The sequence below is a fragment of the Coloeus monedula genome, assembly GCF_965178545.1.
Source record: "Coloeus monedula genome assembly, chromosome: 1".
Taxonomy (NCBI): domain Eukaryota; kingdom Metazoa; phylum Chordata; class Aves; order Passeriformes; family Corvidae; genus Coloeus; species Coloeus monedula.
Genome location: NC_138781.1, coordinates 46533786 through 46677964, shown reverse-complemented (window position 1 = coordinate 46677964; position 144179 = coordinate 46533786). Strand labels below are relative to the sequence as shown.

The 144179-nt window shown below is 40.0% G+C and overlaps 2 protein-coding genes across 3 annotated transcripts in view; both read right to left on the bottom strand.

Annotated features, from left to right (window-relative positions):
- LIMD1 (LIM domain containing 1) overlaps nt 1-18659 on the bottom strand; it is a 33457-nt gene extending 14798 nt beyond the window's left edge. Inside the window, exons 1-2 of the mRNA XM_082280358.1 lie at nt 17407-18659; nt 7502-7603 (exon numbers count right to left, since the gene is read on the bottom strand). Of these exons, the coding sequence (XP_082136484.1) occupies nt 7502-7603; nt 17407-18565 (1261 nt within the window). The 5' untranslated portion in view covers nt 18566-18659. The remainder of the gene's footprint in view (nt 1-7501; nt 7604-17406) is intronic.
- An 11650-nt stretch (nt 18660-30309) lies between these two features.
- On the bottom strand, nt 30310-113449 carry LARS2 (leucyl-tRNA synthetase 2, mitochondrial). 2 transcript variants are annotated; one of them, XM_082281473.1, is made up of 21 exons: nt 113375-113449; nt 110284-110534; nt 108305-108433; nt 98907-98998; nt 97004-97064; nt 89258-89347; nt 85028-85171; nt 73432-73539; nt 71759-71918; nt 68589-68693; nt 65811-65926; nt 64603-64886; nt 61404-61502; nt 58442-58579; nt 50220-50323; nt 48879-49061; nt 46059-46228; nt 44983-45060; nt 42841-42952; nt 36131-36258; nt 30310-30676 (listed from the first exon to the last, which is right to left on the bottom strand). In XM_082281473.1, the coding sequence occupies exons 2-21, from the start codon at nt 110515-110517 to the stop codon at nt 30497-30499; spliced, it is 2715 nt and encodes a 904-aa protein (XP_082137599.1). In that variant the 5' UTR covers nt 110518-110534; nt 113375-113449; the 3' UTR covers nt 30310-30496. The 2 variants fall into 2 exon arrangements, with proteins under 2 accessions (XP_082137599.1, XP_082137600.1); XM_082281474.1 differs by having other exon boundaries at nt 46059-46213.
- Nucleotides 113450-144179: the final 30730 nt, after the last annotated feature.

Here is a 144179-nt window from a genome sequence, read left to right as displayed (position 1 = left end):
AGGCATACCATCAGGCTGCACGCCCAGGATGCCAGTGCTTTTGTCCACCGTTTTCTCAAATGATGGCTCTCTCCTTTTGAAGTTCATGCAGAGAGAGTTTTATGAAGGACTTGCAATGTCCCTGGCAAGGAGGATCCTGGGAGATGCATCATTTGTTTGCTGGGGAGCTGGACTCGACTTTCTCTTTTGAAGTTGCTTTTCCATTATTTATGAAAAGGACAATGGCGGTCACAAACCCCCATTAAAAGACAAGAGATAGCTCGTGATACATACAATGGAAAAGGGCCATGTCTGGATCCCAGGGCTCTATGGGGATGCATGATCAGGATTGCTGCATTGCTGGACAGGCAATGTGTGGACTTCACTTGTCACTTATCTAAGCACCATGGAACTCCCTGTGGTATCTGCACAGCAAATGGGCAAAAATCACTGCTGACTGGCAGCTACTCCTGGGTCCCTTCCACGCTGACAGCCCTGGGCCTCTGCCATTACAAAGATCAGTGCTTTTTAGAGTACCACAGCTGTAAAACAGATTTGGATATGTGATTACTGATGGCAGGTTAAATTCAAAAGGATTTTATTTTCTGGGTTCACTGGATGTAACCTTCTGACAAGCAGGACAGCAGGTTGGAAACACCATCAGCCTGGCTGCTAAGGATCAAAGGAAGCTCTACTCAGTCCTGGGTGGCTCCGGCTCAAGCTGCAGTCCTTCCCCCAGTTTCCATTCTCCCCATGGAAATCTGCAAGGAGATTTGGATTAAAGAACCTACTCTGATCCATGCACACCCTTCAGGCAGTAAATTGGGTACAGGCAGAGCCCAAGGACCTTGGCTCCTCCCAACCACTCCAAAGTCCCTGCTGCCCACAGCACAGGAGCCCCCCGTCCCCAGGCAGCACGTGTGTTTTGGGAGCCCTCTGTGGACACTGCTGACAGGCAGTATGGTGCCCTACCCTGTGCAGCAGACTAGGTCAGGCATCAGAGAGTTCTGCTTAATTTCTGCCATCTGCCCCATTTCTGTTGGCCACCGTTAAAGATGGGTGCAGCACTGAGGCTGACACAGAAGCGTCAATATTTCCAATCTGCTCTAGAATTGGGCCTGCATGAAAGGGTCACTTCAATGCCTGTACATCCTCCAAATCAGGTAAATGGCACACATCCCAGGGCAGACCAAAATCTTGCTGAAACCATGGGCAGGAGGATAGGATATCTCTGAGAAGAAACTGCTAGGACACAGTAACTCCACTACCATGTAAGTTGTTCAGTTTCTCTCAACTCCACCAGCGGTATGTTAACATTGCATGTGCTCTCACCATACATGAGGCAGCAGGAAAAAAACCAAACAAACCCAAGCAAAAAACCCTCAAAACTCTGAGAAAACGATCTGCTGCCTGAAAGCCAAAAACATGCTCTGGCACATGGAAGAAAGATAAGCAAGAAAGATAAGCTGCCTCTAAGGGCACCACAGGTGCGGGCAGAAATGGATCCCCAGAGGAAAACACTGCAAAACCACAGCACACCACACAAATGAGCAACACCTCTCCTTTGCTGATGGCATACCAGTGCAAGAAGATATTCAAGAGTTCTTCTTTTTAGGGAAAACCCGGAGAAGCATCAAAATTCAGAGGTAAAATACAGTCACCCTGGGACGAAGCAGTGCTTTTGATCCAGATGGTCCCTGCTCAGTAACTGGTTTCCATCCCAGTGCTCCGCCACTCTGCATCACTCTAGAGACTGCTGCCCTGTTCCCCAAAATGCACCAAAACAAGGTGGCTGTCAAGAGCTGGCCTCCCACCCTGTCACCCAGTGACTCATCGAAACACACAGAGCCTCAGAGGAGGAAGGAGGGGGAGGCAATCTCTGTGACCTCAGTGAATGTAACTGTCATTGAAAAGACATGAGAGAGTAATTTTTAAATTTCTCTGGTTATGAAAGGGGCCTCAGTGCTTACTGAGACATTACTCAGAAAATTACTCACAGGTATCATTAAAACATTGCAAGAAACCCGCTAAAATCTTTACAGCACAAATTAATCCTATGCCTGTTCTTAACAGAAAACAGTACTTTGAAGATGACATTATAAAACAAAAAGACCAGAAAGACTGGAAATTTATTCCACTAAAGATTTCAACCTTTCTTTTCTCCTCACGTTGTCCTAATAATTTCAGACTTTCAGCCAGCACTAAAACACATGCAACTGACTGAAACCACTATTACATTGATAAATCCCTGACTGCATTCCCTTGTGTGAGCTGAACACCTGTACCTTTCCATCAAGGATATCTACTGAGGACACCTGATCCTTGCCAAAGCCCCTTCAGGTCAGGCCCCATATCACTACTGCCCTGAAATCTGGCCAGGAGAGGAACAAGTACTGTCACCTTACTGTGAAAGCTGCCCTGGCTTTTCTCATCTATAGCTTCTGACAAACAACAGGATTTTTCACCAGTGAGCTGAGACTGAAGACAGCAAAACATAACAAAAAACCCATAAAAACATAAAAAATTCAGCAAGAACATAACAGCAATTTAGACTGAAGCGAAAAATGTGCTGATGAATTGCCTGTCCCCTAAACTGTGAATCCAGACAACCTGAATATTTTTTGACACTACTTTTGCTAAAAAATTATATTGTTTACTATGCAGACTCTGGCATGATAATTTATTGAAGGAATCCCGAGGATGTATTACTGGCAATGCTTTGCACTCTCCACTCTGAAGATCTGCACATTTCTCAAGAGAGCTGATTGGTGGGGTGCTTTTTATCCAATTATAGGCAGTAAGTCCTGTCTCCACTAGAAGAGATGGCAGTTTCTGCATCTGAAGATAACCATACACATCCATGTAGCTGCGGGGAAATTCACTTGGCAAGGCTGGCTATCCTGCTGTCTGGGATTAAGTCACATGTGCAGAAAAAGGTGACTTTCTGCTTGTAAAATTATTTAATGGTGCCAATAAAACCCATGGCATTCTTGTTCTAGGAGTTACATACTAACACAGGACTTGTTTATTCAACATAATTAGCCCAAAGACACCAAGAGTTGCATTGCTCTAAGTAGCCATGCTTTATAACCACTGCAGCAAGACTAATTAGCCCAAGCAGAGAGCTATGCTTGTGGAAAATACTGCTTTGATATCTTAGCTACCTAGCTTAGTAAATGACCCTTGATACCTCTAAACACAACCGTATTTTGAAATATTAAATAAAAAAATATATATACACAGAAGGTGGCAAGAAGCAGCCAGCTCGTGTGATTTCAAAGTCACTGGAACAGCAGCCTGTTAACCCCTACACTGAGATCAATATTAATCTGAGTTTGCAAAAACAGAGAAGAAAAATAAGGTAATGCAGTGATGTCGACATGTCAAAGATTGAATTCTGTAATCTAGCAAAGCATGCAAGGTTTCCAACTTTTTGCAGTAAGGAGCCAAAATCTGGTCCTCATTTTGGCCCTCATGTTGTAGTTCAACATCAAACCCTCCTTCAAATCACCTTGCAATCAGTTCTTTCTTTCTGACTTCCTTCCTGGCCTACTGATTTCCTTCACAGCCATCTCTAACGCTTCCCTTGCACTTTCTTAGCTTTCAGATTTCCTCTGAGGACCAAGTGGCTCAAGTGCAAGACCCTTCTGCTATAAATTACACTGCTAGCAGAGCTAAAAAGGTTCGTTTTCCAGGCAAGCTGTGGCGTTTGGATATAAGCCGGGCTGAATCCTGAAGAAAACACTGAAACACTAAAACTAAAACAGCAGGTTAGAGTGATACTGTCTAGTTAAATGTATATAATTTATAAGGTCTCCTTACTATCTAAATAGTAACTATCAACATCTGGAGACACATGTATCTTTTGTATTCTGAGGAGGTATAAAGTAGTAATTTAATTTAAATGGTTAATGTGTAACAAACTGTTTGATAGCTACAACTGTTCGTCCAACAAGCTGCAAAACCCGCCCCAAACCCCAAGGCGGAAACTAACACCTTGAGCATGCAGGAAATAGCTCAAGGCGTTTGGAGGCCTTTTTTTTTTTGTAACCTACTTTCACGGCCCTCCTGTAAAGCAAATATCATTTATTATTAATCCTGCAGAAAGAGCCTGAAGTTTTTTTCCTCTCCCTCTCTGAAAAAGGCTGCCTAGTTTGTGCCTCTGCCCTGTAACAAACAAGAAGATAAATGAGACATTTATGCCAAAGTAATAATTCTAAATCTGTTGGTTTGACCTCTAAGCCAAATTTTCTGCATTACATGCCATTGGCTCAGATAAGACAGTACATTTTTTTCCTGCCAACTGAACCCTGTAGCATATGCACAGCCCTGTTCAACAAACTGGTCTATCATTTATCTCTGAACATAAGTGTATTGGGAAGCAGAGGGCAAAGGAAATTTGGCACTATGAGGTATCATCCCCTACATAACCCCTTGCTTCTTAGACCCTCTTGATTTTCTCTGTCGGGGAAACCAGTGCACATTTGGACACAAATCCAGCTAGGAGCAAAATTAGAAATCCTTGCTAAAATGAAAACAGCAGGACAGTGGTTATAAATATCTGGAGGACAATATGCTTTACCTTAATAGGTAATTTTGCATATTTAATTTATTGGAGTGGGGGATATTCAGTATTCCACCAGAGCAGAAATTTTAGGATTGAAATCATGAGCAACCTTGGCTTTTCCAAAGTCAAGTTTGTACTGGATGGTGTCCAAGATGAACTCCACTTGACCTTAAAAGCACTACTTACTTTTCAACTAGAAACCAGAGTTTCCACATAGGCTGCTCAAGATGTGCTTTGCAGCTAGACAGACAACACCATCCAAATAAATATTTATTTTTCTGGCAGATAAAATGGTCTCATCACATTTACTGCAGTGACACAGGTGACAGAAAGGCTGCAGAGGGGCATGTGTCCTCTCTGGCTGAATGACAGAGTGCGTGCCCTTTATCCCCATAGCAGCTGATGGTCTGTGGGGCTGGGAAATTACTTTGGGCTGTGAAAGGGGCGATTCCCCTCGAGGAGGTTTCCTTCCTGAGTGCAGGGCAGGACGGTATGTACCTCCCCAGGCAGCATCAGGCAGGCAGCCACAGTGCAGGGGTTTGATAACTCAGAAAGTCAGCCCAGCACAGGCCGGGCCACAAAGCCCCGGAGCAAGTGACTGGTGCATGAAGGCGCTGCAGACCACAGGGGCAGTGCAGGAAACCACCCCCTGCACTGAAGGGTTTCTTGCAAACCTTGCTGCTCATAGAGGTCTGTGCACATGAGGGAAAACACCGCTACTGTGGGGGCCTCCCTCTGGCACCACTCTTTTTGGAGTGCTGGGAATCTCATGCCACCACACTCCTTCCCCTCCATCCATCCATGCCATATTGCCAGTTTCCACTGCCTCCAGTTTCCATTTTAGTGCAGCCACTGCCACAATGGGAAGGACTTGAGCTTTCATGATTACTCTCCAAAATGTAACAAGCTGATTTATGTTCTCACTTATATGCCCATGACTTGCGTTCCCCTTTTTTATGTTGTTTTGAAATACAGTATTTTCTACTGAGTGACATATCCTTACTGCTCCCACACCCCTTGCTTTCCCCCCTCCCCCATCATTTTCACTAGCCTTATTTTTAAATTTTACTTTCAGTTTGAAACCCTTTGCCCCAGCACATCTACTCAGCACATTTCTCAGTTGCAGCCTGGGTAAGAGAGAAAATGGGCTTCATTTTGCTAAACTTGGCTTCTTTCCACCTAAGCCTCACCTGACATCCACACCTTTTCATCTTGCCCTGGAAACGTTTGGAAAGGGTTGACTTTTAGAATAAGCAGCAAATAGCTATTCTTTCAACCCTCATCAACCCACCTCATTAGAAATGGAATTAAACTAATTTTTAACCAAACACAGACAAACAAACACATAACCACGGATACCTCTGCAACCACAAGTACCGTTCTAGTGCTGGTCTCCAACTAAAGACTGTAAAATTCATTTTAAAAGGAGGATCTAAAGTGTTCCTTTCTAAAGCACCAGTTGCACGGTAGTAATTTTAGAAATTTAAGACAGCTCAAACCTGCTGCTGGATTATTTTTAACAGGAGCTTTGGGTGCAAGGGCAGTTCAGAGACTGCCTGGCCCTAGAGGGCGAGAGGTAACTAAAGCAAAGCACTGGCTGCAGCCAGGAATCTCTCCATGGGAGAAGATTCATTAATTTCAAATTAATTTTTAAGAGAGGACAGAAGAGTAAGCTGCTGACTTCTGAGCCTCTAGGAAACTGCCACTATATGCAAAAACCACTTTCTCTTTTCAGTTTTCCCATTTTCAGTCAGATTATGGTGAAATGCTCTACTAAAAACATAGGTGAGGGAGGGCAGCTGGTGTAGGACAGCTGGGAAATGGGCATACTTCAAGGCTCAGCTGTTATTAAAAAGCATATACATCTTTCTATATTTATTCCGACTTTACAGCTCCAAATAAAACACATGCAGTCCTGATGAGTTTACAACTCTAAATACAGCTCAGGAGGAAAAACCCTAAGCCTCATCTGGGAAAACCAAACTCATACATACAAAAGCAGCAGAAGATTATTATTTTTTCTGCCACCACATATTCAACTATAGTTCTAAAAATACACTAGCGCTGGAGTTAAACCTAACAAAACAGAAAAACCACTGTCTTACAAATACAGCCACGATTTAAAATCAAGTGGCCTGTTTTTCACTCCAGCTCCATCACAGACCTTCTCGAAAAGCTGCTTAGGAGGATCCATACATTGCTGTACGCCCCAGCAAGCTCCAGATGTGGGTCTGACAAGCGACCCACAGGGAGCTCAGCAGGGCCAGCTGAACTATTTACTCTGCTTCTTGGGTAGATTTCACAGGGCTCATCATTGCTGCTCCCAGCCTGATACCTCTCCACAGTAACCAGTTCCCTTCCTGCATAAACCATAAACCAAGCTGGCAGAGACATGCCCCTCCTCTCAGGGCATGGCTGCATTTCTCTGGAGAAAGAGAGAGCAAGATGTGTAACCTGGGTCATTCATGCACCTAGATGCTTTGACTGGAGGTCTTTCAGAGGGTCAAAATGATTTTAGCAAGTAAAAGATAATTCTTGCAGCAAAAACACTGTCACTGGATTTACCATGCAGCAGCTCCATCTGAAAAGTAAAGCCTGCTGAGACAAAAAACATGTCAGCTAAGGCATACTCACTGCCACTTTGAAAAAATACTCTTGTAAGTAAGAAAATGTGGATATAACTGAGAGGCAGAGGAATGAAAACAACCATCCCCCATACCAGAAGGCAGAAGCCCGGCACAATCCAAAATATCTTTTCTACATGCCTTGCAACAATCCATTCAAAAACAAACAGCAAGAACCACCACCAAGTCATATAGCTGCAGCAGACTCCAGCTGGCAGATAGTTTAATAACTGCTTTCTTTTTTCCCCCCCTTTACACCAGAAAAATGTTAAGCCCAAAGAGTTTGCTGCAGGGCCTGGCACCAGTGTCAGACCAGGCCAGGGATACTCACTGCAGGCTCCACAGGTGAAGCAGCTGTCATGGTAGAGGTTGCCCATGGCCTGGCAAGCCTGGTTTGCTCCATACACTCCCTTGCTGCACTTCACGCAGGTACCTGGAAGAGAGAAGAGGGAGACAGAGGTCACAAGTGGGACCTGAGGGGATGGCTGGGGTTACTGGTTGGGTGACAACACATGTAGCTCATCATGGTGGCTGAACAGCTTAGGACCAAGTGGTTCACTGAAGCCACAAGATGTAGGTGACATCACCATCACCTGCCCTGAGAGATGCTGTTAACAGTGGTCATGACGGTCATCAAACCTCCAGGGTGAAAGACTTTTGCAAAAGAATAAACTGCAAAAGAACAGTCCTGTCCGGGTGCAGTGACATCTCCTTCCTTCTCCCATCCTTCCTGACAACCTTTATATGTATCTAAACCTGCTTAAGGACCCTCACAAAAGCAGTGAGGATTAATGAGCGGTGCTCAGACCAGCAGTTTCTGCCACTTACTGTATAAGATAAGCTTGTTGGTTGCAACTGAGGTGAGGAAAACACGGATCTTCACTTAGCTCCTTTGAATCATCCATTTCAGACCCCAGTTGTGCCTGCTGAAGGCCCTAATGATTTCCCAACAAAACAGAGCTAGACTACCTGACACCTACCTCTCTTACCGAGGAAAATGGCACATCAAGCCACTTTACTTACTTCAGGCATTACCCTGTGATTGTGACAGGCTGTTTTTAAAGTAGCATCACCCTTGAACTACCTCTAAATGAGAAACTTGAACCTCTGTTTAAGCAAATAAATAAGGGACAGTGTGAAGGAAAAACAGATGATGTGTTTCTGTCTCTGGTCTGTAGTGACTCCGATGTGACTTCACCTCCTCTCCTTGCACCACTATCCTGTCCCATTCATTCTGGCTCTTAAAATCCCTGGTCAAGGGACTGTCGGTCACACCTTGCTCCTACTGGCCCAGGAGGAGGGACAGCATCATCTTGGTGGAGATCCTTAGTTATGCTAAGGTTGGTAAACAAATCTTCACCTCTTTTGGGGCACTGCAAGCTCCAGAGCAATTGTAAAAGTCTGGAGAAAGTTAGGAAGAAGCCCACTGTGCTTACGACAGTGCTGAAAAGTAACTCAACTCTGACAGCACCAGGCTTGCACTGCCAGGGTGGGTAACAATTTCTTCCTGCAGCCGATAGCCATGGCCGTCAGTTTTCACACTCCATGGATAAAACCACTTGGGAGTCCTCTGCAGTAGCATACACATGGCTGCTGAAAAGCTGACACTTGGTTTTTGCAGAGCAGACCTGGCTCTCTGTGCTGCAGCTGCCTGTGTGCATTCAACCAGCACGCTGAAAGCCGTCCCAGCACTGTGCCAAGCCCCGCTGCACTCAGAGCCAGAGTCCAAACTGACACAAACCTGGAGAGAAGGCTGCAAGGAATAATTAGTTACTTTGTTTTGTCCAAATCCAACTCGAACTGAAATGCTCGCTTGGCTGTGGGCCCACCCCAGCACTCAGGCTGGCACCAAGCGAGCAAAATTTCTGGTTCTTTTTGAACTGAGCAAGTTTATCTCATTTATTGAAAGAAACACTTTAAGAAAGATAAATCGTACAGGCATTAGAAAAAAGGTTAAAAAAAAAGGTCAAGGCAGAGATAATAAAAAGTTGGCTTTTCAAATGGATGTGCTCTCCCAGGAATGCGCACATTCAGTGACAGCCTGAGTTTCTGTGCAATGATCTGACACAAGAGCTAACGACTCAAAATTCCCTCTTGACTACAGCAATGCCGAGCAGAAAGTTTCGAGAGCAGAAAACCTGCCAATTTTCCACGACACCCACCAGGCTTTCCACAGAGCCGACATATTTATTGCACTGCAAGCGCTGCATTTTCCCCTTCTCCGTGCCAATGAGCGGCTGCTCCAGAAAACTTCACCAGCATGCTCCGATTTCCTCCTTTCCACAAAGCAGCCGGGTGAACCCTGACTGTGGATGAGCAGCAAGAAGAAGCAGGAGGCAGAAGGCACAGCAGCTGAGTGCAGGCACAGCACCCAGTAAAGATGCTGGCAGGCGTAAGCCACTATTAAGTACGCTAAAGCAAACCCCATGGAGGGCAGAAATTGCCTCTGCCATCTCCTGTCTATCCCATCACGCTTCAGAGTGTAGGCATTGCCCCTCTGGGTTCCCCAACAGGACTGATCCTGCATGAACTGTCAAGGCTCCTGCATCTGTACCAAAACCTTCCTCCACCTCCCAGTCTTCGACCACCCTGACCACCTTGCCACCTTTCTTTCAGTCCATGATCCATTTCACCACCTGATTAAAACCCTTTTACCCACTTCTTTCAATATGTAGGCCCCTAAAACATGGAAAATAAAGTCATGGAATGAAAGGGCTTTTAAAATAAAGACAATGTTTTCTGTAAAAACTGCAATGTGCTAAATTACTCAACTATGTAATAACCAGACATGCTATAAATATTCATACATATCCTGTGCCAAGGTTGACAATTGAAAAATGGCATTATGGCACATCTGAATCTAGTTTATGTTCTTACATGTATCTGCTAAATCTTACTTGAAAGCCTATTAAATCCCAGTAGCAAGTGAAAGTACTCTCTAAATAAGTTTTGGCTTTTTCCAGATATAATATTCTGAAGTATTTTAACCAACATACGTGAGCCTTCATCTCTAACTCTCAGCACACCTGTCCTGAAAGAGGGGGGAAAAAAAGTGATTTTTATTGGCTTTTCCTTTCCACTTTTTTTCCCATTCACTCCCTGCTGTCACAATGAACCTGATCTTTTTGTTTAGTCCATGCAAGGAAAAAGCAAGGAAAAACCTGTTGCTGATGGCAGCCAGCCGCTGAGGTTGGCAGCATGTGTGCAGAGCCAGCTGATGGAAGCCAGAGCAGCCGGGGCCACCTCCAACCCCATCCCACTGCAAAACGGGCTCTGCGCCCTGCTCCACGCCAGCTCCGACGGCTACTTCCCGAAACAGTGCTGACTGTGCTTTCTGCTGGTGTTAAAATGTCAGCAGCATCACTCCAGCCCCACATGCCACTGACACTAGTCAGCAATTCCGGGTAGTTTTCTTGGCATGGAGTGGCTTTTAGCAAAAACTTCTGTCCTCAGTGTGAAGCAGAGGGATCCTGAGCAGCCACAGTTCAGCAAGATCCCTGACTCCTGCGCTTGGTAACTTTGTCACTCGTTACAAGTGTTTATGCAAGCACCAATCCCAGCAGATATCCTCTCTGAAATTATGGTTTTTAACCTTAGACAACATTATTAAGAAGAAATGACAGGTTTCTCTTTTACCACCAGGATGACAAACCCAAACCACCACACATGCACAGCACCACTAAATTCATGCCCGAGTGCATAGGCAGAATGGTAGCCAGATATGGGAAGGGAAAGAGATGGAAATTGCTGATTTCTGCTCAATTTCTGCCGGCAGGGCAGCTGGCCCCGGACAACAAAGAAATCTCTGTTCTCTTTCGCATCATGCAGCAAGCAACCGCCCGTGCTGCAGCTGAGAGTCTGAACAAAGGGACCTTTGGAACAGAGCTGGGACCGAAAACATGCCCTGTAAGCCACTTCCCAGCACTTGCCACAGTCCAACTCAGCGCTGCAGACCAGGAGGGCTGTCACCAGGAGCAGCCTTGGCTCATGTGATCCAACAGGTTGGATGCAGACTTCTAGGGCTGCTAGAAATGAAAGCGAACCCGGTACTCATTCTGAAATGTTAGTCCCACCCTCAAAATTCAACAAGTGCATTTCCATTTACCACCAGACTCAAAGGCCCTGGAGACATTTTTTCCTCCAAGTGCTGGTATTTCACACTCACCAGAAGGAGTTTAGTTACTTACTGTATCCGACTCACTAAAATTTCAACACAAGCCATGCTGAACAGCAGCATTTTCTGGGACTGGTTGGTATGATTTATTTCCAAATTTCAGACAACGTCGATCTACAGACCAAGACCACAGTTCTTCCAGCAGCACCTCCCTTCTCAGCAACATACAGCACAGCCAAGCTTTCCTACACGTGCTCCTGGTTGGGTTTACTAATATTGTCACTTCATTTTGAATGGCCAAATGTGACAGTGCTTCAGTGGTGAGATTTCTCGCCATGCCAATTTGGTCCCAAGTAAGAGGAATGCAGCAGCAGGATGATTCTGGTGGTGTGGGTCTGCATATGTGGCTAATCCAGAAACAGCAAGTCTGTCCTACCCTTCCAAATACTCTGTGCAAGCCACATTGCCACAATGTGATTGACTGACTCTTCTCCATCAGATGTAACTGCTTTTTGCCCCCTCCTTACAGGAGGCTGGATTTATGCTGAAGAACCCCCAGCTGAACTTAGAAGAACCCCCCCAGGAGTCTTTGCACCTCTGGTATCATCATTCCCATCATCCCCCATGTGTCCACACATGCACACAGCTAATCCAGAAGTAGACCCTGATCCCTCTTGGCAGAAGGTGTACCTTCACAAGTGTCCTCGCCATTAGAACTCTGCTTGATACTCTGACAAGAGGACCCTGTGCAGGTACAGCTTCTGTGTTTCCAACACACCTTTTTATCCCAGGAGAACCAAGCCCTCCACTTGCATACATGTGTTTCAAAGAATGTCTGCTGAGAAAAGCCTTCACCCTGTCATACACAATGAGATGCTTAGTTCTCCTGGTTTTACTTTAGAATTTCTCTGGAACGTGAACCCACCTTCCCATGGCTCACCTTAATCAAGTAAATCCTACCTCAGACTCTAAATTACACACATTGCATGCCTTGCTACGCCACTTATCCGCTGCTGAGCAATAACTCTTGCTGGAGAGGTGATTTCAAGGAGATCTGGAGGCCTGGGTGAGACCGAGTGCCTGGAAAACCTGGCAGATTGGTTCCATTCACCACTGAGTAACTGGGTTGTCTGTACAAAGATGGACAGGTACTCCCTGCCCAAAGAATCACAGAGTCGGTAGACAAAGGTTTTCTGTACCCTTTTTCATGCCATGTTCTTGACCCCCAACCTTGCTGCAGACCTTCATGTACACACTGCCAGTGAAGGACAAAAATGCCATCAAACTCATGTCAGTGACATTTTAAGTACCTTATAGTGATGTCAGAGATTAAGCCACATGAATGAGGCTCCTTATTCCTTTCAGTTCCCACTCCTACTGTATCTGGGCTGAAAGCCTGGTTGCTCCTCTGCCTCAACTCCTTGCTTTTTCTTTCCTTTTGGTAGACTTTTCCTTAGCTTGCAAACTCAGCTGAGCTCCCAAGAGGAAGGCAGGAGAAGCACATACTGCTGTAATCTTGAAGAGCCATATTTCAGGCCAATACTTATTTGCTTGGTTCCTTGCAGTGAGATAAGCTTTGCAATCTGTACACACCCACTACCAAGTGCCGTGATCCTTCCAGCTTTCCTTGTTCCACCAGGACCTGTCTCTCCCTGCCTCCCCTCCTCTCCGCTGCAGGCAGGTGTCTCCTTTCAGCTTTGGTACTCTCCCACGAGAAGGTAGCAAAGGATGCCTCTGCTCATTCTCAGTGGAAATGGCACTGTCATCATCACTCATACACAAAACAGACTTGGAGGAACTTTCATTTTAATCAGAAATTCTCCACTTGTCAGCCCTGAGATTACCTTTGCTGCACATAAAGCGTCCTGGTGCCCCGCCATTAGCAGGGCTCAGTAAAGTCCCTGGATGTGTACAGCCCCAAAGTTACATGAATTGAAGTTTCAGCAGTGGTGAAATGTTGCTTATAGGTAAAACCTTATAAAATGAAGGCCTTGTTGCCTTTGTAAAATCATGACTCAGGCCTGTTACTTTGGCTAAGTAGAAAAGGATTGTGGGAAAGAGACACATCTGAATTAGGGGTAGAAAAACATGCTGTGTGACCGTCGCGAGCTCACATGGTGGTGTATGGTTTGTTATGCCTTAAAACTATGTAAACTGCTAACTGGCTAACTGCTTAAAAAGGCCTGGTTTTTGCAATAAACAAGCTCCCTCTTGCACCTGCCTGGAGACTCCGTGTTGTTTCATATCCCAACAGTGAAACACTAATTCCACCGTGCACTACGCTTCCAAAGAAGCTGGCCTTTGAGCTGTTCACACCCATTCAGAGGTGCTGGGATTCCAGGTCTCCACAGGGCTCCGCAGTTCAGCTACTGCTCTGCTTCTGCCAAGGGGAAAAAAATCTGCAGACTTTGCTATGAGATATTCTCTGCCTGACTGCTGGGAAGCATCCCAGCTTTTCACTGCAAAACAAGATGCCCAGGGCCCTCCTAAAACACCCGCAGCTTATCAGCTCTGCTGTAAATAACAAGAAAGCCAGAATACAACACCTAACAAATATTTATGACACGAAAACTATTCATAAAAATGATTTTATAAAAAGCTCTTGGTAAGGGTGTAGCTAATCCTCATCAGGTGGAGATTTCCATCTAGCTGTATGGAAAAAAGCACTGGTAAAAACATGATGCTACATGTTACACCTCTAAAAGCACCCATCTGTGCCTGCAAATGCACAGATGTCAAACCTCCCTGCAGACCGCAGCACATCTCAGCCTCGCCCCTCCTCTACCAAGTCACTTCCAGGCAGTGCAGGCAGATGCTCAGTTTGGCTGTGAATCTGCCTGGCTCTCACCTGAAAACTCATCAGACAAATTCAGTCCTTGGGATGGTGCTGCTTCACCTAATCCTAAACATTTGGGTGGTGCTAACAAAGGATTTGCAACTCGCTTGATCACTCCTATTTAATCTTCTGTATTGCCAAGGGGAGATGAAGGCTGATGCACCCAAAGGAACACCATGGAAAATCAGTGGGATTTGGGCACCTCATTCCTGAATGTTCCCTGGAAATGATACACCAAAACCTAAATACATCCTAAGCTGGCTTCCAGTGACACCTCCCAGGGACATGGGGTCCCTTCTCTGCTGCATGAGAACCAGACTCTCAAGCGAGCAACTTCAGCTTTTCCTTCCCCAGGCAAAAGACCTGGGTGATACCTGAGACTCCCTATGTCCTCCTTGAGAGCCCACATAAATCAAGTCAGCACTTCAAAAGCCCTCTTGGAGAACAGAAATTCCTCCAGAGACACGTGCAGCCCATGCAGCTAACATGTAGGTTACTATTTAAGAAAAAAAAAAAGGAAAAAAAACCAGAGAGAATTCTTGGCTTTGTTTGCTTCTTTCCTTTCACTTATTACACCTACTCGGAGCAGACAAAACCATTTTGCACAGCAAGCTGGTGCTGATAGATAAGACTGCTATTCCTCAGCACAGCATCCTACCTGTATTTTGCCTAGTCCCTGGCTTATCCTTTCCTAGGCTTTCATTTACAAGCACACGTTTTCACGTAGTGAAGGGGAAAGCAGTTCCTTTACTGTCATCAGAATTAATTGTTCATTATAAACATCTGGTCCTGACTGAGACAGACTGAAGGACAATATGTTAACTTGACAAACAGATCCATCTTCAAAAATATCCCCTTATTACAAAAGCAGCACACAAAATTAGGAGAACCGAAAACATTTTTTAAAAAATACATTGGTCACTTTTACGTTAGTCCTGGTTTCATTTCCTGGCTCTGATGAACTTCAAAGCTGCTGCAATAGACTTCCCTCCACTGGGGGAAAAGTCTGCAGCAAAACAAACTATTGATCCTTTTTATCACTATTGCATAAAAGTGTTTCTTTTACATCCTAAAGTTTGGTAGCTTGAGGGTAGGGCATAGCAAAAAATAATTGAGAAGACCAGCCATGCTCTTTATTCCTTCAAAGGACATAAGGTAACTGTGCAAAAAATGAAAATGCAAGTGAGAAAGAGTGGGGCAGGAGGAGGCCCAGAATTAAAATACTTCAATACTTGCTCCTTCCTGTTCCTTGGTCCTCAGCAGGGCAGATCTGCTGAACCTTCCCCTGCCGAGCTGAGGCTCCACAAAACTTAACTTTTTCCTCTGCCATGACTGCGTAATTTCTTTTTTTCCTCTCCCTCTCCTCCTTCCCAAATTTCTCAGACATTACACCCTGGTGCAAAATCTCCGGCCAGGAGGATGTCAAAACACCCCATTGGGGATCAGGCAGCCTCCGTGTCTCCTCCCTCCCTGGGGCTCACTGCTAACTCAGCCACCTGACCAGCCGGGCTCTCCGTGCTGCCAGAAATACTCCTGCTTCACTATAAATCTCCCACAGGACAAAAGCCTCCTCCTGCCTCGCATCCGTATTTTGAGACAAAAATGTAGAAGTAATCTAACCATCAGCTGTGTTCCTCTGCCTCCTCAGCCCGTCCCCAGGCACACTTTGGATGAGGTATGACCTAGCCGGTTTACATGCACTGTGAGAAGAAGACACGACAGGGTCTGTTGGAGAGACCCCTGACACCTCTCCAGTGGAGCTGAATGTCACCTCCAGAAAAACATTCCCATTTTTGAGCACCGCCTCCCACGAGTCTGCTGCCCCAGCCCCATCTCCATTATCAGCTCCTTGCCATGGCATTCAGCCCCCCGCCCCCCGACGAGGCTCCCTGAGCTCGTTCAAACCGCGCGCTTCCTGCACAGGACAGAAAGTGCCAAAACTTGGTTTTGGGCCAAAACACCGTGAGTAGAGCAGCTCAACACATCACTTTCCTGCGACAGGATAAAAAATGCCCCTGCCCTGCCACAGGGCTTAATCCAGTCTCGGATACCAAGATAAACAACCCCAGCACAGTCCCTTGCGGGCAAGTCCCCCCCGCCTGCTGCCAAGAAACACATTTTGTTATGCAATCTGCAGCTGAGCGCTCGGTGGTCCCTCCAGCTACATCCCCAAAGCTCGGTGTGAAGCTTTTGCGTGGCTCAGACCACCACTGAGCCACCCACCGACCCCACCAGACAGGACCCTGTGCAACAGCACCTGTGCAGGCTGAGATGCAAACCCTTCCTCAGCACCAGGCTGAAGAGTTTAATCTGTCCCTGCTGTACTTCTGTGACTGCGAGTCTAAAATCATGAGGAAAATCCATACACCTGGCCTGCTCTCATCGTTTCTTAAGTTAACCATGGAGTTTCCAGCCTTCCCAGCAACTCGGGGTTTCCCTCTCCCAAAAGCTGAACTATCTTATCTGCTGTTAAATTGTGAAGTGGCACAGCAGGGAAAGGAAACACTCAATTTGCCCCTGACCTCCTGCCATCCTGGGGTAGCAAATCAATTTAATCCAGAAGGACATTTAATATTCTCATTGGGATATCTTCGCATATAAGTGGTTCCTTTTCACTGCCAAGTGCCAGCGGTAACTTCTGGTGGTGGTCTGGACACCTCACAGACCCAAGATTTAGGCAAGAATGTACGTACTGCCTGCTTTTCTGCCATCATCAGGATGCACCAATCCTTTCACTGCTGATGGGAACCAGCACCTGGGGGCAGAGGGAAATACTGGCAACTTTGGGAAACCACTGCCCTCCCCATCCCCAAGCTACTTCTCTCTTTCCTGAGCTCCATGCCCTTCTCCATGACTGCAGCCTATGCAGGCACAACTCCTCCGCAAGCTGGATGGCTGCCTTCCCACCCACACGTGGTCGAGATGCATCTTTGTAAGACACAGAGAACCAGGAGCACTGTCAAGAAAACTTAAGTGCCTCCCTGCTGGCAATGAAGAGCACTTCAAAATATGCTGTTCCAGCTTCTTCCCAGCACTGCCCTCCCCAAAGCTGCTAAACTACCTTTGCTTTAAAATTAGAGATGTAGGATTAAAGAAAAAGGTGTAGCAGGAGGAAGAGCTTCCAATCCCTGTGATAAGTAAAAGTTAAAAAAAACCCCCCCTGCTCTGGGCAACTGATGGAGCACAACCAAGCAGATGTACAGGCAAATGCAATCCTGCAGGTCTGAACCCCGCCGTGACACTGCAGTGAGCCCTCCTCGTGCCGACGGGCGGACTGCCTCCTTACCAAAGTAATCGGCCTTTGGCCGAGCATCCATCTCCTGCTCCAGGCGCTGGGTCAGTGCCTCCAGCTTCAGCTCGGCCGCCGACGGCCCTTGCTCCGGCTGCGGAAGGAGGGTCTGGCAGGGCAGCTTCACCTTTGCTGTGCTGGAGACATCCAGGTGCCCAGAGTCTGACCGTGGCCCGCTCACGCCCTCCGGGAAAAGCATCTGCGGCGCATTGGGAGCCACCACCCCTCGTGAGGCCAGGCGCGAGGAGCCCGGCTCAGCATTCCCACTGCTGCTGGCGGGCCTGTGGTTCTGACCGTGGGCCACGAAGTGACCGCCTGGGCTGGGGTAGGCAGCGGCGTGCTGGTATTCCACACTGGGAGCAGCGGGTGCGGAGCCTGGTGGGAAGGACAGCGAGACACCCTGGTACCACAGCTGGCTGCCTTCTCCTCCGGCTTTGGGACCGCAGGGCTCAGCGGAGCCCGAAAACCCTCGTGTGGGCTGCGCTGAGGGTGCCGAGAAGGATGAGGACCTCTGCTGTGGCGCGGGCTCCTCTGGCCCCACCGAGGGTGCCGGTGGGGTCCCGGCGTTTGAGAAGGAGGAGGACCTCTGTCCGGCTGGCATCGGGTCACGGCCCCCGACACCTCGCCTCCCCTCGCCGCCGTTCTCCTGCCCGCCGCGGCAGGGCTGGGGCTCGCCGGGGCTCCCAGCCTGTTGCTCCCCGCGCCCCGGGCCGGGCTGTGAGCCCCCCACTCTGGGGATCCTGTCGGGCTCCGCTTCCCAGCCCCGGCGCCCGGCCTGGCTCCCTGGGGCCTCGGCACGTGCGCCGCTGTCTCCGAAGCCCCGTTCCCCTCCCTCGCAGAGCCTCGCTCGCGGCCCCTCGGCGGCGGGGGGCGGCTTGGAACCCCGCGCCACCGGCGGGCTGGGACGGGGGGGGTGGAAGGCGGCCGCCGCTCCGTTCATCGCGGCCATCAGCATCTCCTCCTGCTGCTGCTGCTGCTGCTGCTGGAGGTGGATCTTGGCCATCTTGGTGGCGAACACCCGCCTGGTCTCCTCGAACTCGGGGTTGTTGCCGGCAGCTTTGTCCACCCGAAAGAGACCGTCCTTGGAGGCCTCGTACATGTTGAGGTCCTCGATGAACTTGCTGGCTTCCAGGCCCAGATCGTCGTACTTGTCCATCCTGCCCGGCTTAGCGGGGAGACCCCCGCCTTCTTCCTCCTCCTCTCCTCTCCTCTTTCCCGCCGGGATCGAGGCAGCGCCGGCAGCGGCACCCGCTCCGTCCGGCCGCGCTCCCGCCGCGCCCGTCCCCGCCGGGGGCGTGGCTGTGGGAGCGGAGCGGAGGCGCGGCCACCCCGCCCCGCCCCGCCCCCGCCGCTGGCCGCGCCCCCGGCCCCGCCCACCCCCCCGGCGCGCGCGAGCGGTCTGTCCGAAAACGCCGCATGCGGTTCCAGATACGTCACTCGGTGTCCGATCAGGCTTGGGAAGGGCTCGGGTCAGGCAGCACAGCTGGGAAGGGGGCTTGGGAAGGGGTGCGCACGGTGGTTAAAGTCACCCGCGTGATGAAAGGAAGGTGTTTTTCCCTCGTCTCCCCGCTGGATAATATTCCTCTTTTTCACCCTGCAGCCCAGAAACCTTCCTGAAGAAGCCTTATGAAAAGTCACAGACACCCGTCGGGAAAAAATCCAGCCGCACTTCCCCATGAGAAACTGCGAGGGAAATCTCATTCCATAACTATTGGAGCAATTAGTCTGCATAGTAGGAAATCTTATGATTTTTCCTAGTGTAGATAGACATTCTACGCTGGATAGTCATGCTTAAGTGAGCATGACTAAAGGGCCCTGGATCATTGCAGGATGACGACCCCTAGCCTGAAGAATAAAGGATACCCCTGGATGCCCAAGGTAACATCTGCATCCCAGCGTTCCTGACACCTTCAGGAACCCCCCAACCCTTTATCCATCATCAAACATGTAACTGCAGCAAGACCAACCCCAGAGACATTTAGATCAGGAAAGAAGCGGATGGATCATGATGTCATAAAATTATTGTTGCTTTGGATTTCAGTGGCATATGTGTGATACAAAGGGACTGGGCAAGTCATGTTGTTCCCAAATGCTTGAAAGGTATAGGAACTGTGTGTAAAACTGCATTCAGGGTGTTCTAATGTGGTCGGGACACTTCACGCCCACGATTAAAGACTTACCCATGTGAATCTACACTTTACATCCCAGCTTCCCTCCTCTGTCAGCCTGGGCCAATTGCAAAATTTCCATGGCAAAACTCAGCTGGTGATGCCCAGAGGTTGGGGGTGTGCTGGGCTCGTGGGAGAGGCTGGTTTGTACGGAGTTGTGTGCCTCTAAGTAAACTGACTGGTGCAGTTGATCCTACGGGCCCAGGCACGTGTCCTGCATTCCCATAACTTGTTATTGTAATTCTCCCCCAGGCTCCAGGAGGTAGGGCCAAATGTTAAGGAATGTGGAAATTCGCTGCCTTTAATAATGGTGAATTGGGCTGTGACCAAAACATGTCAGAAAAAAAAAAAATCCCCTCCCATCTTTGACCCATTCCCTTACAAAAACACTCCTGAGCAACTGAGGCTAGACCTAAAATATCCTGCCTCTTCCTGTGAGACTTGGCCCAATGTGCTTAAAAATGATGGCACTGTGAGCCCCTGGAAAAGGGGCTTCTTTCAAGGCAACCTTAGAAGTGTTGGGGCATCTCCAAAGAGGCTCCGAGCAGGACTGAGAGGGTGGAGGCTCGTCCCTGCAGTAACAGCCTTAGGCTGGAGCTTGAGCTGATAAACGGATGCACCTTGGACTCACAAAAGTTAGCCCAGACATAGCACAGCTTTAGATAAGGGGGTTTATGGTTTCTAGGGAAGACAGGTGGATGGCAATCCCAGCACAGGGTGAAGGACAGCAGTGGAGCTCCCCCAGTCCTCAGGACCTGGAGAAGGGGGACCCCAGCACATATTGCTACTAACCATGGCCTGCCAATTCTTTTAAGAGATTGATAATGCTGGAGCTTTTCACAGTATCGGGAAAACATCCCAAATATCAAGCAATCCCATCTGTCAAACCTTTCCAAGCCTTCCTCTGCTGTGGGGATGAGGGAAGGAAGGGTATCACAGCTCTCTCAGGCTGATCCCCATAATCACTTTGGGGTGCCTGGGGGCTAAACCCCTCTTTGCACAAGCCCCGACAGTTAGTTTAGCCTCCATCTGGATGTCCATTGTGCAAAGCACAACAAACCCCTGCCTGTGCCAGGGCCCTTTTGGCTGAAGTGGAAAGGATTTGCCTCCCATTTTTGTGTCTGGGAGAGGCCACAGTGGCCCCCATCAGCTGCTTCATGCCACAGACAGGTGTGGGCTCAGGCCACCAGCTGCCAAGAGCAAGCATAACTACCTCTTTTGTGGGACTTGACCAAAACTGCCAAGTTTGAGGTAAAGCTCAGCTGGGGCAAGGAAAATCAAAACAGTTTCAGTGTCTAAAGAGCATCCTCAGAAAGGGCTCATGGAAGTCTGGTTTTGGCAACATCCTGGGCTGATGAAGAACCACAGCAAAATGACTGAGGCATGGGATGCCTCCTCCTCATTGCTGGCTTCAGAATAATTTTGGAGATGGGCTTAGCTGAGATGCTTAGCTTTCAGCATGACCACTTTTACGTAAAATGGGCAAGCTCCAATGTTAAAACTGTAAGTAAAAACAAAGTTGGTACTGAACTACAGATTGAATCCCTATTTATATGGAGAATGACAGAAAGGAAACAGAGCAGCAGGTAGATAAGGATGGGTGCGTGAGCCCCAGCACTGCTTTACTTGCTGGAGGAGTATGTGACATGGACAAAGAGCAGTTGGAAAGGAAATTACACATCGTGCACCTTCTTGCCTCCTTCTCCCCAAAGGATGTAAAGTTAATCAAGGGAAGCCATGCTCCCATCCAGCATGTCAGAGGCTCAGACTTGTGTCTATTTGAGTTTTTTTCTTCCAACACACTGAGATGAGGCTCTTCCATCCCTCTAAGAAACAAACCCTTTGGTGGGGCAGAAGTATTTGGGAATTGATGTCTGTATTTTCAGCTTTCAACACACAAACCAAGGAAGAATCTAACTTCCCTCAGATAATGTCTTTTTTTTTCCTTTCTTTTTTATGGGTGATACATGCATTTTCTGCCGTTACTTTTTATCTAACATCTGTAAATCCTTTTACAGTCTGATCTGCAGGAGCTCACCACTTTGGGGCGGGAAGGAGTGGGGGGAAGCAGTCTTCTTGCCAAATGGCCGCTCTGGATGCTGCTGACCTTCACCAGCTATGTAAAGTACATTTCCTTCCTATGCCAAAGGATCAAATCAGCTGTCTGCAGAACAATGCTTACGCGAACGACGTGGAAAAGGCTGCTGAAACCCTTTGGATAGGGAACCCCTCACACTGGGCTTGGCCTCCTTCCAGGCTCCGCATGCATGAGCAGACACTTTGATGGCAAGCGCCTTCAAGGAGGGATCACAGCCAAGCGATTCAAAGGCATTTTGGAGTTGAATTTGCAATGCTTTCAGTGAATGTTAGGCAGCAAAATACCTTTGAAGTTTCGTGCTCGGATTTATTCTTTCTGCGAGATTTGGGCTAGGGGTATTCCCAAGTGAGCAGATGATTAACTTGAACTTTCTGCTAGACTGGAGATGTAATACTACACTGACTTGCAGACCCTTCTGCTGCGATTAGATATGGTCCTGCGTGTTTATAGTTCCTGTGACTTTTACAGCCCATGCCTATTAAGAAATTAAGGGGTTCACGATTGCTGTTGTAGCACAGGACCAAAATCTATGAGCCAATTTGAATTAACTTGTTCTAAACCCTACCCCTTGAAGAGGAAAAAAAAAACAAAAAACAAACCCAAACCATTGCTCATTTAATCTGTTTTTGTTCCTGTGGGCAAGGCTTACTCACTGCATTTACTCATGTAACATAATGATGACAGCTTGTAACTCAGCCCCGCTCCACGTGGCAATCTCAGCCGCCTGTGGGGTGGAGGGAGGCAGAGATCTGGGGAGAAGCAGTCCCGAGTGGTGTTCCAGATTTCAGCTCCACCTCAGTGGAAGTGCTGGGCCCATCACGGCAGCCTTGCGCTGGGGCAGCACGGCCCTCCAGGGCCGGCAGGCTGGGGCAAAGCTCCGCCTGCCCGGGTAAACAGGGAAGTCTCGAATGAGAGCAGGAAGGGGATCATCTGTCTTTATTTCTTGCTGCCACGTTGGTCTCTGGGCTCACATTGCAGAGAGAGATGGAGAAAATGGGAAGAAATTCTCCACCACCATTCCACCCCCCCGCCCCCGCCCCCCCGATCATTTTTGTATCTGGGAGAAAACGCCCTCATATTTTAAAGCATGACAACAGCCCGGGGCTGTATAATTTATGGAAAAACATGATTAGGAGGAGTCTGGGTGCCGATTTATAGCCAGATCTCTCTCCAAGAGCAACTACTGCATACTCACACTGCCTATTTGCAACCAAACGAATGTGAGGAACCAGCGGCTGGCAGCACACCAGTTAGTTTGGGGACATGTGCAGGGCTGACCCCTGGTACCTGTGTCTCCTCAGGGCCGTAGCTGTCCCAGGCAGGTCGTTTCCCACAGGACTACGCACACCACTCTGCAGTGCCTGAGATACATGCTCTGGTGTGTTTTAGCAAGAAAATAAAGGCTTTAGTGCTAGAGTATAAACAGAGTATAAACAGTATTTCTAGGATAGACCCTGGCTTGGTTCTTGCAGGAGCAAATGCATTTCTCAACTTCTTGCAAAGCAGTGCCACAGCATCTCTGAACTCTTGACTGAATAGCAGAGGGAAATGATGGACTTTCCTTCCAGCTTTCTAATAGAGGTTTTCATTAAATGAGCCATTTATCTGCGCCAGCCAGATGCTTTGCACTAGGAGGATGATGCACAGGACTGTAGGACAAATAAGAGGGTAGAGGAGGAGGAGGGAGGGATGAAGCAAGGTGACTGCAGAGGTGAGCCCGGGGGCTGCTGTGGGTGGGAAGGCTGGGCTCGGGGGGGGGGGCCAGGTTGCTGGATGGGATGCTGTGGAAGTGGGGAGGCCAAACCTCAGCCTCTGCCTTCCAAAAAATTTTCAGGAAGGCGGCAGGGCAGGGCTGGGAGATGTTGTTCCTCCTCATGGCTGCCCCAGGGGCCCCTGCATTCCTCCAGGAGGCCTGCCCTGCCTGCTGCCTGCTCTGCCAGCCCTGCCTGCAGCCTGCCTTGTCTGCTGCCTACACACTGAACCCTCAAGCTGCTGGGGCAGCCTGGGCACTGGGGGCAGCTCAGGTGCCCACCATACAGCCTGGCTTGGTGCATTCCCATGCCCTTGGGATCATGGCAGAAATAGGTCCAGACTTGGATGCTTTGCTCCTGCTGTAGTACAAGTGTCTACCACAGGACATTATCTCTGCAGGGAATTATGCTAAGAGTATTAATTAACAGTAATTTAATTAACACTAATGGCAGAGAAAGGCCAGGGCAGTATGGGGACAGCTTTCCACACTGCCTTTCAGGAGAGGTATAGATGCTTCACAGAAGGGGTTTCAGAATCATGTTCCTTCTTACGTGGGTGCACCTGCAGCATCAGTTCAGTGGGAATGCTGTGGGCCTACAGCTGGGTAAAATGAGGCAGGGAGAGTTACTTGGCAGGCCACACCTTGGGAAGGTTAGAGGAGCCATGGGGAATCACTGAGATCCCAAATAGGAACCCAGGAAGCAGCAGAGAGAGAAGCTGCAGATCCCTGAGCTGCAGCAGATCAGTCTCTGTGGGGATGGCCACAGCTGGGTACCAGGCACTCGGCTGCTGCTCCAGGGCAGACAAGAACTTGTACCCTCCTCTCTTCAGTTTCTCTGTGTGCCATCAGTGGTGTTGGAGTCACTGGTCTCCCTTTGCTGTCACTCCATGGGCTGGAACACTTCCTTTGAGTGGCTGCAGATTTGCACCAGACTAATGCAGACAGCTCTGTTGGTTTGCCTACCCCTGCTCAAAATAATGTGGAATAGTTTGTTTTCTCCATTTTCTACTGAAAAGAGCCTTTTATCAGAACAAGAGCTTGCCTGGAGAATTTTCCAGCTCTGTTTCCCTGCCTCTTTATCAGTGCATTAACACAAACAGCACCGTGACCTTTTAAACCAACATACGTGGCCTCCAGTAATGCTGGGCTGGAAGCACTCCACAGGTCAGACGACATCCTGCCATCAGTCATCGGCCTCACGTGGCTTGGTGGACTTAGAGTGGATTTGCCAGCTGCAGTCAGTGCATCCACACTGTTCTTCCGTGCATGTCCTAGGAGAAGCTCTCTGACTAACAGATGTTTCTAAATGCTCTTTCACATGGGAAAATTGGGAATTATATGTTTTTATTGCACCCTTGCTATTTCATCCAGCCACGTGGTTCTCCAGGGATGGAGACGTACTTAAGAAAAATATTCACTTCTAAAAGCTTCTACAGATACTTTTCACAATCCTTTCTTGGCTTAGCCAGTCCAGCAATGCACATTTGTATTTCTGTTTTGAGGCAATTAGTAAGATTTGCTAATTACACCACTATGTGCTTCAAGACAATTGATTTCCCTTTGTAGCAGTAAACAGTTTCCTGTTATGCCAATTCTCTTAATCTTCATCAGAAGCAAACCCAGGCTGCCATTGCCAGTTACGTGTCATGTTCCTTTATTAAATCACTCTCTTTTCTGCCCCAGTTATGTGTTCTGTGTTTATTACTCCTGATCAGTGGATTGGATCACCTACAGCTCTTATGACTTGTATGTATTTTGCTTCATGTGTTGTTGGCACCAAGCAGAGTTATTGAAAAGCAACTCCCTTTGCTCAGTAGCTTGTGTGCCTCCTCTGGCAGCGGGACGTGGGTGTAGGGACAGTCCTGGATCTTTTACGCTTGGTTTTGGCACGTGTAAAAAACTACTGGCAGATAAGGAAGTTCAGAGCCTTATATGTGAGTGTGGGCCATCCCCTTGCAGCTAGCCCAGAGAGCAAGCACAAAGCACACATTTCTGCTCACGTAAATGCACAGGTTCTGTTTAGAGTTACACTGAAGAAGACCAGGCTCCTCAAATAAAAGAATTTCTGATGCCCAGGCTGAGCGCCACTAGTGCAAGCAGAATGTGAATATTCAACTCACTGTACTTAAGCCTGCCCCATTTACACATTCCTTTGCTTAGTGAGCTACTCAGCAGCTCAGTAGAGAGAACAAATTGGTGTGGCCCAGGCAGATGAGCAGGTAAGGAAATGTCCTGGATGTTAAATATCGGAGGGTGTTTTTACGAGATTCATGGGACCAAAATCACAGCTTTGGGCCATGTTCACCTGACAGCAAATTCAAGTATCCATTTGATTTTGACTGAGTTTCCATTGTCTCAGGACCAATGCAAAAAAAGGCTGGCAAGTGGAACAAAAGCCATGGGGACTTCTCTCTGCAATGTTGCTACATCCAGGCAAAAATACTCCCATTCAGAGGCACTAACAACTTATAAACCCAGGAAAACCCGTTCAAACTTTCTTTATACAAAGAACACTAGAGCTGACTTTGTATGGAAGATGGTGCTGGATGGCAACTCCCCAGGGCTTAAAACCAGACCTGAACTTTTCCAACCCAAGGCTTACCTGAGTGAGAGAAGTGCCACGAGTGACAAAGGCTGTGTGTGACTCGAGGCCTCCTGGGCCAGACAGGGTTAGTGCACTGAAGACTGCTTTGTGATACCGGAAAGTCACATTATTCAGGAAAGGGAAAAAAATTCCCACCTTTCCTCCACATGTCAGGCAAGATCTCTTTTATCATCTGGGCTGCAGATGAGAGCTCTGATCCTCTCCCCTCCTGCACAGAGATAATGCTTCAGTTCAGTTCTCCTCCTGCAAGGGCTGGGACATGCTAAAAACTCCCTCTGATCTACTGTGATCAGCTTCATCCTTCTTTGAGACACAAACCCCATTCCCATGAAAAAACCCCCAAACCTAACCACGTTGTAGTTCCAACAACACTTTTGAAGGTCAAAAGCAGACATTACCTAGATCGATAGTACGCGTATTCACCGCTCAGGTTCTGTGGTGACAGACCTGGTTTAATATTGAACACTTGTTCAGCTCAGTCCTTTGATAAAAAATCAGCTGAAATCATAGGAGGAGAGGACTGAGGAAACACGGAAGCAGAAAAAGCATCCAGCAAAGCCAGCATATGTACTCTTCCAAGTGGGTAAATACACATCAATAAAGCCAATCTCTTCTCTGGAAACTGTAGTAAGTACTGCAAAACTACAAAAAAACCACCATCCAACCCCAATTCTTTGTTCATTTATAACACGCTTTTAGAAAAATCTCACATACTGCAAACCTCCCTAGGAAGGAACAACCAGCAATGCACTAGTTAACATTCTTTCCAGTGCATGTTGATTGTGAAAGGTTTAGAGAATAGGAATAGCTTTCTGTGAAGCTTTACACAGAAGGAGAGACAAAGAGGAGAGACTGTATGACCTGCCTTATGTGTGGAAATTCTCCCTCCAAAAGAAACAAGCAGGCTTTACAAAGTCAGATCAGAAAATGCCATCATTAACCCGATGTCAGTTCTGGGGCATTACTTTAGTCTGGTAAGAGAGCACACAGATTTTATTTTGCACCAAATCTTCACGTCTGGGTTCTGATAAAGGTGATGGAAATACACATGCTTGTACTGCAATACCCCTGCACAGGGTTTTTTTCAAAGCATAGCTGGGACAAGCTGGGTAGAGATCTATCTTAGCTAGTGACCTAACCTGTAACAGTGCCCTTGAACGTGATACAAAAAGCCCTCCTGCCTTCCTGCAAAGCAGCACGGGTGTGTCCATGTCACCTCAGTTATCACCCATGCCAAATAAAATATTTTTCTACATAGTGGTGTCTTCCAGAACATTTCAGTGCCCCCACCACCCCAGCATCTGAGATCCTTTCTCATGAAATCAATGGCATTGAAAAAGTACTTAGTGACCTTTCAGGACTTTGCCAGTTTTTATTTTCCCAGAATCAGTGTTTGAGGGCTGGATTTTTTGAAGTTTAGTCACATGAGCAATTTTGGGGTAGAAAGTGTGGCAATAATTATTTTTTAAATTTGACATTACTTAAAACAGTAATTCAATACAGACTGGATCAGTGCAACAACCAATCTTCTATCCCCTAGAGGGACAGGATGCTGAAAATGCTCCTTCTGTGTCACGGATCTGTTTCTTGGAGCAGCTTGTCCTGAGTCTATCCCACTGGGTTTAGCAAACCTCCCACATCATCTTTGGATCATCACTTAATGCAATAAGGACAGTGGCACCACATCCTTTTTAACGTGTGTGAACACGGTGCAATTTGACTGACTAACCACCAGCACCGTTCCCTCTCACTTCTCAAGTGTCCCCCTCCCAGATTTAGAACTCCAGCACTATTTACCCACTGAGGTCTCCAAGGGGACACAATCTATACGCACCACCTTCAGCATAAAGATGCCTCTCTACCGTGACACAAATAACACCTGCCAAATAAATGAGACTTCTGTGATGAGTTATTTTACAAAGGTTTAGTAACAGGCTACAGCCTCTATATCATTATCAGTCCCATCTAGGCACAGACTGAACCTGTGAGTCACAATTACTGTAAGACAAATGGTAATTGTGATTCAGAGCAGGTCAACCTTGTAAGAAATGTCAGTGGCTGCCAGGACAACAGCAAAGCTCTGCAGCTGGCACCTCTGCCATCCTTCAAACATACACTTACCAGGGGATTAGGCTCTGTCACACTGTCTGCATCATCTCTCTCACTCACTCTTTCACCACCTTTTTTGTATCCTCTAGACCACACTGAATTACAACTTACTGTAAACACACTGGCGGGACTTCTGACCTTACACTTTTTGTGAGTCTGCTGTTCACTACCTTTCCTTTTTTAGCCTGTAGAAATCCACTCCTTATTTTGATTTTTGCCTGAATCACCAAGTGACATCTACAATTCACTTCCTCAGGCAAGAGCAAATACCCTCAAGTGCTAACAGCAATAAACACTGTGGGCTGCAGCCCGGCCCTGCAGTGACTGCAGCTTTTGTTTAAAGGCACCACAGGGTTGCTGAGCTTACAGCATTTTTCTTCATCCTTGTAAATTCAAAAAGTTTTTATTTACATCAAACACGCCACCTTTCCCCCAAAGAAAAACTCTGTTAAAATGGTTCCACAGGGTGTGTTAAACCTTTTATATAAATTTCAAAAAACCCCAAAAAACAGGACAGTGCTGCACCACAGATTTTACTTTAAAGGATCTCTTTCACAGTCCTTCTAGGGGCTTCTGAACAGGAGTTTTATGAATTTATAACAACATATATGTCAGGCAGACACTGGAATTCAAATTATTTTAACTCCAACTAAAGGCCTGTGTTTGAATGTCTGAATGCATTCCTTTGTGGCTCAGATTTCTGGAGTCGTATAACTGCAAAGACCGTATCTTCATTATAAATATTCCATTTCTTAGTCATTCTGGTGTCAAAGGACTGCTGGAGAGAAAATCTGCATAAGTGTGGTCCAGAAGGAAGCAGAAATCAGAAGAGTTTTGTTGCAGAGGTAGGGATGCGTAGAGCCAAACATGCTTGCTAAGCCTGACATCTCTGTCACGCATCTGGATATTTGGTACCAAAAATGCATAAATCCAAAATGAATATTGGCATTGCTCAGCTAGTGCCCACATGGCAACATGATCTGTCTTGGGCTTAGTTACTGAGGATCTATGAGACTTATTTACTGTTTCGTGGGTATTTTTCTTGGTTTCCTTTCAATCCAGTACAGAGTCTGGATGCCTGCTGGGCTGGAGGGTTACTGCAGACCTCTGTATTTGCCTCGCTGGTTGTGACTGCTGATTTCTTAACTGTCCAAATGGCTCACAAATGGCTGGCTTATTGGACTAGTTACTTGAATGACTGTTAAAGACAAAACATTCTTTCACAATGAACCCTGCAATTGTCTCCTTGGAAATTCTTTTTCAAGCATTTGCTGAGTACAGTATTTCCATGTGGATATATCAGGAATGCAGTGTACAAACAACCTGGTTGGAATCAGGCATGAGAATACCTTTATGTTTTAAGAATGTCTGATTGATTTTTAGAAACATGATGGCTGTTTTCACTTAACACCTCAAAACAAAAAAAAAAAAAAGGAAAGAATTTCAATGCAAGTTTTACAATCTAGGCACTACAAGATCCAGCAGAGGCAAAAAGCACCCTGTTTGCCTTCCCCACTGCTGCTTTTCTAGCAGCTGACTGATCCCTCTCTTGAATGCCCTGAAATTCTCTGAGATGGCTCATGCATAGGAAGCAACTTCCATCCTGTTCCATGCAGAAGCAACCATCAGCACTTCGCTAAAGTTGCACCTCTCATGCATGTGCCAACACAAATATATCAGCTAGGAAGGAGAACCCTGGCTAAGGCAGGGCTTGGCTAAATAACCTAACCTTTGTCTTGGCTTGGTTCTGAAATTTATGTGAAATGTATCAAACAACGCCATTCTGGCGACCATTCTGGCTACCTGCTCTACCCAAGGCCATTGGTCAGTGCAAAGAAATTATTTTTTTACATTAATACTCTGTAGTGTTTTGTAGCATTTTCTTAAAACTTTAGATGTTAGTTAATGGTAGGGTACCCAAACATGAGATACAGGGAGCAAAGCACACCTAACATTTGGGGTAGCACATATTCAGGGCAGTCATTTAGTCCTGGAATCACATTTATGCATCTGCATTTAGCCAAGCCAACTTTCCAACAGGATATATTTCTGAGGCTGACACTAAGCCCCATGCACCTTCTGTCACCTACATTCTGTTACAATTGTTTAGCTCCTCTATGCTTCCTTCTCATTCTCCCAAAGAACATGGACAAACAGCATCTTACCATGACTCAATAAGAAACTTTAATTCTGCACATTTCTCTGCATTGAAAGGAAGATTTAGCAGCAACCTGATTTTAATAAGATTTCTTTCACACCTTTACATGACTGTGAAATAACCATAACTGGTGTTTTTGCACTGGTTTCCACCTCAATAGATTCCAGTTCCCTTTTACAGCCCAGCAGAGCCTTTACTATTCTTGCACTAAGAAGTTGATAAGGGCAGTTCTGGGAGACAGAAAGGCCTTTTTAATGGCTCGTCCCTGGAGATGCTTGACTCCAAGTTCACTTTGAAGAACTAGCTCGTGGACTTCTTCAAAATTGCGGGCTGCTTGCTGAGGCACAAAAACTTTGCCACAAGCTTTGTTATTGATCTGAAAAAGAGACATGAAAGCAAGAAAAAACAGCAGTTACTAGACTGTTTCCTACAATTTCATTTCTTCTATCCGATCCATCTTGTTACAAAAGGAAAGGAAAAAAGTGGAATAAAATCTCCTTTCTCCAAACCCACACTTTCTAAGTAGAGGATAAAATTCTTCCTATCTCCTGTCCATCTACCATAAGATAAAACTCTGACTCATGATACTCAAAAAAAAATTGAAGAAGTGGCCACAGGAAGTCTCAGTTTTGAAGACAGCAAGCAGCACGTGACTGTGCAATGCAGAGATCTTTTAAGTTTAAAAACAGTGACAGTCACACAAGCTGCATAAAATGGTTTGTCCAGTGGGAATCTTGGTTTGTACAAACTTCTGGGCAGCAATTTGGATTCTTTACAGCTAAGCAATGTCTTGCAGCGATTCAAATGGAAGATTTATTATTTTTAGAAAAACAGGCTTTAACTTAGTGTATGTTGCACTCATTGTTATATGCTGCACTCAAACCATGGCTCATTAATCCAACACTGACCACAAAGACGTCTACTACACACTAAGTAACGTTTTCCTGTGTGTGGCTGGTTTTCAGAGCAGCTTCCACGCTGGTTTTGCTTCAGTGGGGCAGAATCACGTAAGTAAAAATGAGTAAGTCCTTTGGTGGGAATCACCTTAATTTATAAAATGGTTTTATAAATCCTTTCCGTCATCCAATGAGAGTAGATAATGGACACAGAATACAGAGCCTGACTGAGTACCTTTCTGGAGCTGGTATAAACTTAATTATTACAAAAGCTTTCAGATTTATATGGACTATTTTCAGTGGCTAATGAGAAGACTGTCAATCACACATTTTGGAAAATGAAATAATTTGAATTTTTAAATGCAGTTAATCACATTACTTGCATAATAATCTAGTGTAGGTACTGCAGATCTCTGACCCCTAAGGATCATTTCAAAGAGATTTCAATCTTCTAAATTGTAGAATTCTAAATTCTACATTGCTTCATGGAGTTTGGACATAAAAATGTACATGACTTGGCTTTCACCTGGATTTTATCCAGAATGTCTGTATGCAACATATGACAAATGAGAAAGACCTAGTTCACTTACCTAGTCTGTATTTTATTTGTATTTTATTTTATTGAAAATAAAATAATTTGTGCAATTCACTGAGAGAGGAAGTTGGGACAGATTTTTAAGGAACAAGATGAAGTCTCAAAAGCAGCAAGGATTGGCCACTTCTGTTTTTTGACTAGTCTTGACAATAATTGGCAGTGATAATGTCAGTAGGTTTTTAACTACTCTTACATGCATCCATAATGCGGCATCATAAAAGGCTGGCTGTGTTAAACTTTGCCTTTAGCACCTGGTGTAAAGTCAAGTCCTTGAAAAACACATAGGAGTTAATTTTTAAAGCTTTTATGAAAAATAAATACAATCAGTTCTTTTTGACAGGACACTTCAGAGAAGAAATGCATTCCCCAGGAAAAAGAAAACAGTAAAATCCAAACAGATACAGTTTTAGTGGGAATATAAAGCAACCTTCTCAGCTTGCTGCTAGGACACGCAGACTGCAGTTCAAAGCTATGCCTGCCTAGTTAAAATGTCATTCACTGTCCTCCATCATGCAAATGAATATGTCCCAGTGGATGGATGTTGGCAGGGGGAAATTTTCCACAACTAGCCTATTTGGTGCTGTTCTCGACAGAAAAGCCAAGCAGTCTAAATCAACTTGGTAAATAAATGACTGCTAGCAGTTGTGTTTTCCTAGAAAGGTCGAGAAGCCTGGGCGACCTGGCACTGTGTACCTTCCCACAGCACATCTCCACCTTCCCACAGCATGTCTCCTGATCTTCCCACACTACTCTCTGAGCTGGGACCAAAACTCCCATTAAACAGCAGATTGGTTATGGTTTCACCACGTTTGAGCATTGGCTTTCATTACGTTATATTACATCATGAAGCATTTTAACACTATTCTTAAAACAGGCAGTTGCAGATTTAATCACATGCTGTGTGTAACGAGCATTCTATTCACATATCCTTTTAGTGCAGGGCTTAGGTCCTCAGCAGGACAAATGCCTTCTGTTATTCCTCCATCTCTCTTTATCTCACTAGACCAGCATAACCCTTGGCACTTCCAGGTAAAAGTGCCAGCACAAGAAAATTGGGTGCTGGCAGCCTTGTTTCTCTGAAAAACCATGGCAAACTGCAAGAGGAGAAATACACAAGTCTTGGGTCCTTTCTCCCCCAAGGGAGGAAGCAGTTGCTTTTCTCTTTTCTTCTTTTCCCTCATTTCCTTTTTTTTTTTTGATTAGACATTCTACACTATTCCAGATCTACAGGGAGCTGGTGGTAACTACGGAGGTTACAAAAGTTGAAATGAAGTCACAACAGACTGAAAAATAAGCACCTTGAGGCTGCAGAGAGGAATTTTTAATTCAACTCAAATATTTTTTTACCATTGATGCATAATCCTTCTGAGAAGGCAGAAAGAAAATAAATATCTGAGAACTGTTAGGCCTCCCTCATATGCCAAAGCAAGAAAAATGACACCAACTTTTTTTTTTTTATTTATAAAAACATCAGTTATAAGACCACATCTGCTAACAGTTCTGCACCACCTAGAAAATGTGAGAAATGCTAGTCGGAAATTGTGCTCATAGGATGAAAGGCACTCTACATTCAGGTCAGATTTTTCAGAGCATTAATAATATACAGTATTATTAAAAATACTCAACTTTGAAATAACATTTAGAGTAACAGATACTGTGCATATCCAGTGAATTTAAATGTCTTTCTTGTAGGCAATCTATATTGTTTCAGCCAAGGATACAGTAAGTTTGTTGCTTTTGTTGCTTTGGGTTAAATATGGAAAGACGTAACTCCAGCACAGACAGGAAATAATGAAGTATTTTGTGTGAAGAGAAATAAACCCAGAATGTCTCAGCAGACAAATCCCTGGCAGCCTGAGGCAGTTTGATGGCTTGAGAAGAATAGGGTTGTGGCCCAAAGACTTGGTTTGACTGTACAGCCTTGTGAAGAGACACTGACTCTTTGCAACTAACCAATTCCTCAGTATTGCGAGTGTTTCTTGGTTTAATGAGGGCAATTTATTTTTGCAGCCATACAAAAACCTACAGTGTCCACAAGACTTCCCACATTCCCTGCACATTCACATTCCCTGTTTCCCCATATTTCCCTTTTGCCCTACTCTTACAGTAGAAAGCCAGGCACACACTGTAGGCACTATTGCTAAGAATTATTCCCAGTTCAAAAAAGCAATTTGTCTCTCTGGTCTTCCAGTCACTTGCTTTCTCAGAAGTAAGGTGTTTACATACATCATATTCTTCCATGAATATATGACTGAGAACCCAGGGGTTGTTTTTTTCTCTCATTATAACAAGACTGTTACACAAGGCTATGGCTTTGACAAAGTCAACCAGGAAAAGAAACAAAAATAATTTTCATAGTGGCTATAGATAGCAGAATTTTTTTTCCTTGTTTCTTGTTTTTTGAGAAGGAATATTTCATGTCAGCAGAAAATGAAATGTTTAGGCATTGTCAGTGAAATGTTTAGGCATTTTCATGTTTGGTTGTGTAGTCTTAAAAACATTGTGTCCAGAGTTTTCCCCGTGTTGCTGAAGTTGTTATTTCAAAGATAAATTTAATAACATGTTTGCTTTAACCACAACTGCAAAGACGTTTCTATAATTACACAATTTCTCATTCAAGACTTCCTTTATAAACTGAACACTGGAATTCAAGATGTTTGCTAGCTGTGCTTGGAGGTGAAGGCTTATTTTGAGCTTGAGAGAACCGACCATACCTCAGTGAAGATTTTTACTGTTATAACTAAATGCTTATCACTTAAAGAAAGAAAGAGAGGGCAAGAAAGAGGGAAAAAGCAATTCATCCACAGTGACTATTAGATGAAGTCTTTTATTAACCCCAGCTGGCAATTGAGTCCTTCTCTTTGGTTAGGGAAAAGATGGTAATTGAAAATTTCCTTCAAAAAGACATACTCCTTGGTCTCTGTTAAGGGTATATGTTTAATGTTCAAAAAATTAGTGTTTTAATAGTGTTTCTCATTCTGTTCAAATAAACTGACTGAGAGATCTGGCAAGATATGAAATTAGTTGCAAAGATACTTTGATTAAGGAAATCTATAGCAACATGGCTTCCCCTAAATTCAACCATTCTCTCTCCTCCGCAAAAAACTCAGCTCAACAAAAACAACCCAACTGCTTTGCTCCCTCTCCCAAAGGGGTGAACAGAAAAAAATACAACCAAAATGCATTGGCTCTGTTTCTTTTACACACACAGAACATGAAGTTTTACATGACCAAATGACATTTCTTCTACAGGCTCCATTTCATTCAATGTCCAGAAACACAGAAACTGTTTAAGTGTTTAATTTAATTTAGAACGTTAAAGTTTAGAATGTTTGCATTAAAGATTGTCCTTTGGGGAACAGTGAAAAAGGCAGGAGTCCTGCAGATCTAGCAGTATGCAACTACATTAATTACAGACTATCACAATGCCTGAGCATGAAGAACTTGAGGTGGACCAGGAGTCAGTCGGTGGAAGAGCTGAAACACTGCTCAGGGATCCCATGCATTCGGCTCCAGGCATTCATTCCCTCTGTGCCCTGCAGTGGCACTTGCTGCTACTGTGTCCTATCTAATGACTAAGCTTTATGATGCCTGGGAGCATCCTGAACACATGCTAGTTAACCAGAGCCATAGGAAAGAAGGCAGTAAACTACACCATGCACATGCACATGTTGGAAAATTGCAGGTTAACTAAATGTAGTTACATGTCCATTCTCCCACTGAACAGCCAGCTCTTTCCCTAGGCCACAAAGGCGTTAGAGCTCAAAGAGGACTTGGAAGTTACAACACTTCCAAAGATAGATGGTTTTCTCAGCCCCATTCCTGCAAATACACTCTCCTGACATGTGCCAGAAATTCAGTCCAAGGCAGATGGGAAACATCATTTGGCAAAAATCACTACTTAACCCAGCTTATGATTGGCTCTGTTAGGGAGCCAGAGCACGACTGGTACCACAAGAAATATCACCTAATTATACATTTTATACAGGGCTGAGTTAATAAATGCACTAGCAGGCACAAAATCTAGGCCTGTATTTTGATCATAGTTTTGACTGTATCATCCTTGCCCATAGCTATTCACTGGTCAGATCTCCACAGGTACTAATATGTAGTCACTCTGAAAGGTTTATATTTAGGGCATCTCTCTTCCAGACTTGCTACATTTTTTTGTTTAGGAAACCACTTTAATTACTCAGCACAACTGGAATTGTAGCTTCTATTTTGAACTTTCACTGAGCCATCTCCTAAGGGAACTTCCACAAGAGCAGAAATTCCATCATCCTCTGGGCTCATAACACATTACTTGGCCACTACTGAAAATAAATCAAAATGCTCTTACCAGGACAGACATCTCCACAACATCTGATGGCTGAAGGTACTCTGGGTCTACTTTGGGCCAGGACTGATGCAGAACATCAACATCCCAGTGATGATGAATACAAAGTTTATTCTGCATATGTGCCAAACCTGGAAAACAAAACCAGTAAAAACTCATCTGTACTATAACCAGAACATTTGGTCTTTGGAATTTGTTTGACAAATTAGATCAGGATAAAGTTGACTTTAAAAGCAAGTGCCATAGGAGGAAATAACATTGTTTAGATTACCATACAACACATTATAAACAGAAAGATACACATCTTTGAATCATTTGTTTTATATCATGTGTAAGGATATTAACAATGTGGGTACACTGTAGATTTAAATTAACACTCCATAACTTTGCCAAGAGCACAGAAGACCACTGCTTATTATTTTAAATTGTAATACTGCAACATAAGCTGACCTCTGCTTCTAGAAGCCAATCACAATACTGCATTTATTTTCAGTAATGCCACCAGTTTGATTAAAATTTTACTAACTGAGAACGATAAACAATTGTGGCTCATTATTTTACCACCTGTAATATCTGGGTAGTTTCTAAATTTGCAAGTCAATCAACTTGCAAGATTTCCTCTGTTTTGTGAAGTATATTTTCTCACAAATTAAAGGTGATACAAAGGAATGCCTTGCGCAGCTTGCTCTCCTTCTTACAATTTTTACATTCTGAAATATTTTATCCTTTTATTTTATTTTTAAAATTTTCTAAAATGTGTATAAATGATCTCCTTTTATTAAACCAGCTATGGTCTTCCCAAGATAATTCATTCCTGATTTGTTTAAGTAATAGGAGAATAGGATGCAAGTCATTCTGAAGCTGCATTCTGTAACTGCATAAAAAGCTTCTGAGTGGGATTTATGTTGCTGTTTACTGCAGCTGTATGACAAAATACAAAGATTTCATTTAACAAGATGCTGTCAAATATGATCAATATTGATGATGATTGCTCTTGTGATTCTCACAGAGCTGGGGGATTTTTAAATTAAAAGCATTCTCTGTGTATGAATATGAACACAGACTAAAACTTTTAACAAGCGCATGCTTCATTCAGAACTGCAAAATGTATGTGAAATCTCATCTGGTTTAGGGAAACTTCAGCAAAAGCATAAAGAAAACCCATCAACACAAGATTCACTGGTGAGACTGAGGCACTGAAGCTGTTCAAAACACAGCACGACAGCAGCCATAGGCGCAAACCCCACCCATGCACAGTGCATACATCAATTCAGCTCGCTGCATTGTTTAGACTCATACGGGGAGTAACAGCAAACATGGACATAAAGACCATGCAACTTCCTCCAGAAAAATCCACCACATTTTTCTCAGTCCTTTTTCAGACAAAGTGCTTTGGTAAAATGACACACAGTGATGCTATTTGCTGAATGACTCAGAAAGGGGCAGCGGGGAGGACCGATGGGAGCTATTTCTAATGGCAAGAAAGAACACGCACATTTCCTAATGACAACAACTATTTATTAGGTAAATAATTTATTAAAACACTTCAGTGGCTCTGATTTTGTGTATTTTTTTTTCTTTTGCAGCAGTAGAGCAAAAGATAGGAACTCAAGCAGAAAAAAATCTTCATATTGATGATTCATTATCACACTGACTGCAAAGACAACAGCTGTTAGATTCTTTCCTTTTTGGCTTTTGAACATCCAGATGAGCTCATTTCTTTCCAACTGATCACATGCCTTGTGGCAGAAGCATGCATGCTGGCCACTCCTTATTTTCCTGTTGAAGAGAATTCTTCAAACTATTTAAAACTCACTTTCTGATATAAGAGGTTCTATGTACAAAAGCAAAACCAGGGTCACTTTTACTTCCTGTAGAGGCTGTCAGTCCTAATAAACCTAGTAATAAAAAAATAATTAAAATGTATTCTAAAGCAAAGTGTGAGTAAGCCCAGTGTCAATCTTTTGGTTCATTTTCTTGCTACAAAATGAGCGATGAGCTCATCCATAGAAAAAGAGAAGTAGAAAAGTCAACAGAACTAGTTTGAGAAAAAAGTTTGACAGGAAACCAAAATGAAGGTTTTAGTTAAGTTGCCTGTTTGGCTTCCTGCCATAATTCACATTTTGTAAGCTGCAGAACACAGAAAACATAATGATTTGGTTTGTATTTTCAAAATTCAACACACTAAACCAGAAACTTCATCCACAATGGTGATGGTCCACTTGTGAAGACCTAGACAGAACCCTTCTCCAGCCTTCCCACTTGATTCTGAGACACTAGAAAAAAGCACTGTTTGAGACATTAAAAATGGACCATTTCTGAAACTTTGATTGTGAAAACACAAAAAACCTATTTCATTGTCTTACTGTACCTGAAAGTGCTTAGTGAAGTGCATTTTACGAAGTGGTGTGCATTTTGCATCATATCTTTTGATGTATTTTGCTTTTATGGCTATAGATTCTCTTACAGATGCAGGACAGAAAGCTGAGTACATTTTTACTTACTGTAAGCTGTTTACTTATATCTACCCGTCTGTACAGGACAGATCAAAGACAGTACTTGTGCTCAGTTTTTGATCAGGGCTCAGCAAGCCCTGATCTTGCTATTGGATCTGCTTCAACTGACTTCTACAGACTAGCAGGCTAATACTAGAGCAAGGTTTCCCTTACCAGTAACTCACAGCATCAGAACCCAATTTAAAACACCAAGTTAAACGACTACCGTATTACTGTAAATTAGCAAGTTGAGAGAAAGAGGGGACAGGACCAGTCTAACAACTTTTCAGCTCAGGGCAATGTTTTACTAGCATTACAGGAGTATTTCATAAGCATACCACTTCCCCATAGGTGCTATTTGACAGGGAAGAGCAGATTCTCATTTTAAAGAGATTTAAGAAGGAAGACGTGGGAGCAATGGTGTATCAGCAAGGCGTTAGGACAGCAAGGTAACTTTAGTCTTATAGAAAAAAAGTACTGGAAACAATTATCTGTAAAATTCCAGTAATTGTGCAGCTACTTGGACACAAAATTATGTAGACCAGAGGAAAAGTTGTGATTATGAAGTAAATTGAGAAAGAGCTGGCTTGGGACAAGCCCTGGAACAGTGAGGTTAAAGCAGAAAAGGGAAGGAAGATGGAAGTCTTAGTGGGTGATAAAAGGAAGCTAATGAAAGCATTTGAAACAACGGCAGTATCAGAGTTTAGGACCAGGCATTTTCTAACAAAAAATGTTAAGAAGATCAGAGGGGGAAGTATAAGATGACTGTGAGGGTGAATATCCAAATACTGCTAATTTTTTGATTTAGCTAAATTGAAACAATAGAAATCTGTGTTAAGTAAAATCCACCACACTAGCAGACAAAGCAGAAAAAATTTTTAAAAAGCTCAGATAAGGAGTGTATAAGGGCAAGTGGAGAGACATTTTGGGTGAGTATCTACTCGCTTGCGCAGTCTCTTTCTGGCAGTGCTACCGCGTTACTGTCTTCTTGATACGCTTTTTACTATTTAATGAATCTCCCTATTTGACAGATTCAGGCAAGTTACATATCTGAAATACCTTTCTGCAGCTCAGGAAGAATATGTCTGTCAGTCATAAGTGAAACAGTCTGCAATCTCACAGAATGGTAACAGCTATTTCCAGACAGCTCTGAGAAAAGCTGTATTATACCACTGGTACAGGAGTACAGAACTAAGTCGTGAAAAGCCTGGGTTACAGTAAGCTAACTCTAGGATGTGCTTGCAACCGAGCAAACTCCACAGAAATCCTTTTAACCTTCTTAAAACAATGTCTTCCTCCATTTGAAAGACTTGCTTTCCTTCCTTTTAGGTTACTACTCTTGGAGAAAAAAAAATATATTTTTAAACTCCAAATCATGTTTCTTCTTGGATTTGTGAAGGGGGATTTCTACATTCAGATTTTCAGTTAAAATCTGCAACATTAATTAGTTTTTCCTCAACCCCATTCTTTACAGAAGCCTTCTTGAGCAAGGGCTGAATTTAGATAAATTCTTGCAAAAGAGCAATTGTAGTGACAGTTAAAATATTGCTAAGACAATGATACCATTAAAAATTCCAAAAATTATGTTTAATTTCAGTATTTCCTAAGATGTGTTTATCAAAGGTATACCTATCTTTCATGTGCCATCTCTAATAAAAATTTAACAAGTCACAATAAGCAGTTTCATATCCTTGTCTGAACAGCAAAACACTGTACTACTACAAACAAACTAAAAAAAAAGTCTCAAATAGTGCCTGTATATTCCTTAGATACAAGGTTTCAGGAAGGAAACTGATTTCCTCATCCTGTTAGTGTTCATAAACTGCCAAGATATCAGCCGGATGAACTCTTCCCATACTGAGGGGCTATGGTTGCTTTTTATGTTATTGAGCGATAAACCAGTGCATTCACTGCACAATTAACACCATTAGGCTGACACACCAAAATACCAAAAACTGTTCCTCCTCTAAGGCAGGAGAAAGAACTTCTTCACACACAAAGTATCATGGATTGCTACTGTTCAGCTGCTGAAAGGTGAGGCACTTACAGAACACCATTCAAGCAGCTTCCAACAAAGAGTGGGGTTCACTGCTATAGGTGCAATTTATAGAACTAACAATATACAAACTCCTTTTCCTGACTAATTTACGAAAGAGGAAGCAGCATTATCCCGACATTTAGATGCAAAGCCAAGGTACAAAAGGAGAGACTTATTCTCTCTCTGTATGGAGAACTAAAGCACAGAGAAAACTAAAGAGAGTATTTAGAAACCCTAATTTTCATATTGAAATTATTTAAAATAATAAAGCATCATCACCTATACAAAGTTTAAGAAATTGTTTACATCAGAAGAGCAACATGACTTGGTGGAACCAGAGTGCAATTCAAAACTTGGGGAATCTTTAATATGAAATCCCAGTCCCAGGACAGAACTGCTAGATGTTGGCTATTTCCAAAAAATACAGTCTTCTTACCACAATGCAGCAGTTAAATGTATGTACATTCTCCTGATAAGATTGTTTAATAACTTCAGTATAAGGCAATGATCACCATGCTAAAAGATACTGCCATTTTCAAATTTAGTAATAAAATTCTTCAGGCAATAATCAACACACAATGATTTTTTTATGATTGCTGCACTGAATTACAATGCACATGTCTTTGGACCACACAAGTAAAATTTTATCTTTAAATGCAGACAGAGGCTAAGGACAATGCAGTTCCAATTTTCATATGCTTCCTTTTCATTCCTACATCAGAGGGAGATCCAGAAAATGTTTATCATTTTCATTCTCCAGTGATTTTAGTAGCAAGAAAAGACTTCCTTATCTAACATTCAAAATGCTACAGGATTAAGCTTTATGTCTGACAAGTTGTTAATTAAGATACCCTAGTGCTCTTTGTCATTTTATCAACCATAGTTGATAATTCTGTATTTCCTAACATATATTAGAATTCCAAGTTCAGAAGGCAATGTATGTATAAGTAATTATCTAGGATCTCTTCTGCCTCCATCTGCCACCAACGTGGAAGATAGTCATGCTAATTACTTTTCTTCAGTATTCTTTTCATTAGATGGCATGTCATAGTAAAAGACCAGATGGATCATGTCTGATGCCACCTTTTATTCCAGACATAGTATTCTACTAAGACATTTTAAAATCACTGGAAATGAAAACACATGCAAAAACCCATCCCACTCTCCCCACCGAATCATCTTGTTTCTATAGGCTCCGCCTCTTTGTTACTGCTTTGAACAAGAGCAGTCTTTCCTTGGCAATTAACATTACAGGGCCATGCACAATATTGAAATATAATCAGATTAGTAGCACTGCGCTGCAAACACTTGAATGTGTAATGTTTTTTGGGATTACCGTTGAAAATAAACCCATTAAAACAGCATCCAAAAGCTAACACTAGGTCCAAAACCACACAGCAGTTTGTGGCCCGCCACAACGCAGAATATATTTCTATCTTCCCACAAGCATCTTAGGACTTTTCCCAATAAACCTTAAAATCAGCTGCTGAACTCTGGCATGCATATCCCTTATTTCACAGGCTTTAACTGTATCAGCACCATGCAACTTAGCCCATTTGGTATTCAGACATGTACAACTGTGACAGGTCTTAAAAAAGATATCCTATCTACCATTCCCATTCTCCATGGCAGGTTAATTTACAGCATAATGTCCCTCAGTCTCTGGAGGATTCTAAAAGAGTAGGATTTTTACTGAACACTCCTTTAGTCCTTTTAGTATCCAGCCCTCTGATATGGTTCTCTTTGCCTGAATTCCTGAAAGAAAATACCTGTGACTCTGAAACAGTTATTTGAAAAAGACTCTGAAAATGTTATTTGAAAAAGGGCTGTTTCTGTCCTGGTGTTCAGCTCTTAATAATGCCATCCATATTCATCCATATTCAGGAGCAGTTAGCAGCTGACATATGAATTCCTCATGCAAGTACTGTCTTGAATTTTTCTTCTTTCTCCCTTTCTCTGCCTACTTTCAAGAAATCCACATCTGTATTCAAGGAAAAAGAAACCAAAGGGAGAAAGAGATGTGGGAATGCCACAAGGTTCAAGTTTGTTTAACAATTATGACAGAAGGTGACAAGCTAGATGAAGAATTCAGAGATAAGTGACACATATACTGAGTGAGAGACATTTTTGCAAATTTCTTGTCCTTTTTCCTGGAACATCTATATAAAGTTTATAAATACCTTTCCACATCTCTGATGCAATGTGGGGAGCCATAGGTGCAACCATAATGCAGAGTGAAGCCAAAGCATCTTCAAATTCTGTGCTGTGGAGAACAAGAGGCTGAGGAGCTTGCTGAGCGAAAAGACAAAGAAAAAGAAACAAACTATTAACATTCTGAGGTGGGGGAAAAGTAGTTTAATTAAGAAGAAAATGTAGTAATAAAACCTAAAATCAATGTCTATGCTAAGGAGAACATAATTTCACAATAAATTGGAAACTTATGAAAATGGAGAATTAAAATCACAACTCTTGGTCACAGAGTGCTCTCTAACATTTAGAAGCTAATCCTAAAGTGGCTGATGGTCCTTGGGGTTCTGCTCTAGCGTAGAACTCTGAACACACACTCATGTGGAGAAGAGTGGCCCTCAAAATCATTTTGAGTGCTGCCTTTTCTAGAAGTGCAATCTTAGGCAAAACCAGAGCTGAGAAGAGGTGAAGCACTTGTTTATGACAGTCAAACTGTGCTGAATGCAACACAGGTTTTGTTTGGACAAGGTTCAATTGCACAGGATCACAGAGTGGTAAAAGTAAAGCTGAATTTAGTGAGAAAGTGAAGGTTTTAGAGCTGAAGGAAGCTTTGGGAATGAAAGGACAGCAAAGTCTTTTACAGTTTGATGTTCTCATTATTTTAGTAAAGTGTCTGGCTTCTTTAGTATAGAAAATGTTCAATTTCTGGCAAAAGGTACTTGACTGGCAAAATTTGAACTTAATTTCTCCATTTAACTTAACTTACAGAAAACTTAAACTTAAAAGAAAAGATACAGCACTAAAAGTAATCAGAGGAACTTTTTCTTTCCTTGCCTGTGTAAGAGATTACACCCCAAGGTAAATTCAGTTGCTGCAACTATTTTGTAATCTATCCCTCTAATGAAACAGCACAAAAAAATGTCAATACATGTCAGCTTATGAGAATTACTTGATGTGATGAACAAACATTGTCATCAACTAGAAAATTGTCCAAAACCAGTGATTTGCTTGACCGCAAATGTTGTCAGAGGGCATCTTCTTATCACTTACAGTGATAAGCAAACTATATTTGGGTAAGCTTTAGTAACTACTACCTGCTTTCAATGTTTAATCCTTGCCCACCTTTCCACTTTCTCCTTTCAATTGGGAGCAAAAGAGGAAGTGTCAGCATTCTAGGCGGAAACTTGTTCTTCAAAGATACTGCACTGACTTCTTTGCTCAAGAAATACATCAGTGTTCAAGTATCTGGCTGTCTGTAGGACACTGAGTTTAATTTTTTTTTACTGCTCATTCCACCTTCCATTAGCTCCAAATGCCTATGAGTCATTGAGTTGGAGATAAAGAACTGTGTGTTACCTTCCCAACATCACACAGGATCCCAGGCTTAAGTTGTTCCAATACAGTATCCATGCACAACCTACTTAACTTCTTGTTAAATTCCTTGATTTTGCCAATAAGCTCCTTGGAATCCATAAGGTATAAAATGGTATTTCAACAAAGAAGTTGAAACTTTCAAAATTGTATTTAATTTCTGATCTATATCAGTTTACCATTATATGCCTGAAGGATTGCTCAACCAGATCTAAGAGTAGTAACAAAAATAATGATAATAGTTTATTATATTTCATCTATCACCACTGGCTAATAAACAACATAATCTAAATAAAAAATCTTAAAACTTAAGTTCAGCAGTGTAAGCTGTCTTTGAGGATTGACTATGTGTGATTTTCCTTGCAAAGAATAACCCTTTTTATATCAGAATGTTCAGTAACTCTAAAATGTACTACTATACCTAGCTACCTACTCAACTTGGCTAAAATCAAGAGAACAAAGAACAGAACTAAACAAAATGTATCCTCTTGAAATTACAGGATGCAGACATAAACATCAGAGTCTAGTGGATCGAATACCATCAAGCTCCTCCTGCAAAACTGTTTATATTTCAGGGTTACAGTGATACTAGAACATGCTGCATTTGAACTGAGTAACTCAACTAGGCTCTTGACTTAGTAACACTGTTAATGAAGTTAATGACTTACAGACAGCTGGAGCTATAGCTCAGACAGCTACTGCTTCGTGTAAAGACCGACAGGAAGGCTGAGAGAAAAATACCTTAATTAATATCACATACTTACATGGAGTACATTTGTGAGGCTCATCAATCGGGAAATAGCTGCATTGAACAAATGATCCTTTGTGAAGTACTCAGTTACCTTGTATTAGAAGAAAAGGTCTGTCATTAATTACTTAAAATTCTCAAACTTGGAATACTGGGTTTTTAAATGAAAAACATAACTGATAATCAATTTCAATTTGTGAAATACATGCATCTTACCTCTTCTGTGAAAATCATTTTGGTATGCAAACACATCATATGTGCAATCATATGTGTGTATGGGAAAATAACAATCATATAAAAATTCAACTGATTAACTTTCTTTCTGTTTCAGGATTTAAAAAGCTTCAATCAATGCTATGAAAAATGTGCATTAGTCACCCCTTATTTCCTTTAATAAAATATATTCCCTTTGCCCCTACAAGAGGCCTTCTCTCTTGTAAATCCATTTATACTGGTGAAAGCTTGTTCATAGATTACAAGATTAGAATTATTAAGTCTGTTAAATGATCTGGAATATCCCTCACAGCAGGGATTAAAATGGCAAAAATTTTTATCTATAGAAAATACTTGAAGTGAATTTTGCAGGTATTTATGTCTCCTTTTGAGTCTTGGTTAATTGAATTGATACGAATCACAGCAGGAGACAACACATAACCAGAGATGAACAACCATTTCAGTATTTTTTACAAGGCTATGCTAATATATTTTCACCAGTGGCTTTTTTCATTCTATATGAAACAGCAGGCATGATAATGAGGTATGAAGCAAAGAGATCAAAAGCTTTTGTTAGGGTAACCTACAGAACCCACCTACAGTTTTGTTGCTTGAAATGCAGTTACTCAAACCCCTGATTGACAAAACTTTAATGTCACAACATTTCATTCCTTAAATGAGGCATACATCCTTTAAGTAAGTTCTGTTTCACAAAATTTGTAGATAGGTAAAATTATTTACATAGAGAATAATTCACTTAAAAAAATTTAGCTACTCATCTGGAGAAAAAGCTTTTGGCTCTCTAAGTCAAACATATGGTTTTAGCATAAGAAACAACTTATTTAGTCGTTTGAAAACTATGTAAGTGTTTCTATTAACCTCAGAAATCACCAGATTCTTCTGCTCCCAGATCTTTCTGGCTTCAGCCTTCTCTTTCTTATTCAGAAGCTCAGGATTGGGCATGGTTCCTGAAGTCCTCGCTTCAATAAGTTTGGTTACAAGAGCCCAGAGGCGCGTCTGCCATCTCTGAACACCTGGCATGGCATCAGCTGAGATTAATGAAAGATTTTCAGAAACAAATGTCAGTTACAAGTAAAGAATCCAAAACTTTAAAGAAAAGCAGGAACAGAACACTGGAGTTGAACTTTTTTTTTTAAAAAACCTCTCTATTTTAAATAAAAGATATCAATGCAATTAAAAATGTCTTTACAAGTAATGTTGAGTTGCTCTAACGGAAAAAAACCTGCAAGATAAAAATATTTTTCTGCAATGACTTTAAAACATATATATAGCAAGAATACAGCACAGAATATTTGCTAAAATCTGTAAAATAACCCAATGTTATGCCAATGCTAGAATGCTCATCTGGTGTTTTAATGACTCCAGAAAGGAGTTGTACAAGCTCTCATTTTTTGAACTCATGGCAGAATACAAACATACATACATACATACATACATATATGTATATATATTTACAAATATGCACACACATTTGTTTCAAACTGAGAAGTTTCTTTCAAATTAGATTTTAGATAGTATGTATACTTCTGTTGCTACAGAGATGCTACTGTGCTAATGAGTACAGGCTCTGATCCTTGGTACCCTCTTTTGACGCAGTTTAGTTTGGGATGGGAGACTGTGAAGCTGTGTTCACCTTGACCCTGAAGGCATCAGTCCTACTCCATGGCTGCTCACACCACAGGAGAGAATGATGAGAGACCCTGCCTTGATGTCCACCACTGAAAGGATGAGGAATCTAGCCTGGAGGGCAATCATCAAAAGGCTATCAAAACAAATCTAGTGAAGAGAAGGATCATGACAACTGAGAACCAGTATCTAATATTCTCTGAGTGAGAGAATTTCCTCTAATGGCTTTGTGTGACAAAGTTTTGGTAGTGACGGGCTGCAAGGATGGCTTCTCTGGGAAGCTTCTAGGAGTTTCCCCCATGTATGACAGAGACAGTTGAGCCCAGGAAAAAAGGGAGGGGGTGAGGGGAAGGCATAAATTTGGTTTTACTTCTCATTACTCTAATTTTAATTGGTAACACATTAAATTAATTTCTCATTTGAGTCCGTTTTGTCCATGATGGCAAATGCTGAGTGATCTCCTTGTCCTTATCACAACCCACAGGCCTTTTGCTGTACTTTTCTCCCCCTGTCCAACTGAAAAGCAAGGAGTGATACAGCAGCTTGGTGGGCACCTGACATCTAGTCCAAGGTCAAACCCAACACAACCTACTTGATTTCTTTAATTTAAACATTCATGATTTTGTTATCATTAAGAAATTCAGACCAAAGTGTAAAGACTTAAGAGATGCTTTTCACCTAACTTTCTATTTTCTTCTCCCCTGGAAATATCTTTAGGCTGCCAAAATCTCCTTTTGTTCACATTTTCCAATACTCTTTAACATGAAATGACCCTGAAATCTATCTTTGTATTTCTCAAGTGGTAAACAGGTTGGCTTTAATGACTAAATGCATTTTTGCCAACATTATAACTGCATGTGCTTTACTTTCTTACAAAACATTTAATCACCAAGCTCTTGTATACTTTGCAACTAAGATTTGGTACACATTATCCCCATGGTAATTTAATTATTCCATTTTCAAGATCAAAAAATACAGCAAAAAGATTGTGTATCACCAAATTAGCTGCCTCAGAGGGAATTGTGTATCTGGGTAGTGTTCGGGATGCAGCTGTTAAGGCTTGATTCTAAGTGATTCATTTTTTTAAGAGACCTTTTCAAATGCCTAGCTCTCTACTGTTGTGATTAGATGGTGACAGAAAGCTGACTGAGAACTCAAAAAGCCCACTCCTCCAGTATATACAGTAGTGCAATAATATATAAAGGAACACACATGAATATAAAGGGTGGCAGACACAACTGAAATAAAGTTTAGCTCAGGCTGAACTAAGTAGTTAAGAACTTAACACGTGAAAGAATGAAGAACTACACTTCTTGAAACCAGGTGTGAAGTGTCTTTTTAAAGCCTTATGCAACAAGAAAGTGAAATGTAAATGAATGTATAAGACTACATTAAAATGCATGAACCACAGTAGATAAAAGAAATTAAGACCTGTCAGTATGAGGAATTGCATGATAGGAGTAAATAAGTGCACAGGAGGGTAATTCTTAACTTATTCAAGAAGTAAGTTCATAAAAATGTCATATCTAGAAATACTAATTACTAGGAACTCTGATTATCTTCTAATGAGATTCTTCTGAAAAGTATTTCATAGTCCAGCTTACATAAGCCACTGCATGCATGTTAATAAATGCAAATAACAAAATATTGTAAAGTTGTATCTGTGATCTGATATGACCAGAAAAAACAGATTATAAAGAAAAATAATTTTCAGTTAATCAATCATTGCTAATTAAAAAAAAGATAATGAGGTCCAAGTTTTCAGAAGAAAATACAACTTAAGAAGTACTTTTCATATGTGCTTTTAGCTTATAAGAGGTAAGCTGCTTGCAATAATCTTGCAAGTTTGCCTCTCAGTGACAGCTTTGTGACCCTCTCTTTTAAAAGAAACAAGCAAAACTGTTTATTATAAAACCTGTTTATGATACTTTTTAAATTCATTTTTTCCAAAACTTGGGCATCAAGAACTGTATTAATTTTGTGTTTAAGATATAATACTTGAGAAAAAAGAAACAAGCCCACAACAAAAACAACAGAAGCAATGTGACTTACTTTTAGCATCCCACAAAATGTCTTGTTCTGGAGGAGCAGCAAACAGAATGTAAAGACGTAGGGTGTCAATGCCATACTCTTTCACTATTTCCTCAGGGTCTATTCCATTGTACTTAGATTTGCTCATTTTTTCCCAAGAAACTTGGAGCTTCTCACCAGTTTTCAGGTGAACTGGTTCAGTTCCTAAATATTAAGACATACAAAAAATACTGAAACAAATTTTGCTCATTTGTAACAGCAATTAATTTTGTTCCCTAAGCATGAGAAGAAACAACTACTGATAGTGTTCTGGGTTTTTTTTCCAAAACAGCCTAAAGAGGAATACCACCCATTTCAAACACTCTCTTCCTTCCCATATTTTTCCTATGTCAACATTTTAACACCAGTAATATCCTAACGCTTCCATCACATCATGACAAAAAGTCTCCTACCAGTTGGAAGCTGTATCAGGCATGCATCCTAAGTGCTGCCTTGACAGCTCCTGATATTTAAGCTTTGTTATAACCACGACATTTAAATAAACTTCCTAGATAGCTGTACTGATTGGATACAATTCTGACCTGTACTTAGCTTTTACAAATACCAGATTTATAGGTTCCAATTGCAGTCAGTTATCCTGAAAAGAGCATGCTTTCTCTTGCATGAATTTAGAGACAGAATGGGGCATTTACACTGAAAAAGAGGTCAATCTTTTCTAGAAGAAAATAGGATAACAGAGTGGCAAAACTTAAGAGGGTGGGTTGGTTGGTTGATTTTTAACTGACTTACAGGGTTTGTATCCAGTGAAAACAAAGATGTATGAGAGGAATGCTTAAGGGAAGCAAACATGACCAAACCATTTTTGTTGCTACATCTGCCATAGCAATGACTTGCTGGTCCAGCTTATGCAATGAAGGCTCTGGAAAGAGTTTGAGAAACAGCACTGTTTCCTACAAGTTTTACATTCCTAATATCTACTGAATACACCTGCACCTGTATTAGTTCTGCCATGATGTTTTTGTAGGTTGTCTCTTTGCTGGGACTAACTGGCTCCATTCAGCAGGCTGCTGAGCACTGTCTTAACAAAACTGACTTTTGATCTTTTGGACTACACGGGAGTTAAAATAATACCACAGCACCATTTCTGCATTTGGATGCAATTAAAAGCTGCTGGATTAGTAGGATCTCTGTGCACTCAGCAGTGCGTACAAATCCAAAACTCACAGAAGTTGCTCTCCAGTTTAAACATTAGAAGGATTCATTTACTCTTCCAAATTTTCCCAGCACTGAGACTTGTACACTGAAGCAGTCCCTGGCTTTAGGGATGCACCTATGCTGATTTTCCCATGCAGTTTCTCTTACCTGTGAGATCAACCTCCTCTCTCTTCAAACACTGGCCTGTTGTTGTTAGTCTGAATGTCTGATTCTTGATAAGACCTTGAACCAAGAGCTTATGGAAAGGCTCCCTAAGGATGGAAGGAAAAAGAAACTTCTCTGTTGAAAAGAGCTTTCAAAAGCATACTTTATGATAAGCCTCAGGTGTTGAGCCAATCAGGCACAATTTTTTAATGAAACAAGAATTTCAAGTTGACTATACATAAATAGTTGTTACCTTAGAAAGAGTACTTTGTGCATTTATTCATGGTGGTTGTCTGGCAAGTATAAGTATTTACTTGCATTCTGCTCACATTCTAGTACCCTGACTTAGTACTAATTTATTCTAACATCACTTTTTAAATTAGCATATGGATAATACACAGAAGTTTCTTGGCCAACAGTACAAGTTCCCTAACTTCAAGCTAAATCTCTTGTGTAAAAGCATTCAAGTACCTGACCTCATTGTCTTACAAATATTTAGTTCTAGCTTCTCTCTGAGGAGCACAGGATTTTGAACAAATCAATGTTGTTGCACATTTCTCTCTATAAACAGATAAGACAGTTTCTCTAACATAACCACCCACATGCCTTGTCCCTTTGCAGCACTAGCCAGGAAGGCTAGTATGAAAGAGTACACTAGAAAAAGGGCAATGCTGAAAAGTTCATATCTCAGTGCATCAATTTTGTAGCACCTTAGTTTTCTAGGAAAATTTACATCAGGGAGAGTAAACTCTCATGAAATGAGTATACAATAGGGCTAAAAAGAGCCTTGAAGGGCAGTGGTGCACTCAGCAAGAAATAAACTCTAAGTAAACACTGCTCTGGTTGATACATTATTGTGGCCCCCTCCTTTAATGATCTTGCATTTCTAATGCATTGAGTCACACGTCCGTCACTGTTTTCACTGAAGAAAAGGCAACAAAATTAATCCCTAAAGCTTTCGGTTCCCACTTAGTAGGACAGGAAAGTGAGGCAGTTCTAACAGCCTCAAGAACAGCAGGGGACAGGGAAGGAGGTATGGAGCCAGTCCCAGAAGGCATACACAGTCTGGAAGCCTTCTCATGGGATCCTCCAACACAGGGACATCAGCGACCATCCTTTTGGAGGACGTGATCATCAGCACTGGTTAATACTGACTTGCACCTCCTAATGCTGACGTGTGCTCAACATTAAACAATCCAAATTCTCTGCACTTCTACCCAACGAGGCCTCAAATGTGCACAAAACAACTTATGTAAAAAGGATATATTACTCCTATTGACTTCTTTTATTTTAAAGCCAGAGTATACCCATCTAAAAAAGAAATAGTAAAACCCCATGTATGGAAAAGTCATAACCCAAAACATGACTCATTGTTAAGGAGTTAATATAGCATTTTACCTTATTAAGAAATATAAATTACATGACAATTTATCTCATGATTTAAAACAAAGTAATTTAATAATGCAATTAGAGTATTATTAAATTATATAACAATTAGGCATGTTTCTACCACACTAAAGCAGATATCTTCCAAGTACTAGTCTTTAAACACTTTTGATGTCTCCAAAGTAAGGAGATATTTGAAAACAAAACTTTAAACTGGGAGAAAAAGTGACAGGCTTCATATTTTATCTTCAACATGTTCAAGTCTGAACATGAGTTTTCTTCCTTGCATATTTTGTATACTTAAAAATATTCTACAAGTACTGGCACATATTGATGTATCACACAGTCACAAAGAAGTATGAGTCTCTGCCACGCCACCTGGTTTTATCAACAATGTTAAGTAAGAGCAGCAATTCAAGCATCTCTGTAAGTATTTTCTAAATATTTCAGAGGTTGACTGAAAAATCTTGTTTAGAAGTAAAGGAACTTAAGGGAATGAGAATTGAAGTCAAATTTAGAAAGCAAAACCAAGAAAAATGATTTTAAAATAGAATGCAAAAATAATCTAAAATATTAAAAAAGTATTATAAATTATCCAAGTGAATAAGAAGGTGAAAATTTGGAACAAAACCTTTGTAACCCTATCAACAATAATGGTGGGAAAATGCTTCAGGATATAACAGTTTAGTGTACTTCTTCTACAAACTAGAGACATTACACCACAGAAAAAAAAATCCCCTCCCTGTCATTCAGTACTTCAGTCTGTTTAAGATCTCAAACAGTTATTAAAATAGCTACACTTCCTGCTATCTAAAATAAAGCTAATGAGGTAGCCAGATCATCCAAATCAGATAGGGCTCTCCACTGGAAGTGATTTTTCAAGGAACACTTATTTTTAATGACAAAGAGTTAGTTCAGATCATACGCCAAGTTACTAAAAGCTGGATGCAGGAACAAGCATTTTTTGTTTTTGTTTATGCTGACAGAGGCTACAAAAATGCAATACAAAATACATTACCAAGTATGGGGAAAAACCACCAACCATGTGTTCCTAGTGGGAGACCACAGGAGTATGGAGACATGCCCAAAATGAGAAAGCCAGAGCCCATCTACTAAACACAGGGCTGTAAAACCAGTTGAGCCCTGTGCTGAATGCACAGTGATTTTGGCAGTGTTGTGGTGGCTCCATCTCACGTTCACATGCAGAGTTACACTTGAATTCATGTCAATAAAACTGCACATCTCAAACATGCCCCTTCAAAGGCAGGGATGCATTTCTTGGCTACATAAGGAAATGCCAAGGGGCTGCAGCACAGAAGGGGTGATGCAAACCTGACCTAAATACTGCAGCACCTGGTCATGGCATCATAAATACCTCCTGATCCAAAACACTGAGAATAATGAAATTAAGCCATTTTCAGACACACTGATATTTCTGGCACAGAAGAGGTGTCTGGAGTTTCTTTGAATGCTTGGTCACATTTCACATTGTAGGTATGCTGGAACGGGATAGGCCTTCACCTGCCTGTTTGTTGGTGCTCATGCTGGAGTATCCGCACTGAGACCTTGGCCATATTACAGCTTTTGATTGTGTTGTATGTCCCACCTGCAAAGTGTGCCTGACACCTCTGAGACGGATCAGCTGTGCTAGCTATGAAGTGTGTAATCCATCTTCTTTTTTCAATGCTCATATACAAGTTCATCTCTATGACAGATTGATCTCTCTGTATAGGACCATGCGATGGATGGTAGGGCAAGCGTGACCGACAGACCAGGAATTCAGTGCTGTGCCCTCATGCTCTTTGCTTTGCTCTGTGCAGGGTGAACAGCAGGACTTTCAGTCCTATTACAAATGACCTGGCTGGAAGAACTCTGTGGAGCCTGCCACAGTGATAAAATAGCGAATTCAGAAGAAGGGATAGCCCTAGCAAGGGAGCTCACTGCATGTTATTCGCACCCTGCACCTTTAGAAAGGCTGAGAGAGCCCAAGTGCTGTGCCCTGGAGTGAAGACAAGACTAGGTCAGTCACTATCAGCTGAGTCCAGGGGGTTGTGAAACCTGATGTTAGATATAGCTGTGCAATATTGTGGCGGTGACTGAAGGATGTGGAAGCTGATAATTTTAGGCAAAAAAAAGACAAAACAATATTGAATGTTCAAGATTTCACACAGCTAACAGCTGGGTGCTTTTGCTTAAAATCAGCACTAGCGATAAGGTCCTAAATGAATGCAGAGAAGCTGTAGCATCATTCCTTCACAGAATAAGCTATTTCTGTCACAGAAATCTTCTTTTATTCTGTAACTCAGCTATGTGAAAATAGTGCCTTCTTACTCAGCAGATTTGCTCTCTATCAGAGTCAAACCTGCTGACTTAATGGCAACCATAAACTTTTTTATTGCTTTATAATCCTTCAGGGAGAATGTGCTAGATTCCATTTCCAATTGTTCATCTGACAGAACTGATTACTGAAGTCTAGGGGAGAACCAAATTCTGTGTAACTTTTACTCACACAGCTGAGCAGGTGTAACTGAGTGCATCCACACACTCTCGCCATGGTGGATTAAGCTGGAATAGAGGAGGAGTTTTCTGGCCCCAGCTGCCTACCTGGCCCCTCTCCCAGCAGTGGTCACAGCTGGGAGGGCTTGCTGGCTTGTGAATTATTTATAGCAGCACTGCATTTTACAGACCAGACTGCTAGAACAAATCGACATCAATTTGAGCTTAATCTGATATCACGTGTATGAATACCCAGAGGGTACCATTTATTCTGCCTTGTCATTACTGAGAAATTGAGCAGCATTTCTTTCCCACCGTCTCTAGTCCAATACATTAAAAAATAAAATGAAAGACCATGCCTCATCTTTAGGGGATATTTAAGCAATATTGACACCTTCACAATTTTAACTGCCTACAAACACTGCATTTTCTATCAAAGTATGTGTGTCTGCAAATGCCTATCTCATACCAGTTGCCAATAATATTTCTATAATAATCATTATACCATATTTGAAGAGCTTGCTTTGAAAATCTAAACTACAGAAATTTTAACTTCTGTTTTCAACCACATTATTATATTAATAGCCATTAGTACAGAATTAAAGACTACTCAGAAATATTTCAATGGATTTGAAAGTCAGAGGATAGGAGCCAAACAATGAAAATTTCCATAAAGAAAACATATCAAGAGCTACTACAGGTAAGTAGAGGAATTATAAAAATTTTTAAGGATGCTAGATGACACTTTAAATGGTGGCAGGTCTCATTAACTGAGATAAAACAATTTTATTAATTTAATCAGTGAAAAAGACCTAAGCTACTAGAGAAAGATTGAAAATGCACAAGAGGGCAGTGTTTTTTAACCTTTTAGTGTTTTCCCCCAGATGTGGGCTTCAACATCATGACTTCGAGCTTCCTAACAATAAGCCTGTTATTTCTAATCACACTTTTCAGATCTTTCAGACCAGCCCTTGAGCAGTCCTAACAGAAGACTGAGCAAAAGTGGTTTCTGATTAACATTAAAACATTTAAAATGCATGGTAATATTTATAAAGGAGTTATGATTTCCATATCAAACCAAAATCCTAACTTGACTTCATGGCTTCAAAGCACCTAATGCTTTACCTTGCATAGTGCTAAAGCAAGTGAACAATTTTGTGCATGATGATGAATTTGTTACAGTCATCTTGCAGTCTGAGCACACCCAGCCCTTGGGGCAATGCTGTAACAGATCTTCACATGTGCAACAGTTCTTGAGATTGTATATGGTGCCAAAGGAATTCTCCACAGTCTTGCAAACTGCTTCTACAGAAAGCAATTTCGATTTTCTTCTGCCATTTTCACTAGACATAGTGTTTCTTAAGGGTTTTTTTTCATTGAAATTACAAGTTTTTTTCTGCAATTTACCATATTTAGACCAGGCTACACTACACAGCTTTTGTGCTACTGCTCTGTCACACCAGAGTGTGAACAAAACACATTCCAAAGTAATGCAGCTACAGAATCACAGAATCCTTAGAATAATGCAGTTTGGAAGGGATCTTTGGAATTCATTTGGTGCAACTCTTTTCTCATATGAGACCTAACTTCAAGTAGTTCAAGGCCCTGCCCAGCTGAGTTTTGAAAATATGTGATGATGGAGATGCCACAATGTCTGAAGTCAAATGGTTCCAGTCTCCTCACCTTCCCTGCCAAAACTATTTTCCTTCTGTCCAGCTGAACCGTGCTGCAATCCGTGACTGTTACTCCTTTCCTTTCTCCGTACATCTCTGAGAAGAGTCTGGTTCTATCTTCTCTATAAACCTCCTTTAGGTAGCAGTAGATAGGAATTACATTCCCTCCTTAGCCTTCTCTTCTCCATGGTGACCACACCCAACTCCCTCAGCCTCTTCTTGTATGTCATATGCTCCAATCTCTGACTGCCTTAGTGCTCCTCTGCTAGACCCTCTTCAGTTCGACAGTGTACCTCACACTGGGGTGAGGGGCTCAAAACTAGACACAATATTCCAGTTGTTCCTGAATGATGAGCAGAGATAACCAAAGCTGGACATGGTTTTGCTAGTGGAGTATACTGTCATGCCAGCTGCTGACCCACCTCTAACGTGGTGTTCATCAGGACCCCATAACCCTTGTCTTAAGTTGTAACCCTCCCCACATAGATGGCACAGCTCCAGCTGTTCTGTTGAAGTCATGGTAAAAGATATGCACAGCTCTCTCCTCATCCACAGATGGAATCACCTCACCATAGAAGGAAAGCAGATTAAGTAGGGCATAATTTTCTCTTGGTAAATCCATGGTGGCTACTCCCAGTCACCTTATCTTTCATGCCTGGAACTTTTATGTGTCTGGTTTACTTGAGTGAACCCTAACTCAATTCTGCTCTACAGTGGGTAATATCTCTTGCCTTCAAACTTTCATACTAAGCACAGACCTTGCCAGCAAAGGCCAAGGCAAATACTTCCTTTCTTCTTAGGCTCTTTGTTGGATTTTGCATCAGGCCGATGTCTTCCATGGTGCTCCTTTCAATGTATGCCCAGAAGCTCTTCTTACCACCTTCACATTCTTCACCAGTTTCAATACCTGCTGAGCTATGACCTTTTCATTATCCATACTGCCTATCCAGTTAATGCTTCTATACTCCTCCAGGGGTAGCCCATCCTTACTTCCACTTCCCTTGCACTTCTTTTGGTCTTCTTAAGGTCACACAGGAGGTCCCTCTTCAGTCCAGGTGGCCTCTTTCCATGCCTTTTTTTCTTGCATACTGAAGTGAACCACTTACTTTCCAAGAAAATCTCCCATGCCCTGTGATCTCACTTTATACTGACAATACTGTAGTTAATTACATTTTGGAAGGTTGAAGAATTTGACTAGCAAAAGAACATTTTGCTGCTGTGTGTTACAGCTCCACTAGGTGGCTGATGGATTAGGATTGTAAAATCTTTTGTAGAATTAATAAACCTAAAACTGTTTGCAAGGGAAAGCTTTGAAATTCTCTGCTTGAAGGGATAGGACCTCTGAGAGAAAGGGTCTACTTTGAAAGGCCCACTCCAAGAAAGAAGAAACAGCCTTCCTACTGCAGCTATACAAGCTGCAGACAACAGTGAAACATAGGTACACAAATCATCTACATCCAATATTTCAAACACAGCTTTCGCTGCAAACTACTGCGCAGCCAAGAATGAGTTATGAAAACACATTGCCTATTTTCATCAAAATTAGGAAATAACTCAGGGAAATATTCTGCTAGCTGCAGTAACTAGTCCATCTTTTTCTGGCTCACAGCTACTTACATTCTAGTTTTGTAGCAAAACTACAGCACTCAAGTCAATTCAGTGACATATATATTTAGGCTCCTTTTTTACATCAAGTTTTTGGGAGGGATACTTGTAAAGAACGAACTTATAGGAGTTGTGAGCAGAGAAATTACTAAGCAGTTCTTCTCATGGGGCCACTCATTTTGATTCAGTCTATTCACAGATCATAGAATCACCAGGTTGGAAGAGACCTTAAACATCACCGAGTCTAACCCATGCCCTAACATCACCTCAACTAAACCATGGCACAGAGTGCTACATCCAATCTCTTTTTATCCAGTCATCTCTGCTGATGGGAGAACAGGACAGAGCATGGACCAGTGTTTCATTGTTCTGCCACTAGTACCCTCCAAGCTGAGGATGGCATTTTAGGGTACAAAAGAGCAGAATTTCACTAGAAATGGGGATGTTAGACTTAGAACCTATCTGAGAGGACAAAGAGCAGAACAGCAGATGACTCACCTTCTTCCATCAAACTTTACCTCTAACCAAAACAGAACACAGTGAAATAGGCTATAGCAGCATCATCAACAAGAGTAATTAAAAGTAAATATATAAAATTCATTAAATAAAAAATAAATTCACATCAGATAAATATACTGGTGTTGCCTATCAAGATGTTTTTTGTACTGCTCAGCTCCAATAATACGGTGACTTATAGGAGTGCTTAGTTTTTTACATATGCATGGTTCCACTGAAATTAATGCTATTACTGGCAGGAAGTTACCTAATTCAAAATAATAGCACTACACAGAATGCCTTCAGTTACTAGTTTGTGCATGCTTTTGCAGGCTGGAAATCTACAGCAGCATTTTATCACTTGATCTGAGCCAGTTAACACTCATGCAATAAAAACTTTTGTATGAACACATACAGGAAGTGCAACTCACTGTGAGAAACCAAGCACTGACAAAGCAGGGAAATTCAGGATTATTCCCTGTAATGTTCCATCATCACAACAGTGTCCACTAATACTCTTGCAAGTCAAATGAAATATGAAAGCTTTTAATAGAAATATATATGGCTTACTTGTGTTTTGTCATCTTTAGATCATGGCAAAAATGGCTGAAGAACCTTGCATAGAATAAGTGCATAACTGCATGCTCCTTTCCTCCGATGTACAAATCCACAGGCATCCAGTAGTCTGCTAAGTCACTATTAAAGGGCCTGAAAAAACACAATTACAGAAAAAATTACAATGTTGAAAAGAAAGATCAGCACTACGAAAGTAGCTCATCATCCTTGACTGGACAACACTGTTTACTGAAAGTAATATGTGTGTAATAAAACTTTCATTTTGCTATCAGATCTTTTTAATTTTTTAAGAAGTTAAATGCTTTTTACAGACAAAAATTTAATTTCTACTGAGATGCAGATCCACAAAAAGATTATTTTCCTATATTCCAGGCAAGCAATTACCTGAGAAAGCAATGAAAACGTTTGATTGCTTTTTAAATGATTTTTTTTTAAATACCCAGTGGCGAGCTTTAAATTTTTTAGTATTTATCAAGCTTTATATACAAATAGATTAGAGTGAAAGACAAAAAACATGACCACTCAAAACCAGTTGATTTTTTCAACTGGCAGTTTTCATTGTTGCCATTAGGGGGCAATGATGCAGTTGAAGGCTGCAGAACCCTCTGTAGAATGAGATGGGTCATAGCACTCCAACTGAAGGATGCTTGATGAAGTGACAGTAAATTTGTCATTTACAGCATATTTACTATGTCGTTGGAGGTCACCTGAATGGTTTCCCAGCATTGCTTACTGCTTCATTACATATTTCCATGTCTCCTGTAGTGGGCCTGCAAAACACCATTTGTACAGAAGTTCTTCTCTAATGTATGCTTCGAGCCCCGGCTCTAGGAAATCTACCTGTTTTGTCAGTCTGTCTGATTATTCCATCTGTAATTTTTGTTACAGCGACACTTTCTTCCTCGCAGATGAGCCCAGAAGCTAATCATGGATCTGGGATTCATGTCTTTGGCGGAACAAATCAAACCTAACTTGTTCATAGGGTTCCAGAATCAACAGAGTAATTCTCCTGAACTGTAGACCAGTGAAATATGGTTTATGGAAATGAAGGGTTTACATATGCATAGCTTAGTTAAAAGAATTAACTAAAGAAATCAAATGCAGGCAGCAATTTAGTGCAGAAGTCCATATAAATGTCTTCATTTCAGGATGAAACAGATGAAGCTACCTGAAGCTGTTACTTTGACAGTTGCATGTTACATCTGACTATTTCTTCTTCAACTTCTGGAAAAGTCCCCCTTGCCCACACACAAAAAAAACTTCAAACTGTCATGGAGGGGAAGCAATCTGCCTAACTCAGTAACAGTAATAATATATTCATGCTATCACTAGAAAATATTAAAACTGACATGAAATAAAAGTGTTCACAGAAGATTTTTCTCTAGTTTAACCAAACTAGTCCTGCAAATACAAAAAAAAAAATCGGCCCAGCAATATTAAATCACGGAGTAGATGTAGTATGTTCCCAGACACTGCTCTGCACAATAAATAAACAAATATATGCCCAAACAGCCCATCATGTGGTATCAATGTTTTGAAATGCAACTCTGCCTGTCTTCCTCAGACTGCATAGTAGGGATGTTGGACTAATTCCTCTTTGGAAAAAACAGTGCTATCAAAAAGCGCTACTACAGTCAGACTATGAAGCAGAAAAACAGTTAAATAACTACATCTGTCTTCCCACACTCTCCATGCTGCAGACACTAGTCCATAGCACATGAAAAATCTCCTTTCATTAATTATGCATGTAGTGGAAGTGCTGACACAGCAGGAGATTGCTGTGATGCCTCTTCACTTGAGGTCTGTGCACAAGGAAACGGCAAGGGTCACCAGAATTCCAAAGGAGAGAAGTGAAGGTGCCATGCTTGGCAGCTGGATGTCACACTCGACTATTCCTGTTCTTACCCGTGGAACATCAGTGCTTGTCCACATACCAAACTACTCAGCACACTGCTGGGGAGGGTACACTCCACGCAATTTACCAGTCTCAGGTAAATTGCAGGCTGTCATTCCTGATGGCAGCCCCGACTAAGGACTGTCTTCAACTCAGCTGAACATTTTCTCTGTGCCCTGCCCCGTAATTCCCTTTCATGCAAATTTCTGCTCCTTGTTCCTGTGCTTACACAGTTGTGTTTACACATCCTGCTCTTCTAGATCTCCTGACACAGGAGCAATCAAATACCACATTTTTAGACCAGCTCCATATATTGTCCTGGTTTTGGCTGCAATAGAGTTCTTTTTCTTCTGGATAACTGGTACAGTGCTGTGCTTTGAATTCAGTATGAGAATAATGTTGATAACACACAGATATTTTGGTTGTTGCCAAGCAGTGCTTACCCTAAGTCAAGGACTTCTTGGGCTGTCATGCTCTGCCAGAGAGCACATGCACAAAGAATCTGGGAGGAAGCACAGCCAGGAAGGCTGACCCAAACTGGCCAAAGGGATATTCCATACCATAGACTGTCAGGCCCAGTATATAAACTGGGAAAGTTGGCTGGGAGATGCCAATCACTGCTAAGAGATGGGCTGGCATTGGTCAGCAGATGGTGAGCAATTATATTGTGCATCATTTGTTGTCCTTGAGTTTTCTCTCTCTCTCTCTCTTTCCTTTTCACTATAATTATCACAATATTTTACTTTGTTTCAATTATTAAACTGTTCTTATCCAACCCATGACTTTTACTTCCTTTTTTCTCCTCCTGATTATCCTCCACAGCCCACAGGGTGTGTGTGGGGAGCGAGCGAGCAGCTGTGTAGTACTTAGATGCCAGCTGGGGTTAAACCACAACATTTACCCTGTGCCGTGCTCAGGCCCAGAGGGCACATAATGAGGGCAGTGCAGGGGTTTACACTGCCAGTAGACTGCAAGGGCAGCTAGAAACTGGAAGCACCAGAGTGTGCCCTTCTGTTCTGTGTAGCCTGTTTTCCCCCAAGGCCCTGTGCCTGCAGCCCTCACCTGTCTGTGTTGTGAGGGTCAGTGTACCTCAGGTAGTACCAAGCGGAATCAACAAATGTATCCATGGTATCGACTTCTCGCCGTGCTGCTGCCTTGCACCTGAGCAAGAGAGAAGGAGAAAAGCTTTTTTTAGGTAAGTTACAAGCTTGGAAAAAACTCCAAACAAACATAGACAGAGTGGCCACAAAGACATTCAGATTGAAAACTGAACAGTCTGAAGAGTAACATGTTCAGAAAAAGTCCAACAACAGTAAAAGGGCAGAGTTCTTCCCTCTCCCTCCCAAAACATAGCAAAAGCAAGCCAAAAAGAAGCCTGAAGAGCCATCACATCCAGCAACAGAAGAAGGTGGCACTGCACAGGACAGCCCTCTCAATCCTGGAATTTTTTGGAATCATCATTTTAAAAGATACAAAGCACAGACAAGCATACTTTGCCATAAAGTTAATGGGTCCTGAATATATATCACACTCATTAGGTACCAGCAGATTTAGCAGAAAGGTCAGGTGGCTGCCTCTCATTGATTGTCTGTACAAAATGATCTTTGCAGATTCCATTTATTATCTCTAGAAAAACTTAACTTAGTTTAATTTCAGCTCTCACTGAGATCAAATCTCTTCTAGACCTTGTAGCACAATTTTAACTTGTGATGACAGCAAATTGATTTTTGCTTGTAATTATATTGGCAGCCCTAAGGAACAGTTTCAAAATAGATTTTAGAAGCTCAGGTTACATTCCGTTAGTTTCTCCTTGAATATTCATTGTTTGTAGGAGCCAATAATCACACTTAATAAACTTTTGTTTTAAATGATCCCTCTTATAACTCTTACTATTAAAACAATGGGATTATTCTAATGTCAATGAAACTTTGCAGTCTGTGACACTCTTGTACATAAATGCCATTGATTATATGTAACAAATGTATGCAGTTTATAATTGTATGTAAGTTTAAATGTATGTATATGTATAATAAGTATTCACAATAAATGAGGACTGGCTATTTCATATTTTCTATATTTAGTCTCTGATCAGGCTTGATGAGTGAGATGCAACATGTATCTGCTTGTCTGCCTGATACTTCAGCTTGGCTTGCCAAGGCAAGTTTACAAGAGCATCACCACCTAACATTTTCCTTTATTCTGTCTCTGTCCCTGGTCCTCCTCTACATCCAAGTTTTATTTCCAACCAAAAGAATGTAATAAAGGAGTTTTACTTCTAACTGCTTTTTAGTGTAGAATAACCATTTTATTAAATTGTACATATAAGCAAAGACTTGGCCAATGTGAAAGAATGGCTTTTCTGTCAAAAGCAAGAATACTTTACAATCATTGAACCATAATTACATCTGGTTCATGCCTCTGTGCTCTAAATGGACATGGCTCACTAACACAGAGACAGCATGGGAATCTTTCAGAGTTTATACAATTTATATCAATATTGTGATTACAGGCACAATACTGTAATCTCATTAGACAATCTTCAGATGACTAACACAATTACCTGGACTTGTATAACAAAGAATAACTTGGGCATCTCCTCCCATTTATGATTGTTAACATTATTGTCACTCAAATACTCAGACTTTTTTATCTTTCCATCTGGTTTTCCTAATTAATTCTAGAAATTAAATGGAACTAATAAAAAACCCTATTACTGGAGAGAAGAACTAAAGGAAAGGATGAGGTAGCTTCTCAGAGGAAGGAAAAGCAAGGATGACTATGCACACAAAAGTAATAGCTCAAAAGATTTGTAACTGTAGCAGACGTGGATGAGCAATACTAACAATAGCTGTCAAATAGCTGAGAATTAGGAAAACAAATAAAGTTGAGAATTAAAAAAAAAAGTTAATTTCAGCAAGCTACCACATTTTAGGCTAAGAAAAGAATCCTGAGTGACCTTATTTCTGACTAAGCAAATGCCTTTGACTAATTTCTATGCAGGGCAGCCACAATAACTATCCAGAAACCATAAGGATTTGCTGTACATCAAAAGTATATTATTGCCTGGTAAACAAGTAAATAATTTTTAACTAAGGTTATGGGGGAAGCCAAGAGTGCACACAGTGACTTTCAGTCACAACAGGAAAATTTTTCAATTGAAATTAGGAATTGTAGACCAAGGCATTTCTAAGGGTTTTACTAAACCTGTGCATCTTATTCAGTAAGGCTTCACTGCAAAGGTCACACTTTAAAATACACTACTATGTGCAATTTCAATAGGCACATCTGAGAAGAAATTTTCTATGCAGAAACTGGAATAAAGATCTGCTTTACAAAAAATTACATGTTATCAACAAAGTTCAAAATACATGTTTCCAGAGAAACATGGAACTGCTAGTATTAAAATAAATTTAGACATTATGAATCTGCTGCATTAGCAATGAGAGCCCTATTGCCATTTATATGTCTGATTTCCCTGCCTGGCAGCCTGATAACACACTTCCCATTTGGTCAGTCTGCTAGGAGCAGCAATGCTGATGAAAAACTTCTCTGGGATACCTCATGTTCTACATGGGTTCCTCCCACAGAACCTATACGCAAACTTCAGTGTACAGAGCATCTCAGCAGTCCTCAAGATTACACAATCTCTTACTACATAATTTAGACTTTTTATTTCTTAAACAGATGGACTACAAACAATAAGGATTACAGGAATGACAAGATGCATTTATTATCAAATCTGAATTACATGCTATCTGTAATATACAGTGAATGTAATTCTTCATGATAAAGATTTATATAGCCGAGGGAACACTTTGTTGTTGGACTCTTGCAAGAAAATGAACACAGTGTTAGTTTCCTTACCAGGACTAAATCAGTAATCATTATAAGCTTTGTATGAACACTGGTGATGAAAGATAATTAAAATAACTAATAAATGAAGTGAGAAACACTATTAAGAAATGGGATATAGGGAGAAGATCATTCTGTTTTTCCTTTTTTTCTTTTCTCTAACTTAAAACCAATGAGTTTTGTTTCAGCTTGTTTATGAAAAAAATAGCAGTGGGCATTGAGTGTGGCAAAAAAGGGGTGTTTTATAGAGTGTATAAGGAAAAAATCCCTGTGCTGGGTCAAACTAATCATTCTGGAGTAGTATCCTGTCTCAGAGCAGTCAATTGCCAACACTTTGGGAAAGAGCACAAGAAACAGGCAGGTGCAAAGTAATCTCTCCCAGGCTGCAGTAAATACAGCACTGGCTTACCTCGGACAAGAACAGTTCACCCATTCTGGGGCACTTTCCAGAGGTGAGGCTCCCTTTCCTGTGAACGTGGTAACATTGGGCAACACCACAGGTAAGTCTTCATAAGGCACGGGAACAGTGCCGCATGTCTGGCAGTGAATGATTGGAATGGGCGTTCCCCAGTACCGCTGCCGAGATATCAACCAGTCTCTCAGTTTGTCACTCGTTAGGTCTCCACCTGTTCTTTTATTTTTGGCCTGCTGAGTAATAGCTTTTAAAGCCTCCTGCCGAGTCATGCCAGTGATCTGATTGGAAAAAAAAAAAAAAACAGAAGAAAAAAGAAAAAATTATACTTGCTGCCAGTGAAAGTGCAAGAACAAACCAAACCAGTTTTCTGAAAGTCAAATGAAATAATAATTTCCTTCTTCCCACTGGATAACGTCCTGCTATCCAAGAGACAATTCACATACTGGCTGCTCATTTGAACCTTCTTGCTTAAAGGATAATGTTCTTGATGGTCTGAATAGAACAAGGCTGAGAGTCTTGTAGACCCCTTCAGCCTTTATTGGCAGATATTTGCATTTACTGCTGATATCTTTAACAGTTGCTGTATGCCAAAACTTTCAGAATTCTATCATGAACATAAGGTAGAGACTGAGGAAATGCAAATGTTAAAACAGCTTTCCTTCTCCTATGCTCACTTGAGCATTTTCTGTTCTTGCTTTCACTGTAACCATTTAGACCCTACCTGGGACATAATGTGTCTGCTATTAAAACACATATTTTCAAGAGCTATCTTTAAAGATAAGATTTCTATGTCACTTGAGGCATATATGTTACTACAAGGGCTGAAACCACATTCCAATGAATTTGTGGAAGAAGGACTAGTATGTTCACATTTAGCTTAAAAATCTATTGAGACTACGAAATAAGAATCAACTTTTAACACACGTTAAATTATTCAGTTTCCATTATACAACTGAGACAAATACAGAGGAAAGTACAACCTTCGTCTCATGTACAAAAGGAAAAAACTTATTTTATTGCTACAGCAGAGCCAACACATTTCAGCATTAAATTACTCCCAGAAATTTGGTAGCATAAGCTTGGCTTGATTTAAAAAAAAAAAAATCACTTTAATCATACAAAGTATTAGGCATTCTTGAGAAAACAGGTTTAGTTTCCATAGTTATTATAAATTGGAAAGAACTCCATACTTGTATACCCACCTCTGCAGAATTAATGACCTTCTCCAAACCATTTGGCAATGTCTCAATGACTTCAGTTAAAGAAATGCCCAGATTCTTAGCTACTGCAGCATCTTCTGCACTAGTACTAGGAATTCCTAGAAAGGAGGAAAAAACATTTCATTTCTATGACACTCTCTTTATAATGACTTCTGCTTTCCCAAAGGAGTTAAAGAAAAGGATTTAAGAACATTAAAAATGTTTTTGTATCCTTTAAGCAGTGAAATTCAAAGAGCAATTATTACAAGTACATTTCTCAGTTCCTCTGTAATTCAAATGTTCATCAATGTTCTGTCATTCTTTCAGAAAAGTTTGAAAATTTGATGGTGCTGAAAAAACTAAAAATAAAGCCATAAACTTTGGATAAAATTATAGAATTTTCAATGTAGCCATATTATCTAAATGTAATATATTTAAACGATACAAATTTTAATTCTATTTGCTAATATGATAATCAAAGACTAAATGGAGAGCAGAGTCCTCCTGTTTCAATATTAATTTTATCTCTGATTTCATAATTTATTCAAATGTACAACAAACCAACAGTCTCAAACATTACTATCCCTTTAACTTACTACGAAAGACATGATTTGTTTATCAACCCAGGGAAACAATTCAAATAACATCAGTTTGCTATTCAGACTATAACTAGTGAGAACACTTCCTACAACTATTCAGATGTATTACAGAAGTCACACTATTTAAGGCCCCCAATGCTATCTTTCCCTCTGCATTTTATTATTTGGGGCAGTCATGCATTTTAATTCTACTCTGGAGGGTTACCTTTCGCAGTGAGTTAAGAAATTTATTAGCTTTATTTATTATCACATTTATTCTGAAATAATATTAAGATACTAACAGATTTATTATTTCGACAGAGATAGATCTTTCTGCATACTTTTCCCCTTCAATGACAATTTAATTAATAATTTGAACAATCTTGCACAATTACTGTCATCTTTAAAAGGCAAAGAAACTTATTCCAACCAGACAACATCAGCATTAAGTTGGTGAAAACTACACAAAAAAGCTCTCAAAATATTTGCCAAGCACATTAGAATTATTAAGGAACTACTTCACTCAAAACCAGCTTAACAATCATCTTAGTTCAGGCAGTGAAATGCCTGCTATACATTAACTCTGCCAATATGTGGAAATCTGGAAGCAGATGACTAAAGAAAATGAAACAAAACTCCCCTGTGACAAGCAACTCCTTAACTAGAAAAACACAAAATTGCTATTTTATCTTTCCAGCATATGTACACTCCTGCCATTTCAAGGCTCTCTTAGAGAACAATGTTTGTATCTTAATTTGTCAGAGAACCCTGCAGCCTGCAACAGGTGACTTCACAATATGCTCTACAAATGGAAAAAAGCGGGTCCCACTTTTTGGTCTGCCTCCTTTTGAAAAGATGATGCTATTAATGTACACTGGTAAAGCTCAACAGCTGGCACCCACAGCTTCCCATGAAGAGCTGGGCTGTTTCCAACAGACATAAGGCCAAGGTATGTGCCAGCAAACTAGAAGATTTTAAGGAAACATAAGATTAGGTATCTCAATTATTTGGCTTCTCCTATATGAGGAAGGACTTTCTCAAAAGCAGATTGAAATCTAAAGTGCAAGATGCAGGCATGTTATAAGCGAGGTAAACAGCCCAAGTGGATAATTTCCATTAGCCCTGTGAGGGCCATCCAAGACATTTTTGCACAGTCAGCTGGTTTAATGCAGTCCAGTTGTGCAAAAATAGCCAATATTGGCAGCAGTGAAAGCAGCAGCCCCAGGACAGGAAAGAAGTATCGGCAACAGGGAGGCAACAACAGGAGTTAAGGGGTAAGGAATGTACTGCAAAAAGGGAAGAAGAAATAACTATTTCCCATGAGGACTGGCATAGAACATTGCCTTCTCAATGTAGCTGAGATCACGTCAAAGCACAAGAGTAAACAAAAAGCTTGGTGGGTGCAGATTAAAACAGATGGTTTTTAAAACTTAGTACAATTTCAACTTTGACTTACTAGGACGATCACATTATCTAAGAGTATGTACTTAGCTGCCCAGTTTGGGGGACTAGGTTCCCTACCCAGGAAAGGAGTCAGACAGGCAGCTTCATAAGACAACTTTGAGAACAGAAGCTCACTGCAGGCAATTCAGCATCCTCCTCCTCCATCTATGGATCCTCAACTCTAAATCAGGTGCCTGAAATTATGGGAATGCTACACGAGAGATAAAGGATCTAACTGTCCAAGACAACCTGAAAACAATTATTACCTATCCTGAACTATTTTATTGGCCTCAACACAAATACTACTAGATAAAAGTCAAAGTTGAAATTTTTGTACATTTACCATCTGAAGCATTTCTCTAGAAGGATGTACATAATTCACATAAACGTAAGACACAAAAAAAGCCAAAAGTTAAGAGTTGTTTGTCAAAAAATGGTACAGTTCTGTTTTGATTAAGGATGCTGAGAGACAGCCAAACACACGTCTTAGGTAACCAATTTTCTTAAGATATGCAGATTCTCAAATTTAGCTCATTAAATGCACTAATTTTATATTTCCACTTAAAATTATCATCCTGTGAATCTCTTCCCCCAGATAGACTCCACATAACTACTTTTCCCTTCCTTCTTCCATATTGAAGAACAGAATTCCAAAGTCCAGGAGAGAGCCTTTGTGTTCAAATATTTACAACAGTATCTTGTGCTCTAACACAGCAACTGAAAGCCATACTATTCCACTTACATATCTAATGTCACGTACCTATTTTAGCATCAAGAAAATTAGCAAAATTGGTTTTTGCTGAGATGACTACAGGAATCTCCTGATTGGTAAGCAAATTCACAGCTGTCACTGAAGTAAGTGAGTCTGAAAACAAATGTAACAATATGGTAAGTAAAATATAACAGAAGATACGCTGAGAACATCACTTACCATTACAAAGCCGTTTATCTTAAACTTACATGAATTTTAAATAACAATTTTCTTTAAAAAAGAAAGAAAATGAAAAACCTATTCACATTTCTAAAAAGCTCAGATGTACCAAAATGCTCGGGAAGTGGGAAGTCAGACTGATAAATTTTCATGACTAGAAAACATACTTATAACAAGCACCTGAATAACAGCAGAGTAAGATTTGGATTATAAGAAAAAAATTGAGTCTTTGATCAAAATACAGCCTGCTGCAAGTTGTATGAATTGGCTTGAGTAAGCCCTGATTTATGTACTAGCATACAATGCTACAAAATCCCACCAAAAAATCAGATGAAACTGCATGGGAGCATATATCCTTATGATTTAGTTTCTTAAAGAAGAACTACAAAGCATGTGAATTTTTTTTTTTTTTTTAACCTGTGTTAAAAACCACCTAAGTAGCCTATTGATTTCCAAACAGGATATTCATATTCATATTACAGATGAGGAACCCAATGTCCACAAGAAAGGGGAGATAGGAGAGGAGAGAATTAAGGGTGAGAACTAATAAACTGAAATTGATTTACAATGTGCAGATTGGGTGGCTCAGAAAGAAGAAAACCAAACCTGAATATTCCAAATTTTGAGGATTCAAACCCCAGATCTCAATTTGGACCTATTTCTAACTTTTTCAGTGCCTTTAAGTTGATGATAATTACAATCATTAAAATATGGGCTGCTAAGATCTTCCTTTCACCTTTCTTCAGAACTAAGCTGAGGCTATGAAGTCTTGTATTGCAATGCATAAAACCTGCTTGTAGTAAAGTAACAGCAATTTTGAGAACAGGGCTGTTCTCATATCTCATCATGCTTCTTAACACAAATGATACATTTATTTATTTCTGATTACTACTTTTCCAAATTTCAGATGTCTGAGATAGTCATATGATAAAGAAAATTTCCACATTCACACCACTGTGCACAGCTTTCCTCTGTTTAAAAAAAGTACAAAAGGGATAATTTCAGTCTTTAAAAGCAACTAACTAAAAAGCATCATAAGCAGGAAGCTGAGTGGGTAGGACACTGCTTTTAAAAATAACTTCTCTCTTCCACCCAGCAATAATTTTCATTTTATTCCAGAATCCAAAATAATAACTCCAGTTTCTGAAGGTGCTCTTCCCTGTGCTCATTTGCTCACATTGTTATCATCATAACTGGAAAGAGCTGATGGTACAGGTACAAATGTAAGACAGTGTATGCAGAGTATTATAATGAGATAATGAACAATGTAATGATCAAATCTTTATCTCAGACACCTCCTGCTGTCAAAACTATTAGACTTACCAGATTCTAAACTAACATACATTTTTGTAGGCAAAAAAAATTGGATGTTTGACAACTGGTTGTTCCATCTATTTAAATAATAGCCTAAAATACAGACCTGTACTTCAAGACTAAATGTTTTAGAACTTTCAGTTACTGTGCTATACGACAGCTTTTTTTCTCTCCTAGAACACACAAAAATATATCTTCCTAATTATTTAAATGAGAACACAGTGAAACAAGAGCATTACAAGACAACGTCCATTGAAAAGAAAACAATTACACTTAATTAAATTAAAATGTCAGTGTTCCTGAGGAATTTTTTTAAAAAGTCTTGGTTAATGTGAAAACAACACCATCCAAAATTTCTTTTTATTTAAATGCCATCATTGGTGTTCATATGTAAAACCCCAATCTCAGCTATTTTCAACTGAAGGATGTCTGTAAGTATATTCACAAGTAGCAGGAGTACACAATAGCAGAGTTTGATTCTGGAATTGTGCCTCTTTTTTGAGAACTTTTGGCTGTTGTTATTTCAACTGAGAGTTTCTTAATTTAACTCAACTGAAAGCTTTAAGCTTCTTGGTTTCCACTTTAAAAACAATATAAAAATATACCATTGTCCTTATTAAAAGCAAATTTTGCACTTCTGTGGTTTGGCTTAAAGCACAAGATCGAACGAAGGTAAAGGCATGTGCATGGATGTGTTTGTGCAGTTAGTGCTTTGATTTGGTTTAGCTGCAAGAACTGCAAATTTGTTCTCCAAAATTCTCCAAGCTTTGCTCACCTCTTAGACAAGGGCTCTATGTACTCAACACAGTCAGGCTCCATTTTTTTTTCTACTAGCAAGCAAACTTTTTAAAGGTAGAAATGAAGCACTCAAAAAAGCAGGTTCTGTACAACCAACACAATTTCCCATAAGATGCTGTTGACATCAGATGTTATACAGACAATGAAGCCTCATCTTTACCAGTAAGGCAAAAAGAAAATATTGAACACCAGCCTGAAGCAGAAACAAAAAATTTTATATTTACTCTTGTCATTTTCAGGTTTTCCAAACAACAAAAAAATACTAGACTATGGATGCTAAATACAGGCAGAAGCCTCTAGGAAAGCAGTCAACAACAATTAAAGAATTATCAGTTGACTGTGCAAGCCATGAACTGCCATAAGGATACTCTGAATTTACCCCACTAGAGTCTCATATTAACTAAGGATCTGCATAGTAGAGTATTATTTTACTATCTATCAGTGATCCACTTTGCTATGTATTAGTGATCTTTAGATTCCTTATGACAGGAAGAAATCATCACTGGTGCAAGAATTAGTTCTGCTGTCTTTGTGCTAATGACAAATTACCATATAGACGTGAGATTTTCCAATGGGCTGACACAGTCAAATTTGGACTATTCATTTCTGGTACATGAGGAACCAAGAATCTGTTCCACTGCTTTTATATACTATGAAGTGCTACAACTATTATAAAAAGAAGAATTCTAGCATAGCTGCTCTTGCCACATCTGAAGATCTGAAGCCAGGACAGGCTGATGTGACACTGTGTGACACATAGCAAGAAAAAAAGGCCTGCTCGCTGTCAATAGGAACAGCTCCTGCTCAGCTTGATACACATTCTCTAAAGATCATTCTTTATAATTGTTGCTCTTCTACAACAAAATGCAGTATGAGAAAAATACCACCTTTCCCTGGGATGAACTCCCTCTGAAAGACTTCCTTGAGACTGCTATTTCCATGCAGCAGTCTGTGAGTTGGTAAGATATATAAATGGGAAGCTCCATAAATGGCTTCAGGTGTATAGGTGTAAGCTGCTAGCTTCTCTTCTGTTACTTTGCCATTAACCTGAAAAAGAGCAGAAAAAAATTCCCACTGGAAGTGCAGTGGTTATAGATTTCCCTTCCTTTTTCTACAGTTAACGAGTCTACATCACCCTACAGAAATACACAGTTCCAAATATCAAAGCTGGATACATTCCCACTACAGAAATTTTCCAGAATCAAACCTTCACAAAACTTACTTTCAAGCCTTGAGAAAGTTGCTTTACAGTCTTGTCTTAGTTTATCCAAATATATCTATAATAATATAATTCTAATCCCATATGTAATATTGCACTGTGCTACTGAGATAGATTCAAGCCCTGGCTAAGCAACCCGGAATCCTTCTATTCACTTTTAATATACATGCCTTGCTTCCAAGAAACTGGAATGAGATGTTACCTCTGAAATTAAAGAGAATTTAGGATTTTCTAAGCTACAATACGACTTTACACCATACTTCTCTGATGAAGTGAATGCTCCAACTTATGTACAGAAATAAAACAATAAAAGAACATGCCACAACAAAGAACTGGACATAAAACGTAAATAGTAAATGTCAAAGACTTTTTAAGAATTACCACCTGGAACTATCAACAAGGTTTATATCTTAGATCAACTAACTGTGGAGTATATGGGAGTCTTAGAAGGAGATTTTTCTGTAATAAGTATTAATATAAATTTTCAGAAACAATTGGTAAAAACAACTTTAATACAAAAATGCATCTTTTAGCAGGGTGCAAATCAGAGGTATTTAGAAGGTTTAATTTGTCTCAATTTGAAGTATCCAAGCATTCAGTATTTTAAAATAAGAAGTCACTTTTGGAATGTTAGACCAGAGTAATAATAAGCACAATAAAGCTTTGAAGTACAAGGGCTGAAATTCAGTCAGGGTCTCTGAAAACCTCTTCTGTCACTACCATATTCATGGAGCCTTGTTCATCTCTTGACAAAAAAGGGAAAATCTGAAGTTCTTCTGTAGATAATGATAATTTTATTCAGGTTTCCCTTTCCTTCCTCTTCTTTCTATCTAGACTTCTCTGTAGCTTCATTACTACCTAATGGTGTTGTTTCCATTATTTTAATTAGGGTATATAGTAAATGAAATAACAGACAAATGTAAGCAAAGCAGCTTGCCTGAGGTCAGCCTGGGTCTGACAGAGAAGGTGCCATGCAGAGAAAAGCAAAAGCCCAACCAGATCCCAGCTGACATGTGCAGTGCTACTTGATAATGCATTTGGCACAAATGTCCTGGCTTTTAGGGGAGCTTATTAGCTGGCATGTATTTTGGCATAAATATACACAGCCAATTTGCATCCATTTGAACACACAAACCCTTTCCTAAGGAGGATAGCAGCAAGGATCTCTTCAACCCACAAGTGGTGTTCTTCAGGAATCTGTGCTTGTCTGCACATGAATATAATAATAATCTTTTTTAGGAGGCTTCAAGCTTTTAAGATCTGAAAATATATTCCCATCACACATTTCAGGGGTTGCAGTGAGCCCAACCAAGAAAGCAGCAATTCTAATTTCTGACTTACCTTTAGCAAGAAGTCAAGAGAGCACCCAGTGCAGTTACCTATCCAATTCGCTTGCATTTCTTTAATACCATACCACTCAGGGAGATCAGATAAAGCATCAAACATGGCCTTAAGCAATAAAAGAAAGAATTGGGACATTCAGCTTTTGTAAGCACACAAATTAATACTATGGGTTTAATTATAACTAACAGCAAAATGGTAAGGTGCTGGTAAAAACACTGGAAGAGGTGTTTTTATACTGCTGCTGTCTCAAATTAATCTCTCTGAGAATAGAACTAACATGGTACAAGCCAGAGGTATATCACTGCCAACAGAGACCCTGTTGTTATTAAACATGACCCTTCCTTTGAGTGGACTAGACCTTAAGATACAGGAACAAAAAACTTGGATGAAAACAAACAGAGAAAATATTCACAGTGGTTGTAACTTCTGGGAAGTGTAGGTGACCTACTGCACTGAACAAGACGTAAGAGATGTGCTTGCAGATGTGAAGCCTACATTTGGATTAGTTGTTTTAGACAATAGCCTAGAGATGGCAGTCAGACAAAAGGCGTTAACATGTCATAAAATTTTCAAACTCTGACTTAAAACAGCATAATAGTTTCTAGCTATCTATTTTTTCATATTTCATATTGATATTTTACCAAGCACAACAAGCTGTAAAATTGATTGGGATCCTTAGATTGTATCATCCTGCAAAAACAACACTAATCATAATAACAAAGGTTCATATTAAACTCAACAAATATATATATACAATATTATAGTAATATAATTATTATAAGCACCAGCAATGAAGCTGGGTCTAGAGGGGTCAAGGGTCTAGAGCAAGTCTTATGAGGAGTGGCTGATTCAGCTGTGGATGTTTAGGCTGGAGGGGGGACCTTATCACTCTCTACAACTGCCTGAAAGGAGGCTGTAGTGAAGTGGGAGTCAGTCTTTTCCCTCAGGTAACAAATGACAGGACCAGAGGAAATGGTCTCAAATTGCACCAGTGGAGGATACTAGGAAAAATTTCACCATGGAAAGGGTTGTCAAACATTGCAACAGGCTGTCCAGGGAAGTGCTTGAGTCATCATTTCTGGAGGTATTTAGAAGACCCATAGATGTGGTGCTTAGGAACAGGGTTTACTGATGGACTTGGCAGCGCTGGCTCAACAGCTGGACTTGAGGTTCTCAAAGGTTTTTTCCAACCTTGATGTCTCTATTTTATGCAGCAATGAAGAAATTAAGTGTTGCCTCCTTTACTAGCCATAATGTCCAACAGCCAACTTGTAACTTCTATGTGTATTTGCACTCAACGAGAGAGAAATCTATATATTTATGTGCTTTCTGATGTGTGGAATGGAAGCATAATAGTCTATTCCAAGTCAACTAGTATTTGTCTAAACAATGTGAATAGCATGATTTTAATAAATGGCATCTATAACAATGTAAAGGAGAAGACAAAAAGATAACTTAAAGTTCATCTCATTTTTCACTTTGTAACACTTCACATTTTCGTTATGAATACTGTGACTGTCCAAAATCTTTACTTTGGCAGAAGTACAGCCAGAGGCATGAGTCACTTGGACAGATGGTGAATATGCTGAACAATTACAGTTAAAATCTAAGAATAAGGCAACATGTTGAATAATTTCTCCTTCAGCTCTGACTCCCAACATCAAATGTGCAAGCTCTTTATTATCTCAGTAATTGCTAACAACCTGCAAGGATGGACAGTAGCTATTACGTGCTGCTCAAACTAAACAGTAGGTAGTTGGATAATTAGTGACTGTACAATTAATTCTTCTAAAGAATGTGTTTCAAGTTCTGTTTTAATAATATTCTTAAATAATTTCAAAGTGAGACACATAAAAGTTACTGTTTACTGTTTAGTTACTGCTCTGTTGTATATCTGTCATTCAAAATACAACAAAAGGCATGTCCTTCATAACTCGTAATATTACACCACCACTTGGGATTATTATTGCTTTCTACATCTTTAAGAATCAAACCAATTTATTCATGATTTATAAAGAAAATGTTAGACTTTTGGAGGGGTTTTTATCATACTATATCTTTAGTCAGTTTTAACTGACAATTGCAAGCATACTATATCACAGAGAATTCAAAGTTCTGAGTATTCTCACTAATTGTACTGTTGCAGAGACAACTAAGCTTTATTTACCATGATCAATCCATGTACTTATATAACTATGAAAGAATAATGAATAATTGGAGATCTATAGAGAGATACATACACACAATAACCAGACATATTCTTTGTAAGACCTTTATGCATTTTAGAAAGAATGAAATTGTGTCAGTACCCGCAGAACTGGCTGTTCACATTAGGTATCCATTCTAATCAACATTATATTTTGCTGGCAGAAGCAGCTAAATGTGCATGTGTTCTACTGAAACTGTACAGTCTGTAACTGCTTCCCAGCAAAGCTTCCTGGATGTTTTTTCACTACAGTATTCATACACCAAGATTGTCAATACCAGCATGATCATGATTTTGCTCTAATTCATTGGTCTTATTAGAAGCTACAGGCTACAGTTCGTCTTAGCCCAGTTCTTCTCTTGATAATGCAATTACTTCATGCAACTAAATACAAGAAGAGCCAACTTTACTTCATCTAAATGAAGATAACTAAGCTTAATCTGCATGATGATGCAGCCTAGCAGGGTTTGCAAACACAAATCCTTTATAACTTAATTTACACATAAACAGTTTAGTGTTTACCCGAGCAAACAAAAGAACTTCAAAAATTTTCAAAATGGAATTATGATTCTCAGGTTTTTTGTACTCAACACACTCCTTTGGTTTCTTGTCAAGACTTTGAAAAGCAGGTGAAGCAGAAAATGACCATGCAAACTACAAACAATTTACTTGGTGTTACAGAAGCAAATAATATAGAGTATGCACACCGCTAGCATGTTAGTAAGTGTTTCTGAATGATAACCTAGGATACTCACTAGAAGGGAAGTAGAGAAACATTAATTCTTACACACAGAAATGCACTTGTACATTCATAATCCATCCATGTAAACTAGGAGCTTTTAAAAAATAGATTAAGGAAAATCCTTTAAAAAAACTTTTAATTTTCAAATGCAATTGTACTACACCCTGCAAAATATAAGCCTACAAATTTATGTTAAAACTATTACTAATAAAAAAAATTACATGTAGACTGTTTGGGTATATGAAACTCCTGACTAGTGCTAGCATAGAAATTCCTGAGTACTTTAAGCTAGTATTTGGAAAGGTAAATATTCATTCAATTGAATTTTACTTCCATATTCTTTCTTAAAAACCATGGCCATATTCAGTAGAAAATATTCTGAATCAATAACGTAGTCCCATGAATTCTGCTCCAATTTTTTTTTTTTTTTCAATTTGCCAATCTTGGCAGTGTTCAAGGCCTGGTTGGATGGGGGCCTTGAGCAACCTGGTCTAGTGGGAGGTGTCCCTGCCCATGGCAAGAGGGGTTGGGACTAGATGATCTTTAAACTGCATTCCAACCCCTTAACATTCTATTATTCAGTAATTACTGATACATTTCCTTAAACAAAAATTCTGATCCTTAAAAATGTGTGTATATATAACTCCTAGTTATTCCTGCCACAAATTTGCTAACTAGATTTGTTAACACAGAGAAGACAATCAGCAAGAAGACTCCCAGCACTCAGGCAAATAAACAAAAGTAAAACCATGTTGGAGTCTGCAGGGGACGAAGAACAACAGCAGCATTACAATCCAGTAAGCAAAGAGTGATAAGATTATCAAATAAACTCAATTTTCAAATTTCTGATGATGACTTAATAGTGAGAAATTTGGAAACATTAGGTAGCAGAGTCTTTCTGCTTTCATTTTTCATTACTTGAGAAGAGACAAGAAAACTTCAAATGCAAACATCTAATTACAGGAGAAATTACTCCCATCTTAATTAAACACAAGTCAAGGAATAGCATAAATACATTTTGGCAGTCTTTCAGATCTAAAGACAGATGGACTCAGGAAAAAGCCAAAGAAATCGAAGTTGTGTTTAGAGATGAGAATGACTTAAAGGCTCTTACACCTGAAGAAGTTGGAGATGGAGGATAAACCAATGTTTCACAGGATTTCTTTACTCTTTCAGAACATACAGAAAATTCTGGTACAGACAGAAGATGAAAATCAACTACCTCAGATGATCAGAGAGTAACAAAATCAAGATGAGTTTGCTGAAAATTCATCACAGACAATGATGACCAAGCCTGAAACTAGAAGTAACACACTATATGTGGAAAACTGGTCTCACATTTCTAGCTGTTTAGTCTGTTGAAGATTATGACAGAAACAGAACTTCAGTTAGGCAAAAAAGATCCAGAAAATCCAAGAACATAAGTGCTTTACAATTTCCCAAGAGCATCTCAACTCCAGAAGTCCCTCTGCTTGTAGTTCAAAGAAGGATTCTGCTGAGTCCCTAGAAAATTCAGTCTCTTACTTCATCAACTAAAATTTTTAGTAAATCAATACCTGCTACTAATTTCATACTTAGTGAGAGTAATTTAACTCCTCTATGATAGTAAATGAAATAAAGTGAAAAATCTAAATATAAACTATAAAGTCAAATGTACTCTTTTTTTAATGAAGACACTTTAATGATGTTTGACACATCTGCGAGATAACAAGAAGACCAAAATAAAAAAGCCAGAAAAAGGTTGCATTTCAGAAGAATTCAATTAATTAGTAAAATAAAATTGCATTCTACTAAATTACAATAAAATTTAAAAGCTTTGCTTCTGAGCAAGAGTCAAATAAATATCCATGCTCTGTTTGGATTAAAATGAAATCCTTCACTTTATTTGATCAAACTCCCAAAAGAGCAACCAACCGTAAACTAAAGATTACATGAAATTATTTAATACAACTTATTCAACTTATTATATTAAAGTACAAGAAATTAAAGCTAGGCTGCTCACTGTTTTATTTTGCACTCTATTGCACAGTTCCAACTATGACTATGTGGTATGGCTTCTGCTGGTATTTAATATCTTCTTGTTTTACTATTTTTTTTCTCCTTCAGTAATTTCTGTCTGTACTTTTTTAGGTCACTCTTGACTTTTATTTCCCATATGTGAAGAATACTGAAAACATACATTAAAGAGGAGCAATTACACAGATACCATGTATACTTAAAATTCTTTCTCATAAATGTCTGAACTGTCAGCAGTTTTCCCATTTCCTTATCATACAATTTATGGTCAACAAACACCTCTGATGTGATTACACAGAACTGAGGCAAATAAATGATTCCTTAAAAGCAAAAAGTAAATCCAGAATTGTTCTCCAGATTTGCTTTTAAGAGCTGTTCCCTGCTTAAATTAGCAAAGAGAAGATATTCCCTTTCCAATATAATGAAGTATATCTTTGTGATGAGTAATTGATTCCATAAATGTAAAAGCTCTCCAAAACATTTGTTATAATTTTTAATAGTACAGAGTAGTCACTGTTTTGATTAACCTTATACCAACAGGAACTTAAATTTATATTGCTGTACCATCAAATGAGATACTGTGTTTAAACAAAGGTGAAAAGACCAGCCTGATCTGGATATCCACAAACAATTTTCTGTCTTGCCAAGCTGACAAAACAGGTGCCATTTTTTATTAATGAAGAGCTAAGCAAGCTGAGGGAGCACTGCTCTTGGTCCCTGTCCAGGAGACAGCTCTCAGCCTGACTCAAAAGGAAGAGTTTCAAAGCGAGGTTTATCAGGCCTGTTCAGTTAGGAGAAGACAACTGTGAGCTAGACTCCAAGTGTGGGAATCAAAAAAAATCACACATAAAGAACGAAAAAGAGCCAGCATTTCAGTTCTCCTCAGTGATGAGGCATTACCTCCTGCTAGGAAATCCAAAGTGCTGCCAAGACTTAACATCCTGAAATGCAGTACTTCAGTTTCATTACATTTCATTACCATTCTGTTTAATATCTCAGAAATAAAATACAAAATAAAAAAAATCAAGCAAAACACAATTACATTAAATAATTCCAAATCTATTCAGATGAGACAAAAGGGCTGTCAGATGCAGTGCAAAGCCAGAGAAAAGCTGAAGAACTGTAGTTCATTTGCTGTTTTCCCTCCACAGAGTCAGCACCATGCCCAACATCTGTGTTCCTGCAACCCACAGAAAATGAAAAGGGATTATCTCATCTCCAAATGTCTGTACAAGAAAAATTAACTAAAAAAGGGTACTACTTATCTGTATGGTAACTGTAAATTAAAATGGTAGAATTTTGTTGGTTAGGTTCCCCAGGATTCGAATTAAACAGACCATCCTATTGCTGTGCAAAAAAGGGAGATGATTTAAGGCAAAACTGGAAGTTTTAAAGTTGCTTCTATTTTATTTTATTCTATTTATTTTCCAGCTATTTGAATGATTTTTTGTACAGTAAAATATGAAAAAGAATTGTATAGAATTAATTTAGGAAGAACAGGGACTATAAAAAGACTAACCTTGCCAATTCTGATTTGAGGACTCAGTTGACCATGCATAAAAACCTTCATAAAAGCAATTTACAGGTACACAGAGAAAATACTAACATTTACAGATAGATTTTTCCAATGAATCTGCTTACCAATTCAGCAGGGTAACCATAGCAACTAAATGTTTTAGCTTAAACATCTTAAATGCACAGACAACAATTTGAATAATAATGACATCAGTTAAGGCATTATAGTTTTACCAAAAAAATACGTCAAAAGAAAAATGACAATTAAAATGTTCTCTAAAAATCCATAAAAGCTGCTAGACCATTTCATATGTACTTGACTGTTTAAAAAATGGGTCACAATTACTTTATTACTTTACAGAAGCAGAATGCTTTCTGCTAAGCATTAAAAGCACAGGTAATATTTTTGCCCTTTGAACAATACTCATTGCCGATGGTAAATTCCATGTGAGCCAACACTGCTCTGTTTGCAATTTTTATTGCAAGAAAGGAATATGAGCTGATGTAGTAACAACAAAGAAATCAAAGCAAATCTACAGGAGATGATTCCTCTGGACACAACAGAAATCTGAAAAACAGTGTATGTAGGAATGAAATACTGACTCCTGTAACACACGACCTCACAGACCACTACTGATCATGTAACTCCTGGTTGCTTTTTGACCAGCAATGTAAGCACTGCAGATGAAGATTACTCTGATTAGTTTTTATTTTCATTAAGGTCATGAGATACAAGGGAAAACATAAAATGATAAATGGGCAAAAGAGAGGAACACCAATGACTAGAACAGGTCATCAATATACACTATAAATAGGCTGAAAAGTTACCACAAAATAATTTGTGGATGCTACAAGTAGAAAATAGGTTGTATCCATACATATTCAGCCATTATTGCTAGCTGGTAATTTGCATGAAGAATTAAGGGATAGAAGATTAATTAAATGTATTTTAAATGGAACTTTTTCTACGAAACAAGGTTATGGAAATACTTATATTTTCCTCTAAGCCACACAGGAATGGAGTGAGTTAACAGAAATAAAGTGGTTTTTTTTCAAAATACTTTCCCACTAAATCAACTTATAGAACACTCAAGTATAACTCTGGGAAGGAATAGGAAACAGATTTGCAGAGAGTCGTCTTTCAGAAAAAGGGCAAGGAAGGTAAAACTTTCTGACATTTGGTCTTGAATTTCTGTAAACTTTTCAGAAGAAATATTAGTCACCATTGAAGGCACAAGATAAAGGTGACCAGAATCAAGTGGCTTTCCCCACAATACACCAAAACCAGATAAAGGCCTGAATGTAAAAAAGATGAGTGAGACACCCATAGAATTCTAACTCTCTAAGTCTGAAAGTAGCCAAAGTTGGAAAAAAAATACAAGTTTTCCCCAAAAGGTGCAAGGATTAAGTTACTCTCAGATAGTCTCTTAGTGACTTCCAATTTTTTAATTTCAAACTAAGAAGGACTGGAACTTCAGTGGATAGAAGAAATCTAGTCATACAGCTCACTGAAAACCTGATCCACTTAGCTCTCTACCTTTTTCCATACCTAGGAAAAACATCTCACACAAGGAAGGATTAAATCTGCTCTGTGCCTGTGAACTTGTCCAAGCTGTGAGGAAATAAGGGGCCATGTGTGTTCTGATACAAATTCTGGCAGTACAGCTCAAAGACCTAAACACTGCTCTACACTGACAGAAAATGTAGATCTTTGGATCCGAGTGACTTTGACCATGCTAACCTGACACCATTTTGTCTTAACCTTCTGGACACCTTTTAAAAATCGGAATTGGAGGAAAGATGTTCAACAGGCAACTGACTCAGAAACGGGGAATAAAGGACTCAGGACCAGAAAAGTTCTGGAAGGGCAGGTTTCTATTTCTGTTAGTGTTCTAATGCAAAACAAGTTGACTACGGATTTGAAATCCCCAGGCCCATTACAGATTTTTATAATGTCCCCTCAGATTTCCCTTTTACAGGAGTCAGGCATATGAATTATCAAACAACTGACAAAAAAGGGAAGTGAAATCCATAAAGAACTGAACTGCTGTACTAATTTATCATTAGAGGCACAAATATCTGAACTGCAAAGAATTTCAGGAAAACAACGTTGCACTGGTAGTGGTTCTGGTCTGTTATGTAAGCCTGGAAAATCTCTTTATGGAAATAAGTGTCTTCAAAATCAGGAAATAATCCCCCCTGCTGAAGTGAAGTATCATCACCATTAATGTTATCATCATGAAATTGTATTAGCAATTAAAGATCTTCAGCTTCTAAAAGAAATGTCTCTATCCTCCACACCTATTAGGACTAGCTCCATGAAATCTGGACCCTTCACTCCAAGAGGAAAGGCTCTGTAAATGATAAAGGTAAATGCAGGTCTCCCTCTCGATAAAACCCAGTCTCCTGGCAAGAGCTTTTGAAAAGAGGTGGGGAAGAAGGTTTGAGGAATAGGCTGGGAAGAGTGGTTGCTGTAACTGCGGCGTTCAACAATGCAGGACAATATGGATTCAGATCAACTGTAAACAGCCTGAATCCAAAGAAAAGGGACAAAAGAAACAGACTTAGGAGGAAGGATTCATGGCTCTTACCACTCCTGGAGAAGTACTGGCATGACTACCATAAGGAATGAAGAACTGTGCAAGGATGTTTTGAGGATAATTAGTCAAATTATTCAGAAAGAGAAGCCGAAGTTGTAGCATTTCAGATCTGTAATTTGGCTCCTGTCAAAATGCTAGTGTGAAGCTTCCTGATTATGTCAGTGTGCACACAAAGTTTTTAAGAGACTGAAATACTTTGCCACTATTAGCTCAGATACAGTCTCCCTCCAGTGGACTGTCTTCAGTTGTGGCTTGCAGTTCATGGGCCATTCAGAGTCATACGGCCAAAAGAGTCTTCTTCAGAAAGTAAAACGCAACATGCTATGTTATCTAATCTCTTGCAACTTGAAAGAAAAAAAATTACCAAAGAAGAGACTTTATTTGTCTTAATCTTCCAAGCATGAAATCTATCTACTATCAGATACTGGACTTCATACAGCAGAGTCTGGTAACCTGCTATTCTTATTTGAAAGTTTGGGGTTGGGGGGAAGTTATTTTTCCCTGTCTACAACCAAATGTTTAAAAGCCTTGCCAAAAGAAGCAGAGTGAGACTGTTTAAAAAGAACCACAGCAACAAAAATAGGAGTGAGTGGAGGGTGAGTAAAAAGGAAAATCCAAACCACCTGCTGATTCTTGGTAGCATCTGTCGCTGTACAAGAAGTGGGAGAACATGAAGGTAATGCTTGCCAAAGCACTTGAGCTGGAAGCAGTATGGCATCATTCATCGATCTGGTTGTATCAGCTAGCACAGACCCTACAGAATATCAATCACGAACAGAAAAGAATAGGAATTGATACAAATGTTCTTCCTGAAATGAAAAGCAGAAGCAGCTCTTATTCATGTCACTAAGATGTTCAAGAACAAAAGGTCACTTGCATGTTTGCCCTTCACGTAGGTAGGGAACATGGCAGTCTCCTGAGGTGAAATCTTTGTGGGGAAGATGACGGGGTGTTTTAGAGGTAAAAGCTCCTTCTTATCATAAGATTAGTCTGCTTACTGGGGAATGACATGATGGAGATGTAATCTGCCCAGGAGATTGTGCTTTTCCTGTAACAGCATTTCTTAGGTAAGAGACTAAATACAAAAGATAAATCCTTCCTAGTGGAGGGTGGAAATTGAGCAAGAGGTAATAATTCCATAAACCAAGGGTGTTCTCAAGATTACTGAAAAGCTCCTCAATCTTGTCTTTTGGTCTTGATGAATAAAAAATTATGGCTGATTCACCCCTCTTAAAGGGACATAAGTAATTGGGTACCAGCATGTGTACAGACCAGAAATACCAGCCATTGCTTCCTACAACCTGTACAGAGACAATAGACAAAAGACATATCAGTAAAGGTAGAAACTCCAATGAATCTCTAGCCTCAAACTGAGGGAAACAGTGAGTTAGGACAGACCCTAAAATATCACAAAGGTCATAATGAAATCTGATGAAAAGGAACTGAAAAAAAAAAAAAGGTCAGAACATTGTGTTTATTTTGTGATTGTGCAGACATGCTCCATTTTTCCTCCAGCTATTGCAAATGTTCCCTCCTTACTGCCAGAACAGGCAGTACAATCAAAAAACATGTATGTCAAGTACCTCTCTGCGTATGAAGAATCAAAGCATCAGGCAGGATATCTAAAGTTTTTCTCCTTATTATGAATAGACCTAGAGAGAGACACAGATTTCTTCTCCTTGGATGATGGTGGAAATTTGGTTTCTTGAATCTGAGACTTGGGAAAAGGATCAAAGACGAATTTTTAATATTTTCTTGGGAATAACTTTCTCAATCTGTACTTGGGGTCTCAATACACAGAGGGAATAAAAACTTCACCCAGACATGATAGGAAGCTGATATTTTCATCTCAGAGAGCATAAAGCCAAAAGTTTTGTTGAATAATTCCTGGGTGTGGAAGCCACATTGTCCCAGCACAATCAAAATTTGAGCTCATAAGAAAAAAGGATGTTGGAATAACTTGAAAAAAAATTTTAAATTGCAGACAATCAAATAGAGTAGAGTATGAAGTAGAAGATCCAGATGAATCTTCAATAAAAAACAGTTAAAAGAACTATGGTTCAGACACAGGTGGAAATGAATGCTAGGTGTCAGGCTGTACTCCATCGCTAATAAAATGCCCACAAGTCCAACAGGTTGATTCGGCAAACAAGCTTTGCACAGCTCTACACTCAAATATGCAGAAAAGCGTTTGATGGTAAATACGGGAAGCTAATGTGCCAATGCAGAATTGATTCATTCACCTCTAATTTGTGCCTTTTGATTTCTTCAAAGCTTAATCCCACACCAATTACCTACAATTCTTAAAGAATTCTTAAAGAAACAGAAAGACTTCAGGGACAATAATTTATATATATACACATACACAGGGATAGATCACACATATTGTTATGCAACTACGTATTATTGAAACATGTATCTATAAAGGACCACATTCAGCTTGATTAATATTTCTGGACAAAAAGTCACATCTTTGAAGTGCTACCATAACTTCCAAAAGATGTATTCTCATACCTTTGCATAAGCAGTTGTCTTGATAAACCACTGTTTGAGGTATTTCTGCTCCACTTTTGCTCCTGAACGCCACGAGCAACCATTGTCATCCACCTGTTCATTAGCTAGCACAGTCTGATCCACTGGATCCCAGTTAACCAAGGCCTAAAAAAAAAATTGCAGGAAGAAACAATACTTTCAGCAGCTAGTTAAGAACCAGAAACTTACTTTACAGATGCCAAATGAATTATCCAGAAACATACCTTGAAAGTTTACCCGAGTTTCCTATATTTTTAAAACCTCCATTTGATTCAGCAACATGGACTCAGCTGGAAAAGTTTTGAATGTTCATCTTCTCAGAACTCAAAAGACCCAAAAATACAGTTGCCAAGGTTTGCCTAGACTGATCATGCTAGCAGATAGGCTGACACGTGACTGCTTGACTGTTATATATAAAGTAAGTTCCAACTGACTATACTGCAAACAACATAGTCTGATGCTTAAAAGTTCTTCACTACTAACTGAAAAGTGTTGAGTCAGACTGAGGGGGGTAAGTAAACAAGAATGTCCAACTTAAGAGGACAGAATCACAAAGAAGTATTACAGTGGTTAACTATATTTCAAGTGAAAGAGTTGATATTATCTGTATGTAACTTCTGTCAACTGTGTGAATTACTTTTGGAATCATCTTTCCTTATCAATACAAATGCATTAAGGAAAATGTAAAGTGAAATTAATATTGGTGTTCAACTCTACAAACCTTGCTTTTTGAGCTATTGAGTCAACTGAAATAACAGACATAACATACTGGGAAAGGAGCAAAAATCAAACTCACCCTTCCCTAGTGTTGAACAATTTATCTGGTCATAGATCAAAAAGCATCTAAGATCACAAAAGAATCCCATCCAAAAGTGGCATTAAATGCTATACATTAACTTGAAAAAATTACCAGAAAGAAAAAAAAAAGCAATCAAAGCAATAGAGTAATTTATTATTTTGAGTGTTATTTAGTATTTGAGCTAAATCAGTCTGACTGAAAAACAGTAGCTACAGTTCCATAGAGATCTAATACATCAAACATTTTTTTTAAATTTCAAATTACTTCTTTGGGTGTGGAGAGACCTTTGTGTCTCAGTCAAAAATTACTAACTGTAGTTATATTGCTCACTTCATCTATCACTGATCACCTTCTGACCAGTTTCCAAACAGCTAATACTGCTTCATTTTAAATATGCTACATGTTCTTAGAAATAGTAAATACCACAACCACTTTACAAATTTTATACTGAGGAGAGCCAAAGAAAGATGCAGGGGTTTCTTGCTTAGAAATACTGCTCACAACTGTGTGAGCACAAAGTCTGGCTACACTGATTTATAAAAAATTTATTATCATTAAATGAATGAAAGTTATTCACTGATAAATTTAAACTCAAATGAAGCTTCTGTGAATTCAGACTGGGATTTAAATTTTTAACTTTTTGGCTACCTTTTATCAGGTTATTAAGCAATAACATCACACCAGATTTTATAAAAGCCTCATGAAAATTCATTGGGAAATTAAAAGAAATCAATATATTCCACTATTACAAACCTATTTTCCAGACGTTCAGAAAACACAGCTTCTTCACTAATAACGTAATACATTACGAACGAGGCTCTAAAATAATGATCTTTTAATTTACAAAGTTCTGAAAAAACTCCACACAAAGTTAAAATAACACCTAAAGAGAGATAAATCAGGCAATACTGAGAAGTAATAAAATTCCAGTTGCATAAAGCAGTATTAGCATAAGCTTGTATTAAACTGGCTGTGACTCAAAGTTGAGAAAAAATACTGTTTCTATTTTGATCATATTGTATCAAATTTATGGTGAAAATTTTAGAAGGTAACTGAAATGACTTACATAATTATTTAGCATAACAAATCTTCCTGTTACGACTCATAAAGATATATCTAAATAAATCCTGCAAAGCATAAAGCAAATGTGAATTTAAAAAATTGTCAGCTGAAAGGTCTCGTCTATGAATTTTTTGTTACATTTTGTTCCTTCCATCTCTCACAAGCTTTTGACCAGTATCTAGAACCTGGCTAATAAATGAAACCTTTAGTTCCTACTTGTACCTCACAAAGGCAACTTCTTGACAATGACAGCCTCTGAAGCTATGACCCCAGGAAGCAGCTAAAAGTCATCTACACAAAGAAAGCATAGTGCAAAAGCGTTCAGAGCACACCAATTATCTCGCTCTCCTCACTATATCAATGTAGACCATATGCTTTTAAGATAGGATTCATCTTGTCTAACTTTAGGTCTCTAAAGTGTAAGTGTCTATCTCCAGGCTTGCTGTCTCTGGGTCCCCTACAGATTACCGGTATCTGATGGAAGTTACAGAGTCAGGGCAGGTATTAACCTCAGTGAGATACTCACACCTGGCCAGGTCAATAACCTCTACAGTATATTGACTAGATGACTACTACAGGAAAAAGAGAGAGGATTTTGCTATGGTGAATAAAGGTGCCCTCTGGATGCTGCAGCACTCAGACAGACATTGTAAATCCTCCATAATTGCAGCTCCTGAACATACTGAGCCTGTGTCTCCCTGCCAGGGTAATTTCTGGACAGACATGCATACTCCTAGAACAGAGCTTTAACTAGGCTAATGCTCTACTTGCCTTATTCTTATTGTCACAGTAAGGCTATGAATTGTACCCAAGATGAAATTGTAATACAGGAGACTTCAAGCTGTGCAAAAGTACTGCTTAATACACATTGCAGATACACTGACAACATGAGACAAATATATGCTTTAAGTATATATGACTGTTCAAAGAGACCCAGGGTTATGGGCTCTTTCTGCCATCTGTTTCCTGCCAGAAAGCAACTGGTTCATAACCACCAGAGATTACATCCCCTACAGGTTGACAGATGCTGATTTAAGTCCTCAAACTGATCCTTGACTTGAAAGCAGATGGAAGTTGGAAGTAGATTCAATCACTGGTATCCAAACACACCTCCAGGATCCCACAGTACTTGGAGCCTGAATGTGAAATTTATTTTGTATATCATTCCCACTTTGAATGAAGCAGCAAGCCTTGTACTTTTCAGATTCACCTGGGTTCACTTGTCAAGCAAAGAAATTTACAAATAAAAATATGTTTGTTATAACAAAGCTAGGGGTTTAAATGTTTTTATTACAAGATAAAAATAATTACAGAAGAAAAAAAAGAAAAAACCCCTAATCCAGCATACTAGAATATATTAAATATTGAGGAGTTTTGCTGGTTGTCATTAAAGATCTCTGAATACAAATGCAAACAGGAAAAATAGCTCAGTAACACCCTGCCCTCCTAAATGCTACCTTTCACCATCAATCTCTTTCTCCAGGTTCAGAGAATAATTGGAGTATGTTCTTAATTATATCCTATGGGGTTTCCTGGTTTCTACAGAATATAAATGAAATATCAAAGCATATTTAAGAAATCTTAGTTTCCATTTTAAGTTAGAAACATTCACTAAATTGCTGCTTGTTAAAGTGCAGCTGTTCAGGTATTTTGGAACTGTGTTGCCTTGGCTATAGAGTTCTCCAGACTGCTCATTCAACATCTTTGTTTCATCTTATGTTTAAGAAACACTGAAACCTTCACTTTTCAGATAGCCTGATACATGTTATTTACAAAATATTATAATTTCTTAATGTGGCAGTAACTGATGAACAGCTGTGATAGTCTTATGACATCTCATACTTCTTTAATATTTTGGAGACCACAAACAGGGTTCAGTAATAGGATGGTTATGCACCTAATCTCCAATTATCCTATCCAACACCATCAGTTCTGAGATAGTATCACAATAATGTTATACAGGTAAATAATCTCACTGCTGAAGAGACTCCTAATGACCACAATGTCATATATTTCCACAAGGGAAGATAAAATCTAGAAAATTCTATATTAAAGCCAGGAAATAAACAACTAAAAGCTATATTCTGATCCTGCATTTCAATGCAAATCTCTGACAATAAACACTTCTGACTTGACTTGCTACAACGGCCATTCATGTTAGTTAGTTAGTTATAAACTGTTACATAGAAAATTCTGTTATATATATAATTAATTCTATTTTAGAGTGATTTAAAACTAACAGGGCACAATCACTTTATGACTGTGAATGGACAATCCAGAAAAGTGCCACTGACATGAGTGACCTAAATTAGTGTATCTGCAAAATATTGAAGGTCAAACTTTGCACCTACCTCTTTTTGATACACTATCCCAGCTTCAAAAAGCTTAAGAAAGAGATATTGTGTCCATTTGTAGTACTCTGGTAAGCAAGTTGTTACCTCCTGTAGAAATGAAATAAAATAAAGATTCCTTACTCTGAGTATTTTCCTGTGTTGTTTTAACTTAAATAATTAACCCAGGAGTGTATAATATATTCTACAGAGTAAACATTTATGCATGTACTCACGCATAATTTATTCAAACCCATTTATATTTGCATAATGCTCACAATGAGTGATATTCACCTGTACACAAAACCAGAGAACATGGGCTTTGTGAAGGTTTAATGCACAAGGAAAAGTTTCCCTGTTAACATGGAATACAAAACTCTGCAAGATTAAAGCTTATAGATATGAGAACAGAAGATGAATGGAAGTGATCACAGCTGCCTGATCAGGGAAACAGCAAAACTAGAAAAAAAAGTAGACTTCTCTCAAAGAAGCCATCCTAGCCAGGCTGACTTTTCCCCTGTTCCTCAGCAATGAGAAGCAGGAGCAGAGGCTGTCGATGCTCAGAGGCAGCAGGGAGCTGGCTGATGTGAGGCAGGCAGAGCGAGGAGCCTGCAGCTGAAGATGTGGGTGCAGGAGGACAGCGGAACAGCACCGAGGCTTGGCAGACAGAGTGTGTGGGGCAGACAGGATGGAACACAGCGTAAGATTCTGAACTTCAAGATGAAAGACTCAGGAAAGATACCTCACATTCAAAGGTCAAATAAGCAACTGTTCCAAAAGGCAAGGGAGCTCAAGTTAGGAGGATGCTCTAGGTTAAAGTATGGAAAAAATGAGTCATAAAAGTCACAAATAAGGAGGACTGTTATGAAGGAAATAAAGACAGGTTAAAATAAAAGACAACATAAGAAGCAGGAATGGGAGTTAAGAGAACAGCAAGCAACAATATCATGGATAGCTTCTTTAAAACTTGAAAACATTTGCTAAATTTTTAGTGAACTCTGATAATTAAAAAATAAGCTACTTACCAACTGCTTACAAAGTTCCATATTGTAAATGTTTGTTCTTAAAAAAACCTAACTGCATTTAAAATAAGCATCTTAATATGCAAAGACAACTAATGGGTTCCATCATTACAGACTCCATGTTTTCTCAACACAAACACAGGTTTCACAGGTGCAATGGAAACCCACATACCTGCTTGAAGCGGAAGATGGCTTCTACACTGAACTTCAAATTAATATGAACATCTCTTGATTTTAAAGTTACTGATAAAAACTTTATCAGTAAGCCACTGATAAAATTTATTCCATTTGGAGTAGTTATGAAGCATCAGAAATAGCTCCAAATGCGAAATGTCTTTCACGTGGGCTTTCCTATCATCCTAGCTTCCCACTACACACAACTCCTGCAATATCATCTGCTACTCAAGTGACATCTGAAATGCTCTAGCAGAAAATTTTTATTCTTTTCCCACAACTTTATATTCTAGTCGCTTTGAACTTTATATTCCAGTGCTGAAACATTGCTTTTAACAATTAATGTGACCTTTGAATAGATGTGTCTCAAAAGTGTGTATAAGAGGCTTTCAAGATCAGAAAGAGACATTTAATGGCAAGTTTTCAGCTCAGGATGTGAAGACCTAGTAAGACCTAGTAATGAAAAACAGTTGCTTGATTAAAACCCTTTGCTCTGCACTGAAAAAAACTCCACTTGATAAAAACCTGATTTCCATCTCTTGCAACTAAGCACATTCAGTAGTTCCGCCCCCCCCCTTCACAGGGTGACAACAGTTCTTGAGCCAGTGTGATGCCACTACAGGCAACAGAGTTTCATTACTGGAGTATGCGACACACGAAAGAAGAGACACAATCCCTTTCAGTACAATATAAGATTACGTGAGCAATAGGCAAACAGGTAGGACAACAAAACTGAGTTGTCAAATAAAAATAGTGAAGTGAATGGAGATTGGTCCTTTTGGCCCTGAAGGGCAGATGTGCATCAACTGAAACAAAAAGATTACATTTCCCAATCTAAACTAGCATGTTACAAGCCACTCAAGCTTGAGCTACAAGATACAAGCTAACTCTTGGGAACAGAATTCCACATACGCACTCTCTCACAAGGAGTAAATTGACACCTTTTGGAAAGACATGCAGCAGACTGTATCACTGAAAAAAACAATCTGCTGTGCGGTCACTGACATACAAAAAGATCACTCAAGCTCAGAATTTAACTTTATAACTATGAAGGTTTGGAGTAACATTTCAAGTTAATGAAGAAAGAGAAATTGCATCACGACCAAGTGAAATGAGCTGCTGAAGACAAGCCAGCAAACTCTTGACAATCTTGAAATGTGTTTCGGTGTTTTTTTTTTCCCTTTAATTTAGCACAATAAAATTTACTGTTAGAAATAATTTTCTGTGTATTCCAGTTACTGACCTTGAATAAATGAATGATGTCTGCTAAAAAGTTCCCATTAGGCTGCCATCATGCTTAAATTAAGGTGAATGTTAACATCTCTATTTATACTTTATAAGCAAGACAAAGATCCACAGAACATTAACAGAACTAACTTAACTCAGAAATACACAAAAGAGTTTATAAAAGGGTTTGAAAAATAGCACTCTGGAGCCATTCCACCCTGCCAAAAACTGTACATTTCTGCTTCTCATTTGCGATCTGAGCACTGGTGTAACAGCATACATATAGAACCCCATATCATAAAGCAGCACAGTGAATATATATAAAAGGATATTACCATATTTCCTACAAAAATAAAATACCTACTAAAAATAAGAACTCTTCTCCAAATATGTAAGATACTGCTCAGCTGTCCACTGCATGTGCTCTTCAGTGCTCTGTGACAGATTTAGTGATCACCCATCACGTCAGCATTTCAGAAGGTAATATGAAACGGGAGGGAAAGCATCTCCCTCTTCCCCCATCCATTTTCCCTTTTACTTTCGTCAGCTTTAAACAGATATTCTTGCCAAAATGCATCTTTATCATTGGTTACTGTTATTGTTCCTTATTCCTACAGGAATGACACTCATTCGTTAAAAGAATTAATTACAACAATAAAAATAAATGACCTATGCAGGTGGTTTGCTTTTAAAAGAGCAGATACTAGCAAGGCATAGGAAAGACCCCTATCCTTACCAAAAACTACCTTGCTTAATCCATTTATTGGAGCACAGTCATTTGTTCCTAACAAGTACCATACCAGAGGGGTTGGTAACTTGTTTATTTTTGCAAATAAATTCTCAGTTACAGACTAAATGGTAGTATTACAATCTAGATTTGCAACTTGGGAAGCAATGGGTCCACGTAAAGGTCAAAAAGCCATTCACTATTATAAAATCTGATTTAAAAAGTCCCTTTCAACTACCAAAAACAAGGGTAACCAATAGCAAAGAATCCTGCATAAAAAACCCACAAAAAACAACTGAATCTGGATGAAAGATTTTGGTGTTTAATAAAAGAAAAACTAATTTTCAAATGCCTTGTTTTAAAATTCATTATTTGTTCTAAATCTGCTCCTTTCTTACAATTTTCTATTATGAGTCTCTGACCTTATAACTTGGTTTTGCTTGTATTTTTAAGGGGAAGGTTACAACTTCAAGCTACTTCTGTGGCTATTTTTTAAAAAATAAAAGTAATATTTATAGGCTGCATGAAAAGGTTTATTTTTTTCTAAGATCCCCAGGCTTTATGAATAACATATAACTAGACTGAAGAGAAGTAATTTCCTAGTTTATTACTAATAAATTTATTTTTAGCACAGTCTTATGCTGTCCTGAAGACAGGCATGTTGCACCTCTTTAAAGGGAGATAAGAAAAAAAGGTCTGGATGGATTTTTTTCAAAATCTGTTTGGGAAGATAAAACAGTCTTTAATCAATTATCTGCCTATTTTGGTTTTCAAGGGCATGTACCACCTCATCTAGAAGTGTAATTATTTGATTTTCAGAGGTTTAGAGCTAGACCAACCTACATTTCTAAATTAATTTGAATATTTGTATTTCAAAGGCCCTTAGTTTTATGCTTTATTAGCTACAAATACAAATGTCGCACAGTGCCTACATTTTAGAGCATGAATATATTTTCTGAAAAAAAAAAGTAGCCTTGTATCAAGTTTCTTTTTTTAAAATTTAATTACAAGTAGGGTCACTGATTTTCAATGATATGTGGATAAGAAGAAAATTTCATAGGTAATAATCTATCTACTGCTGGTTTTATGCATGCTCAGGCAGTACACACAAATGACAACTTCAAAACTAAATAGAAATAATACCTGCACAAAGAAAATCTACCAAAGATTAATTTTTTTAATATACAGAGCAGACGGGGAACATTAGTCTCATGCAAAAAATATGTCACTTGGAATGCAGAAATTGAAAAGACTAAAAAACCTTTGCAGAATGAGCTACTTTCTAGGAGAAAGTTACAGATTGATAACAACAGTGGTGAACTGAGGGCTCACTGGGAACATGCACTCAGTCTGATGACATTCCTGAACAAAATAAAGGAAAAACGTTATATGCTCCTCATCTTTTGTTGCTGATGATACGAATAATTGAAAATAATATTGCCTAATTCCCCTGAAAATCATGTTTAACAGAAGTGACAGGCAGTTTGCTATGTTGTCTGGGGTGGTATTTTTGAAAAATCTGATCATCAGGAATGCTCAGATCATAATTATCTTAAAACCAAATCATAATGTTGGGGATTTTTAAATTTTCCATGTGTTTTAATGTCTCTTAGAGACATTTCTTCCATGCTCAAACTTCAGCTTTTCAACCTTCCATCTGAGAAACAGAAATGTTCAGAATAGAAATGTTCTATCACTTACTGATTTTTAAAAAAATCTCTCCTCAAAATCAAACCATTTTCAAAGTGATTTACAAATATTATACTTCTAACTTGAGGTACTTAAAATACCTCCATGTTTCAGGTAAAAAAAACCAGATTATCATTAGTATTTAAAAGTACTCTAAGGCAAAGTACTTACAGAGGTATTTTATGCATTTAATTTAATTTTTCATCTGGTTAGATTTTCTGTTTAGGAGAGCAGTTTTAAGGTGTCTTTGTAACCTGACTGAAATAACCTAATTAGCTTTTAATAATGTCTTATTTTTGGTACCTTACAAGATAAGTAAGTTCATTTACAGCTACGACACAAAAATACCTGCACATTTTGATTTGTAAGGCAGAGAGAACAACAAAAAAAACCCCACAGAAAAATAAAAGGAAATTTCTGGTACTGCAGGTGCACTGGGATTTGTTCATAATCATTTTATCAAGCAATGAGATTTAACTAATCTTCATATTCCTGGACACAAATTTCTTGACCAGTAGACATGACTTTATAAGCAGGCAGATTCTTTAGGACAGCTACAAGCACTAGGTACTCAAAATGTATTTTCTTTTCTTTTTTCCACTTCTCTTTTCCCTTACCATATGTAAAATGGTAAAGTTTACGTTAGGTTTCCTTCCCATCATCGAAGCATACTCTCTAAGCTGGCCACAGAGGACAGAGACAGTTAACATAAAACGTTCACACTTTAAAAAGGCAATTCACCACACACTAAAACAAGGATCTAAGTTAGGGAAATGGGTTCCCTCCAGCATTATTTGCTATGCACTAGCACAATAAAGGGGCAGATTTAAGTTACACCAATGAAATTAAACTACAAACAGCCCCCTGTTTTGTATAATGGTCTTGGTTAATTAGACCAACCCATATAAAATCTGTTTTTCTTGGACTGTTCATAGGAGTCACTAATACTAGTGGGTTTTTTGCAGTGTCACAGTATTTCATAAGCCACTGATTTAAAGCCATATAAGTATAGAATACTATAAAAAAAACCTTCTTACCTCAAATAGCTCACTTTTAAGATAAGCACTTGCACAGCACAGTGTTTTGCTGTGCAAAGATACTTGAGTTAGCCCAGAAGCAGTACAGCTGAGGCAGTAAGATGCTCTGCCCAGCCTAATGAGCCCTGCAGAGAAGCAGGCTTTATCAGCCTGTAAAACACTCTGCTACAGCTTAGCCCTTCCATTTCCACAGGTAGTTCCTTCATGGCCAGCTCAAATATCCGTGCATTTGCAGGTCACATAATATTTTAGGCATCATGAATTTTTTGCAATTAATAAACATATCTGTTTCTAATGGCTACCATTCAGGTCACTCTTACTCCTAATTAGTATGGTAGGCTTTCCAGGTAAAACAAAACTTAACTCATAAGCTAAGGAGTGAAAACTCTAAAATGTGTTGTGTTTCAAGGAATATTTTTCAGCCCCAACTATGTGTCCCTAGAGCATTCTAAAGCATTGCAATTACACAACAGTTCAAATGGAGATAGTTATAGAGTATCAAAGCCCTTTCCACAAGTATTCAGAGACTCCTGAAAGTTCATTAACCAAAACACAGTTTACTAGAAAAGTGAAGGTAACTCTCAAAGAATAGGCACAGAGATGACAAATGATTTTTCCCTGTGTACTTACACTTCCTCCCATGGTTATTTAGTACTGCCAGTTTTCCATCTGTTCTTCAGAATGGAAAGGCTAAACAGAAGTTCATACACAAGAGATGAATTTTCTCAATTTTCTTGAAATGCAACCTGCATCACTGAACTCGGGTGTGCTTGTGCACGTGTGTGTTCCACAACACAGCCTACGCACAGGATTTCACTGTTTTCAAGTATTGCTGCACTACACATACAGACAACCTCTGAGATACCAACAGCTTTAAACATCACATGCCAAGAATGTGTGCAGTGAACCTTCCAAAACAAATCTTTCTTTTTCAGAGCAACTTTTTTGGCTACCAAGAAAACTTAAATCTGATTTAAAAGGCTTATACTGAAAAATCCTTCCATATATGAGACATGACAAAATGGTTTTTTAGATGCAAGAAATACAAATAAACAACGTCACCTTCATGATTAAAGAAAACAGATGGCATGTCTCAGACTGTCACAAAACTAATGCTCTTCCTTTTCAGTTCTACAATACCGCTACAAAAATCCAGGATTAGCATCTCCATCGCTCTATTCAAAATCACATTAAGGTGATAAGCAACAGCTATTGCTGAGAATATAAAGGTAGTGACTGACTGATTCACTGGTAAATGCAATAACCTCACAATCGCTTCAAATGCTAATTTCTTTTTTATCTGGAAAATGACATTAGCTCATGTCTGATCGTGTTTGGGAAGTTCTTTAAGGTGAACACCTGATTCTCAAGCATTAGTAATTTAAATAAAATTTCTGGTTTCCAAAATGATCCTGATATGAACACCCATGAAAATGCAGGCTTATACTTTGAAATTTGGAATAACATAACCGAGTCACCATTTCAATTTACTATCTTTAAACCCTTGACATACACATTGAAAAGAGCACTCCTCAAAAAATACATACCTTAACACAAAGGCATTGCTGTTTCATAAATATCTGTTTGTTGTCTTATTTCTAACACAGAAAATTAATACTTCAAAGAGATGAAAAAGAAGAGAGAAAAATCCAAATACAAAACTGAAATAACTTTAAAGATTCTCCTAAACATTGATATAATCAGAGGATATCAGTATGCCAAAAATTAGGGAAATCTGATTAAAAAGCTCAGTATTACAGTTTAACAACTTAAACTGGTCACTACCAAAGACTCCTGTATTGTCATAATTAAAATGCTGAAATTCCATGGGTTTCAATGTTCCATCACACAATAAAAAAGGCAGTATCCATTTAAAAAAAGAAAATCTTACCCTTTCCCATGTAAAAGACAGACCTAGTGCATCAAACTGTTTCCTCATGTGTTGAATATTACTGCAAAATATTAATAAATTAAAAATTATTATCTTAAGCTATTTCTATCATGTGATCACATTTAAAATCTGATGCTCATGGAGTTCTGAGAAATCAAAAGCACTAGTTAACCTCTAAACACTATGATCTCACTAGCAATAAAACTCAGAATTGTCAGATTACTCAAATAAGAATTTTTAAATTCCCGTATGTATTCTGGTCCAATTTCCATGGCTAAGTACATGAGGCAATACATTTTTTTCTCTTGACTTGAATGCAACTTAAAAGTAAATATGGCACTGCAGTTTGAAAGAAGCATTACTCAAGCATCACTTCTTAGTATTTTTAATTATCTTTACTGCAGTTGAGTCAAAGAGCCCTCTTAAATCTCAATGCAGTGGGGGACACTTCCAACATCAGCTTAATCCTGCTCTATTCTGGCAATGCTATCCTGGCTTTATCTTGCTGTGGCTCTGGTAATTGTGTTCAGGATAACCTGAATTCAGGATAACCTGAATTCATAACCTTACCCATTCAGCTGAAGATGTGCCATACAAAAACTCTCCGAAAAAACCCCACCAGTTTTCTTTCTTCCCTCTGATCAACAGGCTGATCAAACCAAAACTGTGGCCCACAAAACCAGCGGAGCCAGTGCAAAGGAAGTGGTGGGAACATGTATACTTGGATACTGGGAGGTGACAAGGAACTACGAAACTTCTGGTGGCAGCATTGCCATAGATAAACATTAGTCAACTACGACACTGTAAGGTTAGATACTGCCCTGAATGGATTGTATTACAAAAGTAAAATAAGATACATCAGGATATACAGTGAAGCTTTAGTTTGAAAATGTACTAAATACACTTTACCAAAATACCCACAATTACACAATATTAATTAGTGACCTGGTGGGAATTCGTTCACATACTATAAAATTGATTAAATTTTCTTAGGGACTTTTACCTTTCTACTAAAATACATTCTGTCAGATAAAGTAGTATCTATCCTCCCAGAGTGGCTGACAGTCATGAAACTAAGCATTTTATTGTGATCCAGAAAAAACTTGCAGTGCTGAATAATTGATTAATGCAACTACTTAATATTATAATATTTTAGTTGGAAAAGTATCAAGAATCTTAAGATGGGACCAGAAACATGAACAAAACCCAAAGAAACAGCATTATCAAAGACAGAAATGGATCAAGGTGTATAAAGATAACACAGCTACATTATTGCATCCAGAGTACAACAAACAACTTCACTTAGAAAGATTGATTTCCAAGTAATTTTTAGAAATTGTTTACTTATGTAATTTTTACTCATTTTAAAGAATATTAGGGGAACATAACACCCCATTCTGTGGTCTAAAACCCAAAAAGTTCACAGAAATCATAAGCAATAATGGCTGCTTAGCACTTTCGAAGACCCAGCCTCAAAAAAACCCAACTATCTCCTTCCTCACTCACCTGGTCCTAAAAAGTGCCAAGTAAATCTAACCACGTAACTCATCATTTTCCACTGTGTATTCTACACTAAGATTTACCTCACCATAATGAATTTCTGATTTATTTACACCCGCTGGTTTGGATGTTTGGGAAATGTTTCTCTTTTGATATTCTACCATTTTACAATTTAAAAGTCATTGAGATTAAAACCTTGAAAATCATCCCAATATATTTATTTTTCAAAGCAGAATCATCTGCACAGTCCCATAAAATGTCATCACATAACCTTGGTCCCAGATAACCCTGTTTTTTTCCTGTACCATCTTTCTTCTATGCTAGTTTTGCTCTGCTTTTTTGGTTTATGGGGGCCACAGTACATGTATTCACAGTGAAAATGCCATATTTTAATTCATTTAACCTTTGTGTCCAGCTTGCAGGGTGAAGGCCATGTTCAACTGCAGCATTTTCTGCTGGTAAACCAAATGCGTCCCATCCCATTGGATTTATCACCTGTCAGCAAAAGAAAAACCACAACGTTATGCAACTTTCTGGAATGGCAGCAGCAATACACAGAGGCCTCCAAATAATGAACGGTGCTTGGCATTCCAGCATTTGCTTTGTCTGAACTGAACTTCTTCCAAACCTGCCAACTATGGCCAGCTTTGCTTTAAAAGATGACTATGAAGTGCACTTGTTAGCTACAATGAGATGTTAGAGGGAGTTTAAAGTATTATGCAATAAACTCTCATGACTATTTCAGTATCAGGTTGACAATGACAAAAACCAACACTTTTTCAGTTTGTGTGCTGGCAAAAGTCAGCAGTTGATGCTACCACACAACCAAACAGTCATTCTAAAAAAGATGTTAAGTAAAAATAATTGAACCAACAGTTTTATAACTGTAACTGATGTGCAGCCTACTACTTTTTTCCTTTGTGTTGAAAAACAAAATAAAAGAAAAATACCCTACAATAATTTTAAATCCACCAGATAAAATTAAGAAGACGAGGAAAAACAGTTTTAGTCAAATTTTACTAAAATATCTTTTGCAAATATGTACTACTAACTGACAAATTGTTATTTCATGACCACAAATAAATAAAGGTGGGGAAAAAAGTTTACTACAAAATATTAAAGATAATTTCTGTTTCAATAGAGACATATTTTTCCTATTAACATACACATTATTTAGAAAAATAAGCTAGCAATACAGTAAGTATTCAAAAAACCTGTTTAATAACCAAGGAAAGAAAGGCCAGTACTTAAGATGCTGTCATTAAACACATATATACTGGATAGCTGATAAAGCCTATTCTATTTCTTAAAACTACAAATGTGCTGTAAATTCAATAATCATGATTAAAATGACACAAGTTTAACAATAGCAAAACATGACTAACATTTTACAAGTTATAAGAAATCAAAATTTTTACCCCTTAAAATATGCATTTATATAAAGAACACGTTTCTTAGTGGCATGTAAGCAAACAAGCAATAAAAAAGCAATCTCAGCCATCCTAATCTCGTATCTCCATGTGAAAAATCTGCTCATTTTGGAAGCGTAAGAGCTACTTTTGTCACTGCTTTGAATTATTTTTACTCTTCTTTGCCACCACTTTCCAATCTTCTGACTTAATGTAATATTTCATAAGCAATGTTTTATAGACGTGTTTATAAAGATGCTCTAGGCACCAAGACAGTGTAAAAGCAACAGGATTTAATAGACATGACTCCTCAGTGTTCTCATTTTCAGTACTGATCTGAGACTAAACCTGCTGTCTATCATTACTCTACTGGTGCAGCAACAAAACCAAAGGTATTAACCTGTGATCCAAGCCAGCCTAGTAAGGGCCCATGCACAGCACATTTTTCATGTCTAAATCTAACAGAAATTGGAATGCTATTCCACGTTACAAACTTTCCCTATTATCAGACAAACTATTGTTCCTCACACCATAGTATCAGAAATCAGGCGTCTTAACTGCCCATTTCCTCACATATAGAGAGGGGAGTTTACATGGAAAATGTCAATTGGAACCTAAACCACTTCTCAACCCCCCACTGAAGCACACCTCTGCCGAGCCCTTCCCCTCCCTTGCCATCCACCCAGCAGTCAAAACTATTGGTACAAAAGGAAAAAAAAAAAAGACAGGTACATTTCACATAAGTTATAAATATCAACAGAATTTTTTATGGACATGTTAAAATATTAATTTATGCCACTCAGTTCTTTTTGACTGCTAGTATTGCTGACAACCTGTCTCTGGACAGACGTGATGAAATAAACCAGATTTTTTAAATCCATGTATAATACATATTTTCTCTATTTAAATGCCCTAGACTAATGCCCTGCCTTTGCATTCCTACAAATGCCTTCTCTTACTACAAGTTGATGCACATTAAGTGAGACTAGAAAAATCACTCTTGGTTAATTTTTGTAAAATTTGGCTTCTGAAGATCTCCTGGATATAGACAGGCAGCCAAAAGCAAGGCACAATCTCATTTCTCATGCTCCTGAGCAAAAGGATGTGGGAAGAACAACTTCACTACCAGCTACAGACTCCCCAACAGGGCTGATGGATGCTCCAGACAGTTCATGTGCAGACATTTTATCACTGTACCATCAGTGCTAGAAGGAGCAACCTGTGCACACATCTTCCAAATTCTAGCATTTATCAAAAATACCATATTCACTCTTCACATTCAAAAGTTCAATTTAACAACCAATAGCATTCCTCAAGTGAAAGGTCTGAAGAAGTATGCTAATTCAAGTTTCAATCAGAAAACTGAATTTAAAGAGAAATTAAAAATATCCTCAAATTAGCCTCCAGGATAGATCTATTTATGTAGTTGCTATAGAGATGAATGTAACATGCACAGTGGTTTAGAAAATGATTTCAAGTTTATTGTCTCTTTTACTTCTCTACCATGAATGGCTTTGAAAGATTAGTTAAATGCATTTGTCTAAACAACAGGTCATCTCCTTCTGGCTGTAATATGCAGCAAAAATGCCACAGTCTCCATGCAGCATTTGACATTACATCTTAACTCTACTTATTCAACATAAAAATCTTTAGAGAAATGGAAGAGGAGTAGAAAATATGTAACTAGCATGTCAAAAGTTGGTACAAAGGAAAAAGGAACAGTTTGACTGTTCAAAACAAATTAAACATAGGAAGAAAAAAATAGAAAGCAGTTTTGAAGACCAAAGGGTTATTCCTTGTAGCTCTTTGATGGGTTGGTTACTGGTTCAACTAGCAGAAAACATGGCTCCTCTCTCTAGCAGCACAGATGAGCAGAAGAAAAACAAGTCATCCACTTTCTTGAATGCTGTTTCTTCCAACAGCAACCTCTAAACGTTATGCAACTGAGGGATCCATTCTGCCCACTGAAGAGACCATTCTTCCAAGCACCACTTCTCTAGGTAGACAATATTTTCTCTAAGCCTCAAGGAGAAAGAACAACAAATAATGACTGTATCTTGTTAAACAGGAGGCTATATAAGCCTAGGGATGCCTACACCAGGTAAAAGAAGGCAGGCTGTAGTTTCAGCCATTTTATGATGGCAGTGCTATCACCAAAGGCAGCTGTGTGTCTATCCTCACAATGAAGAGGATAAGTAAACTCCTTCTGCTGAAAAATCCCAGGTTAGTCTTGTCACACATGGCATAACTTCAGAAGTTCACATGATCAGACAGGATCAACTATGAAAGACTGCCATTTTCTACCACTTAACACAGTTTGCACAGCAGCATAAAACGTTGCAAGGGAAGTGATTAAATAGTGCATGGGGAACAAAGTGCTCAGTGACCACCACACTGAGTGGTCTTTTTGGGAATAAGTTATTAAAAATGAAAACAGTTGCATCTTGAAACATTTTAGATCCCAAAGACTCTGGCTTGAAGCATTTTTAAGAACCATTTCACAGCATGGTGAAACATCTGTTATTAATGATGGCTAGAGCTCTTTATGTGACTGTGGGACCAAGGGGAAGGAGACACAGTAACTCCATTGATTCAATGCTGAGATCTCAGCTCTTCCTCTCAGAGGATTTTCATCTACTCACTGCTCTAACAATCAGCTCATCACACTGACATCAGTAGGTGAGATCAGTGTAACTATATAACACAAACCTGACAATGATCTCATAACACTCAGTTCTAAGCCTCCATCAACATAACAGTGAATTTTCCTCAGTCTCTGTAAGGAAACAAAGAACATGTTTGCTCTCCTGATGTGCTCAGTATGTCTCAGAACAATGACTAGGGAGCTGACATACTGTTCTTACACCCAAATTAATGTATTCTAAATTTTAAGAAAGACGGAAGAATCAGTGTCAGAAAGGCCTGCAAATAAATATATTTAATTCAGAGAATGTGTAATAAAAGAAGATGACCAGAAATGAAAATTAAGAGGCTCGCTGATGAATTAGTGGTTTGAATTGATACAGCAAAGTCTACATTCCTAACCCTACTTATGACATACTAGACATGAACTAATCAAAAAAGGCTGACAAAACAGGTGATTCATGATCACAAGTTCCAGCTGCCAGAAAACACCCCTACCTCCATTATGGATCTCACAATTGTGCAATCACAGACATGTGAGACTGTGGGGACTTGCAGTTGGAGAGGGGAAAGGAAAGGATGGCTGCTCCTTCCACTGGCTGCCTACAATGGGCTGAACTTGTTGAAAATCTAATGTAAACTGACATACTACGGCACACTTTAAATACAAGATGTCCACCTGAGCGAAGCCTAGATTCTCTTTTAAGTGTACCAGGTAATAGGCACCATTACACAACAGGTAAAAATTACCACCATCAAACAAACCAACAACCACCCCAAGAAGATAAGGCACACCTGGAAATAGATTAAAATAAGGAATTTTCAACCAGTGTGTACATTCTAAAAAGGACTATTTCAATGCTTCTCTGCAACACAATGCTACATACTAGAGAAGACACTTTCGAAATAATCAACCCATACAGATTTCTATCAAAACATAAAATGCCCATTTATTTTTATTCTCACAAAACATAAAATACAAGAAATTATTCAACGTCCAGAGAGTACCACAAACATTTTGAGAACAAAGTTATCTTTTGCCTCCTTAATCTCACACATTCTTGTCTAACAGAATTACATTTAAAATTATATCTCATTTTCTCTTTTTCTTTCAAAATGAAACAGAGTGAACTCATTAACACCTTCAGTACAGGCTATGGGAGAACTGAAATTAAATAAGATTCAATTCACACACAATACTTGCAATATTTTCTACTTGATTTATACCACATGAAATAACTTGACAAAAGGACACAACAGCCTCACACAAGAAAAGGTGGAGAATAGCAGCTAGTGATGGTCAGAAAATGGATCTGTATTGAAATAATTCATCCTACTGATTAATTAATTAATTACAGAGTTTTAATTAAACTTGCCTGTCTGTCTTCAATACCATTCACTTTTGCAATTTCAAGAGTATTAAGATTCACTGCTGAAAGGGAAAACAATTGATGAAAATACATCCAAATTTAAAAGTAGAGATGTTATGGATAAAAAGAAAATGCTCTTTAAGTCATTTAGGGATATTGCAGAAATATCGTTGACTATATTCTAATCCCATCCATCCCAGTTGAAGTATAAATTAAGAAATAATAAGTATAGTGTGATTCTAGCATGCAGGAATTTCACCCTGGTTTGATTACAGAAAGGATTATTCTCAGTTCTGTACAACTCTAATATGTGACTGCCTTGCTTTGGTACTAGTTTGAACTGAACTGAATCTCTCTCTGTTTACTGATCACTAAGGGAATTATTCTCAGTCCTCTGAGAGGCACAAATTAGCCACTTTGGAATTTATCAAAGACATGATAATGACAGCATGATAAAGTAATGGTAAATACTTGTTCCCAGAGAAACAGTAGACTGGAAATCTGCCATAGTGAAAATCACCATGAGTATCTCTATCATTTCTACACAGCACTCTCAAATAATGAATAGGAAATCACTTCTTAAAAAATTCCTACATTTGAATTCACAACATGCATGTAAATTCATGGAGTAAACACAACCAGAAACTGTACATCATCGTTCTGGATTAATTTATTAATAGCTACAAATTTGTAATTTAAAACACATAAATTACTTTTTCATAGTATTTTATAAGAAATATGTTTGTAGTAAGATCTAGAACTGTCCATATCCAAAAATTGTTTTAACTGTACTTCAAGAAAGACATCATCCTTAACATATTTTGGAAAGACTAGCTTAGTGCACTCAAGCAAAGTAATCTATATGGCTTACATTTCCCAGGCACAGACTTCAAACCTCGTCTTCAGCAATCAAAATGTAAACAAGTTATCTTAAAACATGTACTCTACAAACCATTTATCCAGCAACCCAATCCAAGTGCACGCCAGTTTGTTTCCCATGCACTGCCTACAGGTCCTTGAGGAGTAAGTGCTGGAACAAGACAATGCTTCACAATGCTTTCATCTACAATTTTATATTGAAGTGGTATTTCTTTCAAAAACAAGGTGGGGAAAAAGCAATAAACATTTATTTTCCCACTTGAAGTGCTGGTGAAGTACAGGTTTCTGGCAAATATCAGTAGCATTCAGTGTGCATTACCTCTCTAGAATATTTTAATTGAAACAAAATCAGATCTTATTGAGCTGAAAAAAATTGAATACTAATGTTCCATTTTAGAAAAAACAAAACTACAACAGAATCCTAATGATTTAAAACTTTCCCAGTTAAAATTTCAAAATACCTCCAATATGAGGAAATTACACAACTGCATTCCAAAGAAGTTCTAAAGGACATCTAATCCCTTCACCAATGTATTCTAGCCTATCCTTACTAAAATATTACAAAATACGGGCCATTTCTTGCCTGTTCAGATTAAATCAATACCTAACTAATTTATGGTTTTCTCATTAAGGCATTCTTTATGAAAAATACCTCCAGCTTATTCAACATAAATTGTTCTCTGACTCAATCATATATTCCTGTCAACTAGGTACACACCATAGACGTTTCCCCTCACTGTTGGTTAAACAAGAAATACACACCGTAGTCTGAAGCTTTCCCTGGGAACTGTAAATCTGAATGGTCTTGCCGGTAATTTTCATGGTAACAGCCCATCATTCCTTGATGCCTTACACTATTTTTTTTTTTAATAATGGATGCAAAGCTTAAACAACATTGCTGCTCAAAAATCTTACCCTAACTTTGCATTGAATGCCTGAAGTGGATTCACTTCTACTCAGATTTTTGATTGCAGAAAAATCAGCAGTCCCTAGGCTTTCAAACATGCAGTATTAAAGCTGAGTTTTGAGAAAGAAATATTAAATCAGTGCAATAACTTCAAAATTATACATACTAACAGTTTTGTTTCTAAAGCATTCTTTCTTTTCATGTACTGAAGAATTACAGTAATTCCTTGAGTACAGAGAAAAATTTATTTTTCTTAGGAATATATCAAATTTTGTGATATAACCATGTCTTAACCTACAATCATCACAATATTTTAATCATCATAATAATCTTTGACAGATTGTACAACCATGATAAAGGGCTGAGATAACTTTTAGAGGCTGATAAATTAATTGCAAGGAGAAAATCAATTATAAAGACTCTAATTCTAAGTGATGGAGAAATTAGCATGGCTAATAAAGGAAAAGTTTTTTAAGGTTAATGTAAGTTCCAGCAAGCTAATGCACACCACTAACAAAATGTCTCTTAATCTGACGTACTCAGAAAATCATCTGAGAGATTTTTAATGCCTTTTAATCGTAAATGAAAGTTAAATTCTTTGGCTGCCCACCTTTAGCCAAAAATAGATGTTCAAACTGGTTAACATAACAGAAGATACAAGTATTTTTAGAAATCCAGCATGTTCTACAGGCACTTCTTCAAAGTAATTTTTACATGAAATATAAAAATATGCTGAAATGCAAGATGTAAAAACTTTAAAAGTCTGGAAAAATTTTTCTGGAAAAAAATAGGCAAATGTGGAAATAAAAACTTGTTTGTATGGTGGCTCTTGTATTTCATTGAAATTATATTTTTACTTTTCTCCAAATGTTTCTATTAAAGGTGCTTACTTACCTTGTATTCAAAAGCTTACAACTAGAGCATGCTACTGGATGTAGATAATTATTTTCACTTTATTTTTGCAAGTACAAGAAGCAGCAAGTTTTCATCTTTCTGAACAGCAATTTATTGGCTACCTTCTCTGCTATTGAAAAGAGATGGCTATATCCTGAAATGACATTTCATCAATGGTCTTAACATCAAGCAAGAATCAACCATCCCTTCAAAATGCCTCGTTAGCTCAATTTTTTTAGTGAGATCCAAGTTCTGGTCATTCAGAGGAGTCAGGAAAGGTTAAGTGTTATAACAGACATTGGGGTTTTTTTCTCATTTAAAGTCTAAGGCAGTTATTTCTTTTTCCTGTAATTTTGAAAGCCTAAGAATGCCTTTCTGTAAAGCAGCAGTAAGTATTCAGTGCATGGTATGTTCATCACTGGCATAAGACACATAGTATTTGGAAAGGCAGCACACTGAATAATGCAGTGACGATACCTATCAGAGTCTCATAGAGGGTGATAAATCCAGGAAATGCTACACTTCTACAGCACTTGTAGCAAGGAAATTGCACTTAGTACCACAACGAGCAACTAACATTTCTTTCTCCATTTCATCTTTGTACCCTTTTGAGGTTGATTCCTATATTCTCAAGCTGCTCCTCCTCTCTTGTACATTAGCGAGAATCCTTCCTGTCATCCTAGATCCTTGCCTACGCTATTTTTCTCTTTGTTCCCTTCTCTTTCCATATTCCTCCTCCCTACTGTTTTCCCAGATTCTTCACATTTTCCCTCTACCAAACGTCTTTCCTCTGTAATATGGCTGTCGCTCAGGCCACAGTTCTCTCACACCTTCCTTTAACATCCTTCAAATTTTACCTTGCCAGTCTTTACTGCAGAATGCCAGCCAGGATCCCACTGCAGACTGCAGGGACAAGGCTCTCAGCTACCCCTTCAACTTAATGGAGAGACAAAAGGGAGCGAGGGAGAAACGATGGCCAGCATAGGAGAGACTGGGAAACAGAGAAATGTGGAAGGGAAAACGGGATTTCCCCTTGTAGATGCAGCAAGAAAATTAGGCTTAGCCTACCTTGTAGCACCTTCAGAAGACATTTCATATATATGAGCAAGTCTGAAATGGGCAAGCCAAGGGGTGAGATGCTACAGAACAGAAACTTATAGCTACACGCACATGAGGTAACATGATGACATTCTGTTCATCTGACTTGCAGCAATACAAAAAAAAAAAGGTTTCCCTCCCAGCTGGCCCAGAGGCTGTCCCTCTGTGTCTGACAAATGACATGAACTGGTTCTCAGGAGCAGAAGAGGTGAAAGCAGTTGATTTTGGTGGTGTCTGTTTTCTCTTGCCAGGTACACCCTTTCCTTCCCCTGGTCCCACCCAGATGGCAGGAGGGTTGTCAGTCTCCTCTCACAGAAACTGTGTGGCCCACAGGTCTCAGCGACACTGTGCCATACATCTGTAAGTTTAGGCAGCTGATAACAGCTGCATCATCGGAGGCAGCTTCTAGCCATCTTTTACCGACAGTGAGTTCTGAACACCACTGGCTTTAAAAGTCTCAAATTTCAATATTCAAAGCTTAATGGGTCATCTGTAGCACATAGTCCACTCTCATGGATTTTGAAAAATACTAATTTCCTGACCAATTATGATATTAAAACATAAAAAAACCCACCCAGTCCTACTGCTGATCTATTCTTACCTGCATCCCTCTCATTTTCTGGAATCGAGCTACTGCATCACTGATGGTGTAGACACGAACGTGGCCCATGTGAAGCTTCCCAGAAGGATATGGGAACATAGAAAGCACATAAAATTTTGGTCTTGATTTCTAGAAAGAAATTTTTAGAAACTAGTAACTACATGAGTTAGCATTTCACTTGAATAAATACACATGCACATTACAAACTACTACACGACACCATGAAGAGAAACATGGTTCTGCTGTAACTGATCCAAGTGAGCACTGACAAAGTTCATTGGATCAAATTCTTTGGGGCTTTAAGTGGAGATGTTTTACCAGATTTTGCTGCAATCTCATCAATTTATACTGACACTTACATGGCACTTGAATGTTATGAAAATTAATTCACTTTTACTCACAAAAAACTATATTGACAGAACTGAAGCTTAACAAAGCACCCTTTCCACTGTAGCATCTGCAACTGATTATCTATGTGTTCTTAGTCTGCCCCAGCAAAAACATGGAAACATAGCATATTAAATTACTCTCATAACAGCTTAAATAATTAATGTTCTACTTTGTATCTGCAACAAACACAGAGCTCACTCCTGGCCAGTTGCTTTTTGTCAGCTGAACTGCAGTAACTCCCAAAGTGACTACATCATTTGCAATTGCATGAACATCTGCTAAAGAGAAACTGCTCTGTTTCACTGTGTATGCTCAGATCCAAACACATCTTACAAGCAGTATTTTGCATAATGAAAAGAAACTAAAAATTTCATTTAGTTAGGTTTAATTAAAATGACAAAAGTTACAAAGAAATCACAAATCCTCTCTCACATCAATTATTCCTAATACATCTTGATTACCACTGATCATTCATCATTGATACATTGATAGTATCAAGTATCCTTGATACTTGCTAAGTTCTTACATTATTTTTCTTATGTTAATAATAAAAAAAAATTACAGGCAGCTTTCAGCTTTTACTATTCTGAATAAAACTCTATTAATATTTGTCAAATAATATTTCTTTATCACTTTTGTTCAATCACAGCAAAATCAGAAATAATCTGAGTACTTCATTGCAGCACTATACACTATTTACCTCAATATGTTATTAAATCTACTTCAACCGTAAGGAGAAAACAAAAATATCATTAAAAATACAATTCAGAATTTAGCATATGTATGCTATATATGATACCTATGTATATATGTATATCAAAGACACGTCTAAATGAATGCTTTCCCTGCTACAGGTACACATGTACACCATTTCATCTCAGTTTTCTTCCCCAGAAAAGCAAGCTCTTTTCTCTCTTCAGCATTTTGACAGCATTATTTTTTTGTCTGAGAGAAGGCACATTTTAAGAGAGATGAACAAAAAACCATAAAGGGACACAAAAATGTTTTTTTATCTATTGTGAAAGAGTAATTGTGAAGGCAAAAAGAGTCAGAGACTGAGATACCATTGTTTCCAAGATCTTTTATTGCATGGGAAAACTTTTTTTTCTTCAAGTCACTTACTACTCCTATGAGACTGTAAACCAGAAAATATTAAAAAATCATTTTCCCTTAACACAGATTTTAGTGAGTCACAAGGTGTAGTGTAATAGATTTGTCACAACATTGGGAACAGAAACCCAAGAAAATTGTTTACAAAAGTTACGAATAGATGTTTCTTTTAATACTTTAAATAATTCATTCCCAAATATTGTATAAGATACAAAGAAAGAATTGATTACTTAAACACTTCCTAAATTTACAAGTTTATACTTTGCCTATCACTGTATTTTTCCTCAGGATTTTTTTATTATTTTTGTTTACCTATTTCATTAATGGTTTTTAATAATCTACACGAAAGTATTTTCCCTAAAATGTAATGTACATCTAATCATTATAAGCCATCTGTACTAAGTAAGTTTCAATTAATTTCATTCTAAGAAAACAAAAAATATCAAACATGTAATCTCCAAATTTCTCATAATGCTTACATCAGTTTCTGAAATTCTGCAGAACTGATCCTTTATTCTTGGGAACCACCAATTTTCAACTCGTTTTCTTGTCTCCAACCCATAGTTTTTTTCCCATTTCCCCGTCTCACTGTAAATAGTTCTCACACAAGCAGGAACCGGTCTTCTCTGCCATTCACTTAATCCCAGGAAGCCATTTAGTTGCCTCTTCAAACATGAGGAACAAGGGCCAACTCTTTGACAAACCGACTGCATTCTTAAGGTTATGGTATCTGAGAAGACAAAAAAAAAAAAAAATCATGCTGCAATATATAACAAGAACTCAATGATTATTATGATTATACTGAAAATTGCTAGCTATGAAACTATTTTAGCTTGACTTGGACTACTCGGCTGTTTTCCATGGAACCTGCATTTTATTTCCGTGTCTGAATTATAAAAGTATGCAGTTTTTAGTCAAGAGAACTAACTGCGGCCTTCGCACAGAACAAAACTATTGTGTTAGATGTCTTATCTAATAAAATACAATTCTGGCGTTCAGTTTCCTGTAAAGGCATAATCAGTCAGTTGAAGGTTCCAGAAGCTCCATCGCCTGAATAGAAGATGGCTAACTGTGTTAGTAAAAATTCAGAATGAAACAGAGAGGAGAGGAAGTTGGATGAAATTATACTGTAAAAATACTGAATTTGTCATCACTGAAAAGAGATGGGGGAGGATGACTATAATTAGTAGATTTCAACCAGATATTCTAAACCAACTATTTTATTTTGCTAAGGCTTTCTTTTTCAACTAAAAATTGAGTTAACTCCTCAAATGCTTTAGAGCAAGTCTTCTAAAGCTACTCAGATGGGAGAAAGATCGGACAGTTCCCGTATTTGGGATCAATCTCAACAAGATATTTGCTGATTTTACTTCCTACAGTAGGAAATATGGCATTAAAAGACCTCTACTCTGAGATTTCCTCCTCGACTGCTTTTTTTTTTTTTTTTAATAAATCACATTTTCACATCAGTATTTCCTATCCTCTATGGTTGGTTTTGGTGTTGTTTTTTTTTTTTTAATTTTGCCCAATACACTTGTACCAAACTACTTCAGAATTTTCCTTGAAGAGTTACATCAGTAAAATCACAATGTAGAAAAAGTTTGTGTAACAAAAGATTTTACTTACGCATTTCCCATAAGGTAGAAACATTATCAGTAGAAATAATTGCTATACCACCTAAATTAGATCCCCAGCAAGCTAGTGGGAGTTATGCTTCCTTTAACATTCACCATATATGCATACACAAACCCTCACTGCCTGTCTCATTACCGCTCTATAGAATCGCTCGTTCTCTCTCTTACTTATCAAGCAGGGTCTTTTAGACAGTTTTTCACTTATGTCACACCAGTGCTTTGAATTTTTTTTTGCTACCCTCCATAAACTGTCTCATTTGTAATAAAAACAAATCCAGGACTGTACTCAGGATTCCCAGTGCAGGTGCACATGACTCATTCAGGAGACTCCAATTTCTCCCCCTCCATAACATCACACTCATCTCAAAATTAGCATTTCAGTACTTCAAAGTTTTTTGCTTATTTTTACTAATTATTTCCTTATCACTTATGCCTTATTTCTGTTACTTTGATTTATTTTACAACAGAAAGGAGCGCTTCCTTATGCAAGCCAATTTCAGCACTGCCGATTTACAAAACAAGTATTTTAAAGCCCAGGAGTTACACGCACGTATAGTGCTTCACTGAAGGGAGACTAGTGGATGAGAGGACACAGACTTAAGCTGCATATGGGGAGGTTTATGCTGGACATTAGAAGCATTTTTTCACAGAAGGGGTGATTAGACACTGGAATGGGCTGCCCAGGGAGGTGGTGGAGTCACCATCCCTGGAGGTGTTTAAGGAAAGACAGGACGAGGCACTCAGTGGTTGACAGGGTGGTGTTCAGCCACAGGTTGGACTCCATGACACAGAGGTCTCTTCCAACCTAATTGGTTCTGTGATTCTGAGACACAAAGGACACAGACCACGTGCCTCTGCACAGCTCAAGGGAAGCCCACCTGCCAATGTCACGCCTGAGAGGGCACATTTGGATGACCCCAGGCCCTACAAGTCACACAAGCATGGGTCAGTGCAGTGGTGGGAGCAAGAAAACAGTCACAGCCAGGAGCACACAGTATTAGAGCCAAGCTCATTCAAACACATGGAACTCCAGGACGAGAAAGAGAACTGCAGTGTCTTTCCTGCTCCCAGGTACTGCCATGCACAAGATGCAATGATCAGCCAGGCATGTGTTGGGCCAAGTCAGGATGAGCAGCACAGAGGATAATTAAATCCAAAAGACATGGCACTAAGCTGTTTTCCCTATCCAGGCTTGTGTGCATAAGACTAGCACGAGCAGAGTGCCCCTCCCTGCCCCAGTTAAGGGCACCCCAGCCCAGTGCTGTCTGGGTCCTTCAAGGAGCAAGGTTATGAGCCTAAAACTGTCTTACTCAGGTGTGCCAAGAATGGAAGGGGCTGGTCTGATAGAGAAATAAATCATAGAATATCCTGAGCTACAAGGGACCTACAACGATCACTGACTCCAACCCCTGGCCCTGCACAGAACGCCCCAAGAGTCACACCGTGTGCCCCAGAGCACTGTCCAATCGCTTCTTGAACTCTGTCTGGCTTGGTGCTGTGACCACTTCCCTGGGGAGCCTGTTCCAGTGCCCAACCACTCTCTGGGTGAGGAACCTCTTCCTGATATCCAACCTAAACCTCCCCTGACACACAAAACGTTTGGAAAGATGCAGTAAGCAGGCGGGAGACTGAATTAAGGTCCTGGAAACTGCTACGAGGCCCAACACACTTCACTCAGCCCCGTCGGGGGCGTCACGCCGCTGGAGAAGCAGGGGGAGCAGGCGGCTCCATGGGCGGGACAGAGCGAGCGGGGGAGCAGTGACGGAGGGAGGCTGGAGGAGGGGGGAACTCCGGGGACACAGGGCCGCCGGGAGAACCGGCTGAGCGCGGGCAAGGAGCCCAAAGGAGCGGGCGACGGGAAGCCGCGGGCAGCGGGAGCAGCGGCGGCCCCGGCGGGCGGGGGGCGTGAGGCGGGGCCGGGCGGGGGGACCGTTACCTGCGCGCGCCCTCCCTCAGCTCCCCCGCCGGGCCGCGGGCGCCGCCATCTTGGCGTGTCGGTGTCGGAGCGAGGCGCCGCCTCCGCCTTTGGCACCGCCCGGCGGGGCGGGAGCTCCGCGCAGAGAGGGAGCGGGAAGAGTTTCCCCAGTTCCGGAGTGTAACGGGGAAAGGTAGAACAACAGTAAATAATAAAAATAGTAATTAAAAAAAAAAAAATCAACCGGGATTGAGCTCTGTATAAATTGCACAGAGCCTGTTCAGCCTCGAGAAGAGACGGAGAGAGTGGCCCCTCATTAAGTCCTATAAATAAAGCGGGAGTGCCAAGAGGATGTTTCCAGGCTCTTCTCGGTGCTGCCAAGCAGTAGGACATGAGGCAACTGATGTAGGCAGAAACTGATGCACAGGAAGTTCCAGCTGAACACGAGGAAGAACTTATTTGCTGTGCAGGTGACCAGGCACTGGAACGTTGTACAGAGAGGTTTCCTCACTGGAGGTATTTGGGAACTGTCTGGACAGAATTCTCTGCCGTGTGCTCTAGGATGGTCCTGCTTGAGCAGATGGACCAGATGACACACTGTAGTCCCCTCCAACCTGGCCTTTTCTGTGTGATTAATTTTGCTTCCCTCCACAGCATATACAGATGCTGTAAAGCGACTGTATAGGTTAGGGCTAGATGTCAGTAATTTCAATAATTTTACTTCCCTTCTGGTTTGGGGGTGTTTTTTTTTGTTGTTGTTGTTCTTTTAAGAGGCAGATTCTGAAATAAAGGCAATAGTTTGGGGGGGGGGGGGGGGGAAGAGGGTGGGTTGTGATGTCTTTTTGACTAGTCAGAGTAAAAAGCAGAAGTCACAGAAACACAGGATCACAAAATGGGTACCTGAAAGCAGGAAAGACACTGCAGTTCTCTTTCTTGTCCTGAAATTCCATGTGTTTGAACGAGCTCAGCTCTAGTGCAGTGTGCTCCTGGCTGTCATTTGGTTTAACCTCCCCGCTCCAGTGGGGTCATCCTAGACAACATGGCACAAGTCAATAAAGGCAATCTAGCACAGCATAATTAATTCTACCTCTCCCTGAAAAACAACATCTCACCCTGTTGTCAACACTGTGGAGTTCAGAGTTGGTTTTAATTACTGCAAGTAACTTGTAGTAGCCTCCAAGGAACGAGAAATCTTTTTTTTTTTTAATTCCCCCAGTGTTTGTGTCCTTTTACTGCTAGCAACTGTTGATTCTTTTCATTTTTAGACCTTTTTCTTCACTGTTCTGTTTCCAGCATAGTTTAAACAGACATTCTGTTTATGCAGTGCAATGTCTACAGTAAAGTCAACCTTCTTATGTGACCAAAAATAAGTATTTACTGAATAAAAGCTTTCCACTTGGTTGTGTGTACCTGTCAAGTGTGCTTAAATTATAACCTTTTCACCACAAAAATGAACAGAGAGGAGCTCTGATGGTTACCCTGCTGATAAACTAGTACAGTTTTCCCACGACTGTGTGCATAATTTTAACTTGCTTTCCTGTTGATCCCCCCCTTCAGCAAGTGATGGCGATTTGGCTTTAACAGGCCTTCCCTCCCAAATCTCTCCCTGATCTGCTGTGTGAGTTCCTGGACTGAGGGAGGATGAAGCATTTTATTGTGTGGGGGACAGGCAGTGCAGTCCTTGACTGAGTCCCTTCCCCAGGATAAATGAGAGCTCATGACCAGCTGGGACTTGTTTTCAACTCAAAGGATGATTTCCCCTCACACTGGCCTTAACCCCCGCATTCTCCTGATTCACATCTGAGTGGATGAAAAATTATGTCAGAGAGGTTAGCAGACTGGATGAGACCACAGAAAAAAAGCCAGTATAAGATTTTGGAGGAAAGCTTTGGTGTGCTTTTGGCTGTCCTCTTGACACACTGGGACAATATTCCTTGCCATTTCTAGGCACGGCTGACATGGGTCTTGACAGTATTTTTGAAATGGTGCTGCCAAACAGTCAGTGCTTAATAGATGATCAACTATTACCATAAATAAGAAAATAAAAAGCCCAAATGCCAAATAACAGTGTATGTCTGGATTGGTTTTGGCCTTCATGGATTGTCATACTTTGAAGAATACCTTTGCTCTTCTTTCCATCTGAGAATGTTTCTGGTTGGTATCGGTTTTTCTCACCTAATTTCAGTTTCTGTTTACAGAAAATCTTATACCTTGTCTAGCTGCATTTGATATTGGCTGCCTTCCTCACTATTAGAATCCAGATTGCACAATAAGGTCCAATAAAATCAACAAAAAGGGACACAAATTAAAATTTCAGTATATTCTCAGAGTAAGTTTCCAGTGTCTTCCAATATCTTCCAGTATCTTGACTTCTACATGTTCTAAGCATCACACAATTCAAACCTGTGCCAAACGTGCTTGACTTGTTTTTTGTAGCAGCTAATAAAAATCATACCAGGAAAATCCTTCCAGAAGAAAATAAGGAATAATGTAAAATTATATTATTTGGGTTTTTTAAATTTTCCTCCAGTTTAGTTTTTAAAAATTTTTGGCCGCAATAGCCAAGACTTGGTACAATACTTGCCATGTCATCAGAATCCCAAGCTAGATCCGAGTTTAACCAAACCCAGTTTGGGTTGTTGGTTAATATGGTGAGAGAGAGCTAGAGATAAGAGCTAGAGGCTCCACATGAGCCCAAACCTAAGTAAGTGCTCCTCAGGTATGGCAGGTCTGCTTTTGTGTATAGCATACATTTACCTTTCTAGGAAGCATTTAAGGTTGTGATTAATTTAGTATTAATCTAAACAGATAATCCTCAGCTTTGAGCAAATCAAATATATAAGTAGATTGTCAGGATGAGAAAGGAGTGTTTTAGTGAAATGAATGGATTAAAAAGATAAGATGAAGGTCTAGCTACTCGATCAGCTATAGTCTTGATGACAGAGCATGAGAAATATAGGTCAATATGTTTAATGTTAGATACTTCAACAATCCAGGGACTGAAATGTATTTAAAAAATCGTAATTCTAAATTTGAGGCAGTGATTAGACTTTCAAAATATTTTCAAGACAACATAAAATAATCCTCTTGTTATTTTGCTACTTTTTCTCACTCTGAGCTCTATGGTGTTGACTCCAATTGAGGTGAAGAGCACTACACACATAAATTAAAGAGGTTTTCATTCACAAGCAAGGATGGCCAGCTGTTCCACATCAGGTCCCTTCTCTTTGGAAGTGGGAACCTCTCAGGTTCCTGAGCAGAATCCTGTAGCAATCATGAATCAGAGCTATGAGATGCACAGCACACTGTATAAATGAAAATTAAACCAAACAACACCTTGATAACCATGGCAAGGGTTGGAGACACCACCCACTCACCTGTCTCTCCTTATTCGGCTGAAACCCATGCAGAGTGCAGGGAGCAAGCAGGGATATAAGCTCTAAAATGGCTCAGACTTTTCCAAACAGGGTACTGAACCCACTCTCCCATGATCCTCACTTTCCCCACACTGAGTTTTGCCTCCTAACCTGGGCTGTTTTCTTGTCTCCTTTCATTATGGGAAATTAATGATATAAAAATATTTGTATTTGCTTTAATAGTCATAGACTATTTTCCATCAGGCTGATAGTCCCCTGATTTCTTTTTTTAGACTTTGTACTAATGTGTTTGTTACCATTTTTGTTAGTCCACATAAAGCCTGGAGCTGATTGGGTAATTAGGTATTTCATTAGTTCCTGTATGGGAAATGTGCAGAAGTGCCCCAGTTGTCTGTCACTTAAATAGACATGCTTCCCAGATTTCCCTACAAGTATAATTTTGCTTTTGCTGATAGTTACCAGAATTGATGTTTGTGTTTTCTGGCATTGTTTTTTTGCTCCTACATCAACAACATGACTAGTATTTTTTCAGCCTCCTACTAAAAGAGGATTAAAACCCAGCATTTGGAATACAAAATATATTTTGTCACCCGCATACTTCAAATCCCAGCCCCATTTCATGTAATTAAAGAATTTGTTTGGTAATTTTTTTCCATTAAATTCCTTGAATGTGGCTTTTGCTAATGAGTTTGCGGTTGTTTATATACACATATTTAGTGGTTTTGCTTTAAAACACAAGATCAGATGAAAAATGCAGGTGATTGGATTTCAGGGGTGTGAAGACTATTACTTGAGAATATGAAAAAGCAAGAAATTCATAGACTAAATCTAAGAAAAATCCTTTCAAACCCTATCTACTATCTGAGCCCAGATCTCAAAGGGAAGAATTCTGAGACCACAAAGATCAGTAGAAGCTTCAATTTTGCAGTGGATTTTATTTTAAAAGCACTCAAATAGTGTGGTAGTGGAAGAATAAACTCTTGAAAGAGGTAGAAGAGGCAGAGTTATACTTTTGGGTTGGAAAGGAGTGGATTTGGGCAAGATTGGTCACATTACTAGGGGTGGAGTTTAACCTGTAAATTGTGAGTTTTGGTAACTCATAACAGGTATTACTTGTATCACAGGTATTACTGTTTGATGCCCACTTTAGCTGGGGACTGGCCTTGATGACATAGGAGGTTCTTGTCATCCAAACCAACACAGATTTGTCATTCCATGGTTTGGCAAAATGAAGAACCCACACAATGCGTCAGTGGAAGAAGAGATCGGCTATATGAGAAGTCAGAAACCTGCCTACCCCATCCTGTGCTCAGTGACCAGGATGGCTCTGTCTGGTTGGAAAATATCTGTGCCTGTCCCCGTGCCACTCATTAAAACACTGAATGTTATGGAAGAATTTTGAAACCATGCAAGATCCAGACTCAGTAGAATCATATTTACCAGCATTGTTTTAGCAGGCTGATGTTGTTCCCTGAGTCTGGGGCTGGGACATGTGGCTGAGTCATTTTTAAGACCTAGGTGAACCTTATTCTGAGGGGTTTTTATGCAGTGCTTGTATTGTGTTATTTACAGAAGGGTGCATTTAACCCAAAATGCACATCCTCCATGTTCCACACAAAGGTATTAAACCAGTGACAGTCAGCAGCTTCTTACTGATTCAGACTAAAAGTGTGTGAGTAGGTGTGTGCATGTAGGTGGGGAGAAGTTATCAGAATCAACGCATCTTCACTTTTTTTGCCTTTCATGAATAGCTCAGTTTTCAAAGAAAGTAATTGGTACTGTATTTTCATCTTGGCCATCTTTTAATGCACTAGCACAATTTTGCTGTTGGTTGGAACTGGTTATACACAGTGGTGAGCAAAACTACCCCTTTGCAGCATTCAAAGCTACACATTTCGTGCTTTTAATCTGGAAAGAAGTGTTTTGTAAGACTGTTTAAAATTTTGAATTTACAGTCATGGGCGTAAGAGCTCAATCCTTATGAGCTTGTGGACTGGTCACAGTGACATCATATTGTCATTAAACTATGCACAGCTCAGGGGCATTTGGGAATGCTATGTCTCCTTATTACAGCTAGGAATGCAAGTTTTGGAAACCTGGCTTTTCATTCTTCTGTCTTTCTTGAAGTATGTCATTTCAGATGGCAAGTCAGTTGTATGCCGGGAGGCAGGTGATTCCAGCTGCTCAAAGCCCTTAGCAAAGGCTGCCACATTGCTGTGGTACATGTCCCCTACACATACATGGGGGAGAGGATCACCCATCTGGAGGGCCACCTTACGGAGAGGTGCTGTGCCTCTCTTCTTCCACCTCTCTCACAATAAATTTTTGTATTACAAAAGTGTGTGCTACCATATCAGACAAGAAGGAATAACAAGACAGGCACTTGTTAATTAAACACTTGTCATGTGTTGACCTTTCTTTCCTTGAGAACCAGGCCCTCATATTTAAAATAGGTGTCAAATGGACATTCTCTCTTCACTGTGACTGTTAAAAGAGCTTTTTGTACTAATGGACAAACTTCATAATTGCAATTATCTAACAACTAGATTGCACTTGTACTTTGTAATAGTATCAGCAAGGAAACAGTTTGAGTGCTGGGTAAAACCATCCTGCACACTGGGCTTGTCTAGGTGGCTGTCAGCTGGCTCCAGAAGAAGAAGTGGAAAAGGAGGAAAATATCTGCAAGTCTTAAAATTAAGGACTATTAATTAATCCTTATTGTCTGGACAAGTGAAAATGGTAGTATTCCCTTACAAAGCTCAGCGCAGCTTGGAAGTTGTTGTGTACAAATATTTACATGTATGTGTATACATAACACATAATACTCATATGCACATACACATATGTATACTGGTGTTTTCTATGTATATGCTTACCAACATGCCCCAGATGGAAGTGGATGTGATCAACCTCTACTTTCTTCTGTATTTCTATACATGGTAAAATTACCAAAGGAGAAAGAATGACTAAATTGTTCTTTCTAGTTAGGCATAAAACAAGATGAAAGGAGCCTGGTTTTACCAAGGGGGCATGGTGCCAGAATAATCTGATAGCTTTCCTTAAATGAGATAATGGATTTTCCAAAATAGAAAATGTGGTAAATCTCATTTGTACCTTAGCAGAGCAGTTGATACACTCCTAAATGGGAAAATATTAATGGAGCAGAAGAAGGCGGGGGTTAACAGACGACATGAAAGGTGGGGAAGAACTGACCAATGGGAAAGGGCAGAGGAAGAGAAAGAAAAGAGAGTCAAGAGACAAGTTACAATGAGTTCCTCAAGGGTCAATTTTAGGACCAGTGGTGGTAATATTTTCATGAAATACGTTACCATATGAAGTCAGCAGGCTCTTGAAATCTGAAGGGGCGTCGCGGTTCTGTTAGATGGTAACATGCCATGACCTTCCCAAAAGCGCCTTCAAGGAAGCCTCTTGGTGCAGCCAGCACACTGGCACACACACACCAGATAGCCAGCTAAAACAGTCTGACGATGAATGAGCAAGAAGAGTTTTTGCATAGGGTTCTGCAGGAGAGATTTAATGCATCTGCACTCGTGCAAGGTTGCAGAGAAGTCCCGGGGCAGAGCAATGGGGAGTCCAGGGTAAGGGAACCAATAGAGGAACTCTGAGGGCGTATCAGGTAACAAGGGTTGTGGCGGCCAATGGAGCCAACCAGGGGAGCAGAGCTGGGCTACATTAAACATAACCGAACAAAGCATTCTGGAGGAAGCCTTTCAGTCACCATAAGCTGGAGAGGAACCTAGTACTTACCCCACCGTAGGACTCCTTTCGTTCCTTGTCCAGCAGGCCCACCGGCCTCCACAAAGGGACATAGCTAACATGTAAGACTTATCATTTATTAAAACCTTTCTGACTCTGAGAGCTGAGTGGGAATAGCTGCTTGATTAGAACAGAATGTCAGGGCATGCACTTCAGGGTTAATGAGGAATTTCTCTAAGGGAGACAAGAGATGACTCCGGTGGAGAGAACTCTGAGTGTCAGTGATCACAGAGGGACTGTGAATCGACAATAGGATGAACTTATGAGGAAGGTGTTTGTGGCCGTAGCATACATCAGACAAAGTATTTCCAGCAGAAAGTGAAACCTTCATTGTAGAAGGCCTGGGTGGATGCATACCTGCAACACAACTGCTGCCATATTTTTCTGAGAAAGATTAACTAATCTGCAACAAATGCAGAGGTACCATAAAGCAGATCATATGAGAGATGGCATGAAGTGCTGCTTAGTCTAAAAAATAAAGACAATGGTAAGATACTGAATTCTTTCTAAGAATTGGTTAGCGTAGTACCAGCAACAGAGAAGATACTCTTTTTCTTATTTAAGGAAAAGAATAAAAAACCACAAATAACCATACCACATTTAGACTGGATAGAAAGAGCAGGTTCTCATTACTGGATCAGAGAGGTCCTCTAACAATCTTCTAGAGGAGTGGAAACAGCTTCCTCCCTCCAATAACTCTAGCAACTTTTGGGACAGAATTCAGCCCATTAACAGCACAATCTCTGTGGAATGCTAGGGCCTGGTCTAGGTTTGGTAATGCAGGTGGCCTCTGGAAATACTGGTCACCCAAGTCCTTATTTCCTTGGAAAAATTGTAAATTACTTTGGGAAATAACATTTAAACAGGGTCCTTGCTTGCTGGGATTTAGCTTGGAATCACAAAGTAAGGCAGATACAGCCATGCTATCCATCCCGCATTACAGTGGGAATCCTGAATGTCTCATAGATATGTAACGCAAAGTTGGCATTTCTGTAAATCACTTTCTGCTACCCCTTCAGAACTCATTATGCTTTTATAAAAATGAAAATTTACATTCCAACGGGGGAAGATTCTTCTGCACATTTTTCAGCAAAACTGCCAGCATGGCTTGCAGGCTTACCAGATGTACCGGATAAGCTCGCTCAGCGTTTCTTACTCCCATTGAAATGACTTGCTAGAGACAGGCAGGAGGGGTTGTTTCATGCCTTTCTGTTCCAAAAAGAAAATTCCAGCAAAGGACATGCAATTTCAGCACAGGATATACCTTGATTCGTACTTTATTGATGAAAGAAAATCACTTTTTTACTCAAGAATGAGCTAAGCTTGGGAATGATGGTTATGGGTGGTGACACAATGCTTTTCCTTATTACCATTTTTTTACAATTGAGCCATGGTATCTCCTTGCATTCAGGGTGATAAAATAGGTAGTGCTTCAGGGTATAAACTGTTTTCTTGTGCTAGCACACTGTGCCCTTTTTGTACCTAAGGTAGCCAGATCGTATGTGTCACTTTGTCCCAGGCCAGTGAGGAGCGGTGTGTGGGAACCCTACCTTGGGCCCTGTGGAGCCCATTCTGGGCGTGAGGGTGGGGACAATGTTCATCAGGGCCTGTTTTAGCTGAGGAAGGCTTTACATGAAGGGAAAAAGTTCATCCAGTGGCAACACAGCGTACTTAAGTCAGATCCTGCTCTTTCCATTGACTACAGAAAGAGACCAAGAAGGGAGCTGGCCTCCCCCCAGGGTAGCTTTTGTCAGCCTCGCTCACTTGTGCCCTCTGGCCATCATGGACTGTTGTGAAAGCTGCAGGACATCTCAGCACTTTAAAATTAATATTTTATGTTCCTTTACCAATCTGCTGCTTCTCGTGATGCATGGACAGGCAGAAAAGCCAACAGTGCATGAGAAGTGAGCATGAGAAATTTCACGAAACATTGAGTGTGATGTTTTGTCCCAACCTGGCTGCTGATCTGGGAATGGTGAAGGCTATTTAGCTGGAGGAGCCCAAACAGAACCAGCACAAGAGTAACTAGATACTGGACCCAGCAAGCCACTATGTCAAGGATGATGCACACGGGGACTGCTTGCTCACAGTCCAGCAGAGAGTGTTGCTGCTTTAGGATATTGCATGTATTACAGCTGGGAGACTTATGATGTTATTATGGTCCCCTGCTGTCTCATGCAATTGCAGATACCTTATATTCTTCATTAGCACTATTTGCATCTCTGAATCCAGTTTAAGGAATTTTTAATTTAATTTCCTTTGGAAAGGAAGAAAAACAGGATTGTTAAAGCATTGTGGATGCTGTTTGATGTCTGGCGGTCTTTCCTAGTGATCATTTACTATGATTTAACTTTTTTTTCTTTTTCTTTTTTTCTAATTTTTGTTTATTTATCAATGTGACTATCAACAGATATTTTAATGCCATGTAAACTACACAGATATTATGTCCATTACATAGAATTGTCTTGGTTGATAGCTATGATGCATATGCTATTCAAATCCATTGGTACTAGGTAGAAATCCTCTTGCTTCTAAATGATTAGATAACTAATAGGACTTTTGAATTCTGTGGACTGCAATTCTTAGATACCAATTAACACCTCCTTTTCAGGATTTGATGTTATGAAACCTGCCACTCATTTTCTCTTTGTAGTTGAAATTATAGGAAAAGATGTCACAGAACCGGAATACGAAAATGGAGAGTATATTGCTTCTTAATAGAATATGTTTGAGATTTGTATTATATAGGTAAAATTAGAAAATATATTTTAAATGTTAAGTAGTTGTATTTCAACAATATAAGACTTTTTAAATGAGTGCAACTTTTCTTTTAACAGTTGAGAGTGTGTCTTTGGAGAGTATGGCTCATTAAAGATTCCATTGCCATAAATAAACCATGCCAAGTTTTATTCTGGAATGCAAGGAAATTTTCACTTCTAGTTATGCAGACCCAGAGGGATGCTGCGGTCACCTGTTTGTGTTTCCTGTCATTGTGTCCTACATGAGAAGTACAGGGTTGCTTCAGTAGTTGCATTCCATTTTTTTTTTTTAATTCAGCTTGAAATTGTCAAAAAGACTTTGCATTAAATGAACAAAATACCAAAAAACCATTCAGGTACTCTGTATGTTACTTATACAGTCAGATTCATACTTTTGATTCTTACTTCTAAAGGTTTTTTGGATGCATTTTTTCTTGTTAACACTCCCAAGTCTAAGCGGAGCATGTAGTGTTTGCAGTTTTTACATATGTTTTGCAAACCAAATACTTACACTGTTAACCTTATGTTAATTTAAATATTGTTTTCTACTCTTTAACATGCAAAAGCCCACTAGAGGAGTTAAGATTAGAAGGTATCTTGACAACTAGGATCACCATCCCACATTAGCACTGCTTTTACATGAACATAATGCTAAGATTTCTTAAGGCCTGTCCAGGCTATTTAGTGCCTTTTCTTTATTAAAGTGTTTTGCTGTATGTGGATTAAAACCAACCCATTGTTTTTATAAAGAAGGACAAAAGAATTGAGGAGTACTTCTTACTCCTTTCGGGCTTCCATTGAAGTTCTCATCACTTCTGTCCTAAACCAAGGGTTTAAACCCAAACCTGTACTTGCCTGCTTGAGGCTGAGGTGTTAATCCAACACAGGGCACTTCCCACGGGACACTGTGGACAATTATTCAGCAGCAGTTTCTGCACTGCAGGACACGGTGTGCCTGACAGCATGCTGTCCTGATAGAAGGCTACCAAGTGATTGTACTACAGCTTATTCACAGGCTGGAAGCTGGATGATGGCTGTCCCTCTATTCATCTGAGCTTCGACAAAACTGGACAAGAAAAACTAGAAAGCAACATTTACATGCCAACATCTTTCCAAAAATCTGAAAGCGTGATGGAGAATTAGGTTGGTAAAAAGATGTCTATGAAATCTGCATTATGCCTTTAGATGTGCCATTAGAGAAAAGAAGATATTAATTTTTTGATAATGATTTACAAACTCTAAAATGGTCTGTAGTGCATATGCAAAATGCACTGGGTCAGTGCTATGGCTCAGTGTCTTACGAAGTACCAGCTGCAAACAGAATGCTTTATATTCCACAGGAAAGTAGACAGTCTTGGCTTTCTAATGATATAAAGCAATTCATTCCTGCCTTAATGCCTCCAAGGGCTCCAAATCTCGAGCTAGATTCTGTTTCAATGCTTGTAGACTTGCTCTTTAGGGACTGCAGGCAAGTGTAGTTTTTGGAGATTAAATTCATATTTTAGGAAAGAAAGAGAAACCTTTGTCTGGCATGTTTTGTGTTTTAAAATTGCAGCTGCTCTTTGTAAAATGTTGGTGTGAGAAGCCACCATGTGGTGTCTACTTGTTGGTACTTGTTTTTCCCAGAAGCCAGGAGGCCAAAGGTGTGTGATAAATGGAGCTTATTAGACATTGAACTCTTTGGCTAATTACCTACTTTCTGAACAGAGTGTAACTGAGAATGGGGGTTTTTTGTCCCAGTCTCATGAATATCACAGGTCAGTCAAAACTGATCACCAGGCCTTGTGAAGCATTAGTTATGAAATTTTTGTTGCAAAGGATGCTGGCTTCTTCATCACTGCTACATCACAACATTTTCTGTTTTGCTGTCTTCCTCCCAAAATCTGGGTGCAGCGTGTAACTTTACTGACAAAGAATTGAGTAATTAAGGAATAGTCCATGGTTCTCTTGACCACAAAGATCAAGAATTAGAGTAAGAAATAAAGGGCTTTTTACAAATTAGACCTTTATTTAGATACTGAGAAGAGGTAGCACAGTGCATCATGCCTTGAAAGCATGGGCACTTTCCACAACCCTAGCCGTAATCTGTGGAATGATCTCACAATAGCTAATTAAATTTTGGTTTTCAAATACTTCCCTCATCTCATTTTTAAGAAGTTCCCCATATGCAGTGATTTAGAGCTGAAGAGTTGAGACTCTGTATAACCTAACAAGGAGTGAACTACTCTAAACGTCAGTTCCCTTGAGTCCACAGGAAGACATGAATGCCTTTACCAGCTAGGGATCTGCCAGAGTACTCTAGACTTTGTAAAAGCAGTTATTATTAGTAATGGACTGGATACTGTATGCACAGAAAGGGGTAAAAGGAAAGATTCTCAGGATTTTCTTTATGGATTGATCTTTGTTTTTATTGTCTGTAGGAGCTAGTGAACAAATCAAAATGCCAGCCAAGCTCTTCCAGAAATCTGGATTCTCACAAAGATGAGCATGTAATGATAGTTTCGCATTTGCCCAAATAGGCAGCTTTTTCCACCCCATTGTATCCTACAGTCCCTCATCTCCTCACTGAGCTGCTGCAGGTAAAAATTTTCTACTTCCTTTTAAACCATTTTGATGACTCTCTCCTTTTGATGTTTGTGATTAAAAAATACAATAGGAAGATGCCACCTTACAGGGGAAGAGGCTCTCACCTGAGTTATCTTCTGTAGCTGTAAACAAGCAGTGATGGTTTCTTCCCCAGAGGACAGTGAGGCAGACCAAAGGAAACAGTGGTAACAATTCTTCCACTAACAAATCTGGAACTACAAGAGAGAGGATTTACAAGGTTTGTGGAAAGGAGATAAGTAGCAGACCTCAAAACTGAACCCAGATACCCTGACATCCAGCTCTGGCTATAACTGAACAGGCACCTGCATTGTTTCTTTGTGATGGCCAACACAGGGATTTAAATCCAAGCAAGCAGTGCTGAGCTTTTTCAGCGCCCACCAAAGTAAGTAGGGCTCAGAGGTGCTCAGGCCCATGCTGCCCTCGGCAGGGAGATGGCACTGGACCTGCTCTAGGCCAGGCTCAACCCCTGCCACCCCCAGGCTCTGCTACCTGCCTGCGTCAGCCACCTTCTTCTATTTCTCATATGCCTCTAATCCACCAAACACACACGTGGGAGTATCTAAATTAAAAATAGCATCCCAGGAAAAAAATTGCAGTGCAGTTGGAGAGCTGATTTGCAGCTGAATTATTCATCCCCACATATCCCTCTCATCCCAGGATGATAGTACTGGAGCTACACAGGTGCAGCCTGGCTCAGGGACTGGTCATGCAAGGGAGAGAACACAACTTTGTGGGTGTCTGTCTCCAGTCAGCAAGCTAAACCTCCCACCTTTCAGCTCATCTGTCTTTTTATACCAACTGCTACATGAAAACACCTTAAACCACCACCTCGCTCCCTTCCATGTCACTCCTTTTGCTTATTATCCAATAACCAGATTAATGCAGCTTGGCTCTCTCCAACCCAAAGAATTGAATTAGTACAACCTTTTAAAAGGTTATTGGAATGTTCTGTTCCATTAACACCAAACTTTAGTAGAGACAGACATGAAAAAGCTGTTCCTGTGCTTTTATTGGCCAGACCTGAGCTGGGGTGCTTTGGTGGGTTGCCAGCTTGCGAAATTGCAATTTGCAAGAGACCTGGAGTGATTTTCCCCATGTATCTGCAGGGGTGGCCTTTGGTTTTAATCTGTGCTCTGGTAGTTGTGATTGCAGTGTATGATGTAGAAAAAGATCTGGCGGTTAATTGTCACTTTTTTTTGTAAGGAATTTTTGTAAATAACATTTTTATTTCCACCGAGAATCATTCAATTATCAGAGCAATCATAAAAACCTCATAAGCCAGAAGATCCTGCAACATGAAAGAAAGGCACAACCCCCCCTTGGACTTAACTTCAAAGTAGTTTTCATAGTTCCTGGCTGGCATCCTGCTTCTCATGCTTGGTGTGGCATATTTGACATGGCTGCCCTTACCACCATATTCCTGGGCTGGAACCTTGCAGGACCCCCATCAAGCATCCTCCCTGAAGATCACGCCCTGCTGGGAAACTCATGGGCACGTGAAAACCAAATGGCATAATAATTAGGAAAAACCCTCTGTATTTGCCTCTTTGCTTCTGGCAGCCAAAACCTCCCATTTCAACTGGCAGTGTAAGCAAGATGTTTGTGTTGCACAAAACAGAGCTTAGTCCTGGGTTGTTCTGGGCAATGCCTTTTATGTGTGCCCGCTTCTCTCCATTGGCTCTCCTGTCTGTGGGGTCCTAGTCCCAGTTCTTCTCTTCCATGGTTTCTATAGGATAACTACATGAGTGTGATAGTCCCCATCTCATTTCTACAACTCACTGTCATATGCCACCAACTCATACCCAATCCAGTCATGGCTGCTTTGGAGGTGTGTTGGGTCTTAGGAGGCTAATCTTCCCCCACAAAACTGCAATTACTTCATTCTGAATTACAGCACATTCCTCAGAAACACATAATGAAGACATGAGTCCATGTAAGGATGGTCCCACCTCATTTGGTGCTGCAGGCATTCAAAAGGGAAGAGAGGGATGACTTCAATAGCACCCAACCCTCTCCTGTGATCCAAATATCTTTCCAGCTTCCACCTCAGCCTGAGGCATTGCATAGATGGAGCAGGAGACACAGATTGGCTTTGGATGTTATCCAAAGTAACCATGGGACTGAAGTGATCAAGAGAAAAGGGTACAACAACAGCTGTAAGTCAGGGATTGTCCAAGGAAGCACTTGCTACTTTGGATAGAAGTGCTACAGTCTCTCTCTCAAGTTTCTGACCTATTCCTGCAACTCAGTGATACAGGAGACTGTGCTAGACATCAGTCTGGGCACTTGCCTCAGGCCTTCTGATTTGCTTTCTTCTACTAGATGGCACTCAGTAGCATCATCCCTTCACTGCAGGGAGATTGTTCCCAGTGGGAACTGCGGGGAGTAGGTCTGCTACTTATACACACCCTGGCATCCTTTTCTGGGATGTAAATGCCTAGGCTCATGAACTTCCAGTGTACAGCCAGAAAGAAGCCCTCCAGTTTTCACAGCCTCTACAGCTTTTGCTAAATTGTGTATCACCTTTTCTTTAGCTGATAAATCTCAGCGGGGAAGCAGCTGCTCACTAACCACTGTAACGGGGCCAATTTCTCCAAAAAGGGCCATTCAGCAACAATCTTGCTACTTTCTGTATTCATTCATACCCTCCATATCCTTCTTTTTTGCAGCTAAACATTAGTTTTGTGTGAAGATTTGCTGAGCAGTGAAAGACAAAGCAGGCTGGAGAGAGGAGAAGAGAGCCAGGGAATGCTATTTGTGTGATGTCAAAAGAGCACCAGAGTTTACTGTTATCTCTGAGGAAATGCTGAAGGGCAAGGTGAGAAAATGGAAATTTATTGTCACTAATCATAGTTCTTCTTTCACTGGACTCATAAAACAGCAGGAAGTAGAGAAAAGAGAGAATTTTGAGTGGCTTTCAGCTGTATATTTAAGCGTGAATCATCCTCCATCTATTGCAAAGTCTTTTTTTTATGTAGTTGAATTTTCATGAAGGAATATATGAACTTTGGCTACAACAGATGTCATCTCGAAGGGGTTTTTTTCTTTTAATATTTGACTCTAGCCCCAGTATAATAGGCAATATTGGGCTTTCATCTTTCACCTGTACTAGCTGTAAAATCCAGAGGAGATGATCATTAGCATGCATGACTTAAGAGATGTACAGCACTCAGTGTATCAGGATACAGACCGAGAATTAACTGTTGAAGAAATTAAAAAATAATTCAAGAATGTTTGAGAATACTGCAGTCTGTCCAGACTCCAAAGAGCCAGTGCACAGTGTAGATGGCTGTAGTAATACATTCCCCTCTGGTTTCCCTGAAGGGATACAGGGTGAATTTGCTGGGAATACAGTGGCCAGTAGGAACATGGCTGGGGTCTGCAAAGAAAATTCTGGCAACATGCTGCAACAAGAGTGTGGAGGGTGAGGTTGAATGGTGGGAGCTTCCAGCTCCAGGCTTGAATTTTCATATGAAGAGTCATCACTCACTCAGCTGAAAATGGCCAAGGTGGCTGCCAGAGAGGGGAGCAAGAGCTGGCCAGAGTGCAGGTTGCTGGAGGCACCTTTTTACAATCTGCTGAGGAGCAGGCTTCAGTTTTCACTGCCCACCAGTACAGACCGAACCACATGCAACAGGGTGGCGGACTGTAGGATGTACGTGCTTGGAGATGAGTGGAGAAGTGCTGAAGAGGCCATGCTCTGTGGCAGCATCCTCAGCCACAGCCCAACACGCAGGGCTGCAGCTGAAACAGAGCCTTTTAGTAGCTCCTTGCATGATTGTCCTAGTGAGCTTTCCTTCAAAACATTTAAATATCTCCCGAACAACTGTCTTGGTGGCAAAGCCTAAGCCGTGCCATGTTTGAAGGATGCTGGGAGTTTTTTGTTGCTATTATTATTCACCCTGCCCTTTATGCAATGCCAACACTACTGCTGATTTATCTGCTGTATTCAGAGCCTTTTTCAAGACCTCATTTCCCCGTGAGAATATTTCTTACTGATTTACATGGACTGTAGTGAATCAGGCTGTTGGGGACAGGAATGGCCACACAACTGGCCTCAGCCTGCGGGCTGCACAGCAAGCTGTACAGTGAAATATTTATGTAAGAGCTGCCCCAGAGCTCTGGTTTTCTGGGGAATGAAGAACAGGTTCAGCCAATGAAGAGTGTTTCTCTCCTCTCCCAGAGTAATTGCTGGATTCAAGAGGCCAGTATTTCTTACCACTTTCTTTGATTAGATCATTTCTTTGTAAAGAAATTATTTTTGACAATCAATCTTTGTTTTCTTCTGCTAATTTTCCACAAATTTCTCCCAACTCTCTCCTGTACTGTGTGATGCATGTGCCCTCCAGATTATGCTCTCCTGATAAGTTCCTTTGATTTCATATCACTGCAGCACAGTGCCCCTTGACTGGCTCCACGGAGCCTCTGCTCAGCAGACTCCTCTGTGCTTGCTCCGAGTCCTGGTGTTAAAACTAGCTCTAGCAGATGTGTATGTGTAACAATGACAATTTGGAAGATGGAAATTGAAGCAGCCCGTATGTGTCCTGCTCTCAGAAAGCAGGGGAGTACTTTACATTGTGTTCTCCCATTAGCTAAGACAACAAGAGGATTTTTTTTCTTCCATGGATGTTGCGTAGTACAAGATTCCAGAAATGTCACTCTGACCCCTGACTGAAGGTGGACAATGGACTGTCCTTGAGCTTTTGCCAGTGGAACAGGAAGACTTATGGGCATGGGAAGACGCTTTCTCTGTTTTCAGTGCCAGTACTTATTATTTCTCTGTTCTAGAAGTACAAATTCCCAGATGTTAAGTAGTGCCCCGTTAGAAAGCCATAATTTTTAGAGACAAGGTTGGCCCTGCCTTAAAAGCAAACAGGAGCCTTAAAAGACCTCTCTGGTTGTTTCTCTCAGACCAATCAGACACCGGGCATTTCTGCAAATAGAGGCTTTCATTCATTTGTCACACTAAGACTTAATGACTCAGTAAAACAGTAGAAGTTAAGTAGGTGGACTATTTGCTTATCATTTTCAAAAACTATAAGCAGTTGAACTTTTTATTGCCTTTATAAGAGGTTTCTGCCCTAGTTCTGCCCCCGGCCTCCTGGCAACAGGGCTCTTGCCCTCTCAGTTGTGCCAGCACTGAAACAGTGATCTTTTTGTGGCCTGTCTCTGACAGAGGGGACAAAATTCTCCTCCCTTTGTGAGTTTGTGGGAAAGGATGATAATTGGCATTTACTATTTGTGCCTAATGCATTACTGCGTAAACAGTATTTACAAAAGTAACAACCCTTTCTGAAGCTAAAGCAAGAGTACAGCTAGGAGTGACAAAAGCCCTGTCATTAGAGCAAGTACATTAAGGAGCTGATGTCAGTTTATTTGTCTCTTGGTGGCACAAAAAACCCTGGTGCTAAGAGAGAAACAAGAAGAGCAGTCATATATTACTTTACTGATTATAATCTCTGGTTTACTCCCTTGGTTAGCAGTTTTTCATAGAAGGTTTGTGCCTCATTCAGAGGCACATATGAAAGCTTCAGTGCCTCCCCAGGTTGTTCCTGTGGGATAAGGAAACTGTAGCTTGAGTGTCTGTGCCCTTCCCTGGCCCCTTGCAAATACAGGTTCTCTCTGCCATGTGAACAAAGGGGAGGTTCACACTCCACTGTAGGTAAATGGAGCTGAAACCATCAGCTGGAGACCCTCAACGGGGCATTTGAGAATTGGCAGCCAATGGTCCCAGCCAATGGTCTGAGCACTGTTGTGGACCAGAGGTTCAAAAGTTGCATTTGGGCTGGGAGAAGAATAGCATCCCTCTTCATATCCATGCTATTTGCCTTACAGATAATCACTGATGTGGGTTATTTTCTGCTAATAACTAGAAAATTAGTTTTAAAGCTACATGTCACTCTCCCATTTCACTTTTAAGAGACAGTACTTATTTTTAAAAGAAATTACTCACAGATAATACGTTTTCCTGGCCATATCCGCTGATCAAAATGTCTGTATTGCAGATGGCGGCGTGTCTAATCCTCATGAGACAAGTTTCCTGGAACTGAACAGTAGACAAAGTGTGAATATCACAGCTTCATAAAACTGTGCCTGTTCAGTAGAAAATCAGTCAGCAATACAAAACAATTGTTTAAGAAGGCAATGTCTTGGGCATCTATCTTAAGTTGCATATAAACAGCTCAATCTTTCTCAACCTAGTTGTAGTTGCAGAAGCAAAACTGGGTAATGAGAACATTGTTTCGAAATGGAAATTAATGAACGAGTTGCTTACTAATCAGAGAGATGTTTCTTTGCTGGCACAGATAGACACCCTCTGGTTTCTTTCCCTTCTTGAATGACTGTAATAATGGGACAAAATAAAAGCTTTTACTTCGTAGAGAGATACTAGCTCAGAACTACATTGAAAGCCAGCAGAAGAAGAACAGGGTCTTGAAGGGCCTCCTGTCAACTTTCTCCCTGTTCAAGCTGAGTGAAGTAGCTACAAGCTGTCAGATACAAGCAATCAACCAACCAAAGGGACACCACAGCTCTAACTGGACATGCTTATAATGAAAGGCTACACTTGATGAACAAGTCTTTCAGATTAGTCTTTGCTATGCAAGTATATTGTAGAAAAAAATTGGTACAAACAAGTTGAGGAAAAAACTCAAGAGAGAAGAAGGTAAATAAAACTGAGGTTTTGACTGTCCTAAGAGATCAGGACTACAAATGATGTAAAAGCCTTTTGCATTTATGTTTTAATATTCCTGGATAACTACAAACTTGTGAAGAGTAGGAACCAAGAGTACCTAAGCATGATCAGTGCAGCTGAAAATAAAGTATTAGCCCTGGTGATGTATTTCAGAGTGATCTGCTTTTCAGAGGAAGGTATGTGGGGGGATTTACTAATATAATAGAAAGGGAAATATTATTAAATTATGTCTGAGGAAGATATTCTTCATATCTCTAAGGAGACTTAATCCCAAGGTGATTCAAGAATAATAGACAAAGCCCAGGAGCAAGAATAATAAAACTCAATTTTTTTTTCGCTTCTCTTCTTCCTCTTCACTTACCCTTCCCACCTTCCCTCACTGTTTAAGTGTAAAGCAAAATAATGTGCATACAATGTTAAAGGAAAGGTCAAGATGAGACAGAACCCCCAGAACTCTGCCAGCAGATACTGAGACCTTTTCCTTTACAGAACTCAGCACAGGGTGTTGGAGGGAAAGCTTCACTTCTTTTCCTGTCCCCATTACAGCAGGTTGGACATTTGCCCTTTTAATCCAACCGTCATTTAGTGGAAGGGGCCTGTGACATTCCTTCCTTAGTTGCTCTCCTCTGTATCCTTTCCTGTCCTGGAAAGCGAGGTGTTTGGGATACCACAGGTGAGCAAAACCACTCCCAGTACAAGCATGATAAAGATGAAAAACTTTTGGCAGTGCAATCTGCTGCCAGAGGAAATAAAACTAATATATGTTTATACAAATCAGTACATTGAGCACAGAAAATACGTGGCCCAAAGGCTCTATTGGCTTTTTTTAGGTTTAGTGTAGGTGGGTGGAAAGTTCCTTTGTGCCTACAATAGAGCAGAATGGCTAATGACTCTGGGAGAGAAGGGAGGTAGGATGGACTGAACACTGCATGAATCACTGGAGCATGGGCCTGAAGAAAACTAGGCATCTCAGGGTTATGCTACCAGGAATGGACCGGTGCCCTGATTATGCACGGGATGGAATCTACTTTAATTTCTGTTACCTAGTCTGATAAATGAGATAAATAGCTTCTTTGCAACTTCTTAAAAGGGTTCATATTGTGAATTACTAAACAACGACTGAGGCCCTGTGAAATATGTAGGAATTGTATGAGGCTGAAGTTATGGCATTTTTCTCTGCAAAATAATCTCAACATCCCTCATGCCATTTGAATTATGTCTGCTGTCACTACAGTGAATTGCAAATGTTCGTAGATGTCTCCCTGCATACATCATGCACGTATTTGTTTATATAAAAGAACCATCTTCAGATGAAGAAATGCTGGTGTTCAGCCATTCTGGCTGTAGACTCAGACTAGAAGGCTGGTGAATCTAACTCAGGAGAAGAATTAATTTTTTAAGCATGAACCTCTCTTCTTGATGTTTGCTATCACTTAGATAACTCACATTTTAACATACTGTATTGTCTGTGGGGTGAAGGCTGGGCAAGGGGACTCATGAGAATTACCCCTCCATATCTGAGCAAACAGTGCACAGCCAGGAACACAAACAATGCCTGGTCTTTGTTCAGCACACAGGCTTTCCTGGAAGAGGAATATTAAGTCAACAAACCACTAGCTCTGAAGACAAGCTGCCAGCTTGCAGCTGTAGTACTACTCCAGTCATTTTAGCCAAAAATATTCCTTCCAAGACTTCTGTATTGCATATATGGAAAAGGATCTCTTCTGACCAATGGAATTCATCACCATCAGAAAGAATATATATTAAATCTTATCTGGCTACAAGCACCAACTGCAGAGCCCTTTATAAAACTCCTCTTCGTGACAAAAAGAGAAAATTACCTCTTCCCAGTCTCTTGTACCTCACTTGCTCTATGCATTTCCCCATCTCTTTTCCAGGCATTGATTGAATCAAAGGAGTTTGGATTTACTCACTATTGCGTCCACTGACCCACACAGAAGTATGTGGTGGGCAAGATTTTGGAATTCCTCTCTTTTAGCCAAAGTTAGCTAAAAGAAGAGTGAATGCCTTTTAATACTTACCTACCAATTTCAGGGAAGATGGAAATAATTTTTCTTTCACCCTTGTTTAGCTTTTCCCTGATAGATAAAAGGAAGAATTTCCACATGATTGATCTGTTTTCACATTTTTACAATCATTTGAGATGCAGGTCCCCTCTTTACTTTCCGAAAGGGAGATTATACCAAGAGTATATGGAGACTATTTTCTTTGCAAGACCAGATCTACAGAGCAGAACAGCTTCTCACAGCCTCACCTCTGCAGTCTTTGCCAAGTCTCTTCCGTAGTGGGAAAGCTGCATTTTGCCTATCCTGCTGAGAAAGCCCCCCTTCACATTTCTTATGGCAATGGTGAACTCAAACCATTGCACTTCCAAGGCCAGAGCATCCCTCTGCTCTTATCTAAATGACTTATTATAAGGCAGCCTTTCTGGAGGAATAGCAGCTCAGCTAGTCCACAGGTTACCTTACTATGCATTAGTCATCTGTGCTTAAAATTTCCCTAGCAGTTGGCATCATCATGTGACAATCTCTGGAAATGAAACCTTTAATGTCAAAGCAGCCCCCAACAACTCTCTGCATGCCACTGGTCAGTGAATCTCAGCCTTTAGCAAGAGAAGTGACTGCAGAGTTCTTCTCTGACTCCTGCAACCCAACTGCTGCTGAGAAAATTAAACAGGCAGCAAAAAAAGACCCACAACTAATGCGATACATAGTTGCCATAAGGATAATAGCTGGCATTTGAGTCTCATTGGCCAGTTAAGGGTAGCATCCATGATGCCCAAGAGGTTGCCATATGAGGCTCAGGATTTAGAAGAGAGATTAGAGGCAGCTGTTCCCTTATCGGTGTAAAGATGGAAGTTCAGGGTATAAAAATAAAATGCAACTGATCATCATTTTGCTCGGAGGCTATAGCCAGCTTCAGGAGTGATGCTTGCCTGGAGGAGCAGTGGCAGCAGCATGGCAGGCCCACCCTGTCTTTGTGGAGGGTGCTTGGGAATGCAAGCCTCAGCCCTGTGCAGTGGCTGCTGGTATCTTCAGGGGGACCTCAAAGTTGTCACTGCTTTTCAGCTCTCTGGAGGGATGTGTGCTGGGGGACAGCTACCCCTTTGGAAAACCTTTGTTTGGAAGAGCTTTGCTATTGAATAAATAGCCATGAACAACCTTTGGAGCTGGGATAAAGGGCACCTACTTTTGTTGTAGTCACACAGAATCATTTTTCTGGAAGTGTAAAGTATCCATGCAGGCTGGGGAGAAGCACCTTTTATCATGCTTCCAGTCTCCTTGTCATAAATGAACAGAGCAGGACTGAACTGCTCCATGTCCAAGGGGATCTGACTCGAGTCCTCAGCGCTGGGAAGTGCTTCCAAAAAGCACAGCTGCCACAGAAATGCTGAAAATCATGCCTAATGGGCCAGGACAACCACGGTTTTTCCTAAATGTAACTAACTGTTACAATGCAAACACAAATTGAACTACTAAAGCCCAGCTGATCTTAATATGTCTTCATCTGGGTAAGCTGTTTTCTTTAGAGCATAATAAATTATAACTGTTTCTGCAAGCTGTCTCTGAATAATGAGATGAGAACAGAATACAAACCTTGGGAGAAATATTTCAAAACCTTAATCCCAAGAAAGGGTTACTCAAACACTGCTTGTAATTTCTGTGGTATTTTAATGAACATTTATTAACATGTCTCTTGTTTAGAAAAATCAGATTATTCAAAACAAAATAGCATAAAAATGATCTTAAAAAAAAAAAAGTTTTTCCCCTGTGAATTATCAGATTGCCATCATCAACTTGTACAGTGAAGCATTTATCGTTGGCCCTCAACATTTGTGGAGTTACATGTACTCTCTTAAATCCAACCCCTTATCCTGTATCACCATACTTTTTCATCAGCAGATACCTCTGTTAATCATACAAAACAGTATGCTTATATAAGGTGTTCTACAAATGTAGATATGAAGCTAGAATGATTATGAACATCTAAAAGGAATCATCTTTGGGAAGGAACTAAGCAATGAAAAACTTCATTCCCCAGAGTGATTGCATTGGAAAGTTACGAGATTTTAAAGGTGGACTTTAATGACACCTTCCAAAACTACTGCTGTCTGATTTATTTTATGTATAGTCTGATCATCTGCCTTGAGAAACTATCACCACTAGTCATAACTCATAAATATTACACTGTGTTACTGGAAAGTGCTGGTTTTTTAGACAACTCAATAGATGATTACCAGTTTTCTATGTAATTGACTTCCTTTTACTTGACACTTAAGCCATTTATTAATGACAGGATTGTGCTGGGTAATTAAGAGAAGGATACACTTAAATCCTCATTTTGGTTCAGTTCTTACACTGGTCTTAATTTACTTCACTTCTGAAAATCATCAAATCTTTAGTTCCAAGTTTTAATGATATGCAAACTGACATGACTCAAGCTATATATTTGATCATTCTGTTAAGCTCTGGAGCCCTCTGCTCTGCCATTGCTGGACAGCTGTACAAAAACCTTGGGTACTTTCTATAAAATATCAGGAAGCTTTGTGAAGTGTTAATCTCTGGTTTGAACATCACAACACACAGGGAATCAAGCAGAACGCAAAATGAAAATGTGAAGAATTAGGAATCTCAGTCACTTAATTCTTCATAGACTGCTCGTAAATTAGATCTAGCAGAATGTCTCAGTATGTAAAATATACATGAAAATAAAAGTCTCCTAATGAGATCAACAATTGTAATCATTCTCATTTACTTAATGCTTTCAACTAGTTAAAAAATTGCAGGCAGAAGAACAGGAGGGTTACTAGAGGACTGGCAGGTCTGCTCTGCTCTTTGGCCATGACAGTAAATATATTATGTATCAGGAGAGGTATCATACCATGAAGCAGGGGAGAAAAATGTTCCTGCCATTACTTGGTCCCTGCTCAATTCAGTGACCTTGTACAGTTTAAACAGAGTGAAAATCTATTCACTTTCTATGCACAGAATGTACAAAAAATTGTACCATAAATCAGCTGAATTCCCCAGGTTTGATTGTATTTTTGCAAATAATCCCAGTGATTTCTGTGGAACTGACACAAAGAATACGTTCCTGTGGTTCATCTGTGAGGGAGGGGGGTTCTTGTCTGATCACCCTGGATAGGTGAAAATACCAAAGCATTCGCTGACAGTGAGATATATCATCCTTCCGACTGGACTCTGCCTGTCCTCATGAGTGCCTGTTAGACCTCTCTCTGCAGAAAATGGTCTTTCCTGTGCTGAACAGTACATTTAATACTGGCACTCATCCAGAGCCTAGGGAATGTCAGCTGTATGCTCTGTCTCAGTTCCTTTTCTGCCAGGTAGACCTGTGCATGTGATCAAGACTGTGCATCTTAAAATAGCACGCTGGAGACATAGCACTCTCCAAATGTTAGCTAATTGTCGCAGCAGCCTGGCACAGCACATGCCTAGGACCTGAGCTCTGCACTGATTAGGGATTCATACACATTGGGGAAGAGCAGCACACATGGGGAGAATGACAGCAAGAGACAGAAATAAAGAGAAAGAAGATCAAATCAGACAGGCAAACAGGGAGAGAAAAACCAGTAGATAGTTAGGAGTGTCAGGGATGAAGGCAGTAGCTCCCAGAGGATGCACGAGTGTTACAAGCAGAGGACAGGAAACAAAGGGTTTGATTTCTCCTTGCTTGCACCAGCTACTGCTTCAGTTTGATGTTCCTGGCAAAATGGCCTGTTCAAAGATTACAGAACACTCTCGAACCCAAGAGGATCTCCAAGCAAAGAATGGGTTTCAGGGAGAGAGGTTTCTTACTGATAGGCTGGAGGAAGAAAGCAAGGGAAATGAGAAATGCATCTGCAGAGCCCCAGTGGGTGTCAAAACCACACAGACACGATCACTCCCCTGCCTTCATACCCTGCCTTCCCATATGGGCGGAGAGCCACTAAAAAGCCTTCAGACTCACTATGCTGTGAGGAGTGCATCCCCTCTTGGTTTAGGAATGAGGAAACACACACACTTTGCAGTCTTTGTTCAGCCCAGGTTTAGGGCTGAAGTCTCTTAAGTCCTGGCTTGTTATATCTCCCACAGTTCCGGGATTTCCTGTTCATCAATCCTATACTCATCACAACATGTCCAAAGCATCTTGGTGGAGAAGATTTTCCCATCTGCCTTGTTAGTGATGTGCTACACACACTTGTAATGTCACATATTGCCATAACTAGACTGTCCTTGTAATAAATATTAAAGTTAGGCATGTAGTTAGTATTGGAAGGAGCATAACTCTGCGGTCTAGTCCATATCTGACATGTAATATTTGGATTTTTGTGTTCTTGAAAAGCATAATCACAACACTCCTGTTATAGGCTACTAATAACAGAAAGTAAGCCATCATTTTGTTCACATGAAGGCTGTGGAGTAGCCAATGAAGATATCTGTATTTCCACTGAAATGGTGTCTAGAAGATAAAAGAGGCCTGAACAGCTATAAGTTCTCCCCTAAAATCACACTTTGAGAAGTCCTGGTCAATATTGCTTTATTAGTGTTTGTAAGAGTGAAATTAAGCTGCATAAGCATGCTGGGCCAGAGAAGTTTTGCCTCACTGAAGAACTCCCGCACACACCTGTTCTTGTGGAAACGGAGAGAAAACTCTTTTAAGAGATGAAATACAAATCTAAATCATGACATCATCAGAAGTATCTCACTGGCTCACATAATCTGTGAGCAGGTTACAGTTACCTAGCAACTCCCACAAGTGGCTTGCTTCAGCGCCAAAGCATTAGGGTTTAAGTGGCAGACGCGGACCTGGCTCTAACTGCTCGATTCATCGTCAGAACACGGAGTTCGGTTGGCAGAAATCAGAAAAAAATCGGGACTATTATTAAAGACCTCCATAGCAGCCTCCAAAGCAAACCTCCTTGGGGGCTCACCCCGTTGTGGTGCTGTGTGGTACATGCCAGGCTTTTTGTCCAACTCTGAAAGGCAAGCTCGGGTGTGCTGGGGAGACAGACAGCTAAGCAAGAGAGTCCATGAGAGTCTCACAGATCTGCAAGCATTGCTTTTAGGTGACACTGGATGCCGATGCCCATAAATTTCCCTTTGCAGTTCTGTATTGATCCTAATCACACGTGTCCAGTTAATGCGCATGTTCTAGGAAGGCAGACTGTTTTAATTGGAAGGCACCAAGCATGGAGGAATTGACCATATCTTGCATTCTGCACCAGTATAGGTCAGCAAGCTTCCCTGGGAATGCCTGTACAGTGTCCAGGATAAAGAACGCAGAAAAGCCTGAACAAGACAACTACCAGCAAAACCACTCCACACACTTCAAAGTCATCACCACCGACTCCATCAAGTGAATTATATATTTATTTGTCTTCACATTTTCAAAGAACTGCAACTCTACTTGCCTTTTCTAACACATGCTGGCATATCCTGAGCCATTCACACAGTCAGGATTTCACCCAGATTTGCCACTTACATTGGCATCCGCAGTGAGACACCTCCTATTTCTGCATGTCAGTATCCAAATTGTCTCGTTTGTGGGGGAGCCAAGAGATGGCCAAAGTCTGCAGCAGATAAGGGGTGAACTGATAGCAGTCTATACTGAGTAGCTGAGGAAAAACAAATTGAGTGAGCATAGTGTAACGCAATGTATGATATTACTTATAATCTCATCAGGCTTTTCATGCCTTCAACTGCTTCCTCTGCAGATTGTCATAGATTTATTTCTACATGACAGTCACAGTTTCTATTCAGTATTAAGGTGGTTTTTGCTTTTCTTGTTGAATTCTAGGAAACTCATCTATCCCTTAGGTGTATAGCCCTTTTGATGGACTGTTCTCAGGAAATCCTTTCATTAAAAAGAGGTGAGCCATGATGTTCCTTCTCTTAATATTTTCATCACACTCTCCTCTCCTGCAAGCCTGTCCCTGTAGGAGGATATTGTGGTCTTGATTATGAGAGGGCTTTGATGGAGTAATAAATAGAGATGTAGATAAACTCCCCTGAACAGGGCAGAGCAGCAGGTAAGAGGAGCGCTGTGTGTGGTGGTCCACACTCTGACACCGCTCCTGCTTGCCCACAGGTCTCTGGGGACCAGCCAGAGACCATGGCTGCTGTATATGGGCATGCCTCCCTGTAAAAGGAGGGCTCTTTTGTCTTGCCACAGTACCTGGATAAAGATAACCTGAATCATTACAGAGTGGATGAGTGGATGAGTTTGCAGTCATATCAAAGAGGTGGATGAAGATGGAGCAAACCATCCCCTGGCCACGGAAACCCAGTGGATTTGGTCTGTATTTCACCACACCAAGCTCACAGCTGCATTGCTGCTATTCCAATGTCTTTCTTTGGAGGAAGTGGGGTGGAAAAAGAGAAATTTGCTCTCCATCTACAGCTGTTACTCTTCTGTCTACTCCAGTTGCATTAGTGTATCTGAAAAAACTTGGTTCCCCAAAAAATATTACACAGATTTAAACAAAAAATATGAGGCCCAGGAGTGAGATGAGCCATTCATGAACACACTGACTTAACCTTTATCATTTTTCTTCTTGTTAGTAGCTTCATAGGTGACAATGCAGGAACTGCTGTCAAGGAGCAGGTGAATGGTCCACCCATCACCATGTCACTGATTCTTCCATTCCACAAGACCGTAGAGGAAGATGATGAAAACCAAGTAGTAAACAAATAGGAGATTTGCCTGCTCATAGAAAGGGAGACTACTTCTTATCTTTTTGTTAGTAAATTGACTTCTCTAGAGAAACAGAAGATTATAACCTTACATGAGATGGGACAGAGAAAATATTAAATTAATATTTTAACAATATATAAAAACATCTAATGCTTTTTATAGCTTCGCTAAGTTCTTGGTTTCAATGGTTATTTTATCAGGTTAACTGTACTTTCAATAAAACTGACTTCCTTTTATCAGATTTCAAATTTATTGCCTTTCAGTTGTTCTTCTCTTATGTGAAAGGCTAATGAGCAGCACCCATTTTACCTTCTCCATGGCAGGCATGGGGAGCGGGGAATATGAATCTGTCACATGCTTCTTATCCATGCACTCTCCCGATTCAGCGTTGCTAATTGTTCCAGCTTGTTTTCCTGCAAATGCTATTCCTGTGCACTGAGGCAGTCTCTCAAGATACCAGCTTCTCTTTTATCTGTCATGGTTCTTTAACTGTGGTGATCAGAGCTGTAGGGAACTGAGGGAGGATGTACCACTTGAGTCTCACAATTTAATGCTTTTGGGGCATGTAGTCTGTCTCAGGCATCTCAGCTGTCTTGGGGAGGACCGACTTCACTTAAAGAAGATGGCAGAAATTTTGCTTCATTGGTGAGCCCATGGCTGGGTTCCCCTAGCAAAGAAAAAAGTAAAAATGAGGCTGCTGTCCTGTCTAAAGACTTCGGCAATCCTAGAGAGGAAAGGGACTGATTGTTCTTTAGCCTTCCATTTTTCTTCTCAACAAACTGTTGGGAAAGAGTAGGAGCTGCTAGAGACATAGCAAGAATAACAAAAATCCTCGCAGTGCAAGATGTGTGGAGGCTCGGAGAGTCGTGGTACCATCTGTGCCTGTCTATTTACAGACAGAACAACTAACGCCCAACTAATGGTGAAGAGAAGCAGAGCATCATGTCATGGAGACAGCTCTCTCATCTTACATAAAAGCAGCTCTCTGAAAAACCTGAATTGTTCAGACGGACTGAGGAATGGTCACAATTTACACTTAGGAGGATTTATTTATGGAATGGTAGGAATACCTTTTTGTTTCAGCCACATCCTTTAAGCAATCTTCATCTGAGACTTCCAGGCAAGTTTGGTCAGTGCTTTTTCAGCAGTACAAAGTTTAGTACACACAAAACACGTCATTATAGATAGATCCATGGTTACAGCAAAAGATCGGTAATGAGGGGAAAAGCAAGTAAGCTGTGAAAGCAGTATGCTTGTTTTGATTTTAAAAATAGATTTTTATATTTGCAACAGCTGCTGGGTGCAAAGAATAGGTATTACTCAAAGGGAATGAATGAGCTTTTGCTTTCATAGTTTTCAATGAAGATATGTTTTGAAAACATACATAAGACTGAAATGTTAAAAAATCATGTTTGAAAGGAAAACACATAGTTAAATCCCCTGTATTTATGTCAGTGGAGCGGACCTCAGGGATAATTTAAGGCTCTGAATCAATTTGACTCCAGCAAGGATATGAGACTGGATGGGAAGTAATTGTTTTTGGGTGAAATGGTTGCAGGCAATTATCCACCTAAGGAACAGAGCTGGGTGCACAGGAAAGGGGCAGGGACATGGTATATTCTGAAGCAGGAGACACAGCCAGGGAATGGAGAAGGTGGGGACCAGAGAAAGTCCCAGATGAAGGAAATAAGAGGCAGAAAGGAAGGAAAAAGCATTCAGACTGAGGGAGTTCCTGTATAAGGGATGAAAAGTTCTATGTCTGTGGTTAAAAAAAATCTGTAGAAAAATAAATTCGGTTTTACTGAAATCAAACATGTAAAGAAGTTTGACAGATCAAGACTTTTTCTTGACTCGTAAAATATATATGGATTTAAAAACTCAACTTCTGTTATTTGAAATTTTAGATGCTAATGATAAAAAAAATCCACCTGATTAACATTTGAAGCCTTGAACACTACCAGAAAGTATGCTAAATTTGATTGCTGTTCTGTCTTCATTAATTTTAGTGGAGCAGGGAATTAGTCTCTTTCTCCCTTTATGTATATTTTATTTATTTACTTTTTTCAGAAAAGATATCTAGACCTCTAAACACTCACAAAACTATAATAAGAAATTAATAAAACCCACAACACAAGAAGAGCAAACTGTCACAGTTAAGACTAGGGACACTCATAGTCACACCCCAGTGCATAGAGGGAGTATCAAAAGTTCTGGAAGAAAATATGAGCTTTTAAGTGTTATGTTTGCTCAGAGAAAAAGGCTCCTGCAAGTGGCTGGTCATTTTCCCTTCTGAGTGTCGAGTTTTAAGTGATGAAGGAAAAATAACTCAATTCGCTGATAAATTGTAATGCTATAGAAATGTTCTGTGACCATACAAATTGCTGCCTCGAAACATGTCTGGAGATTTCCACCAGCCTCTCAGTACTCTAAAATGTGCAGCTCAAACCTTCTAATTAACAAAAGTGCCTCTGAAGATTGTTCCACCAAATAGATGCAAATTACTCCTTTAATTTCTTTCTTCATTAGATTCCTTGTTTCCTTTGATGCTGCAACGCCTTTTTCTCCCCATGACAACACACCAGCGATGGCTGATAACACCTTGAAAGTAATTGCTAATATTTGAAATTTTGTTTTTAGTCTTGCAAGAACTTTTCTTTACCACGTCTGGGGATTCTTCCTACTCCTTCAGCTTTCTCCAGCCCTCAAAGGATTGATTTCTCTTTTCTCTGGAATTACCAGACTCCTTGTTCTCTGCTTTTCCTCACCCCTGCTTTCTTTTTTTTTCCCCCCAAGCTTTTTTTGACCAACTATGCAAATAGCTATCAGTCCAAATTATGCTATTTGTACATGGGGAAATGCCACCAAATTTAGTGGAATTGAAACATGCTTAATCCCGG

Excerpts from the sequence above, each read along its gene's own strand:
- LARS2 (XM_082281473.1), bottom strand. The coding sequence starts at position 110,517 with ATGCAGTCGGTTTGTCAAAGAGTTGGCCCTTGTTCCTCATGTTTGAAG. Across the intron at positions 64,887-65,810 it reads AGGTCATTAATTCTGCAGAG|ATCACTGGCATGACTCGGCA; the intron begins GTGGGTATACAA and ends TTTTCCAATCAG. Across the intron at positions 50,324-58,441 it reads CTAAAGATGACAAAACACAA|GGAGCCTTTCCATAAGCTCT; the intron begins GTAAGCCATATA and ends TTCCATCCTTAG.